A 144,179-nucleotide genomic window follows, 5' to 3' on the forward strand; every position below is an offset into this window, starting at 1 on the left:
TTCATCCATCGAGTTTAATCCAAATTAGTAGGAGCTTCAGAAAAGGATTCTGGCAGAGTCACAGCTGGAAAGATTTTCATCATTAATTCTGCCAAGCATATAAAAATACAATTAAAAAAGGGCGGGGAGGGGATATGACAGTTCGTGGCACAAACATGTTTTGTTTAGCTTTAAAAGTAAAAAAAAGCAAAAAAATCTATATTTAATTAAGAAATGTTCTATATCTTTGTCTACTTTGTCATATTTATGTAAGGCTTCAAAAGCTATTCTAAAAATAGTTTTTTACTAAAGTAGATTTTTTTATAAAGACAGGCAGGGGGCTCCACTTCCCTTGCCCCAAAGGCACAGGCCTGTGCACTTTTTTGGCAGGTCATTCCCTGTAGCACACAGAAGTAGTTCCTCAAGTTCAAACTGCAGCTTGTCAGCTAGCTTCAGAGAACACCATAATACCGAAACAAAATATACACAATATATACAATACATGGGAGACTGTGAAAATTTGCCTACCTCGGTGATGCTGTCACTCAGGCAAACAAAACTGAATGGCCAACCACTGTTGATACCAGCTGCTTTGAAATGCCATGATTGAGCAGATTCATCATGTTACGAGTCAGAATAAACTGATTTCCACTACTGCTCTGAGAGAACCATACAGAGGTTCACATATCCCTCTGCAACAGCTCTTGTCACAAGCAGCAGAGACTGAAAGGTGACATTTTCCAAATGCCAATCCTGACAAAAATGTATTCTTATTAAGCAGTCCAGTCCTTGTCTTCCCATATAATTTCATTACTTTTTTTTTTTTCTAGGGAGTGTTGTGTAAAGGAGAGAACTTCAAGCAAAAGTAAACCAATAGTATCTGGTACCTATGCATTTTGAAGAGAGTAGACTCTCCTAAATTCTTATTGTTTTATTTTTATTTTTTAGTTTATTTTTGCAAGATAAAAGCCAAGACAGAAGTGTCTCTCCCATGGGATTGCCTGTGACTTTAGTTATTCAAGGCACAGTTATTGCAATAAACATATCACATCTGCGTATCACTTCCCATCTCAGGATCTCACAGCTTTATAAAAAAACATTTGCAAAACAAACCTGTGGAGAAGAATGTTTTAAAAAGTTCTACTTTATGAAGTGCAGGCAAAGAAGCATCATTCCAGTCAATCATGTACATAAGGCACGGGACCACAGTTTAGTATGGAGGATTGCCTGTGTGTAAGGACCAATCCTTCCAGTTGACTAGACCCAACTACCATGGGATTTCATCTACATAAACAAAAGCTATTTTTCATCTCTAGCCAAAAATCATAATATTTCATGAACCTTCCCTATTACTTGCTAAGAACTTTCATAGCTAAATTTATCCACTACTGGAATTACACACTTGCTTGATCCAAAATGCAATCATCAACATAATTTCCAGTCTTCAGTGGGAATCCCTCATATCAGCCTCAGGATAAAGCAAAGACACTGTGGGCTGTCCAGTTCTGGCACTAAACATCAGTCCCCAGCCATCACCCAGAGACATCAGATCTTTTGGGCCAGATTTGCACAGAAAGAAATATTATGATTAATTGCTATGTGCTTGCTTTGCCAGTGGTATCTCCTTATGGAGATGGGATTGTTTAATAGCATTTGACTAAAATTAATTACTAAGCCCAACACATACAACAACATGATCTGGTTATTTTTTGAACTGTGGAAGAATCAATTTATGAAGAGATATTGAAGCACTACTTACGAAAGTTTTAAATTATACTTTAACAAGTAGCATTTTTACTGAAAAAGAAATTTTAAAAACTAATTTTTAATAAAGTTTTGGAAAGAAGCAAAACAGTAATAATACTACACTGTTTTGACATTCTTGGAAGGGAAGGTATTTTATGTATTTTTACTTAAAACAACAGAAATTTAGGATTATAATCCTAAATGATGACTGACAATCATCATTTCTTTGCACAAAATATTCCAATACTCCAAAGGTTAATGAGAGCTGGACTCATATTACTGCCATTTTCTTGGAAGAGAAAGGAAATAGGTCTCTGTCCTCAACATCTGCACTGCAATGGACAAAATCTGTAGATCCTGGATGGCTGTGAGACCTTCTTGTGCCTTTACCGTTTCTCAAACTTGTTCAAGCTGTCCAAAAGTTAAAGCTTTCATATAAGTAAATAAATAAATAAGGAAAGGCAGGGCACACAAGTAATGCAGAAAAAATCTATTTCCTCAATTTTTCTATCTCCTCTCCCTGTACATATGTGGGAGACCTGGAAGTAAAGGGGACCAATCAACTCAACAGCCCACTCACTCGAGCGAGACCGCCTCTGCCCGTATGACCTTGCAGCCACGTTCTGCTCCTCCCGCTATCCAGTTTTCTGCAGAGCAAAGCTTGCCAAAAATAACATTTATTTTTCAAAACTGGAAAATGGCGCAAACCACGCCAAAGGAGAGAATGACAACAGAGTGAGTGCAGTGTGGGCTCCTGAACTGACCCTCCCTGCCAGGGACAGGAAACTCTAAGAGAAGAGACTGAACAGAACCAGATTGAACGAAAGCAGCAGCAACTGCTGCCATTAGTGGCCAAATCCTGCCGAAATGCTAGTTTGCCTACATACGAGAGCACAAAACTCACACAAATTCGACAATCTCTCACTGGACTTTATCACAGCTCTAGTTATACCTCTTTGCTTTGTGAGTCCGTGCATACAATAACTGGGAACATGCACATTAAATGAAAAAAAAATGTAGGGATCAGAAATATTTCCAAATAATAGTTTTCATGGTGGGGATCGGTATAGTTTGAACATCTGATTTCACTTCTATATTATTTTTTATTAGTGAATGTTCATGGAGTATCCCAAATATGCTTGTAGTTTCTGTTCAAAATGGTATTCTTCAGCAATTCTAGAGCAGCTACATATGAACTGCTAACAGAAGCTATACACCACTGAATGGACTAAAAATTGGAGTAGGCAAAGAAGAAATAAACTAAATCATTCTTTTTGAACAACAAGAGCCAGGATTTGCCAAGATCTTACATCTTGTATAGCCATTTAGATCATGTCTGTGTAGGGTAACTTCTATGAAAATAAAATTACAAATGTGTCATAAATCTACCTACAAAAATTGCTTACCCGGGAAGAACAGAAAGTAATTTCAGTTTGTAAAGTAATAAAAACTGAATGCCAAATTGCAATACTAAAATTGAAGCCCTAAGCTAAATGAAGACGATTTTGCAGAAGTAGTAGTTTTTTGATGTAATATTTGAAAGTGATCAATTCAAATTTTGCTTTTGAAAAAGAAATTTCTGAGCTTTGATCTTGTTCCAAGTTTAGCCCAGAACAACTATTACATGGCTGACATTAAAAGTCTCAAAACAAAGTGATTTATAATGGAACCAGAGAAAATAAATCACTATTTCAGAACTTCCTAAGACAGCACAGATTAGATCCAGAAAGTCAAAGTTGTCATTGAGTATTTGAGCTTTTCCTGCTGCAGCCGAGGACCACAACACACAGAAAAGTGAATTTAGCTAATAAACTAAATCAGATACGCACATTGTCTTGCGGCTGCCTAGATATCATTGTTTTTTGGAGCGACTCTTCAAAGATTATGATCTACAAAAACTGTAAAACAACCACAGTCAATAACGTTCAGCAAATTAGGAAGCAAGGCTGGAGGAAGTTTCACCAACGCCCTGCTGGAATATGTTTGACCATATTTGACCACCAAAATAAGAAAAACCATTAACATCCTGAATTAATGGGCTTAGTGGTTTTCAAATAAGGTATTTTCATGATGGACACGGTGTGGATTCAGCAAAGTTCTCTCTTTAAGAAATACAGCTTCAATTTCAAAGATTCGATTAGGCTTAATACCATTAGGGAATCATTACTGATTTTATGCTGTTGTTGTTACTGCTTAAACTATCAGTTTCTGAACCAAAAATTGCAGACAGTTGGCTTGACCAAGAGTCAAGGTTTAGGAATGCAAGAGCAAATCCAAGGTACAGATGAGCTTCAGATGTGGACAGGCTTCATAGGGCTTAATGGGCTCTCCAGAGTTTGTCAGGTCACAGAAGCTTTTTAGTGGATGCGTTTGTTTCTTTATGTTTCTTGTTTGGTTGGTTTAAGCACTCTTGGCCTCAACCAGAGCAATCGGAATTCATACGAGCAGTTACTGCATGCAATAATTTAAAAAAAAGAGCCTCACAACAAGCTTAGCTGTTTTTATTGTACAGCATTTACAAAAGAAAACGGTCTTCTTAATAAGCAATCCTTGATCACCATCACGTGTTTCTAAAACAGCCAGATGTCCACAGTTTAAGAAGCCAAATAATACTACTACTTTTTTGTAAATGTTAATGGTGAAAGAACAATAATAATGGTTTTTGTCAATCATCATTAGTACTTGAAAGTACAAATATAAATTAAATAAGGCTCAAAAAACTTGTACAATAAAATCTGCTATAAACAAAGCTAATTAAAAAAACTGCTCTCAACCTGTGTTGTGGGTTTCATCTTGTTTTAAAAATCAAGAGCAGTATTTATTTTCTGAAGCATCCAGATGAATGTGCACATCCAGATGTCCTTACAAAAGAAACACGATCTTCATTCTTTCCTCATTTTTAATCTGTTTATATTATATTTTACTTCTGGTTGTCTTTTTCTTCCTTGGCAATCCTTTTTGTCACACCACTGAAATACTTCTCACGAAAAGAATTGTGTCCCTTGTACGGCATATATTGACCATCCAACGAGTAAGAATTGTGATCTTGATCCTGCGTGATATCAAAAGACAAGCATTAGAATTTATGGCAGCATCTTTGGTGTGTATCGCCAATGTTTGTCCTCAAAACTTTCAAACAATTGCAAGCAAAATCAAGTATGTGCCACTGAATTACAAAAATTAAGTCACCAGGTTGATTAAAGAATCCTAAAGGTACAATGATAAGTTTCATTGGGATTAAAAAGAACACAGATATTCTATTGCGAACTCTGACATTAAACACAAATGACAACTCTCATGTAGTGGATAATATGGTGTGCAACATTGACAAATACAATCTGCAAGCAGACATATATTTAAGAATTCATTCAAATTTCCATTACTCTATTGCATGCAAGTTGTTAATCTTAGACACTGGAAACTTAACTATGTTGAATCACTGGAAATATCCCTGCTACCATCAAAAGAGTTCAACCCTTGCATGAATGAATGGGAACACAGGTACTATGACACCCAAACTTTTGTAAGGGAAAATCTAAAGATTAGTTTCTGGAAAAAGTACCATCTGAGTGACTGGGTTTTCCAGAGGTTTATGGAAAGCAGATACAAACAGGAAAGGAACGGAATGGCTAGCATGAGTTCCTACAAATAATGAAGAGCTACAGAGAGTGTTTTCCTTGTTTAGCTTTTACTTACCTCTCAAAGTTATAATTGACACTGCAAATCCTTACATATAACATCTATATTATTGACATCAGTCAAGAATACAGTTTAGAAAAACTGACCATTATAGGCACAAAGGTCTAGTTTGTCATGTATAATGGTTTTATACAATTAAATGTTGAGATACTTGTCAACTATTTTTATCAATATTCTAAGATGCACAATATATCAAACAAATCTCGGTGCTAAAGAAAACTGATAGTGACGTTGAAAATGGTTAAACTAACATCAAGCAGAAGTGCTACACTCACTAACAAGATGTGAGACTGTTTATATCAGTTCCAAGAAAAATCAAAATGCGCAAAGAAAAAAATAAAAAGACACAACAGAACTAGAACTCTTCTCCGAGAAGTGTTTCTTCTTGACATGAACTCACGGCTTGCTGCAAGTTTTTACTCTACGCAGTGCAGCACCGTAACAGGTTGGTTTATTACTTAAGTTTACAATTCTGGGTTATCCATTCATTCGTGGAAACAAGGTTGCCTAGAATGCTTGAGCAGAAGTAGCAATAACCTGGGAGTAAATGAGGTCATACATTACCAAGCCAGTAAATACAAGGGTGAACTGAGCTCTAGCGAACATCTCTCCCTTCAGCTATTTCGGTGCCCTTTAAGCTTTCCCCTAGCCGGTTCCACACCAGGTTCTGCTCTGGAGCCTCCTCCAAGGCACGTGAAGCACTGGGACACCGAGACTGCCAACACAGCAAGAGCCTCGTGTCTGTGTGTGCACACGTGCCCTCTCCTGGGCACTGCAAGATATTCCTATGGAAGCGGCTTTTCTCAACTATCCTAGCAGATACCAGTGGTGCCACTGCCTTAAATTAACTAGCTAAATGTTAAATCCCATGTGGAAACCTACCTGTAAAATATACACATCACCATGAGGAAACCGGTTCATTTAATTAGTGAGAAATTGGAAAGTAATGGGAGAAAATGACTCATTAAACCTATTATAAACAGAGTATTATCTATTGTCTTTTGATCACCTGTGAAACACAGCTATCTCTAATAGCCTTCTTGGGTTCATAATCAACAAGTTTTTAAAACATTCATGCCAAAATAACTACTAGGAGACAGGAAGAAGGGAGAGCTTAAGAGAAAGATGCCATTCTCCTCTCCTAACCAGCCTGTTCTCCATTATACAGAATATGTTCTCCATTATACAGAATCTCCATTTTACAGAACTCCGCTGGTCCTCCATTATACAGAACCAGTCTGACCAGAGGAGCACTTCTCCTTCCCCTGAATTCACAGGTTGATAATCCCTCTTCACCCTAAACATATATCTTTAGGTATCTCATTTTATAGATTGAGTGGGAAGTGTTTAAAATAAAATCTTAGGTAGTTTAGATGTTTTGAGAAATTAAAGATGATACTAGTGTCAGCTCTCCCTTAAGCCCATTATCTGTCCAGTGCAGTCAACATACACGTTTTTCCTTTCCTAGTTTTTGGTTCTTTTCTTTTCGCTTTATTTGTTTTAAGGTCGAATGCTGAGAATAGAGCTGAACTGCAGTGCTTGGAAGGATACAGTCCCTTTCTTCCTCTAAACGTGCCTTACTGGACGATGAAGAGGGAGTATTGCCTGTGCTCCACAGCTTGAAGTAAGGATGACTAGAAAGCATAAGGAAGCCTTTGTCACTTCATTTCCTTTGGAACCACATACAATGTTAGTTTTATGGACCATGTTTGTAATTGGCAAGTCTGCACAAAGTGGTGAATCCTCTGCAGAAGGCATCGCCTTCGCCCTGTGGCAAGACTGATCAGCAATAATCAGCTTGCATGGCAGCAAGTCAGGTGTTTCTGCATTTACAGCAGCACTACTGGAAAACAAGGATTTCCTCCTTTAGTTGTAAAGGTCAGAACTGAGGATGTTCTTTACCCACTAGTCATTCTTTTTTTTTTTTTTTTATCATCCTTGGTTTTGACTTTGAATAACTTGAGTTCTCAAAATAAGTCTAATCTCAAACAATAGCCATTATATAAAACTTTCACTCTGTAATGTTTAACTCCTGCGACAATCCAAAACCAACCAAACTCTTGCCAAAATTCATGCTACCAAAGAGCTTTCAGCTAGTGTTTTCAACTTAATGTTATTTTCTAAAGACAACACTATAAAAGGTGTCACACACTTTCAATAAATAATAAAAGAAGTGACAGAAAGAGGAGAAAGCTTACAGATAAAAAAGTGAATTCTGTTTTTATTTAAAGCTTTGTAGATACTATGTGTAATTCAAAAGGATTTTATGGATCTACAGGCCTCAGGTCAACATTAGGGTAATTACCCGCATTCAGCTTTTGTTTAAAAATCTTCCTTTCCTTATCACAACTTCCTACCACTCTACATCTGGTGCTGGACAGTAGCTACAGAAACCATTTGCACTAATGCTGTACAGCTATAAACAACATCATGGAGTTTCCAAATCAAGGACAGAAGGGTCACATCCAGGAACAGACACTGGTAAGATGGATAGGAAAAATTCAACATCAATAAAGATTCTTAATGTGACTCTAAGGACTAAAAATGTCAGAGCCATTCAGCTTCGTGGATTTGTAAACCCAATGAGGAAGAGCCAGAGCAAGATGTCCATTTTTTTTTTTCCCCTCCCCCTTCTCCATTTTATCCATTTTCTGGGTGTCTTTCTGAATCCTTGTCACTTAGAGACCTTTCCTCCAACATTTTTTAGAAGTCCTGATTAGAAACTTTGGAATGATGTAGCAGTTACCAGCCAAATAGATATCATATATCTCCAAGACATCCATCAGAAGAGTGAAACAAACACCAAAGTGCAAAAAAGCAATATGGGAAAACCAATAACCCTTGGGAAATAAAAAGCCAGATGCATCAATATAAAAAAAAGGAACACCAAACAACCATAAAGACTGTTAGAAAGTTCCTTTCTTCTGAAAATCAGGCACTGACCACCAGATATAGATTCCCAAGAACACCTTTGGATTACTTGGTAGTTGTTATGTGTCAATTTTCTTAGTGACCAACCACTTAGCAGTTTGATATTTAAATTAAAAAAATACTAGATCCAACAAAAATGTTGGATCCAACAAAAAATATATATTTCATATATATATATATATATATATACACACACATATGGAATATATATATGGAATATATATACGGATAGAACAGATTGAGACTTTTCAGTCTTATACAGGTAGATTTTTAAACATTCTTGAAAAACAACCTGGCACAAGGAGAAGTGGATTTTCACTTGGTTCAGTCCAGAAGAAACTGTCTCGGACCTACATCAAAAGCCCCGACTTCTAGGAGGTAACAGTTCACAGGCCTTACAACACAAATCTGCTGAGCCAACAACTACTAATATTTTTCCACTACCACTGCATTCCATTTTGTAAATATGAACACCCACAGTGTCCTTGGAGAGATGAACTTTTAGTGCCACAAAAACTCTCTGCAGTTGAACGAGACTAGATTAACACAAACCTACCTGCTCTAACATCACTTACCTTAGAGATTAATAGATCAGGTTAGTAACCCCTCACCTCATATCCCCTCTCTTTTGTTCCTCTCCCAGTTTTGCTTTTGTTCTTCACTTCTCCAGTTCTCCTACCTTTTGAGTATTAGAAAACCAGAAGTGGCTACTGTGTTACAGTTAACTGCCCTCTACAACTGCCTTCACTCATTCATTTTTATTGTCATCATCACAATGTGTTAAAACGGGTGGTTACTAGTGACAATGATGCTTGTCCAAAGTAAGCCTTAAATGCCAAACAAAAACCCCACATTCACAACTTTTGCTTGTATTGTATACTTGCGTGAAAAATATATTCATTTCAACATTGTGTTCTCTGAGAAAAATTTTTCAGTTGGCACACAATTTCATTGTAAACTTAAATAAAAGGGACTGGACACTTAAAATTCTAAGGTATATACCACATTTTGTGATGTTTCAAATCCAACACACATGACCTTCACGCTTGTGATGGATTTTACTAGCTAGCGTGCCCAACTAGAAGCATTCTCATTTTGCTCTCTTGTGCATTGTAAGCACAATAAAATTGTATCATGAATTTCATGCTGAGCACCTGATGAAATTCCTCTTCAGTTAAGAGTTTAGAATATGACTACTGGAATGGAATTTATGTGAAATTCACAATTCATTACTGGTGGCAAACACTGTGCATACTGAAGTGCATGGTTTGTAAAATCTCAGTCCCTTGTGAATATTACACCAAGCTAAACTACAAGGGATAGCTGAGTTCTGGTTATAAGCCTGTTTGGTAAAGCAAACAAACTGCCTGGAAACATAATACATGTACATGAATCCTTTCATGTAGGGGCGGAGGGAATGGAGAAGCCTAAAATTCACTAGTTGGAGCTATCTGGTGGAACAGAAGTTAAATACCTCAAAGGTTTTCTCCTATCTTAACATCTCAAAAAAACATCTTCAAGAGTGAAGAGAGTCAGCTAAGAGACACTGGAGAGGGCAGGTATTCACACGGATAGTAAGATGCCAAACACTGTGACTAAAACAAACAGGCTCTAGGTAAGGAATCAATACGCATCTTGTTACCTGCACAGGTCCTGTATCATCAGACAGTACATGAACTTTTGAAACCTTCACGCTTTCTAAAAGACTCTCGTGTTGCTTGAGAAGTTCAGCCATCATTAACATTCCCAGTGTAGTACTGAAGCCCTGCTGAGTTATTAGTGCAAGCACCATGCAGACACAGCAGCCTGACTCTGTCTCCTGTCAAGTAAAATAGTTCTTCCACCTGACAAGGAAGAAAACCTGTTCACCTGCTGTGTGTGTGTGTGTTTTCATTAAGAACTTGCTTCACCTTGGTTTTGTGCATCTTTAAGATTAAGAGGAAAAGGCAAAAGAATGGGAAGAAGATGTGAAGGCAAAATTCTCATGTCTCAGTGCTTCAGGAGAGGCACTTACAGCTACAAAAAAAAAAAGGGGGGAGGGGACATAAAACCCTGCTTTCCTTTGCATCACTGTACTTATGTCACAGGTATAGTATTTTTTTTCTAAAAACTACATTCCTCTTGTCCCAGCATTGATTTAAAGATCGAAAGCACCACTATAAAAATGCAGTGCCAGAACTGAGTGTGGTGTACATATACTGCCAGACCTGTAACGGTATTTAGTACTCATTTGGGCATCTAATTATAATTTGGAATGAGTGGCAATTTAGGTGTCTAAGTACCTTTGTGGATCTGACTCACGCTGTCCACTTTCCCAAGAAAAGCCTATGCAAGTTCCACAAGCAAGAATAACTTGAAAGATCCTTTCACACCATTACACAGCTTGCCCAGAATAAAAAGTTTACCAAATCATAGAATCATAGAATCATAGAATGCTTAGGGTTGGAAGGGACCTCTAGAGATCATCTAGTCCAACCCCCCTGCATACGCAGGGACACCTAGAGCACGTGGCACAGGACTGCATCCAAGCGGGTTTTGAAGATCTCCAGAGAAGGAGACTCCACAACCTCTCTGGGCAGCCTGTTCCAGTGCTCTGTCACCCTCACTGTCAAGAAATTTTTCCTTAAGTTCCTATGGAATTTTTGGTGTTTCAGTTTCCGGCCATTTCCTCTAGTCCTATCAGTGGCCACCACTGAAAAGAGACCATCACCGTCCTCTGCACTCCCTCCCTTGAGGTACTTATAGACACTGATCAGATCCCCTCTCAGCCTTCTCTTCTCCAGGCTGAACAGGCCCAGCTCCCTCAGCCTCTCCTCATAGGGCAGATGTTCCAGGCCCCTGATCATCCTTGTGGCCCTGTGTTGGACTCTCTCCAGCAGCTCCACATCCCTCTTGTACTGTGGAGCCCAGAACTGGACACAATACTCCAGATGCGTCCTCACCAGGGCTGAGTAGAGGGGAGGATCACCTCCCTCGACCTGCTGGAGACGCTCTTCTTAATGCAGCCCAGGATTCCATTGGCCTTCTTGGCCACAAGGGCACACTGCTGCCTCATGGTCAACTTGTCGTCCACCATGACACCCAGGTCCCTCTCTGCAGAGCTGCTCTCCAGAAGGTCGGTCCCCAGCCTGTACTGGTGTCTGGGGTTATTCCTCCCCAGGTGCAGGATCTTGCACTTGGCCTTGTTGAATTGCATGAGGTTTTTCACCGCCCAGTTGTCCAGTCTGTCCAGGTCCCTCTGGATGGCAGCGCAGCCCTCTGGGGTATCGGCTACTCCTCCCAGTTTGGTATCATCAGCAAACTTGCTGAGGGAGCACTCTGTGCCTTCATCCAGGTCATTGATGAATAAATTGAGCAGGACTGGACCAAGGACTGACCCCTGGGGGACACCGCTAGCTACAGGCCTCCAACTAGACTCTGCACCGCTGATCACCACTCTCTGGGCCCTGCCATCCAGCCAGCTCCTAATCCACCTCACTGTCCACTCATCTATCCCACACTTCTGGAGCTTGCCCAGAAGGATGTTGTGCGGGACGGTAAAAGTCGAGGAGAAAAAGAAACACTTAAACCAGAACCCTTCCTTCAATCACTACATGGTTTATTTTAAAGAAATGTGTGGCAACTACAAAAGCTCTAACTCTCATAAAAATTTCAAGAGCGATACAAATGAAGATCAAATGCTGAGTAACAGACAAACCTTTCAAGAATGTAATAGCTACCACTTTACACACTGTAATCAGAATTCGAGCTTACCTTGAATTCTTTCACCTTTTCCATAGTTATCAGGCGCCTTGATGTGTGGCTGGAAAGCATCTGCTCGCAGTTACTAATAAGTTTCAGACATGGGTGCTGGGGAATGATCTCTTCCGTATATCTGGAAGAAATAAAAATTCAGAGAGTTGTAAGGTCATGAACTGGATCACCTGCACTTGCACAGAATTCATAAGAGATTCTTTACAAAATGGCTTACCTAGGACTTGCTACACCTTTTAGAGTCTAATTTACCAGATTCTCAGGTATCAGTGTTCAAAGTTTTTCCATTATGTATTCCAATCATCTTGTGCCATAAAACATGTAGAATAAATGAAAATCTGACAATAAAGAGGAAGAAGAATCCCCAAATCCATTTTCTATATGTATTTACATGTTTTTAATGTATGTGTGCCTGCATTATTTCAAAAGGAAATTTCTTAGGCAATCAGGAGTAATAACTTATCCCGTCAGGATCTATGGTTTTTAAAAAAGTATCCCACAGTCAGCATATATAAAGGCTCAGCAAAAGATGACCTAACTCCTCCTCCCTAAAGGGAGATTATTATACCCGAATTCCAAACCATATCAGAACAGCTTCCAATAGATAGAGACATTCCTGGAGCTCAGAAATTCGTGTTACAAATGTACCACATTGCGATTTCTTTGTCAGCTGTAGAAAAAATCTCAAGGAAAACACAGGGATTACATTTAACATCACATGGTAGTAACACTGGCTAAACCCTGTCTACATCAGCAGTCGCAGTTTTAAATACTTTTTAAGCACACTGATTTCTCCAGACACAGCTTTCTCTGGATTATATATGCTCTTTCTAATTCTCCAAATGCTGAAAGTGGAATTTTGGATTTAAGAGCTGTGTGTGAGAAGAGAGAGTAAATAGTACTGACCTAGCTAATAACATAAATATGAGATCGGGCATCCTTCCTATGCATTACAATACAGGATTAGTTTCTGTAATAAGCTTATGTGTAGTATCTATAATAACATACTACAGAAAATAGTATATGATATTGTCCTTGATTGTAATTTCATATAAAATGATTACTCTCATGATCTCCCCATGCCTGGAGGTCAGCTGAAGTCAGTCATTAAAAAGCAAAACTAAGCACACCTCCCATTTGAACTTAAAAGATATAAAGAAGGAGCTCTCTATTTTTTTTCCCCAGCATAGAAGTGGATTGGATGAGTGCACTTTATCAAGTAAACTTTTTGTTCGGGTAGAAAGAAGAACCTAATACACTGCAACTGAAAATACCTCTCTCTATATAGATGTATAGGCTTGCTGGGAGACAGTAGGCAAATGCACAAAACAATCTTCACAAAGCTGTTTGGGCAAAAAAAAAACTCAGAGATGGATGGAGGAGAAATCCAAGAACGTACAAAGCACATATTACAAAAATCTAATTCACTAGTCTTAGCCTGACGATACAGGGAAGCAATGTAAACTTCTCTAGGTGGTTTTGGAATTCCCTAACAGCAGCAGATTGGTGGGGAGGGGGCAGAAGACCCTCATTTGACAGCCACGATAGCCCAGGATTGGGTGGAAATAAAGCTGTGGCTATTTTTAACAGTTATTTCAGACATTCAATTGTTTGCACAGTATTTGCAGTTAAAATAATATTATAATAATAAACAAAAACAACCTCAGACTCAACAATGATTTCAATGTCAGATTGAAAAGAGTAAACTTTGGAATGAGTTGCTCTCGAAGAAGTAAGAGATCGTCATTACTTTGTTTAAAAAAACCCTCGTCTGTTAGTATTAGCATACACAGTTCTTCCTACACACTTTCAGGCAAAACTCAGTACATTATCAAATAAGTAACATAATAGCAGTGGTTTAAATCTGTATTAAAATTGATTTATGTTGAAGTAACACACAAGGATCACAAATATCAACTTAACCTGATAGCAGGTGGTGCCAGGGGACACTAATAGCTCAATATATTACTAACCTCCATCTTATCTCTTCCCCATATTTGTTTCAATATGTTCCCATGTTCCTCACTGCAGTGGAAAATAAAGTGATTATACTAATAATCTGTTCTTACTGAGTGACTTCAGCATTTCAATCTTCACTGCTTGAAGTCAGCTCATAGAAGAGGGTACAAATACACAGTTAGAGAAAGAAGACAACCAAACTACAGTTTGAGAGCTTATTTCCTCGGAACATCAACTGAATGATGAATTAGCCATGACAGTATGGCAACGTATAATTGTCAACGACACTTTTTTTGTCTGAAAACAGTTGTACAAAAAATTAGTCTAAAATACAAATTGTATCAATCTAAAAAAAAAAAAATTAAACACATGCAAGCTACAAGAGCAGTATTCTTCTGTTACCAAAGACCATGCAGAGATCTGATGTAACAGATCTTTTTGATTCCCAAATTTTCAAAACAGCATGTGGTATTATACCTAAGATTGCCATAAGCCATTTCCATGGTGAAACCCGAGTCAACAACCAGTTTTACAACATTGCAGAAACACATGACAATACTGAAGCTTTCATCAGAGCTCATCTACATCTGGGAGTTATTTAGAAACAGCTACTACACATTAACTCCCCACCTTAATATAGAATTGGCTTCAGAAAGCAAAAAGACCCCTTAGTCAAGAATTGCAGAACAAAGGTATGTGAATAGGTGTCTCTCCTCTTATGACCTTCTCTGACTTCTCCAGACACTCTCCATCCCAACACTTGCCACATGTTCGAGCACATTTACAACTCCTCATCCTTTAGAGCATCACAGTCCTCATCTGAGGCTGCCCTCCTGAGCAGACATCACCACCCAGGCTCTCCTGCCCTCTTCCCCCCTTAGCTGGGCTATTTCCTGCACTTCTGCCTCTCATATGCCATTTCTTAGCGAGCTGACTTTTGATTTCTCAGAAGAATGTTAAGTTGGTGGTGCCAAGCCCTAAAGAGACACAGATGTTCTCTTATAGAACCTGGTCTGTAACCTCTATCAACCACTCTCACAGACACGCATAAGTACCTTTCTGCCACTACCTGCTACTATCCCTGCACTAATTTTCAAAACTTAAACCTCAACCCACTAGACATGTGTTTACAAGGACACATGAAGGCTTTTCTTGTTGGAAATTGGCAGGAGGTATCTTCATTTCAAACTCTTATTTAAAAATCTGCTTTCCTCCATATGAAGTTTTAACACTTAAACCTGAGCATGACTCTTCAGTTCTAGTACTACGCAAGTTACAACTCTATCACACCCCAGAAGAGATCATGGTTAGAATGCAAAGTCCATTCTGACATACTACATACCAGAAATCAAGGAATACATACTCAGGCCTGTATATTGGCAGCCAGTAAACTAATCTTCCTCCCATCACCAGATATTCTGCTGCAAATTTCAATAGGTCAAAAAAGATGTCACTCAGATGATAGCTGGACGAAATGAAGATGTGATTTTCTGTGCTAAGAAAAAAAATAGCAGTTTAAATACAAAGTCCAGATAACACCTGTAATTTTAATTTTAAAAAAAACCATCATTTGATATTTGCAGAACTACCTATGACAACCTAGATGTACAATGTTTACCAAGAAAAGTAAGATTTTCAAAACTCCTCTACCAAATCCTTAAACTATCACCTTTAGTACTTGAAAAAAAGCACTGAATCACAGGCATGTTATTTTGCACAGCTTCTTTCTCAAGGGCAATTTATAATAAAAGACAGAGACAAGGAAGCCATGCAGTAGAAAAGCCATGTGTTATCTGTGGAGAGAAAAGAGTAGAAGAGGGAAGGTGAAGGTAAAACAGAGGTATTCCACTTTAGACTGTTTTCTGTAACCTGCAGGGACTGAAGAGAGCTTTCTTCTCTCAGAGATGAGATATAGGACTTGATATCTGAATACATGCAAATGATAAGCAAGAAGAACAGAAACGGGGGGATTTCTGGAAGTGACAAACTAGTGACAAGGCAGTCTTGCCAGTAGAACAGAAAGGGCTTTTTTTTTTTTTTTTTAAATTTCATCTGCTGACAGCTAACCAGAAATAACAAAGATTCTAAAACTGACCCTGGCCTCCATTAAGCCATTTACATGATACGACAGATAAGTCACCTACCTTCTTTCACTTGACTTAACTGTTTCCTTTTGTGAACCTGTCCTGCGAGTAGCTTCTCGGATTCCATACGGTGCTGCGCAAAGCAAATATATAATGAAGAAACAAGAAGTTCATACTTTGTGCAGACAGCATCATGAAATTGTTATACACACACAACAGCACCCAAATTGTGGCTGTTGTAAGGTTAAAAACTGATAAGGGTAACTCCTTGAAGATCTATTGAAAATTTATTGCTTCAAAAGCTTGTTTTTCAAGCTGTTTCAAGGAATGCTCCTCAGCAGTAAGACTCTTTAGCATACCAGGTATCAGCTACAATACAGAAGACAGTGCTTGCCTGCCTTAATAACAGGTTACACACTCACAGAATGGTTGAGGTTGGAAGGGACCTCTAGAGATCATCTAATGCAAGCCCCTGCTCTAGCAGTGACACCTAGAGCACGTGGCACAGGGTGGCATCCAGGCGGGTTTGGAAGATCTCCAGAGAAAGAGACTCCACAACCTCCATGTTTCTTACATTCCCAGCATATGACAGATGATCCTATTCTCTTTTGCATGACCAAGTTCTCTGCTATGAAATTGCAGATACTTGAATTTCTTGCTAAAACATTACACAAATGGTAATTCTCATACAGATAAGAGTACAGATGGCTTTTCTCATAGATTTTTGAAAACTTCTAATGGCACAACATCTCCTTGTTTTTGAAAGATACATTTCAGCAAATTGAGAGCACCAGTATATTCATCTACACAATCTACAAACTCACCTCTAAATTATATTCACATTACACATTACCTTATTGACAAATAGGCCAAATGAAAATCAACAGGCAACTCATGGTGAAAGGAAAATCACACTCCCTATTCTTAAGGGCCAGCACTAGAGGCCAGAAACTGCTGTGTCAGTTTCTTACATTAGTTTTCCTAGTCTATACTCCTTCTCATGCATGAGAAATGTTGTTAAGAGTTTTTTTTTTTTTTTGAAGAGTTGCTTTCAAGTCCCTCCTGCTTCTAGTAGTTAAGCATACTGAAAATTAAAATTAAAATCTCTCTTTGAAAGAATTGCAGTAATCACTTAACAAAATCCTGCAGAAGTCCATCACAGATGCATGGCAGACTCCAGTGTGTTGGAGCAACAAGTCCCAACAGCAACACAGACTATTCTGGTAAAAAATCTCCAGAATCAATGAACTTGTGCTTTTACTGAATCAAACTTCAAAGGATAATTTTCGGCCATGCTGATTTCTACTGACAAATGCAAATACTTTCTCTGTGGGAATGCTTACATCTACTTTTACTTAGAAGAATATATAATATATATACACACGCACATATATATACGCATATGTATACAGACACACACATACACATATATACCGTAATAGAGATCTCCTGCTTTGTTACACATTTATAAACTTCCTTAAAATAAATACACAGACGTCAAAATGCAGTCTCAGTTTCAACAGTGCTGCCCTCAGTGGTCATGTTTTACACTATGGAACTCACAGACCTCAGTGCTCATCAAGATATTAAAGCTACTTGTTTTTTTTTTTCCCCCCAAGTTTTAAACACATTTAAAAGGCAGGCTCTGTTTCCACCACTACAGTAACTGAGTAACATATATCTATGCCAAACAGCATTTTGTTCCCTGACTGGTCCTAACGAAGTTGATAGGGTTACTGCATACCGAAGGTAGGAGGTACGGGAACACAGCTAATTCTGACCTCTGTGCTACCTCTTAGATCCTGCAGTTTATATTAGTTTCTCTTTTGTTTCAGGAAATCTTTACCTTCATTAGTCTAGACTTACATGAAAACAAGCATGTACACAAGCAATAAGCTTTTAGTTACTGTTAGCAGACAACAAAAACATGAACCAGCTTACGATCTGTAATGATGGCGTCAAACAGCATCCCCTTTCGCCATACGGGTTTTGAAGAATCAGAAACCAGGACATCAAGGTAGTATTTCTCTAGACCATACTGCCGAAGATTAGCTCGGATATTTTCATCGGGCCCCCTCCATTTCTGGTTCTTTCTGCTAGCCTTCCCTGGGAGTGATGAAGAGGTAGTGAGGGAAAAAAATATATATACATAGCCTATGAAAAACAAGTTTAGAGGAAAGTCTTCCTCATTCTATATCATTTTTTTTTAAAGGGAAACAATTAAATGTCACACACCAAATAAGAGTTTTATCTCCTGTCGTGTTCTACTCATTCCCACAAGTACTCACAGTAAAATTTAGAAGTAGTAAGACATATATAATAACACAGGAAGAACAGTTCCACTAAACCATCTATATAGGATGTCATAGAACACTTACTCAAAAAAAAGTTCATTTGTAAGAAGACAGCTTTAAACTATCATTATTCATTAGGTTGTTATTATCCACCAGTCATAATCCTATCCAGCAATTCAAATTTAGTTTACACTTCAATTTTTCAGAGATGTAAGAATGGGATTAAACTTGCAGGGTTAGGTTACAAGAAAATAAACTTCTGCACCACAGAAGCAGCACAGCAATCAAGGAAGTCTCAACGATGCACACAGACATTATCACTATTCGTGATCTTGTTTTGATTTTTTAGTTACTCATTGTATTAAATATGCTTATATATTATGAAAACACCTTAGCTGGGATACAAATAAATTGGTCAGTAAAAAAGAAGCATGAGAAAAATAAACACCATGAAGATTAATGTTGTTTCTATACCCACAGAGTAACATCTGTTATCATAAACAGTCTTTAATTCCTAAGAGTTAGGTCTCCATTGCTTAGAAAAGGGCTACTTACCTAACCCATGGATTGTGTTGTAGTCTATATCAGTACCATACACATACGCTCCAAAGTGTGCTGAGGCTATGAGCAGGCCACCTGCAAAGGGCAGAAAAAGGTGAAGGCTATGAAGAGATGCCATCACAAACACTACCAACTTATTTTGAAATAAAGGAAAACAAATAAAGAATTAAAACTACTGTTTACAATGGCTGCAGAAGTATAATCAGAGATAACAACACTAAGTCCCTTCTCTGTTGCAACTGATTTTCCTTCCGTGTACACTTAAGTTGCTATGCTGGTCCTTATCTCTTAAGACTGTTCTTAAGAGTTTGTTCACAGTTCACTATTTCAAAGTGGCAACACTCATGAATCAAAGCTGTCACTTTATTTTGTAAGCAGTCCTGAAAATCCATTTGAAAAAAAAAAAAATATCAGCAAATAAATGGTAATTTTGCAGGGTCTGCCTGCCAACTCTGACTCCTTAACCATATCTAAAACCGAACTGGTTGTGTTATGGGGCCATGCCCCAAGTAAGAAGCAATGTTCAGATACCTCAAAAATGTAAAAATTTCCCATGTAAAAGGCAATATCAAGAAAATTCCCTTAACTGTTTCGCAGTGTGAAAACCACTATACACACGTTTGTTTTCTTTCCTGTTACCGATTTCGTCATCTATTTTGTCAGTGCATTCAAAAGCTCACTTATCTTGCAATAGAACTATTTTTTACAGCTATTTTACTACTTCTATTGTCATCTGCTTTCTGCTTTTAAAAAAAAGCACTTGAGTTCCCTTGAAACTGGGCAACAGCTGAATAGCTCATAGACAGAGCATCTCCATTATGTCCTTAAAAGCTCCAAAAAAGAGGCAAGGAGGAAGTGCACAGGATTTTTACAGAATTTTGTTGTTGAGTTGTTAATCGAGATGTGTAGAGTTAATAGAATAGTTTAAAACAGAGCAGTAACTGAACTAGGCTGTGAACCCCAAACTACCGATGCCAACTGCTTATGGACAGAAATAGCACTAGAAAGCTCCCATATCATATGCTAATAAAGTAAACTGAAGGTGAGGGAGATAAAAAAAATTCTCTGCTTTTTCTTGTAAAATGGATCAGGGAAAAACAAGGCTACTCACCCCGAGGAGTCCCCCATTTCCCTTCTCAGCTGTAATCCCTCCAAGCAGATGGGCAGTGACTCCAGAGGGCCAAGGGAAATTTAGCTAGCCCTGTCCCCAATTACGGGGGCAAGGCCCCCATACCACCCAGTCCTATGAAAAAGAGTAAAAAGAAAGTACTTTGCCCATCTAAGAACATATATATATATATAATTTTTTAAAACACAAAAGGAAAAAAATGAGATAGGAAAACACAAACTTACAGCTTTCAATAAATCTGATGGTGCTCAATTAACTCGTGTTCACATATACAGTGCATGGGCATTTAAATACTGTAATTTGGCCAGCCTTTTGGCCTAACACACTAAATAGATGCATATACAAGGTTAAGCAGAGAATCAGACTGTGCCCTGATGACTGCTAGCACAGGGACGATGGCACAGAATTTCATGCCTTTCTACAGGAAAGTGTCTATTTCCCCCACCGCTTGGGCAGGCATGAGATTTTGGTCATACAGCTACCCTCCAGGGTGTCAAAGAAGAAATTCCCACCATTTGCAATTATGCAGCAGCAAACGGCAAAGCAGAAAGCTTGTACTTTTTTTTGACTTAAAAACATAAGCTTAACAAGATAACGAGCAAATTTTTCAGGAGGCTAATACAGAATATTCAGATAAAGTGATTTCTCCTTTCAGAAATCCCCAGGTTTCTTTCTGACCAACTTTATCAAAAAAAATATATATTTTTAAAGCCGATGGAAATTAAAGTTCTGCCATTCAGATTCAGAACTAAATCTCTTAAACCAGCTTGGTCTAAAACACATTTCATTCCAACAACAAATTCTATTTATTTAGTGGTATATTTATGTGAAAGACTTGCTATTTGACTCATCTAGCAAAAAAAACTTGCTTGCTATAAGCAAGCACAACTTTGCAAAGCTGTTCCAGTTTGGTAGTATTCACCTGTTCAGCATAAAAACAGGAAGAAATCAAGTCAGGTATTAAACTTGTAACAGTGAGGAATTCTGGACTACAGTGTATTCCAAGTGTTCATCAAGTCCTGTATTGTTCTTTCCAAATTCATCAGCTCAAATTCATCATGAGACTCTACTCCAAACTGCCTTCCAAAGCTCCAGTGATGGTTACCACTGCCATGGCAATCTTGAAAATGCTCTAAATGACTTCAAGAGAGTAATGAGGCTCTTGGAGTTTGCTCACCAAGAATAGCTGCAAAAATAAAAGCTACCCAACTAAGAATATCTGTATCCTTATAAACACACCTTACCAATAAGTGGGGTGCTACCATTGTCAGGGTCCTTACATATTTTAAATTTCAAGCCTGTACGTCACAGATAACTAGTCTAATACAAACAACCATTTAAAATTCAAACTGTGAGGCCATTTGGCAAGAATTTTTCACATAACTTACACCTGAGCACTGAATCACATGAGGCTTATAATGCTTATCTTGATCCTTCTATATCTTTTCCCTCCCATTTCTCCTCAATTTTCACTCCCAAGAGAACGAATTCTCCCTGATTTTTTTTTGTTTGTTTGTTTTAGGTTTAGCAAGTATTTGTAAAAGGAAACAAACCAACAGACACTGCAGTTAAACTGCCTAGAGAAGAACTGGAGGAGCTTGCTCAGTTTCCTCAGCCTTTCAAAAAGAACTAGCCATCTGCAAGGAACACAAGCACCTTGCAGGCAAGTGAGTGAAAGAGGAGTACGTTTCTCAACACATTATCACGCTCATCTTCCCTGCTTCATCCCCGCTCCCCGCCCCCTCAAAAAAAAGAAAAGCTGCATATTAGGAAAATTTAAGGAAAAAATGAGAAAACAACCTTTTTAGTGCCTTTGAAAAAAATCATGGAGGTAGTTTAATATGACCTACTTTATATGATTAAATGACGCAACCTGACACAAGGGAACTTCTATTTCAATTACAAACCAGCTGCGCATCCTTCATCAGAAAAACACTTCTAGGCCACGGAAAGTTAAGTATTATGTGGACTAAAAGCTCCCCCTGCTGGCTTAACTAAGAAAAACTCAGCTTGAGTATGAACAATACTGTCCTGAAGACTTGACAATACAAGGAAGAGAACACTATGATCTAACAGCTGCTACTTTGTGTTATATGCTCAGAGGTGCATTCAGTGCTGCTCTAAATTGTCTTCTAAAAAAATACTGCTCCATGCAAGATTTTGAAATTGGCTGCAGGGAACACTGGAGCCAAAGTTTCATTTCTAAATCACATCGGGGCTGGAAGCAGTCCATAACACACAGCAACTACTATTCAAGGCATGTGCATAAATAACTGACTAAGATATTTTACTTTACATTTTCGACAAATCTGTTTGCATTGTCTGAAACTGCTAACCTCCCTAAAAAGCCCTTACAAGACAAATAAATGTTTCTTTTTACTATCGTTATTTTGCTTTCAGTACCATCTCAACCTCAGTCAAAGCACTAGAAGCTGCTATGTTCAGGAAGAGCGAGGTGCCCACAGGAACACAGCTCTAGCCTGCACTTTCTCCACGAAAAGAAACAAAAATACCTGTTCCAACAAACGGATCAAATACGACATCGTTGGGTTTTACTCTTGCATGGTTTGCCATAATGAAAGACAAGCAAGCATCCATGCTAGTGTTTCCAATGAAGTGTCTCTTTTTTACACTGTAGGACTCGATTAGTTCTCTTTGGCCATCTGCAATCTGTGGAAACATTTAAAATCACTGTCAGGTCTTAGATTCAAGAGATATGCCAACAGGCTTACAGGCTTGTTTAGTAACTCCTCATTTCATAACTTCATAATGTGACACTTGGCTTTCTGTCTTCTGAAAATATGACACAGCTTTTTCCACTTTTTCCAAGAAAGAGATATTTTGGTGCAAAATGTACTTTAGACCTCTACCTTAAAAAATACCTAGGGAATTTAGGGTGTAAATTCTTCTAAAAAACAATGATCTTAGCAATACTGCTATTATTCTACTTATCAGGATATCAGCTGCTGGCAACTCAGAGTTAAAATAATTTTAAGATGTTAAGAAGTGGAAATGCAGGTTTTGCGTAGGTGTGCACACACATGCACACAAACGCACGGAGGCTTAAGATCACACAGAAGTTCCTTCTTCATCGGCTTTCCTGTCATGCTTAAAATCTACATTTAAGCTAGCGCTGCCATACTATGCCAGAAAAACAAACCTGGCTCACTTTTTGAGCATTTTAACATCGGACTTCCAAAATACGTTGAAGGAGACCAAAGTGATTTGGGACAAACCACTTTGGAAAGTTCCCCTAAACTACCCTTCAGCTCTGGTCAACATCAGCCCTACTGGCTGAACGACATACACTGCTGTATGTTGTTGTTGCCTGTTGGTGTTGTCTTCTAGTTTTTATTTTGTTAAGCACTTCAGGGATCCAGCATACATGGGACACCAGCTCAAATGCTATGCAGCATTGCCACAACTTAGGGGGCTTTTGCATTAATGGCAGGAATGGAGAATATTCCCGGGCACTAAAGGGTACCTTGGATCTCTAGCTTGGAGCACGACCTCTGACCACAGCCGTGCATCTCTGGCAGTGGTTCTCCTCGCTCCTAACTGCCCCTGAAGCAGAGCATCCCAGAGCACATTCTCCCCATCAGAGGCTACAGCCCTTCAAGGAAGGGCCCTGGGGACCCACTTTTCCCTCACAACATCCTGGCAAGGTTTGAGATGTGCATGTTTAAGGGGCCAGAACATTTGCAATAAATATCTCAGACGACGAAGGCCTTCTTCAATTCATGTTTTCACTACAGAACAGTGCACTGCAAAAATCCTCCCACACAAGGTCCATCCACCTCTGGGCTGGGCCTACCAAATTTCAAAGTCACAGAGATCGGTCCAAGCTCTGCTACTGCGGTGGTTGTCAGGATCTCTTTAAGCACTCAAGGAAGGCTTCAGCAGGCTGATTAGCACAAGCCATCTACAGGTTTTGTAGACCTTTTTTCATGTCTGAAACAAGCTACTGGTGCTTTTAGCTGCAATTCGTACTGATCTAATGAAACACTATGTGCAGAAAATTACTCCTGTGCTGAATTCCCTTCAAAGAGGGCAGGGAAAAAGATAGATTCCCACCTCCAGCTTTACTTTTCCACCTTCATTCCAATTGTTGAATTAACCTGCTTTGTTCTATCCACAGTAAGTTTTTCCAGGACTTGCATCAGTATATTATGCAGTGACAAACACTCAGTTCTAGTTATATAATCACTGTCTCCATTACGATTTTACATACATTTTTATAGTTAAAGTGAAGGAGACTTTCCTGAAGATACCAGCTAGTGAAAACAGAATTAAGTGTACTCACGCACCCATCTGCCAAAATACACATCAAGAGGCTCTTCAGGCACGTTATTAGGGTCCATCCCATAATCTTCCAAAATCCAGAAGACATGTTCTGGACTCTTCAAATTCACTTTTCCATTGAATGGCAGAAATTCTAGGGCCTGTATTAATAAAGGAAAATATTTTCTTAAATTCTAGAAATTCTTCATTTTTTTAAAACATACACCCTCCCAAAATAATGACAACATCAACAGCAGCAACAATAATGAGTTGAATAATGAGTTACTCCTAGAAGTGCATTCTCACTTTTCCCTGAATTTTTAGAATGCCTCAGTCGCGAATAAGGATAGCCCATACGATTCAGGCTTAAGAAATCTGGAACCACAATATTTAATATTGGCTGAAGATCATTTAGCTTTTGAGGAAACAAACTGTATGTTAATCATGAAGCTTTCAAGCTAAGAAAATAACTCTTCTAATGGACATCAAGATATAAAATTTCATTGACTTGCTGCAACACCAATTTACATATTCAACATTACTTCTTGTTTACATAGTTTTAATGTGTTCATGAAAGAGTATCTCCTTCCCTTTGTCTTCCTTACTCATCTTTCCTCATGTTTTTGTACCCAACATATATAAACAAAAAACAAAAAAAAAAAAAGCTAAAGCTTAGGCAGAGAGAATAAGGACAGACCAGAGCACAACGCAAGAACAGTAGAAAGTCTTCAAAAATCTAGAACCTAACTCTATGCATTTGAATTTTAAAATTTTGGGCCAAGTTTCCCCTCTGTGAAATCAGGGCAGAATCATAATTCATGAGTCTTTTTTATATGCTATAGATAGTCTATTTAGCAACAAAACATGGAAAAAAAATGTGATTTTTGAGGGGAAACTTAAGTCAGACACAAAGATCACATTTAGAGCTGATAGGACAAGAGTTGCAAACTAAGACTTTCAAAAATACAAACTTAAATACATATTAGACAAAACTGATAGCAGAGAATAAGAATACCATGAATAGATGAAATTAAATGTTAAAGATTTCTTTCAACACCCGCTTACATCTATCTTTTTTATCTTCTCTGCTTGGGTCAGTGTTTTGTTGAACGTATGAATACGTATTTTGTACGTAGAGTCTGACTGTAGATACGGAAGCTGAAAAAAGGGCAAGGATATGTTTGTTAATCAGTGTGATCAGCTCCAGTGTTAATCAGTGGGATCAGGTAAATACGTGATCCAGATTCTTTACATGCATACCATCTTCTCCACCGGATAGCTCTTCAGAGACGTATAAAGCTCCCCTGCAGATCTGCCATGACCCCACAATTCAAAGATAGACCTGAAAGCACCAATATTAGACTGTAATCATATAGCTAGGAGAAAAGATACCTTACAGACAAATCTTTCCATCAGTCCTTCTTCTTCTTCAATATATTTAGGCTTTACTTCACAAAGTACTGAAGCATCTGTTTAACTTTTGACACAGGTTTAATTCTGAACGGGGAATTTTTTTTTTTTTTAAATAAACATCCTGAGCTGCTATTTCAATGATGCCTTCTTTGTTTGGTAACATACAGTAAAAGTTAAATTTCAGTCTTAATACTCTTGGATATCATCAGATTTTTTTTCCACTTTGCAATAGTAACACTCGCAAATCAGCTCCAAATTCCTTGGTGTCTAGCAGCTTGGTGGGGTAAAACCAAAGGCTGAAAAAGCACAAGAACAGACTTTCAAAATGTCACACTATCCTAGAATAAAAGAAATATGGAAAAGTAACAGCTTACACACAATATCATCAGGTATCTCATTTTAAGATATTACAGTTCTGCAATTCTAAGGTATTTAAATCTTTTTGCTGTCTTTTTAAACTCTTTTAAAGTTTTTATATTGCCATCTTTTAAGAAAAGCACTGCCTTGGGAAGATAAAGAGAACTGAATTAATACTGCAATGAAGGTCCAGCAACACATATCATATCACAGGCCTTTTGCTCAAAGCTCAAATATCCCAGTTAGGGGCCTTTCCATATCTGTAAGAAAAAGACCTCCTGTAGCACAGGAACCCCACTGGTCCTGCACGCACTGCTAGATACTCAGCACACCATCCGCAGGCAGTCCTCACGGTGGGCAGCAGCACGAAGCACCTCTCACAGGTCAGGGCTGACTCCTGAAGGAGAATCTTCAGGACGTTCACAGGTTCAGCCCACCCAAGCACACATGCACTAGAACTTCACGAAGTGAAACAGGGGGCACCCGGGCCCCGTGGTAAGTCACCTTGTTAAGGTGCTTAAGACTATGCTCCTAATCCGCATTTGCCCACCAAAATAACATATTTTTAACATTACGCAATTTCTGCTCAGAGCATCCGTTTGTATCTACTCTGAGAATTTAAAGCACGTACATAGATGGAACTATGGAAATGTTGGCAGCATGGGCTGTACTAGACAGAACCACATACTCATCTTTTTCACCTCTTACTTTGCGCATACTGTCCGTTTCATCAGTCCCCTTGCCATCTCTTCTGAAGGAATATTAAGAATCCAAAACGGAGACTGAAATAAAAATAAGATATATCAGTGATCCAAATGCCTGGCCAGAAGATACAACACGAGTTCAACAACGCAATCCAAGCTACTCTTATAAAAACAGAATATGCAAACTGAAGATAATGAAAAATCTGTTAACTGTACAGAGAACATGGGGATGAAACATACAGTTTGAATTAAAATTATGCATTTAGCTTGGATGATGAGACATTTTGTTACAGATTTCATTTCTCCACCATTTCTTTGCCTTGTCAAATATTATTTGTTCGTCCTTCTCTAGATTATTCATTCTCTAAAGAATTGCAACACCTAGTTACGCTTGATTACTAAATAATACTGAAAAAAATGTTCTCTGACTAGCATTGAGACCAGAATAAAATCATTCCTCAGCTTTATTTTGCCACTAAATTAGAGGTAAATACCAAATCCAGAAAATGCACAATTCCTAATGACTGTTTCAGTGTTTCAACTCTTTTGAAAAGAAACAGTCTTTCCAGAAGATGGCACTATTTCTTTTCATAATATTAAACAGAGAAGCCCTCAAATGCATTTTTTGTATCTTTTACCAAACTGAAAATCTTTCCTGCAATTCAGAATTTAGTCATTTTTGGAATATGCCTTATTTTCCCAAGAACTTCAAAATTTATTCAGATATCTACATGGAATAAAAATACTATAAACAACATATGTGTAAACAATAAAAATATTCCATGAAATATTTGGCCCACACTTACATTTACACGAATTTCCTGCTGATTGTTGAACTGTCCACCATAAAGCGAGAGCAAAGATGTTATTTCCTACAGTGAAAATTTAACAGGTCAAACTCTACAAGCAGATACAACCGTTTTTAAAGAGAAAAAAAAAGAAAAAAAAAAGAAAAAGAAAAAGACTTTTGTTTTCACTCCAGGAAAACAAAATACATATTTCATTGCATGGTCCTGGGAAAGCACAAATACATTAGATTTTTATACACAGTTTAGCGACATCTTCTCATATTACTGTGAATATTGTTTACAGCAAAGTGACAGGAAGAGAAGGTACAAGAATCAGAAGTCTGGAAAACGAGGAAAAGATGCCCTGTGAGAAAAACTTAGGGAAATGAAGAGAAACACAAACACCATCTCTGCCCATGAAAAGGGATGCTGCGATCTAAAGGGAGGCAATAATCTGGCTTCAGGGTTTACTGTGTCGAAAAGCAAAACAAAAGCAACGGGGGCCCAGTTCCCAGCAGATTTCCCAGTTCCCAGCAGATTTCGGGGTTAGACGTTAGCAGGGCTCTCCAACGGCAAAGACTGCGAAGCCCTGGAACAGCTTGGCCTGAGGAGGTTCTTAAGAACAGACTTCACAAGCACCTGTCTATTAAGAGGGGACCTGCTGTGCTGGGATAACAAATGCGTTACATAATCTTTCAATATCTGATCAAAAAATAGAAAAGTACTGTTCTGCATGAAGGAGATGCAATGGGGCAATTGATCTTACTAAAAATCATGTGCTGATTTTTTTTCGGTGAGTAAAATTTCAAAGAACTCAGTTCCCCAATGTTGCTCATCACATGGCCAAACATGTGACTCATCATATAACATATAGGAGAGGTACTGATGACCTATCAACTCCACTAAAACAATCATTTTACATGACAGCTACTTTAAACACCACCACATTATCCTGGATATCATAATACTAGTTCTTCAAGATACTACACAAGAAAATATGCACTGGCTCAAAACATTTAGAGCGCACAATCACTCTAATTCATCATTAAAAAAAAAGTTTGCACAGTTTTAATATACATATAAACATGAAAAATAAGTATATGCTTAACTATACATAGCAGGGACTCCCCAAAAATACCAGAGAGCTTCAGATAAACTACATAACATATCATTGAGAAAAACATTTTTATAACGAGAAAACAAAATCTGCAGCCCAGTTTTGCAAGCAGCCTCTTGGGCTTTCCAATGCAAAGCACAACTGAAGTTCCTTGGATATTACTTAAAGTACTAATTACGAGTCCCAGACTTCACCTACAACGTGACCCTTCTGACCCCCCTGGAAATCGACGCCCCAGACTAGAAGCCCTCTGTGTGGCTGCACGGACACGGAGGAGGATGAGGAGGGAGGGATGAGGATGCAGCCTCGGCCTACGCTGCCTCTCGGAGAGCTCACCTCCTCTCCGTTCCTCAAATCTTCCTCTAAAAACGGGGCATTTTCCCCTTCCCTGCCTCACACAGCTGCCTAATAAATACACCAGACCACAGAGAAGGCTGTGGGTATCGCGGCGGCAGCAGCACGGGCCCTTCCAACAGCCGCACCTCACAGGCAGGATCCACCACGGCCTCCGAGCAACAGAGAAGCTGCTCTCACCACACCGGGCCCTTCAGCGCATTCCCCGAGGCCGTATTTTCTTCCCCCGAGTCTCCATGTCTAACCCGGGTCTCCCCCTACTTCGGCGCGCGCTGTCCTCGCTCCACTGTCTCCTCGGGGGGATCCGCGCCTCACCCCGCGCCCTCCCGAACGCACGAGACCTCGCCAGGAAAGGCACCAACACCCGAGAGCGGCGAGGAGAGCACGCAAACACGGAAGCGGCTTTTCAGGGCGCGGGAGGAGGGAGGAAGGCAGGGGCGGGAAGGCCCCCTGCGAGGCCAAGGAAGGGCCAAACGGGGCCCGCCGCCCGCGCCGCGGCCCTCACCGGCAGGCGGAACTCGAGGTGCTCCTGCGCCAGCAGCAGCAGGTAGCGCTGCCGCCGCGCCGCCGCCGCCGCCATGTCCGCGCGAGCCGCATGCGCCGCCGGGCGGGCCGGGCCGGGCCGGGCCGGGCCGAGCCGAGCTGAGCCGAGCCGGGAGGGTCCCGCTGCAGCAGCCCGCCCTGGCGCGCGGCTCCACGGCGCTGGGAACGCCCCTTCGCCCGGCGGCGCGCTCGGAGGCGGTGTCTGCCCTCCCTCCTTCCGCAGCCCCTCGGGAAGGGGAAGGGGAAGGGGAAGGGTAAAAGGGGAAGGCGGGGGGTGAAAGGGCGCCTCGACGGGGCCCGGGGGAAACGCGCTGGCCCGGCCGCTGTCGAGCTTTGCATCTTCGGATATGCGACTGTCCCACACCCCGTGTTCGCTCCGGGGCGTTTTCCTCCGGGCTCTCGAAGGCTTTTTTTTTTTTTTTTTTTTCCTGGTGCTTGTCCTGTTAGTTTGGCCGTAAGGATTTTTAACTGAGAAGAGCTCCTGGGCCCAGGCGGCCATTTAAACTGGGGCCTCTACCCCGGGAAACACTGTACACAATTAACGATCAGCAGCGGCAGGGCATACCGAGCAAGATAAAGCAGTGTAAATGTGACCCTCGAGTCCAATTTTACCTGAGAAGGCCTTCTCATTGCCTTGCTTAGTGTCGTGCTTTCCCAAGGCTCTAAATACAAACGTTACCAAATGTGCACCGTGATGCCTCGGAGCACCCCGCTGGTTTTTGACGTGCCTTTCCCCGCTGTCATCGATAGAGCAGATAGCTCGATAGCATTAACAATTAACGCACACCAAAGGAGTCGCATTCATTTTTCCACAGGAAGGAGGTCAGTGACTGTGACATGGGTGTAGCAGCAAATAGAGAAGGCAAAGAGATTTCTCAGGAAAGTGGCAAAAGATTTACTATCCAGCAGGAAAAAAAATGGTGTTTTTTTTTTCTTTCTTTGCATTGCAGGTTAATTTTTGTACTTTTATTTTCTGAACTTCTAGGCTTGGTAACTAAAATCCTCTACTCACTGATCCCCCTGTTATGTTGACCTGAAAGGTTCAGCTTTATCCAGATTTCAGTAAGCCTTTTATAAAGGACCAGGCCAACTCAGCATTTAACTCACATTTTTTGGTTTCTGTTCTAATTCAGGAGAGCTTTTTTTCTAGATGGTTAAGATTTTGCTCATGACCTGTAAGAGGCCACATTCTTTATATATCTCAATAATCCCAGACTGGGGCTTCCCTAGCTTCCTGGTCTTTTCCTGCAGCATTCAAAATTGAAGTTCGTTGTGAAGCTTTGGCCCTGGTGCTTGATAAGAAAACATGTAAATGTGAACTGACATCTAATTGTGACTGCCCCGGATAGTCACTGGAGAGAGAGAGAAAACAAGCAGATGTGGATTCATCTTCTTCATCTCAGCAGTTAATGGTGAAAACTACTAATGTATTGGTAAATTGCTGACAAACAGAGCTAGTCTGGTGTTGCTTACAAAATCTTGGGAATGTGAACAGAGATTTAGTGGAAGATGACTACTTTTATTTTTCTATATTTACTTTTTTTTTATTTTTTTTTTTCTGATGTGCTTTGCTTCCAGTTCTTATTTGTATCGCTTCCATTCCAGCAAGTTCTGATGAGTTGTTGGTACCTGGGTCTCTTTGAGACCACAGAGCGGATTGCTCCCTGTTGTCACCCGGAGGTGAACGCTGCTGTTTCCATGCGCTCAGGGCCAGGACTCATGCAGAGACATCTCTGCTGCAGCAACTCGCCAGGGACTAACAGTCTCTGTGAGGAGCAAGCTGCTCAGCATGGTGTGAAAATCCATGTACATTAATACAGAGGAGTTACAGAGTTATTTAATGTGACATAAAGTGTTTTTCAGAGTCTATAAAGGTAACACGCACTGCTTGATTCTTTTTCTGCAGCATTTTTTTTTAGCATGGATTTTGGTAGTCATCATAGTCAACAACATTACATAACTGTTTTAGGGAGGGAAGGGAAGAACAATCTATCCTTTTTAGCCTTCGGGGGAATTTTAAGTACACAAAGTATAATTACTCTAATTGGAAGGTACCCAGGCCCAGAATTAACCACCATTCTCACACAACAAATATAACAAGATCATGTGATGATCATGAGTTTCATTATAAAAGTGAAGGACAGCAAATGAAAAGCTCTTATTTAATGTGTGCTGTTTATCTTTCTCCATTCTGTTTCATAGCTGCTCTGCTGCTATCTTCTGCCCACCCTGTGCACTCCTTAAAGCCAAACACAACAAAAGCTTTATTTTGACTGTGGCTTAAATGTTATGCTGGGGTATTTGGGGAAACGTAATTTTCTGTGTTAATGGAGTTCATATGAAGTAGTATTAGAATTTATATATGGACCATAACACCAATTAAACCTAATTTTAAACAAGATAATGTAAGTATTAGACATGCACAATCTACAATTTAATTATCAGTATTTCTGTCTCTTCCTCATAGAAAAGCCTGCAGTAATTCCCTGTTTTATCCACAAATACCAGTAAAAAATACATGAAAATTCTAGTGTGTTTTAACACCTGAAGTACGTATGTGATCTAGAAAAGATATAACAAATCTCTGTACCACAGTCTCTCCCTAATTCCTCAAAATAATTACATTCTGCACACAGAGTCGTTATTCTGTGTACAGGTTATTTTATTTTCTATTTTCTAGACACAGGGCAGCCCGTTTACCGGAGTGAGACTGACATTCCCGTCTCCGCCGCCCAGTCGTTGCTGCAGCCGGCAGTGCCGGTTTGCCAGGCAGACACTGCTGCGCAGCGCAGCCTTTTAAGGGAGAACTATCTGTTCTGGTGTAATGTGCTTACTAAAAGCAGTGTTGTAGATGGCGCTGCAAGAATTCTGCTGCTTCTTTCAATGTTTGAGGAGCAAAAGCCCCCTGTTTTTACAGCATTTCACTGTTGCAGCACCAAGATGATGTTCTCCGCATGTAGTAACTGTGGTAGTGTGTGAACCTTGAAGGAGCAGCTTTGTTTGTCCACCTTTAATGAGTGCACACGCAAGGGAAGAGCTGCCCTCCCCTCTCTCTGGATTGGCGCACGGCTCTTGGGGAAGGGTTTGCGCTCTCCCTCCTCCTTAAGCCTGGACTGAACAGGTCAATCAACACGGGATGAGATTATCTGGAAAGTGTACCGGGCTGCACAAGAAGGATAAAGTTCTTTAATAGGCATCACTGCATGAAAAGTAAGTAAATGCCGTGCTACATTCATATGTGAAAGCTACAGGACATGTATTGTAGGTCTGTGTCTGAAAACTGGGGGAATTGTATGTCTTGGAAGCTGTCACATTTAACTTAGTGACATGTACTACTTACATGACTTCAGAAAGTTTAGCTGAAGCCCTTTTACTTCCTTGATTGCTGCAGAATTAGAAGTGTTCAGCTATTTAATGTCTTTTTCAGTAGCTTAGCCTCTCAGTTAGGCAAAATGTACACAAATTATTGTAGATTTTTTCCTGTGTGAAGACCAATCTTGCTGATACTACCTTTTTTCCCTTCCAAGCTGACAGTGCACCCAAGCATACTTACAATCACTTGACTGCTCGAGTGCCACAGAACACTGTTCAGAAATGGAGGAAGATCAAGGGCAGACTGCTAAAGCTACCGGTGCGGTGGGTGACCTCAGAAAGAGTTGGCAGACCTGGGCAGAGGACCGGGTTGAGTACCAGAGGAAGAACCCCTTCAGCAACGACGAGCGGCTTGCGGCTAAGCCCGTGCACAGCCACAGAGGAGACCCTTCCTATGGCAGACCCCCCGAAGGGTCTAAGACGGAGCAGAGGGGAAAGGATGCTCACTCGCACGTGGGCAAGGAGGTGGAAGAGCTCTGCAGGATCATAAGAAGCACTGGGGAGAAGGGAGAGGACGGACACGTGAGTGTGACGTTCCGGCAGCTGTTTGAGACGTACGTGACTATTTCCAACAAGGTGGTGGGGATCTTGCTGCGAGCCAGAAAACATGGTCTGGTTCACTTTGAAGGTGAAATGCTTTGGCAAGGAAAAGATGATGATGTGATCATCACTTTGCTAGAGTAAGGCTTTGCCCCCTGATGAATTCTGCTGCATGTTTCCAATTGGAAAGAACCTTTCTAGATGCCATCTTGAAAGAGGTTTTCATTACAGAATTTCAACTCTCTGAAATAATGGAACATGAGCAGAAGAGAAAATTGGTAAGAAGGATGAAAGGTATTTTCATTGAAATGGTAGATATTGGGGACAGAAATCACGAACTGTCAACTAATCTATTACTCTCCCAATGGTTTGTCCTCTCATTATTACCATCCATCACATGTGGTTCTTTAAATGTCGCTGTGGGTTTATTGCTTTAGGTAGCGGAAAGCTTAAAATACTACTAATTTGCTGCCATACAACACTAATTCTTGCAGGCTGTGAAATAACTCACTGTGTGGAGGAGTTTTATGGTAAAACACAGAATGTAAACATTTTTGTAGGAAATATACTTCATATACTTCTAGAAAGAGCTTGACCTATAGCAAAAGTTTAATTATTTTCACGTAGGGAAGTTAAATAAAGGAACGTTTTACTGCCTTTCAGGAAGTATATGAAGATTCCCAAGTTTGCAGAGCTATCACTAGCTTAAGCTCTACAAAATATACAAGAAGGATGGTTCCTAAACTATATGTATCTTTCATGTATTCTGTAGAGCTGCACTAGTCCTGCTGTTTAACAGTCTACTCTTCTCATTGTGTCTTCTCCAGAGCTTTCCAGTGTCCCTTGTTCATCTTCTTCTTTGTATCTCCCACCATTTTCACCTGTTGTATTCTTCTAATGCTACCTCATCCTCTAGAAGTTCAGAAAGCTTGGCAGCCTTTTGGGGAAATTAGATTATGTCACTTCTTAGAAAGTAGGGTGCCACAATGCAGAGACGTGAAAGAGAACAGAAACTGTGTATTGGTGGAAGGAAAAAGAAGACACTTTTCACTTCTTCCAACAAAACATAGCAATGCTGTTCACAACAGGAGAGGAGAGATTCTAGAGTGCCAAATGCATAAATAAAAATACAACAGTGAAGTCACATGCCTCGCTTGGTCAGGCAGCGTTGTGCTTTCAGTGCACAGTTGAGTTCTCCGAACTGGGAGAAAAAATGAGCTGCTGTTTAAAAATGGGACTGAAAGATGACATTTCCTAATTCTCCCAGGGATTTTTAACTTTTGATTGATTATATACAACAAAGATTGATTATACACAACAATTGTAAGAATGCCGTTAGAAATATTCAGGAGCTGTGTTTACAATAGTTCCCACCAAGAAATCTGTATCCATTGGGAATAGCTTTCATTTTTGTTGCTTGTTTTGTTGTTTGGGTTTTTGAAATAATAATATTCTATTCCCCCAAAAGGATTTTGAGACTTAATATAAATTATGAACATGGTAAATGTGATTAAATTATATTATACTAATTATATACAAGACTTCTTTTTTGCAAAAAGCCTAATATTTTTATATTTTCATCAAATAGACATTTGCATCAAAAACATTTTTGTTTCCTTTAGCAATAATAATTGAATATAAATATAATTTATTATTTCTCTGCCTCCTTTTCCTAGTGAAAAGGTAATTAGAAGACGAGCAAATAGGGGGAGAAAAGAAGGTGCCAACATAAGTATATGTGAGGTACAGGGAAGCCAGATATATCACGGAAGGGGAAACAGAAGGATGGGTTTTATCATCACATAATTTTAGCGTGTTGGAAACTGGGGGATACGTCCTGCCCCAGACAGCATTTAATACATTGAAAGTGCTGTGTTTTTCAAAAAAAAAATCAATCTCTTGCCAAAATGACGGGAGCATGCCTCTATGGATTTCAGTTCCCACTAGATAAAAGCCTGGGCACACATCGTATAAAAATTAATTTCAAAATCAATCTCAAGATTGTTAAACTACAGCTACAGGTTGCTACAGATACGGTTTAATTTTAACTTAATTTTAAATCCATTTGGTTCTGCCCTAATGTTAATTCATAATTTGTAGGAAGCAGTACGAGGGAGTTCAAGTATTACTAAGAGGATGACCGCATCAGGAAAAATAATCAGGAAAAAATAATTATTCTCAGCAAACACACCCAGTGCTCAGGCTGTGCTCTGCCTCAACTGAGATGCAAGGGCAGCTCCTGCAGCCTTACAAGTTGTTGTTTTAAGAGAGTTAAACCACAGGAATCTGGGCTTCAACTGCCATGTATGCAGTCAGTGTTAGGTACTTATATAGTCTCTGTGCACTTTTTCCAGCTACTGCTGTGTGCATCTGCGAGAGCTGTAAATAGTACTAGGGTCCATCTACAGGAGCTATGGTCATAACTCTGGTTACTATCAAAAGACAGAAAAGCAGAGTAAGCCCTAAATAACTGGTCAGGCCAACTCTGTAAGCAACTGTAAGCAAAAATCCAAGAATTAGTACCACACAGATTATTTATTTAGCGATAGATACATATTTTTTAATAATCATAGGACCAAATTTGGTGCTATCTGCCAGATGAATACTCAGTCATGGGTGACTGCTTTCTATTGTGCCTGTGCACGCCACTGTCACAAACATGAGAAAACCGCCAAACTGCGTCAGCTCCCAGGCTGACAGATCTTCTGCTTTCTGCAGGAGCTGCTACTCCGTGAGAAGTCTAAAGGGTAAGTGCAATCGATTGAGCTGTCTGTCTGCTGATACACTTAAGAATAAAAATTGCTCCTAAAACCTGTACAGTCAGGTATGCATCATATCCAGTGCATAAGGCTGGACCTAGCTCCCAGTTTGCAAGCTTCAGAAAATTTTGCTTCATCATCTGGCATGTAGAAGAGATACTGACACCTGCAAATGAACCAGTTTGAAATGTTAATGTAATGGGCCACCGTTAAAAGACATGGAATAGCTAGCCTAATAGGTCATTTTCACAGGACGTGTTAAGACACGAGTTTATGTTAGTAGGACAGATTACTTGTTGTAGTAAGCCAACTTTGACCTTCTAAAAGGCGTTCTTATCCCATCAAGTTACTTTTAGCTCCTCAAGTATCTCCTACTTCATGTTTTGTAGCAAGTTCATCAACTCTCTCAGTAGTCTTTTCTCCAGTTGAAGCCTATCTATTCTACATGGGTTTTAGAGAATAAATTGTACAAGAATTATCTGTGTTTTGTCTTGTGGAACACTGAAAATGCCTTCAATAAATACTGCACATCAATTTTACAGGACTGTAGTGTGATTTTTCTTTTTTAAGTAGAGTTTTACAGTTTCCTAGTCTGATAGACTTCAAATATGATTTTTATCCATTTGTACTCCCGGTTTTTATGTTTTTATTTGCAACTCATGCTTTAAAAAGTCTTTCAAATAGCTATTAGCAACTTACCAGCACTGAAAATGCTTTTCTTAGTTATATACTTGAAGGTTTTTACTTAATTTTTACAATTAACAGTATTGTATATATATCTGCTTCACTCTTTCATGACGGGGTAAGCAGTACTTTAGCACAAAAGCATTACTCTGGGGGCTTGCATGAGGCTGGTAGTTTGTGTAAAACAATACAGCAAAAGAGTACAAATAAAGCTTGTACATGTAGTCAAAAAAGCTGCTTTTCACAGAACTGCTAATACTGGATCAAGGAACAACAGACCAGTGAGTAGTAGCTAAGCAAGTTTTCTCTGATTCTCAGGCTCTTACATCCAAGAAGAACTGCTGAGTTGACTCTCCAGAAAAAGTCATTTAAATACTTTGGCTCATTGGAATGCTCCAGAAAAGGTTTTGGAAATTTCCAAAACATATTATAAGGCTGCTGTAAGAGAGGGCAGACATCACTAATGGGAGTCTGCCAGCTGTGTTTTCTGGAGAATGGCCAACAATTCTCACACCTACTCAAAGTATTAGAATTTATAGAAAATATTCTTTAGTCTAATTAAAAAAAAAAACTCTTTGGGGCCCAGGAGGAACACTTGTCAATACAGAAGGGAAATGCAATGCAGTTCTCTACTGGAAAGCACTAATGAGATACTGAGTACTACTGTTCATCTCAATAATTAATGTGGCTCCGTTTATAAATTACACTTGCCTCTTTGAGCTGGTTTGAGCATAGTCTGCTAATGACAAAGACAATTTGAATGCTTCTTACCTTGTTCACCAATAAAAGTTTGAGAAGATGGATTATATCCTGATCTGGCTTTAGAGTCTTAAAGCCAGTAGTGGCCCTTTATCAGGTGTAACAGAAATTTATGGAAGTAATAATATGCTACAGCAAAGCTGTAGCTCACCTTTCCTTACATGCATCAGACCTTCAGAGCTAAATAGAGTTCAATATAATTGATTTTGCTCAGAGATAAGGAGTCCAATATACTCTGAAAACAGGGATGATGATTAGTGCAGATTTCCTTCCCGCCCCCACTAAAATCATACTAACCTCCTGCTGGACTCTGCATTTAATTCCCAGCAGTTCCTGCCCCACTATTAGTATTTTTTTAACAGTGTCGACATACCAAAATCAGCTTGTCTTTGCACTTCAATGGTTCTGTACAAGTCAAAACATCTAAAAATTGACCTTTGTGTTTCCTTCTGTTTACATTTGACAACCATTGTAAGATTTCAAGATTAGTATTTGTTCTTTATTAATCCTTTTGACAAGAATTCATTACACCTTAAATATTATATGTCACAGTTAAGTACAGTTACATATACTAACTACAAGTCAAAAGACACATACATAGTATTAACTCTTAAAAATGTTCAAATATTTCATCAATTTAGGAGCCAATCTAATCCTAATCTATTGCACAGAATTAGTCAAAGTTCAGTGGCTTTAATTCACGCTTCTCCTAGCTAAAGTTAAAAATCTAAGCCACAAAGTAAAGCAAACGACATGTGAGTGTCCACCAACAAGAACACAAAAATATTAGGAACAAGGTCTTCAGGAAAGAACAGATGTAAACTTCTGGATAGAAAATGTGTTGTTTAGAATAGGGTGAACTTTCTGAAATATTATGTATCATTTACTGTATGAAGATTACAATACATTGTACCCCTAAGGCACAGGTGCTGCATCAGTGGAAACCACTGAGAAGATTAGGTCCAGGGAAGCTTGCAGGTGCTGCAGACCATCATGAACTTAGCTACAACTGCAAGTATCAGCCAAGGACACTTGATTAATTAGGCACCAAGAGATACACCCTATGAACAAAAAAACTCCACTCTGTTTTCTGGAACTTCTGTTTTGCTAACAGTCTGCCTTAAAACGGCATTGAAAAACACAGCAAATCACAGAATCACAGTAAAGCCACGTGCTGCCACATTCCTTAAGTAATTCTGAACACAATTCATACGTGTCCCAGTTTTGGGCTGAGTCTCTGCTAGTCCAAGTTCAAAACACGACTGCTATTATGCAGGTCTGCACATCCTCATGGCACGAAAGACCCATTCTCTTCTGACTTCATTTAGAAAATGAAATTTAGACAAGATATTAGTACACTCTGAGTGACTTGGAGTTCTAAGCAAGAACATTGTCAGCATCATCTCAAAATTTGATTTTCTCTTATACTGTCATGCAGAAGATCAGTATATTAAATCATTTATCTGAACTCTTCACATTCTTTGGAAACAGGCAGTAGCTAATTTAAGATATTGTGCACATAAGAGGGGAAATAGTCTTAAGTCCAACATGTAAATGCTTATATATACATCTCAGACACATACTGTATTAACATTTACTATGTCACTGTCATGCAGGTAAGAGAGGTAATATATTAAAGTATTTCAGCAACAGAAAAAAATGGTGCTTTTGCAATATATTCACTAACAACTATGCACAACTAAAAAAGGACAGAAAAGTACATAAAGTATAGAAACTTAATGTCTTAAATGTTACTTGCAATCCCAGAAAATGTTTTTTTTTTTCATTAAAAATCTAGATTCCACAGCAAACATTCCCTTTGGTATCATGTATATGCCGTTAGGAGTAACTGTTGTTCCTTAGTTAAAAATACGTTCCGGATTTTACTAGGAAAAGCAGGCTGCATGTATGTGTATATATACATATATACACACACACATACACACACACAGAAGTATATGTACCTGTATGTATACTACATGTATATAAATAAAAAGCTATCACTAAAATACCTTGCTTCACCATCAGAGAAGTACATGGACTTCTTAAGTACATGGACTTTTTAGGTATGCAGACTGCAAGAACTGGTTGGCACTTACAAATTCTGTGTGTATTTCTTTACAAAGCATTAAAGCCTTTTTATCCTAGTATATTATTAGTAACATCAAACTGTGCAACCTTCAAGCAGAGGTCATAGATGAAGAACCAAACTTGTTGGTGACACTGAGCCCAATGTGCTTTCAGCTGGAGTCATTTTCGGTTTGCAATCGCTCAATCAGTTGTTCAGCCTATGAAAGAAAGCAATGCATTAACTACACAGTTACTGAGTTTACTGAAAGTTTCAGTTTCAAAAAATTCCAGTGATAGGGATGAACAAAGCACATACTTCTTGTTTTGCACAAAGGGTATAACAGAAGTAAAATGCAATGACTGTTTTAAACAACAGACTTTTCTATCAAACTGTTATTAGCTGATCAGAACAGGAAGAACAAATCGTGAAAGCTGGAATATATTTGAGTAAATAGTAAATCAAGAAGCATGATTTTAAAGATCTTGAAAGCACTGGTCAGGTCAACTGACCTATAAGAACTGGTTGTTACTGACAACCTTTTTTTGTCAAGTCCCACTGAATTAATCTTCTCACTCGAACTAGTCCTTGAGGAACCATCTTAAAAGGAAAGAAGCTTAAGTCTAGTATTTTTAACACACACAGCAGATAAACAATCAGCTCCTTTGGTAGAAACAACAAGAGTTGAGTAGGTCTTGCAGTTAATTTGGAAATAAAGCTAGAAAAAGAAAAAAGAAACTGAAGATAAAGTCATCTCAAGCTGGCTTTGCATTCTTAAACAAATATCATATTCAAGTTGTTAACAATAAAAGAATCAAGAACATTTTTTTCAACTTGTTAATGGGATATTGCAAAATATCTCTTGAGGTACTTCAATCCTGTATAACCAAACGTGGTCCAGACACCCCTGAGGAACCCCACACAGTAAACAGTGTAACTACAAAGCTACTCTAATCTCAGAGTCTAATATCTGTGTGAAGCTGTACTGCATGGACACATTTGCCTGCTTGGATCTAGCTGAGGACTCCAACAGGGTGCCACCAAGAAGCTCGACCTCTCTCTCTCTTTTTTTTTTCTTTTTTTTTTAAGAGGGGATGGTGGTGGTGGTAAGAGGCGCTCTAGATTCTTCTTAAAAGGAGGTACACCTCTTCTACAGCATTGCTGCTTTGGGGCTGTCCAATGACACAATGACACACCCAGACACACTAGGATTCCCATAGCTATGGCGTAGCTGCATTGCAAGGATGAGTTCCTTGCTTTTCCAGATAAACAGTGAGAATGTCTAATCTCTACTCACAGATACCAATACTAGAAAAATATTTTTTGTAAAGCAGGAACTTGTTGCAGTCTAAAGACAAGAAAAGCTTCATGTGAACTGATATAAGCAGTCATGTTTTTTGCTTAAATTGGATTAACCAAGGCATATATAATACCTATTCCATTACGTTCCAATATATTTTCCACAATAAATTTCCACATTCTAATACATTTTCCCACAGTAAATAACTAATAGTTATAAAGTGCAATCAGAAGTAAAACATATTAACATAAGCTACACGTTAGATCCAAAAGTACAAAACTGATTGCCGTTAATTCTACTGTCACTTGATTTTCTCGGTAAGTATAAACAATATTTTTTTTTTTTCAGTTAAGGTAAAACATGCAAAATTAACTATAGCGATGACTAAAATAATTGTTCTAAGATTTTCTGGAAAAAGTTATGCTCTTTGAAAGATAAGACATTTTCATCTTGCAACTGAAAAGCTATTGACATATCTGGCATTACACTTACCGTGATAAACCAGTAAGAATTGACTCTGTAAAGCAGTCTGCCTAAGAATCCTAGCTGACTGGCTGGAGCCAAGACGTGAAGATGCAAGTGGGCTATCGAGCAGAATGGAGGCCAGTGAAAGCCCATTCTTCAGAAAAGGAAAATGAACAAGTTAAAATATTTGTATTAGTTCAGAAAGAAGATGAACATCACAAGTCATTTACCATGATCAAATGAGTTAAGAGCTTAACTTTTAGCCTGGCATGTCAAAATCATTACATTTTACTTTTGTACAAGGACATGAACAAAAGTATGTGTTTTCCTTTGATTGTGCACTCCAGGCACCTTTTTTAAAACCCATTAATCTCCTGCTTTAATCACAGTACTTAAAATATACTTTTTTTTTAATCTCCTCTCTCTTTTTGAAGTATGATATACCTTAAATCCCTAAATGTACCATTCCCAGTTTTCAGCTAGAAAATCAACTGTCACTTAGACAAAAGTATCTTCTACCTATTTTAACCATGCTGGCTTGCCTTCCTATACTACATTTCAATTATGTTTCCATTTGCCTGACTTTGCAAATGAATTTATAAATAGTTTAAAAGAGTTTAACTACTAAATATACTGGCTTAAACTGTAATCAAACCAATACAGATATAACAATACAGTGCCCTGCTCAAAGAGGCCCAAGTTTACCTCTCTTCCAGTATCTAGAACTTTGGAGCATACACTCAGCACATAATTAAAGAGCAGCCTTTTAGACATTGTATTTGAAGTGCCATTCCTTCACCAACACGAGTAAGAAAATTTCAGAGTTGCAAGGAATTTTGCACTAAAAGTTCAACAGAAAAAAACAAATAAGAAAACAAAAATCCCCCAAAACATGTTTATACCCAATGCCACCTATTCTACTTGCGAAGTCAGGCAATAAGGCAGTCCAACCCCCCTTCAATAAATCATACTGCAGGTGTTGCTAGTATCTCTAAAATAACATTTTGGAAAGTCAAGAGAATATTCAGTATATATAGAAGGCTTCATTTACATACCTTACATCATTCATGTCACTAAAATTATTATGTTGGAGGACATTTTTTCCAACTTCCATCATTTTCTTCACTATTAAATAGAAATAAATTTCAGTTAATGCTTAATATTTTAAGCACCATAGGTCTTTAGGTAAAGAAATTTGGAAAATCTCTTTGCTTTTCAGAAGCAAAATCTTCAAATATTAATTTCAATAACTTAATTACACTAAGAACACAAACTCATGCATTTTACAATAAAACACAAATACTGTAGCTTATAGGAATAAGAAGAAGATTGTAAAACAGTTTACTACAAAGAAAAACACCCATGTCACTGATTTCCACAATCAGGAGGCTTTTAAGTGTGGCATTATTCTAACAGTGCTGACCAAAGCCATGGTCTCACCTTACAGAAAACCTGCAAACAGCAGTTAGTCAGAATGATAAGTTTACACTTACTACATATATTACAGTGTCCGCTAGCTCTGCGTAGGTGGACTTTCATCTCTAGGTACTGAGGTGAAAGTCTGATATGCAACCTGGTATTTTTCTTTAAGCCTTTTTAAAGTTAGTAGACCGAAATAAAGACTTATAATGTTTTAGAGATGATACACCAACTTAAAATATTTAAAAAAAATAACCATTTTTTTCTCTATCAAATCAGTAAGAAGAGAAGCAATTCTAACACAAGATCTTAAGACAAAAGTCTAAAGGAATTGCTTTGAAGCCAAATACACAGCAAAGCTGTTTCTGGAGAAAACTGCCCTAGAATTAGAACACACAGAGAAACAAGAAAGTTGCAACACACCACTATAACTCTTCTTTTGCGTCACCTGTAATCTTTGCTAAAGTGGAAACCTGCTTATGTGCTCGTGGTCACAGTTTTTTTCCCTGGTCCTCAACACATCAGCAAAAACAAAACAATTCTTGTGAAACAAATAATCTTAGTTATTTATTACAATGTTAAAATAAGAAAAAGAATCAAAACTACATCACAGTTTCAATATTTTAGGGTTCTAGCTTTTAAAAAACATTAGGGTTTACTAGAACACCATTTTGTCTTTCATTTTTCCTCCTTCATGAAAGATAATGCAACATTTTATGAAAATAATATAAACAGATTTTTAAGATATTATTTAAGATTGCATATATACCTATAAAAATAATGAAGTGGAATATGTATGCATACTGCAAAAAAATAGTAGCACAGATAAACTGAAGAGGTTTCTCTACTCCATGGAAGCAGAAGATGTGTTTCGTCCACAACTAAATGGTGTTCAAAGCTGTGATTTATTTGCCGTGTTTTCACTGCAACAACCCAGAGTGCAAAATCATCTTTCTCACATTAAACACACACTAACGAGCACCTGCAGCCTTACCTAAAGGTATGTGTTCTTTCTTCAGCGTCTTGCAGTTTCTCACGTGCTCCACAGGCACCACCAGGTAGTGGTGGGGTGCATCAGGTTTGATATCTCTGAAGCAAACCAGGTCTTCATACTGGGAGGGAATACAAACATGCTAAGTCTGCCACGGTGAGGATACTGACAAACAAGCAAAGTCATTCCCCACACCAGTGTCATACTTGGTATTATATATGAAATAGATAGGTAAAAATCTCAGAATTGCGACATATTTTTTTTTCCATTACTACATCGAAGTTAAGTTATCTTAGAGTCTGTCCACAAAAAGAGTTTCAAGGATGATCTGGCTTCCTCCATTCAGGCCTCCTCAATATCTAGCAGCACAAATATCTGCTCCCCGGCTGTTTCAAGGCTTCATGCTGTTGTTGCAGAAGCATTTAAAAGGACAAGGTATTTCCTTCCATCTGATCAATGTTTCACAACTGTCTCCTCCAAAGGCCGGCTCCAGACTGTGACAACCCCAGGAGCAGTATTTTCAAGTGCCATGCTTCATTAGCTGAAAACAGACACAGCCTAGGAGAGAGAACTCAGGCCCGTTTTGTATTCCATTATTACCAACATAAAAGGGATCACACAAATATTTACGGATATTTTTAAAAACACAGTGAGCCGGAGGAAGATGCCCGAGGCCGGGCGGCTCCGGTTCAGCCGCTCCTCTGCGCCCGCAGCCGGGCCCCGGCCGCGCAGCCTCAGCGCTTCGCGCCCCTTTCCACAAATCCCCCTGTCATTCCCCCTTTCCACAAATCCCCATGTCACTCCCCCCGCTTCCTCGTCTCTTCACTGACAAGGGCAACGAGCGGCGACCCGTCGGACGCGCCGGCGGCGCCGAGGGAGGGCAGGGGCGCCCGCACGCACCTGGCAGGGCAGCAGCGCGGTGCGCGGCTCCTCGCGGCGGGCGATCCTGCAGAACACGCACTTGCCCTCGTAGCCGCCGCCGCCGCCGGCCTCGCCGCCGTCCGGGCGCCCCTCGGCGGGCGGCGGCTGCGCGGGGCCAGGGCCGGGCGCCTCCGCGACGGCGGCGGCCGCGGCCTCCTCGCCCGCCATGGCAGTCCCCGCGCAACGGCCGCGCGCGCCCCCTGGCGGCCCCCCCGCCGCCAACGGCCGCCGCCAACGGCCGCGCGAGCCGCGAGCGGAGCCGCCGCGGGGCGGGTTCCGTGCATCAAGCGGCGGCGAAACGCCGTCTGTGGCAGGGAACGGCCTCGCGATGGAAGGTCCCCGCATGCACACTCACACACACACTCACACACGTTTTGTCCGCGGTCTTTCCTTCGGAGAGCTCCACGTCCGCGCACGGGAGCGGCACGTCGGAGCGTGGTTAGTTAGGACGCACCCGAGCTGTTTCAAATGCATTACGCCAGCGGTAACATTTCTGAAGTTTTATATGGCTCAAGTCGGAGATGATGCGTGTTCTTCGTATGCCTTCACCTCTGGCACCTCTTAGTATTTGGCTTGTTCGGAATGACTCAAATAACGTTGTTTAAAGCTTTTAAGCAAACCTCTAGCCTCATGCTGAATTACAGCATCAGTAAAAGCGTATGAATTCTTGTGAGTACTTTGTGAGCAGACTCAAAATTAAAAATCTCCAAAATTAACAGACTGCATTCCTCTGCGTAGCATCTTTCTAAATCTAAAACCATTTTCTTAATAATTTGTGTTTTAAACACAAATGAAACATGTTTTCATTAGCCTTGTTGCGCAGCTACAGAACCGCTGATCACAGGAGTTCAGTAACACTAAATATATTTCAGAACAAACAAGTTGGATTCAGTACAAATAATATGTGGCTAGCTATTCTACCTGGAAAAGCTCATTTGTCGGCAATTAGTAATTTGTGGCATGTAATTCAGTCCTTCTGACTGAGCCAGCCTGCTCCTTTTCTCAGCTAGGAACACGCTAGTGAAATATCAGAGTCTACACATGAAGATTATTCTGACAGTAACTGGTTTCTACTTTGCCATAAGGCTGGCATCAAACTGTCCAGTGGAAAAAAAAAAAAAAAAAAACAGTACCAAAGCCAGCACCAGAAAGTAGTGCTTACCAGCCTTATTGTTAATAAGCCTTTTCACATAGTCCAGAATGAAAAACCTTCATCTGAGTACCAGCAAGGTATGTATATTTGATGTTCTTCTAAAATAGTTCCCCCTCTGAGAGGAAAAGTATTAGCTTACATTCTGATAAAGATTCATACTACTACTACACTTCAAGTAACTGATAGTTTTCTGAAATTTTATTATTTCCTTACTAATCAGATTTTTGTTTTTCTTAATTCTACATCTGTACATAATAAATGAATTAAAAAGTTACTCCGCTTAGTTTTTAGTTGTATGTTTTGTGTTGCTTCAACAAAAATACATGAACAGTTCAGGAATATAAAAAGTGGACACCGAAAGAACATTTACAGAGATGCTTGACTTTTAGAACATGTTGGTCAAAGCATGTTCAAAAAAGATGAAGAAATACATGTAATTCTCTACAGGTGAGAGGCAAACAATAACAGTTTCACGAGAATTACTGATGAACTGTTCAGCTAGAATATGATAACTGGTACTTCCTAGCCCTTTAGCACAGCCTGTCTTTGAGTGAACACAAATACAGGCCTACATCAGGAGATGCCATATCATTTAAAAAAAAAAAAAAAAAAAAAAAGCTTTTAGCCCTTTTTTTCCCAGGAGATTGTTAGAAGTCACTTTCTGAGGAAACTTTGGTATTTCTGTTTGCATAATCTGCAGTTTGAGTCATACTCTTTTTATCTTTAAAATGTACTGAAGTCTGAATAAAGGAGAAGACATATAACGAGTTTCTGAATGCATAAATTCCTTTATTGAAAATATTGTGATAGCACTGCATTACATATATTCAATATTCATAGTTTCAAGGGTCACAGAATTTTGATTGAACAACACTGTTTTGAATATAGAACACAGCGTTTAGATATCCTCTGACAAATATAATATAATGGAATAAGGTGTGGGTAACAACAGTGAAATGTATGTAAAATGTGAGCTTGGTGGTAGTGTTTTCTTTCTTTTTTTCTTTTTTTTTCGAGCTAGTTAAGTGGCATGCCACCAGTAGAAAGAGCAAACAGTATTAGGTATTCCTGGTATCTTCAAAGCATTACGCTATTAGCAACTTCCACAATATTTTACAGCACTGCCAATAAGAACTGTATTCATGGCTGTACCAGACCACCTGGAAGAAAATTGTGGAAAGCCTACGTGCAGCGTGATACAGACTTACTGTATAGCATTGCCTTTTAAACTGTGAAATTTCTGTGCAGAATTAAGATTTGTTGTTGTTCTTAGAAGAAAACTGCTCATCTTGTTGACTATTTTTGGATATATTAAAAAGGGGAAAAGCAGTTACTAAATTGAGTTGTATTACTCAATTACTATTCCAAAATTAGGCAGTACTGTTTAATGCATGGAAGCACATTGCCATTTCTATAACCTGCCTTTTTCAGGACAATGATACTCTTGGCTTTAAGGGCAGGACAAAACATCCTAGTGTTGCTACAAAGTCTATGGTGGCAGGCTTGGAATTGTTTAAATATATTTTTTTAAATTATAGCTTTACTGCAAAGCAGAATTCTTTAGAAAATAAGCCTCAGTTACATTTTTCCCTGGTCGCTGAAAATTTCACAGCACTGACCTGCTTAGAGTTCAGCCTAGCTTTATAACATGACATCTTCTTAGTGTTGAAGGGAAGAAGGGGAAAAGTGACAAATATTTCACAAAAAAAACCAAAAATACATAGTTGCCTGTCCTAAAGCAGCCTGTTGCTTCAAGTCCTTCTCAGGAAGAAAATCATTTATTAATTATTACAGAAGCAGGTATTACACCACAATGACCCGGACGGTTAAGGAAATAACACTCCTCTCTATCTCCAGATCATAATTTTCCCCTTAACAAAAAAATATATCCTTCAATTTGAAAAGTGCTCATAAAAGCACAAGGGGTGGTTTATTTTGAGTTGCTTGGTGGCAATGCAGAGAACCGATCTCTTCTTAGAAAGGCCTTTACTAAGTGCCCACAACCACAACCAGGGCAGCTGCTTCGCGTGTGCTGTCCCCGTTCTGCTGAGTGCCGGCTGCTTGCCCAGCACCTCCGAGCGCTGCCAAAGGAACGGGCAACAGCGCCATTAGGAAGCACTAACCGCCTTTTCCCTCATCTCAGAGAAAACCAGAATTATGCACTCAAGTGTTTCTGACAGAAAACAAACCCTCTGATTAGGGCAAAGTGAAAAGCAAATCTCATTTGCAAAATAAAAATATAAAAATTAACTTCAGAAATCAAATAAATTGATTCGGAAAAAAATGCCAATGCATAAGAAACCTACCTGAATAACAATTGTTTATCAAATCGATACTTGAAAACCTAACAGAAAAACTCAGGCATTACAAAAAAAAAAAAAAAAAGAAAAAAAAAAAGCTATACAATAACAATAAATAAAAAGACCTTAAAAACATGTTCCCTTAAGTGCTGTGTACACCTTCAGATTTATTTCCATGGCAAACAGCATGCTGTAGATTTTGGTAACGCAACCTTTTATTTTTGGTTAGCATTTATATTTTGAACATAAATATACATGGAATGTACTAGATAGTTACAGTTTTCCCACAGTATCTTTTTCACAGTTACAGGAAAAGTTTTCACCTCATACACCGTGAATGTTTTCATAAGCATCGTATCGTCGATAGAGACGTGTGAGAGGAGGAAGTAAAAAACACCTCAAATGGATATTTACTGTCCTGTCTCTTACTGCCTCTCAAAACCAGATTTTCTTTTGTTTGGCGTAGTCATGCTCCAGTACAATTTGAGGAAAAAAAGCGTGTAACATTGTGAGGCAGCCTGCACCTTCTTTTCAGCTCTTAAGTGCCTAATGGATCCAGTCCTTAAGGCAGTTAGTATTTCATTCAAATGTCCATACTTCCACATCTTGTATTATGAAATCTTCTTTCTTAGATAAGATGTCATTATTGAAGGTGCTGCAGGAATTGCTTCGCCCATGATACAAATCTGCATCTAACCATAAGCCAAACCGGCCACTAAAAAGGAAATACACAGAGAATTTTAAGTTTAGATTCAACAGTTAAATCCATGTCCAATCTTTCTAATTACTCAGGCTGACAGGATAATTAGTCATTGTACGTTCTTTGTTAGACTTTCCAAAAAAAAAAAATCACCTCCCCTCTCCCCTAGCCCAAACCACTGGGAGCAAGCAGACTGGAAGCTTCGGAAACAACCCAAGGGGCAATGTGGAAAGATTCGGAGAATTCTGAGAAGCGCTTAGGCTGCATGTGATGGCACTTGCAAGGGGGCCTCCTGGCTTTGATTTATACCACTAGAGTGAAACCTCACAGGCTGGAGCGTGTGCCCATGCCACTCGGTGACCAGCAAAGCCAGATCTGGCTGCTGCCAGCTTGTGGTCTCCACTGCCCTGAAATCAGCCCTTGATTTCAGACCCACTCTCCTTTAAAATTTAGGGCCTGATTAAGCACTGCCTGTATCATTGTTTTGCACAACAGTGGAATAATGACAGTTCAATAAAGACCATGGGGCAAACACTAAAAGCTGACAGCAAAACTGCCATTAGAGATCATCTTCCACTTGAACAACTTCTTAAACAATAACCCAAACAACCCCATAAACATCTGTTCCCCCCCCGCCACCCACTTAAGGAAAAAAAGAAAAAAAAAAAAAAAAGACTCTCCCCAACATCAGTTACTCTCATTAGGCCTTAGAAATTGCCATGGGTTTGTAACAGTAGTAAGCACTTTACTGAAGGTCAACTACATGATTTCAAACCAAACACTCACCCTCCACCTCCAAGTTCCAGAGAGCTCATGTCTCCGTTGATGAAGTAGGTGTTCTCGCCACTCCATTTAAACACCTGACGGGGAAAGAAAAATACTGTGTGTGGAGGGGTGTGTGTGTGTGTGTATTTGTGTGCGTGTATATATGTATATTTATATATATAATATGATATATATTTAAACACATACATATATATATTTGATTGTGTGACTGTGAGGAGTACTACTACCTCCTTAGGGGATATTTTTGGATACTTTTTTTTGAAAGGGAAAGATCATGTACTCAATACTGACAGATAGGAGGGCTGTTTTTCAATAAGGGGCATTTCAATGGCACTCTTACCTCCGCTTTATTGTCACTGTGATCCTAAGCACCTGCGAAGTTGAACCTTACTCCTGATATCCATCACTACTTACCAAGATTAATTTTTGACAGTCCATTCACTACTACTATGCCCTCCCCACCTCAATCTCCTTAAAACCTCTACACCCTCTCAAACTAAGCATGCCAAACAATAAAACAACTTTTGCTTAAAGTTTCACTGAAACAATGAGGTAACTCATCAATAAATCATCAAACCTTCCAAACTTAAATACACAGTCTTTGTATTTTTCCCCCATAGATGAACTGATAGAACTGAAATCGAAAAATCTCATCTGAGAAAGACCACATGACTTACCTTGAAATTTGGACTGAATGTGTAGAGGAATGTTTCACCTGTGCCATAGTAGTGATCACTAAACCTGAAAGGATGTGTAGCATATGCTCCAAATATCTGTCAGAGTAAAATGATTAAGCTATTTTGAGGACAACACAAAATTTAAAAGGAATAAACTTTCAGCATACTTTCTGAAGAATAACGGTGTCAGTGTTTCATACTAAGAGAGCTAATAAGTGTATCAGATTAGCACGTGTCCCTGCAAAAATTTTGTATCCTTTTAAGTTTAAAGGCCTCATGAGAGCAGAAATGAGGCCTCCAGGAGCTACTAGAGTACTACACCTCCGCAGAGCATATTTGTAGCAGCTTAATTGAGGAAGTTATTTTGGTGGACACTATTAGGAGGCGCGTTCATTACTATTGTGAAACTGTGGGAGTTCTATCTGCTAGTTGTCATATGCTTTCTTGCCAGTCAGTTTAGTTTAAGCAACAGGGAGCACAGAAGAGAACAAAACCAAACAAATCAAAAACAAACTTAGCACTTCACAACACTCAGTTTCTTAAATGATGCCCTTTCAGTGCAACCCCCGCCAAACCAGTGCTCCTTACCTGGTTGTCCATATCCTTGATGACCAGGAGAACTGGACTGTCAAGCGCTGCCGATTTACGGTACAGAGTCTTGAGGCTGGTCCCATGCTCCAGGGTGCTGTACGCCAGCCGCCATGGATAGCCCTGCACTCTCGCAGGCAAGCGCGGGGCAAGCTAGGCCAAAAACAGGGGCATGTAAACACAACTAGTCAGCAGGCCATGGGTGGCAGCCTACACACTGTTCCCTTTCCCACAGCAGCTTCTGAGTCAAAAAAGTGACAGTTAGTGGCTCAGCACCTCCACTGTCTGCACACGGCTGTGTACTCTGAACCCTATCGACTGCATTTGCGTCATCTGGAAAAGATTTGAAACTGGCACCCCTTCTCCTAGCACTGAAAGAGAGGATGGTTCTCAACATCACTACACAAACTCTCCAGAGCTGCAAATCTAAAAATAAATGTTTCAAACAAGCAAGTGTTAAAAAACAGAATCTTTCACAAAGGCAGTCCAACAAACTAAGCATTTTCCAAGCTGCGAGAAGTGCCAGTGGCCCCCCAGAAGCAGGTTGTTCACACTTGGCTCGCAGAGCACAAGAGCAAACAAGGAAAATTCATTTTTTTCTAGCCATACCTGCTCTATGTGCATGTTCTCCAGGAGAGCACTGTGGTGCTTTAGGACAGGTAAGGTATCATCGTCATCATCCTCACAATAACTGCAAACGCTCTTTCGTCTTTTTGCTTCTTCTACGGTAATGATCTGTGGAAAGAGAAACAGACACTGACCTAAAGCACGGCTCTCATTTTGTCAATCCTCTACAGAGGAAAAAGAACTATCAGGCATAGGCAGCCTGAACTGAATACAGTTACATTTTCAAATAGCAAGGTGTCTTTGAGATAGCACAGGCAGTGTGGTGAGAATTGCTTCACATCCTAGTGACTTCTAACACAAAAACTTCCTCATTTTCCTTCATGCAGCAAGTTGAGTATACTAATTACTTTCTTAGCTGCTAATGAGTAAGAATATGAACGACTTTAAAATTTCACCTCACATTTTTATTAAGATGGCAGGGTTTTTTTGTTTTTATTTACTCACATGAACATATTTTTGTGTATACAAGCTGGAACAAAAGCCATATATGAAAAAGCTAAAAGAAGCGAATCAATTTGAACAAGTATTTCAAAGTTTTATCATGTAAAAAAGCTATTGCGTGAGATATTCAGCATGCAGTTTACACCTGCAAGTTCTTTAAAGTACTCATTTTGAGAAGAGTAAAGGTATTTATAGAATATATAATCAGCTGAGAATGATGGAGCAGCTCTTTGGAGACTTGGAGACATTTTAAAAGGAAAAAAAGATTTATAAAGCACTGTTTTAAAATAATGTTTTAAAAGATGCATCCATGTAAATATTTTTAATTTAGATTGGAATTTAATTATTATAAAACAGAGTACAAAGTTCTCTCAAGCAATTACAGGTGGACACACCACCTTTTCCAGCAACGCTAAAAACAATGAGAATGCGAGTCCCCACATTGAATGCTTTTCTACCAAAGGGTCTGCAGCCTACGACCTGGTAACAAGAATCAGGGGATAAATTGGGAACCTCATGCTGTTACAAGCAGGAAGCAGGAGCCAAAACACCTCCTGCCCGGCCCCTTGAGATGGGAGCTCCCAAGCTGCAGCGTTCCTGGCGCTCATTGGCCAAGCTGGCAGCGCAGCAGGATTCACCGTGGGCTCCGCGTCACCAGGGCAAACAGCGAGCCTGAGCCTCGAGAGTTCAGAGGGATGGGGCTGATGAGAAAGAAAAGGGAAGCCAAGGCGCCCAGCTACAAAACACCTGGAAAACGTTAAACCACGAGCACGTTACCACAAGGGTCTTATCGAGGACAAGAACCTCGGCACGTCGCTGCAGAGCATCCTGCCCCACGCCACCTCCATTCCTACAGACACAGCTTCACAACACTGCCATGGTGTAGAGAGGAAAAGCTTTACATAATCACACACACCTTCATATCACTGCTCAAACCCGGAGAAACTGCCACCAGTCCAGGCAGCTGCCAAGGAGCGCAGGGAGCTCCCACAAACCTGCTCCGCAGGCAAAGCAAAGCAAAGTCACTGCAGAGATTCCAGGGGCGGACTCGGCCACCACACAGCACAGAAAGAGCCTTCCATGAACACCCGGAGCTGCGAGGAGGTCACTGTGCAAACAACAGAGCCCTAATGGTGTCGGTCGCACCGAGCACCTGCAGGACAGGAGCAACGTGCGCACGGCAGGCGCCTACGTGCAGCCCGTGTTCGCCTGCAGAAACGGAGCAGGCGGCGGGGGGCACCTCGCTCAGGTGCTCACAGTGCAGGCAGAGACACAGGGCAGGGCCACAGGGCAAAACCCAACCTGCAGAATTACTGTTAAATGGCCCCTGAATCCAGGCACTACGGGTATTACTGCCCAGCTGCACCCCGTCCCTCCAGCACAAGCTAATCCAGGCTCCATGGGACCCAGTCAAGGGCCACCTGAGACAGGAGGTAATCTTGCACTAGAAAAATGTTCATAATGCCAATTTTAGGGAAGATTACACTGTAGTATTCAGGCCATTCAAAACTCCTAAAAAAGACATGGGTTCTATGCTTTCATTGTTATTATTTTTCCACCTCTTGAGTGATTTCACCTTCCTCCTCTCTCAGATCATTATTTTAATTTTTTAATTGATTGAGCATCTTTTTTTGAGCTTCAATCACAATTTTTTTACTCTCCCTTCAAGACTATTCTCGAGGCTTCCCAGGCAGAAAGAAAATAGGTATCACAGTAAATCAACCAGCAAAGTTATCTGAAGCAAAATGTAACTAAGTTTACAGACCAGACAACTACAGAAAATCTACTAAAAACAATCACAGATTGCAAATCACTTCCAAACTGCCCTTATTCACTACCTAAAAAGAAGAAAGTTAACTAATTTTCTTCACTGCATGAGTATCAGTTCAGTCTAAACTTGATCAATGCAGCTCTTTTCATTATAATGAAGCACATGTTTGAAACCGCTTCAGATTGAAAAACTGCAGCAAAAGGATCTGTAAGGCAAGATATCTACACAGACAAAAGCAAAAACAAATGAAAAGATCAGCTATGACAGAAACCAGAGTTAAGAAACCTTGTTAAGATTTTTAAGTACCTACAGAAATGAAGCAGCAGGCACCTACGGAAGAAATACTCGATGAAAATTAAAGTTACCGCAGAGTTCCTTTTTCAGTAGGAAACGCTGTATCAGGTACATCCTGTTCAAACCGGGACACAGTTGAACATACCTGCACACAAGGCTCCTGGCCAGGTCTGGCACAGTAAAGAATACGAATATTCAGAGGCACTGGTCGCCCTTTCATTGCCTACCAGCTTGCTCTGCAGTATCTGCTGCTCCTTTGCTCTGGTGGCAAGAGCTCTTGCCCACAAGCAAGACTAGCAGTTACTGTCTGCAACTAGCTTTGATAAAATGGCTTATTTATGTCCTTACAATCATACTTTCTGTTTCCCCAGAGAAGAGAATGAAACTTTCGGAAGTGATCATGCCCAAATTTGGCCTTTCTACTGATATTTCCTTGCAGACCTACTTTCAGTTTGTAATGCCAGAATACCTTTATAAGCATTTCCAGCTGCTACTTTTTCAAACACAGATTTAAATAAAGCAATGAGAGACAAGTTCACCATGTGGCCAGCTCTCTCCCACCTCTATTCTTCAGATCACTGTCCCTCCTATCTCATTTTATGATTAAGAAAATGACATGCAAATAACAACTGAAGAGTGAAGGCTAGTGTAGTATATGGCTGCAGTCAGTTCTGCAAGAAATGAGGAATGGCAACATTTTTTTCATTCTGCAGTTCATATAGCACCAACATGCAAAAACTGCAAAACTGTAAAAATAAAAGCTATCTAGGATTAGAGATTTTGTGTCTATGTTTCAAATGACAAGCCCCACTCTCAGTCTTGAGCAGGTTGACATATTTCAAAATATTTCAAACTAAAATTGCTTAAAACACTGACAGTGGAATTCTGCAAACAAGTATGTGTTTAAGACAAATAATCAGATCTTTTTAAAATAGCCATCAAACTATTTTCTATTTGAGGATTTATTTTTAGTGTGTCTGCATATCTTCAGTGCAGCAAATACACAATAATTCAGAAATATAATAATAAAGTCATATGCATGTAGGTTGGATTAGTTCCCTTAGAAGCAAGGCTTTATATATACACACGAGAGACAGAGACATAAACAGAGACACACAAGTAGCTGAAACAGACTGCAAAAGCCCCATAATGCATAAGTAATATATGATATAAAATATCCATCTTAGCAACCAATAGTAATAGCAGTGCTGTGCGCACCTGAGAAGCAGTGGCCTGGCACAGCACCACAGACCAACATATGCAACCAGCACACAGGAGTCTGTTCTAGTGTTTATGTGCACACAGGTTTACACACAGCAAGTTTTACTACTAACATGTAAGTATGAGACAACTTCTGCAATACTGACAACATGCACCTTTTCCAAAAGGCTAACATTGCACAACCAGTATATTTACATGACGTACACTGGCTGCAGGCCAGAAAGCTGCCAGTTGTTTGCCTGCCCTTTCTGGGAGTGAAGGAAGAAGGGAATACTACAGGCAAATGAGCACAGTTGTGAGGGCTGCAAGCCTCGAGAGCACTTCTGCATAAAGCAGCAAGCGCTGTAAACATCGTACAAAACATCAGAAGCTCAGGTTCCTGACAAAGGGTATGTACTTGATGCAACACGCTCAAAATAATGACAAAATGCACTCACCTCCCAGCTTTTAGTAGTTGGCTCACTGAAGAAGTTGTCTATCATATCAAGTTCCTCCTTCTCTACTACAACAAAACCTTGCTCTTTGGCATCTTTCCCATATATTTCTGGTGACCACTGAACAAAAAATGTGTATAAATGATCTACCCTGTAGAAAGAAGAGAAGGAAGGGACAATTTTTCAGTGATACAAGAGCACAGCATTGCCACACACTGCAGAGATTTTGCTCAGTAACTAGGAGGAGACAACTGCACAGAACACAGGCTGCCCACAAACCACAGAGGGCAACAGCCCCTTCCATAAGGCACCTCAAGGCTCTCTGCTTTTCTTCCTCACAGTGTTTTCCCCTTCCCTATGCATATTCTGTGTTGCTCTAATTATAAGTGACTTGTTCAGTCACATTTGTTAAGGAGCAGTCTCAACAAGTCTGATCACCTGCTATTAGACTGTGCTCACAAAGACCAACTCTGAAGAAGGGGGAAAAAAAAAAAAAGGAAAATCTGCATTTTAATCATTTAGTTTGACCTCCTGCATAAAACAAGCCACCAGATATCACTAATAAAAGATACACCATAGAATCATAGAATGCTTAAGGTTGGAAGGGACCTCTAGAGGTCACCCAGTCCAACCTCCCTGCACACGCAGGGTCACCTAGAGCACGTGGCACAGGACTGCGTCCAAGCGGGTTTGGAAGATCTCCAGAGAGGGAGACTCCACAAGCGCTCTTGGCTTACAGTTCTTTCTGCTATACTTGGTTGAAATCAAGCAAAGAATAATAAAAATCAATCAACTATTTCAGAATCTTATATTTATCCTATTTGAATTCCACTGAACGGAGTTCTTTGGGGAAAACCAAAACCTTCAGGCATAAGCCTAAAATTGTTCCCATGGACAACTATGATCTAAATTCTCTGTGTACAGGCCAACAAAAGGCACCTCCGTAAATCCCTGGTTTTCATAGTCCACATTCAGATAACACCCAGATAGTAAGAGGCATTTCATTTGTATGTATTCTGTTCTTTCTATCTTTCATTTCCACGTTTCTAGATGCCCTCTAAAACATATTATTCATTAATATTAACCACAGGCACAGGCTAATTTTCATCTTGGTATCTTTGTGAAAATAATACGTTACTGACAGTTGCAATAGTGGTAACAGCAGCACTGTATGCATTCCAATAAAAGCAGTCAGCACTAAATCACACTTTAGGAAGAGATACTATTCGACAACATCCTTAAATAAAAATGACATAATTTCTAAAGAAGGAATTTGTTTAGCATTTTTCTTTAAACTCAACATACATACTAAATATTAAACACATGCAATTTCCAACAGAATATGCTAGTGAGCCCCCTGTACATGAACCTGAATTGCTGGCAAAAGTCAAATCCTAATTAAAGGGGGCAGGTAGAAAGGCTGTAAGTACTTATGACACTGGAGAAAGATCCAGTTATTCACCAGAAAAAAATGTATGGCAATTCTTTGATAAATACAAAATAAGTAAAATCTTACAGACTCCTAGGAGGAGTTTTCCCCCTGTATTTCAAGTTACTTGGACTTAGAGCATATGCACAAGTAATCTTAAAACACTATGTTAGATTCTGGGTCCCTCCCGTCTAGAGTCTTTCCCCGTTTTTGCCCTGCACTCCACTGATACAGGCTGGAGTGTTGTCCCTCCTAACTGCTTATCTTGAACAGTCCCCAAACCGGTGCCTGCTCAGGGCAGCTGGATTAGCTCCCACTCAAAGCGAGAAACTGGGGGTGGCACAGGGAGCTGACCCACTTTGGACACAAGAAATTTGGCTCCAATTTCCACCACCCTCAGAAAGAATTAAAGAATTGACTTTGTAGAATCGTGGAAATGTCCTCTTAACCATGAAAAAGGAACAAATTAGCATTACCATTACTTCCTCTCTTTGTGCATATTCACAAAGGCTTCTGTGGGGCACCGCTGAATTTAAGCTTCTGTTATCAAACAAAAGCAGCACCAGAAAAACCTTAACATACAATACCAAGACGACTGCAGTACCATAGTCACATTCCAGTGAGCACTGCCTAACTGTGGCTCCCAAGGTGTCAACAGCCCCTCTCCATCCAGAACAACCAGGGTAAATATAAACACTGACAGTGTGTTTTTTGCACACACGCGTGGTTTGCACACACAAAACAAGGCAGAAGTGAGCAAGAGATCAGCCTGCAGGATAGCTGACAGTTTTAGCCAACAACGGCCTAGAAGGGGCTAAAAATGGGGTGTCAATCCCATTTTCAGGAGTTCCCTCCTTCTCTGCGAAGGATCATGGGACCTCCAGATCACAAGTTTTCGGAAAAAGCTTTTGAAAGTCACATCATCTCATTTTATTCTAGATTTTTTTTTTGTAAGACATAATTTGCCCTTGATAAATTTACACTAGTTGTTCCCAACCACTCCTTGTTGTCCTTGTGCGTGGAAAGGCTTCCCACAGATCCTTCTGCAGCCCCTGAAGGCGGCTGCAGATTTTGCTTTCCAGTCAGTGAAGATCCCACCCGAATGTTTGCAGCCTTTCAGGGGCTGGAAGCAGCCCTGCAACAGCAGCCAGCTTCCTCAACACACTCAGTTTCCTGCCCCACCAACTTGTGCATGTTCAGCTTGCTTCAGGAATCCATAACTAATATTCCCTTCCTGAGGGGAGAAGTGAAACAAATACAGACACAGCAGAGAAGAAGCACCAGGATAAACTGAAAAACAGGTTACTGCAGAAATAATGATTCTGAAAGTGCGCTATTTCTAATATAATTTTAACATTACACTACAGTGATATTTCTAAATTACTGAATTGCAAAAATTGGAGATAATTTTTAAAACAAAAACAGTGCTTGAGAAACTCCATCAAAAATCCTAATAACAAAAACAGGAGAAAATACATAAATAGTCAAGTTAGAAGGGAAGTAAATGTGGTTACAAATATGTTCATAGCAACACACGGAGGGCACGAAACTTTTTTTTTTTTTTTTTTCCTCTCTAAAACAGGTCAGGAGGCAAAAAGAGCTGTTCAGGTTATAGTTACAAGAGGAACTGAATCCTGGTAACAGTTATAACCACATCTAGGGACCGGAAGCCAGAAAAAAATAAAGGGCACTGAAAAAGACTGTTTTTGAACAACAAGAGCCGTCACTAATAAAACATATTAGACAACTGTGAATGATGTTTTTCTTATAAAACACATGCTTTCAATCGGAAGGTCCCACACTGGCCTCACCACAATCATTTCTCTCGGCACGGCAACACCAGGCAGCCCCGCGGCGGGAGAGGCACCCGGGCTTTCTGTAACTGAGTGACATCTGGCCCCGCCGGCGGGCTGGGGCTGTCCCCGCTCCACCGCGTCGTGGCGGGCGGCACGGCTGCACCTCACACATGCACAGAGGCTCCAGTTCAACCACGGCTCCTGGCCTGGAAACGGGCATTAATTCAGGACTCCCACGAGTTTTACAGCTTTGGTACAAAGAGATCAAACTAGGTGATAATGGTAATCCTTCACGAATAAGGGCTGCATATAAGGCATCAAGCTACATACGCAAACAGGTGTTCCTCATGTTCTACCTGCGCAGCTTGAGATCCTATTTATCAGGAGCCTCGGAGTACTCGAGAGCAATTCACAACGAGTGTAAATCTAAGCATTGCGCTACTTACCCGATTCCATAAGAGAGTGGGAAAGGGTGGCCTGAGCATCAGGAACACCTGAATTGTCACTGAATTATTGCTCCTTTATGCGCCACTCCACACACAGACGCAGCACATACAGACGGACTCCAGCTACTCATGCTGTAAGTCCTTTCAGACCTCGACAACAACCGCAGTCACCTCCAGCCCACGAGTCACGGGCCAGACACTGCATAACCACAGGCACAACCAAGCAGCGTCCTGCTCTGCACTGCAAAGTGATGAAAGAACCAGAGCAGCATGGAGTGAAAGAGCAGCAAGAGCTCCCCAAGCCAGGCCAACAACCAACAGGACAGGAAGCCAAGGCTGGAAAGAGTGGAAGCAAAGCTCTAACTCTGCCAGCTCTCAGCCTCGAGAAGCTACCTGCTCCCTCAAACCACACGCTTCCACAGGGGTAGATGCCCGCTCAGCAGCATGATCCCAGTGCTATGTCTTTTATATCAGTACCTGTGCAAAACAGACATTTATAAAACATTTACCTGGTAACTAAGTTTATACTAGAGATATATTAGAGATTAGATTAGAGATAATCAACAAGATTTGCTTCTTGATGGAGGAAACAGCCAGTGCTAAAATAAGGAAATTCTGTCAGAACACACTTTTCTGAAGAAAACCATTCCGCATTAGCCTCTGTTAGGAAATCTCTTAGTGACATAATTACCAACCTACCTCTACTCCAAAAGAATTACAAATAGAAAGTCTACATAAATGTCCTTAAACGCAAATTCGCGTAGTAAAAGCGCACACAAACTTACCCTCTGACACTGTAAGCTATACCCATTGCAAGATTTTTTAGCAAAAGAATCAATCTCTTCATCGCTGTCCAAAAGCATCAGTGTCTCTGCTCAGATGAACAGTTAACCTGACAAGATGCTGCACAGAGCAGTCATTATATAGGGCAGCCACTGATGTCCTTCCTGGCCCAACCCGCGCCAAGGGCAACGGCTCCCGTGATTGAGCAAGAAGCACAGGGTGCTCTGCAGTCACTGATTAACTCCGCTCCGAGGTCTGCGAGCAACTTACTGAGCCCCCTCTCAGCGCCCTGTGAGTCACGTATGAAGAAAGGAGGGTTGGGACAGCAGGCACAAGGAAACAAGACTTAAGGTTTATTAACAGCCTTAACAAAAAAAAAATCCATCAGTTTCCTCTCTGTATTAATGTTTTCTAAGTCTTCCATTAGAGAGATATATAAGCACAGACCTTTTTCAGAAGTGAGGAGAAGAGAGTCCTCCTCCCCCTTGCCGCTTTACCAAAGCCTGCCAAGGACATTAAAACATGAGGCTGTTTACACAGGAGCAGCAAGGCGCTGGGAGCGGCTGCCCCTGGGCGAAGACGCAGCCACTTTCGCAAGGGCTGCTGAAGCTCCCTTAACAGCCCAGGGTAACAGGGCTGTAAGATACAATCTTAAAAGACAGTAAAAAGTTCCACAAGTTACTGCGACCAAACTGGGCAGAAAGGTGCTTTATGGTCAAAGGGACAGGAGCTAGTTTGATATTTTAATACTTGAATATAATCTGCATTGCTTTGCAGAATTTTAGTGGAATGTTTATAGACACGGTAAATTATTTTAATAGATTATCTCAAAAACACATTGCAAAGCTATCACAAATGGCCTGCTGTCCATAGCTTTAGCTCTCTCAGGATGAAGAACTGATAAGCCTGTGATTTCTGGTAGAAGTATTATTACCAGTGAGAGGGAAGCTTTACATTTTGTCTTGTGATGTACCGGAGAGTTTAAGGAAAATTTAATCGACTTGTTACACACAGATACATGTTATAATGGAATGAAAGAATGGGTCATACCATAAATTCCTGCCCTCTGCTCTGTGGCTTTTTAATGCACATCTATGCTATTAAAACAGACATATATGAACAGCACCAAAAGGATCCAATCCTACTGCCTTCACCACTGAAGCTTTATTAAGCATAATATATCTGTACCGTGAAGGTGCAGCTTTTGCAACATGGTCGAGCACTTCTGCAACAGCTCACTGCAGACATTACCTTTTCTCATTCTAAAGTCTAAAGTTTAAGCCAATTTTTGGTACTTAAGTTCACAAATGAATTAGCCCTATCACTAAGCAGAATAAGCGGAGAAGTAAATTCACAAGTGTGTGTCAAGCAATTTAACAGCTTTGTCTGTTAAAGAGAACTACAAACCAAAGACAACCTCAATTCAGTTCAACTGAGCTTTATTCAACACTGGATACGCCATCTTCAAAGCCCAAATTGGCTCTGTATTACATTAGGGCACCACGCCAACTCCTGGAAGTATTTGCTCACTCTAAATCTAGCATCTTCTGAAGCCACAACGTTTGCAATCCCTCGGGAGCCAAGGGCTGGATTCGGCACATTGCAAGCAAACCAAAAGCTACCTTCAATTACCCCCTGTTCCATCTGGAACAAACCTCCCCAGCCTCCCCTGCGTCAGCAGCTCTGCACCGCTCCACCGCTCGTCTGCTCAACACACTTCTAAAACAGAAGGAGCAAGCACAGAAAACCACACACATGCAACAAATTAAACAAACCAACAGAAATATTCTGAAAATTTTTAAGAAGAAAAAAGAAAACAGATGAAAATCGACTGTATCTTAAAGAGATGTGACTGAATTATCACAAGATCAGACTAATGCCTAGTTCACCAGACCTATGATCACTGATTTTCCTACAGAGCAGACACAAAAGTTGCTCTAAGTTAGATTCCTTTTCTGCAGCAGAAAGTAAGGGAAGGGAAAGAAAGCCTTCCCCTTACAGGGAAGGGCCAGGAATTTGATTCCTGGTAGCTAAGGAAATTCTGTGTGAGATTTACCTGGACAATCACAGGTTTTCATCTTGCTTTGGCTATATCAAAAACATATATATACATACATATACATACATACATATATATATTCATACGTGTGCACTGCATCTAACGGTATTTTATAATGAAGGAAGGGCTGAATTTCCTACATGGGCTTAAAGGCAGCAGCAGCCTCATCCATTCAGTTAGGAGTGTCTGCCCTGGTTACACTACGTCCTTTGCTCAGGCAAGGTCGCAATTTTGGCACTGGCACCTTTTTAAACTCCTTGCCTCTCCTGGCTGCATGTTGCACCTTCAACCAGATAGGAAAAGGTAGATTCAACTCTAGAAAGCAAAACACACTCAGAAGTTACGAGACAAAAACTCTTTTAAACAAACCATGCGCTGCAGCTTACCTTTCCCGAGGAACAGCAAACCAGTACTCGGGCTGCTTTATCTTTTTACTGTACTGCTGAGACATGGTGGTGCTCTGCGACGCGAAGGACTTCCTCATGGGCTTGCCCACTTTAATGCACAGAAACATTGGAGGAGTCTTGCTCTTCTCCTCTTTTGAAGGAAGCATATCTGAGCAGGAGAGACAACAGAAACGCTCGGTTTGCAGGCCGGTGCGCCCCGCAGGACAGCGGGACGAGCCCGAGCAGCAGCAGCAGCTCCGCGCGCAGCCGGAGGCGCTGCAGGAAAATGGGCCGGATGGGGGTCGCCGCTTCGGATGAGCAGGGAGTTGAGCCCTGTTTCACCACAGCCTGCAGCCCCATTTGTTGCAGGGCTGCTTACAGAACAGCACTCTAAAGCACAAAGACCCTGAGGGGCAAAAATGACATTGGCAAAACAAAATGCAGAACTGCGGTAGCCAGCTGGGTGCAAACTGCAACAGGCAGCAGGTGAAGGGGACTGCGAGGGACACCGGGCCATGGCCACCCAGCCAGCTCAACCAGCTGCCCCGCTGGCAAAGCACACAGCACCTTCTGCCTGCACGAGAGCAGCTGAAGTTAAGTTGCCACTGCCACCAAAAGGTTTTCATTAAAATATCACCTCAGTCACACTGAATTTGACAAACATAATTTCAGGGGAATGCACACAGCCATCTTTTTTCCCCTCTCAGCATGGGGAAAGTTCAGCAGATACCACCAGCAAGACATAAACCCCTCAAAAAAGAGAAGAAAACCCACTTTAAGGTAAACTGTTTTTAAAGCAAAGACTTCCACGTCAATTGTCCTCCAGTGCAACCAGGGCACTGAACTAGCTGGCTCACTGAACTAGCAAGAGCATCAGTGCTGGCATTCAGAGGGTAGTGGTAGAAATAGTACCATGTGAGCACGTATCTAAACTGAGATTTCATTTTGTTGCATGTTTTTCCAGTAACATGCTAGATTTTAACTGTAAGAACTCCCAAAACCCAAGAAGAATCAGTTAGGTAAGACTCTACATATAAGCCTATTTACTGCTTCTTTGGCAATACCCACAGCACAAAAATGTAGGTAGGAATACCTTGGACTTCCCTTTACAGCAGTGTACTACTTGGGATTTCAACTCTCAGAAATAAACAGACTGCCTTCACGGAGGGAACAGAATCTACCAACACAGAGTAAAAGTTCCTAGGTTGTACGTTCCCATCAATACCATGACTGGATGACATTTTATTGTCCTTCTTAAAAGCAGCGCACAGAGAAAGTATGTGTGAACAGTAATAGCTAAATACAGAGCAGACAAGCTGCTTGTCAAAATAGAAGCTTAGGAGATGAAGATTTTTCTTCTAAATAGAGGAAAATATAAGAATAAATAGAGAGTTTATATAAATATACGTATTTTTACCAGAGTAAAAAAAAGGAGCATATATCACAGAAAGACGAAATTCAGAGCATAAGGATCAATTCAGCAGTTACCGTCACAACGTTGGCCAGCTCTCAGAGAAAACAAGGATAACCAGAGACCTACCTTCAATTGGCACTTGAATTTTCTGCAGCAGCCACAGTCTGATTTCTGATTGATTGTCTAACTGTGTTTCTTGACAGGTCTTGTCTACAGCTGGTACTAACGAAGAGTCCACAGACTCTTTCAGATCCTTTTTCTCTGCTGCTGCTGAGCTGATTTCTAATGAAGGTGCTTTCCTTTCAAAATAGCGGGATTCAAGCTCCATACTTTTAACTGTATGGACTTCATTAGCTTGGGACTTTGAACTGCTAAGTGTAAGGTCTATGCCAATTGCTTTATTGTTTTCACCTTTCTGGATTTCAGCCTTGTGCAAGTCTTCAGATGACTGAGACCCATTCCCATCTTTATTGAGGTAAAATTCAATAAGTTTATCTTTCTCTAGCTCTTTCTTAGTGTCCAATGCAGTCTCCACCTTACCTGTTGGGGAACTGACACATTTGTTTACTTCTGGAATAACATCTTGCTTTTCACACAGCTCTAAGTCTAAGTCAGCTTTGGGTTCAATACTGTCCTTTTTTTCCAAGGAATCAACTGTCAAGCGCTCCTGGACTTCTGCAGTGGGTTTGGTTACCTGCTGCTTCGTTCTCCCCAGCTCCCTGGGGTCAGCCAGAAAGCCCTCCATCACTGAGCCTTTGCTGTTCAACCCTCTGTCCATACAAGAGGACGTCTCCTCCAGTTCAATGAAATCGCCCTCTCCTCCTCCCAGGAGGGAGTTCTCTTTGGTTTTGAGGTCTGACACGTTCTTCTCCCCAGAAAGCTCCTTGGCATGTGGCTCTGCAGCAGACTTTTCCAGATGCTCAGTGGCAGTGATGTTGTTGGAAAACTCCAATGATTTTGATTTGATTGAAACTGTACTCTCAGAAGACTGAAGAACTTCAAAATCAGCAGACTTTTCTGTATCTGAAGGCTTTATTTGTTTGGCACCCAGAGCAGTGGATGAAACGCCATTCTGCTGCCTCTTCTCCTTGCTAAGGGATTTGAATTTGCTGAAAGGATTGATATCTTTTTCAGAAGAAAGGTCTTCCCATTCTCCTGGCCTGTACAGAGGACAAAGATCCTTTGGTATGTCACTGTCAGGGAAAATGTGGATGTACATGGGATGTTAAAAGCAAAATGGAAAACAAACAAAATGGAAAACAAAAATAAATAATATATCAACTTAAGCTCTGAAAACTCAACTAAAAATATTTTCTCCAAAATAAACATACAGCGATGGAAATAAGTGACATTTAAAAAGAAAACAAAAACCAAACAACAGATAAAAATGTAGGAAGTGCCATTCTGCAGAGTTTGCCATCCAGGTGAAGAAATGGTACATATGTAAGAACAATGGGCAAATCATCAGAAATTCAATAACCAAAAACCACAGTCTAGAGACTGATATTTCTGTGAGTCCTGAAAATAGCAATTACCTGCTGTTACATTCAAACCTTTTAATACCGCTCCCAGTACTGTCCCAATAGCACAAACCAGGGTCCAAATCTAATAGTTTTCATTTCCACTGAAACTATGAAAGTTTCAGCAGAACTTCTCCATGAAATAATCCTAGAGATCAGAAAGTACACAAGCTTAACCTTGGCATGCTACCAGTGTTTTTAATCACTAATTTTTACTGGTCGTCTCCACACTTTGCATTTCTTGTTAATGACATAATTATCTTTTACTGCCACAGTTTTTTTTTTTTTTTTTTAAGGAGGAAGAACAGCATCAGTATTCCATCATTTCTTTGCTTGCATTTTCTTCCTCTGACATGTTTTATCCTCCTGTATTAAACCTCATTCTTTTTTTCCCCATTTCCCTCTCTCTTAATTATAATTTGTAAATACAAGTTCAGAAAAGCACACTCCTTACGATGGCAATGCATCTTTAATCTTCATGTGAGAAATATCATTGTAGAGAGCTATAGAGACAACCTCCTCCATGGGGCAGATGAGCCCGTATTCTTCACAGCCATTCTCAATTACCAGAGGATCAGACTTATGCGGGTCAAACATGATGTTGTTTGGAGTTACTATCATGACTCCTCCAACTACACCCTAAAATAGAAGACACAAGAGTTAGCACATCACATATAATCCATTTATCATTTGGTATTGGCTTTTAGGCTACTAGCCTAGAAAAATCTCTCTGCCTTTTTCAACCCCAGTGAGGCAGTGCTTCCTAATGAAACATTTTGGTTTCCAATTGCATCAGGTAAGACGTAGCAAGAAGAATGAAGAAAGATTTCTCAGTGACTCCCCGAGTCACTACGTACAAAAAGGACAGAGGAAGAACACCTGAGCTATTCAGCTTTCAGTGTTGGCTGTTAAAAACTAAACCTTCAGTTTATTAATCGACCTCAGACAAGATAGAAGTATGGGTTTAAAAAAAAAAATTACTCTGGCTACAGCCAGCTTCATATAATGTGCTAATTCTTACGCCTATGACACACTTGGCGGCAGCCATATTTGTGGGAATGGCAGGTTAGGTCATAATCCTAACCTAAATTGCACATCCCTTTAATCTTGTTTTCAAGAGGTACGGGCAAAAAGCATTTCTATAGTATTTTACCTAATATTAGGCTGCTTCTCTGGCACTAATGATCCAAAAATATTATACACAGCTGCAGAGGTTGCATTTAATTCTTCAAAATTTGCTCTAGCCATGTGTTTGATCAGAGGAAGCATCACCTGTTACTCAACATGACTTCAGCTTGTGACCTCTCAGTGTTTGAAGGTTTTCAAACAAGGTTTCTAATTTGTTGTTCCTGCACCTTCTCTTCCCCGAGATGTGGTGCAAAATTCACCAAACCAACCCAGAAGCTGTATAGTTACCATAAGATCTGACATATAGGAGTCATAGGTTAACAAGATCGGCTTATACTGGCCAATCACACTAATATTCACCACTCAGGGTCATCTGCAAGACACGCAGAAGGAGACTAAGACATAGGCAGCAATATGACCATGAGGCTTTTATCTGGGAGAAAAAAAAAAGCTCTTTTATAAAGCCACGTGTGCATGCACCTCCCACATGCTTCTTCCCGTACGACTCCTGTATGTGTAGCACATTTGTATTTGGATGAAAAAACCCAGTTAAACTGCAGAGACCTTACCCACAGGTTCACACTTGGTTTAGGCAGGATAACAGAACATGAGTAGGTTGTGCTTTCTATCCAGTCACAAAAAAGAATAAAAGTAACATGGGTTCTAGGTACCCAGGAAAGGAAGGTGTCCCACTTCTCACTGTCAGGATTGCACTGTCAGGATCCTTCTGTCCTGAAGGAATAAAACTGACCCTCCGTCTTCTGCACTTAGCAAACATCACCTAACAAAGCAACAGGGCTGCTGTAATTCATGTGTGGGAAATCAAGTGGCCCTCTGTTATGTTTTACAAAATAGCAGATTATCAACACTGCAGAGTGGCTTTAAATGCAGTCTGTGCCCACTCAATGCCAAAAGTGGTCAAAAACTTTAAGTGTAAATGCATTTTTCTTAGGATCAAGATCGCAAAAAAAAAATGGAGAAGATATTTGAAGTACAGTGGTTAGCATTTCCAGTGCTGTAGATTCCAGAGAGCTTGAAAATGAAAACATGCAAATTTCTAACTCCAGTGGGAATCAGTAAGAGTAGATGTATAAAAGCACACCGTTCAAGACGACAAACTCTGTGATCTTTAGAAGAGATGGAGGTTGCCCAAGCTTCGTGACTTCACTTTTTAATAAAGTTGCCCCCAGTTAAGGGTTGCAATGCTAGTGGGAACATTACTTGCAAGAGGACATGCAAAGGAAGGAAAAGAAAAAAGAAAAAAGAAAAAAAGAAAAAAAGAAAAAAAAGAAAAAAAGAAAAAAAAAGAAAAAAAGAAAAAAAGAAAAAAAGAAAAAAAGAAAAAAAGAAAAAAAGAAAAAAAGAAAAAAAGAAAAAAAGAAAAAAAGAAAAAAAGAAAAAAAGAAAAAAAGAAAAAAAGAAAAAAAGAAAAAAAGAAAAAAAGAAAAAAGAAAAAAGAAAAAAGAAAAAAGAAAAAAGAAAAAAGAAAAAAGAAAAAAGAAAAAAGAAAGAAAAAAGAAAAAAAAGAAAAAAGAAAAAAAAGAAGAAAAAAAGAAAAAAAAAAGAAAAAAGAAAAAAGAAAAAAGAAAAAAAGAAAAAAAAAGAAAAAAAGAAAAAAGAAAAAAGAAAAAAGAAAAAAAGAAAAAAGAAAAAAGAAAAAAGAAAAAAGAAAAAAGAAAAAAGAAAAAAGAAAAAAAGAAAAAAGAAAAAAAGAAAAAAGAAAAAAAAAGAAAAAAGAGAAAAAAGAAAAAAAAAAGAAGCCATATCACGCAATATTTACATTGGGGGTTATATGACATTCATTTGCAAGCGCCACATGCAAGTATTTGGAAACATTGCTCTGGAACAGTTGAAATTTAGGTTAAATTAACGGCTAGTGTAACAGAAGCAAGACATGAACAAATAAAATAATAGTGCATATTACCAGTATAGTATTGATAAAGCTGTCATAACATTAACATTTTTTGCAGATGTGGTATATGTTTGGCTCCCCAGCTACTCTTCTCTCTCCCAAACCAGATTTGCTTTTAAAGGCTCTCCAACATTGCCCAAAGGACCAGGTTTCACCCACCTTGCCATCTGTGAAGTAGCGACAATTCATTTTTAAAAACTTGACAACCACAGGCTCATCCTCTTCTGAAGTAGAGGACAGGACTCTCTCAACTGGTTTGAAGGCCTTTCTTGCCAAATCAGCATCCTTAAAAAAGGAAAACCTCAGTGCAGGGTTGGAGACCAGTGTCACATACTCTTAGATTTTGAGCAACTAAAGTAACAACCTCTAGCAATTGTTTTCCTTTTGCTTAGGGAGAAAAAGTTACGGTCATGTATGCACACTTCATGCAACAGCCTGTATGGAAGAAAAACTTGAAACATTACAAAAAATCCTCTATAAAAACAACATACAATAAACGAATAAATAAAAATCAGAAATCCTAAAGCAACTCAGCACAATGTTGTCCCGTTAGGCACTTGTATTAACCTAAGTGAGGTTCAGTCCCACTGCGGGATCCTCACTAAAGACCCCTGCACAGAGCAGGGCCCCCCCGGCTCGGCGGCGTGGGCATGATCCCGAGCGAGGCACCAGCGCTCCGCATTCCCACGGACACTCCGTATTTCTCTACGGAGAAATCTCCGGGGAGAAGCACTAAATACACAGTGTGTCTAACTTTCTATGCGTTAAAAACGATATGCCGCATCTTTTAAAATTCTGGTGCACTCTGGGCCCGGTTCAGCGAGGTTTGCAAGAGCAGATAGAGCCCCTTTGTTTCAAATATTTTAAGCAATGGCAAATCTGGTAATGCAGCACATTAAAATTAATATTAGTCAATATTAAAAACACTACTCATGAAGCGTGAATTGTAATCTCAAAACAAGCTATTCACACAGCCCAGAATCACAGCTTCAAAATCAGAGTAAAATTATTTTGAACGCCTAAGACCAGTGAACCAATGCTTCACTTACAGGCAGTTTATCATATTCAGCATCTGATGACGAAGGAGAAACAGGAGCACCAGGGCTGAAAGACAGCCTTCCAGCACTTGTTTCTGGCACAAAGAGAATCTTAAAAAAGAGGAAAAAAAAAAAAAAAAAACTTAAGTTGAAAAAAGTCAAACACCCACGTTCCACTACATAAGACAACCCAACACCCATCGCTCATGACTGCAAATCATTCTTCAGCAGCTTCTTATCCTAGAGTCCTCCTTCACTAGTGGTGGAGCAAATGCAGATCTCATTACAGCATTTAGTGCTACATTTTGTGTGGCAGCATAGGCAAGAAAACAAAATATTTTCCCCAGGGCAAGAACCTCCTTTTTTCCTAGGTTACATTCCAAGCTTCTGTACTAACTTTCACTAGCTCATAACAGAAAAAAAGAAACAGAGCGAGAGAGAGCGAAAGAGAGCAAGAGAGTGAGAAAAAGAGAGGGAGCGAGAAAGAGAGAATGAAAGAGCGAGAAAGAGAGAATGAAAGAGCGAGAAAGAGAGAGAAGAAGGAGACCACTATTCTCGAACAGGGAGGATTTTTAGTGTTAGCAGCTTCACTGCTTCACTCCAGGCTATCTGTTTCCAAAATACAGTATTTTAGCATTTTGTGCTTCACTTAAAGAAGCACTTACACTAGTACAAATGGATTCATACAAAAATATAATGCTTTGACTTTTTATAATCTGTAACAGTGTATGTCCCAGTTTTTCAACTGCAGTACAGCTTTGGATATCTCAAAGAAAATGTTCCCAAGATTTAAGAAAACAAACAAACAACAAAAAAAGACAGTTTGTTTTAAATTAAACACATTGAAAGAAACACACGGCTTATCCCAGCCTTTGCCTCCTGCATGACCTTAGGCAGGCCACCCCAGCTCAGCCTCCCCACCTGCAAACCAGCAAACTTCAGCCTCTTCCCATCTACAGAGCAGCAGTAGAGATCTGCTCTTTATTATAACTGGGGTGCTAGCCCTCCTATTTCTATTTCCATTACTTGAATCTCTCCAAGAGCCCATCGTGTATCCATCTGTTCTCATCTTACAGGAGACTGACTCATCTCTAATATAAAAGCCAAAGAGACATTTCAATTACTGTCTCTAACCCTTTAATGCATTACGCAGCATTTATCTAGGCTTTTCAAAAAAGCAGCTCTCTTGCAACAGATACATTCCTCTTGAGCTTCTGAGTAATCTTAAGGCTTTTGTGACAGCAAATAAATAACAAAAATCAGCCAGAGCAATTACAAAGTCCCATTCCACCTCCCCACTCCACCTCCACCCAGAGAAGGACTGAGTGAGTTTCCATTTGAGAGATTTAAATTACTGTCCATTCCCCTTGTATCCGTGTACCTGAAGATATGTGAAAGCAGTAAATGTCTTTAGATACAGAGCAAATAATCAGGTTTTAGGTATTAAAATCTATAAAAGATTTACCTGTCCTGGAACAATCGTGTGCGTAAAAAGTTTATTGAGTTCCACAAGCTTGTTTGGGGTGATGTTAAACTTTAATGCTATGCTGTTTATAGTATCCTGATTTCCGGCCTGAAAAAGAGTTGAAGATTAAGATATAGTAGTGATTGTATATAGCACAATAGCTGAACTAAAACCATCTAGTGGACAGTTTTCAGACAATATATTTGATAAGATAATTCATCTCCTGTTTAGTAGACTTATTTTTCCATAGAAAATGTGTGGTAAGTCAATATCAAGGAAAAAAAAAAATCTCTCATGCTATACAGTAAATAAAGCACAAATGGGTTAAAGATTTCCCTCTCACTTTGCTATAAAACTGAGCTGCAATATCCCTTTAACACAGCACCACCTTAACTTGAACTGGCATGGCAAGCAGGGAAAGGACACCTATGTGGGAGAGTTCATTGCCCCTTCATCGGTCCCTGTCATGTCAAGCCACCCATTTGCTTTGCTCCCAGCTAGGAGACCAGCCCTTTACACTGGCACTGCGTGGAGGAGTGCGAGGAACAACGGCTCTGCAGGGGCTTGGGACACCACTCTGCACGGAGACAGTCCTTCGAGGCGTGGGGTCAATATCTGCCCGGGGCGTTTTCGTTTAGAGAAGGTGACAACCATGTCAGGGGTCACCACAGAGCAAAGAACAGCTGTCCTAAGCAACGCTATGGAATAGGAGTCTTCCTTGGGTGGCGGGATGGGGGTGGAGGGGAGCAATTAGTCTATTAACGGGCCATGTGGCACAAGTAAAAATAGGACAAGCAATTGTGAGGATAAGCAGAACACCCAGGCTGACTAGTGGTTCTGGATTTCAGCCTAACTCTCCTCATGCAAGGACATCTGGAGCAATCTCTACCAAGATACACACAAATTACAGTGAACATTCACTCATTTGTGTCATTTTGGCTACCAACCTCAACAACTTCACTTTTGAAAAGCGGAAGTGACCAAACTACACACCAATCACAGTACTTACAGTGTATTCTATGGTGCCATGGGGTTTCTGGGAAACCATTTTTTTCTCCTTCTTTTCATTGGTTTTGTTTTGATTGTCATCTATAGAGGAAAAAAAATTCATTCAAGCTAATGCATTTCAATACATTTGTCCATCAGCATGTTTCAAAGGAGATTCACAGGATGCGCAAACTACATCTGTGAACAGGAACAGCAAGACAGGTCAAAAATATTTAATTAGGTGCTGAAGGGTGATAGAGCACTGGAACAGGCTGCCCAGAGAGGTTGTGGAGATCTTCCAAACCCGCCTGGATTCCACCCTGTGCCACGTGCTCTGGGTGTCCCTGCTTGAGCACGGGGGTTGGACTAGATGATCTCTAGAGGCCTCCTCCAACCTCAACCATTCCGGGATTCTGTGCTGAAATTGCATTGCAGGACAAACCAAGTGTCATCAAGTGCTGCAGATTTAGTAACCACTCAGGAACTTGGAAAGAATAATTTACACACACTCTTGCACCGATCCCAAACTGCTCCCAAGTGTTTCTCCCGGCTCGCTACAGTTTGGCCGCTGAGTGTAGGCACCGCTGTGAGGAGCTGCTACCAGCGCTCAGACAGCAGACAGCACCCAGGCGCACTGAGCCGACATCCGTACGACCAGGGTGTGTGCTGGCTGACCATCTCCTCATACCAAATATCTCATCCCTCGAGCCCCAGTACGGCAGGAGCTCTGCAAACACGCATACAACACGCACGGCTCACGGGACACTTTCCACCAGCCGCCGCGCGCAGACCCCGTTGCACCGGCTCCAGCCCTGCCGCAGGGGCAGCAGCGTGAGCGGGTGTCGCTCCCTCCGTGGCAGTAGGGACGGCGCCCGCGCGGCCCCGCGCGCCCGCACAGCCTCAGACCAGCCGCGTACCTGGGGGCGGCGCGGGCGGCGCGCGGCCCCAGCTCCACGCACGCGGCCGGGCAGCCGCGGGGCCACGCGTGGGGCGCCCGCGTGGCCTCCCCTCTGCGAGGGCGCGCGAGAGGCCCCCGCCGCCTCCCGCCGTCTGGCCGTCACGGGGAGAGGCGAGAGGCACCGCTGGGCCCAGCATACCGAGCGCCGGGGCCAAAGAAGAGGGGCCTCCGTCCTCCGGAGGGGGCCGGTCCTGGGCTCCAAAGCGAGGGATGGAGAGAAGGCAGAAGCAGGACGGGTGATGAGAGGCTTCTGGCTCACGCTGGGTTTGCTGCAACCTTTGCTACTGCCACAGAGCACGAGGCAGACAGTAAAAAGAAGGGCGAGGACTCGTATTCCCAACTGTAATGCACGTAAAAGCGAAGGAGGAGCCCAGCAGTGTGTCACGGTTGACCCTGTCGTCAGCTCATTTCCCACAGGCAGACCGACGCTCAGGACTGCCTCAGCGTTTTCTACAGACTCAAGCTACGCAGTCGCATAACTCCGCTTTCACACCACAGACACTCACACAAGCTCGGCCTGCTCTGCACAGCAAGGTGCCCGCGACCTGCCAGGGATGCAGCCCTGACAAGTGCCCTCGTTAGCAGCACGACACAGAGCAAAACAGCCTTGCCCTTAGCGAAGAGAAAGGGAAGTCGTGCAGGGACTCAATGCACACAATTTAAATACTCGGGGACAGGACATATACAAAGGACAGAGTTAGGAATAGGAGTATCAGGATGAGGGCTTTTTGCTGCCTCTTTCTGACCATCTGCACTTTCATCATCTTCCTCACATCAATCAAAGTCCAATCAATTTATAGTGAAGAATGGAGAAGCAGGGTAATAACCATCATGGGCAGAACACGGTATTAAACCATCAGCAGCAGAGGCAGAACACGATATTAAACCATCAGCAGCAGAATGCCAGTGGGATGGACAGAGGAATGGCAAATAGTGGATGCTGCTGTAATGCATTATTTATGTACAACTGCTGATACAGACACAATCCAGCAAGGAGAAACTCCTCCAACGAAGAGTGAAATCAATCACGCTGTTCTGTACTGCTCAGGGGATACCTCTTCTGTCACTCCAGGATAACCAGAACTGTGCACCACAAACATGAAGGCAAAATACCTATCACTACATTGTGAGAGACATTTGGCAATGATGACGACTTCATTTCAATACATAGCAGCTTTTTAGGTAAGATTCTTAAAATCATTTTTTTAATAAAATCTAAGAAATGCTCCTTCAAGATGTTTTTAGCTGAATTAAAACATTCATGTCATCTTCCCCCATCCTTATATTTTTGCAATTTCAGGAATTTTCAGTGCATAATGAATGAACGAATATTTCTTAAAACTATGTCTTCAAAATGAAGTTTTTCCCTCAGATGACATAAGGCAAAGCTGATTCCTACCCTGTTAAAAAGCAAAGCATATTCCCCCTTCCCCTTGCAGGAGGAGGGCTGGATACTGCGAACCTGCCTGGGTATAAGGAGAGGAGGGAGGGCTGCAACACCCACACACACGGTAGCGGCAGGAAGTTCATGCTGGCCAGTGCCATGTTTCCTTTCTCAGCAGAAGTAGTAAAATCTGGGGATTTTTTTCTATCCTCCTTCTCTTTTGAAGAGGTATTTGCCATACTTTCCCCTCCTGGAAAGAGAACACCTGAAGCTGTCGCTGTGTCAGGAACCCCCCTGCAGACTTACCCACGCAGGCCGAAAGGCGCTCTCTCAGCGTATCGGCCAGCCTGCCACAGCCCAGACCAAACACTTCTGGTTCCTCTGCTGCTTAATCCCAACAACAACGTATTCTGGACACCATCCCTACACTAACTATCTGTGATCTGACCGGGTACTATTCCAAACCACATCAACTACCTGAAAGGAGGTTGTAGGGAGGTGGGGGTTGATTTCTTCTCCAGAATAACCACTGGTAAGACAAGAGGAAATGGTCTCAAGTCGCACCAGAGCAGGTTCAGGTTAGACATCAAGAAGAATTTCTATACGGAGGGAGTGGTGAAGCCTTGGAACAGGCTGCCCAGGGAAGTGCTGGAGTCACCATCCCTGGCAGTGTCAAGAAACATGGAGATGAGGTGTGTAGGGACACGGGCACTTAGAGTTTAGCAGGCAGGGTGCTAAAGGGTTTACGGTTGGACTTGGTGATCTTGAAGGTCTTTTCCAACCATAATGATTCTATGGAATCACTTTAAATCGTAGGTTTTTTTTTTTTTTTTTTGACTTCTCTCTTTTTGTAATTGTGGATATAAAACTCTAAAACTGTAAATAAAAAAACAACTCATCAGATCCCCAGAGGAAAAAGTTCCAATGAATTCATTAAATCCAAGAGCTACTGCTCATCCCGTTTACTGTACATGTATAGCTAGACCAAGGTCACAAACTAAACTCCTCATGAAAGGTTACAGACAGAAACTCCAGCAAAGACAGCACAACACTAGTGTGCCACTTGCCCAGTTCCCTCATGCTCTCTCATCTTCTGACACGATCTGCAGGTGGTTTTGCTCTGGTGGTGGCCCCATGGGTACCCAGAGCACCACCAAGGCATTAGGGAGTGCAGCCAGGCCGGCCCTCTCAGTACCCACCTTCCTTTCAGACATAACTGGGTGGAAGGGAGATGCCTCCTCCCAAGCTTTAAAATAAAGGCAGTTGGCTGCTCTTTGAACTTGAACATTTGCTTAGTGGTACAGCGACTGATGGTTCTGCCTCCCAGGTTTTTCCTGCACTGCACAAATGCTGAACAGGGGGTATTACCAATCTGAGAACTGAAGAGGTGTTCATGCAAATTTAATCCTACTGCATTTGCAAGAAAAGGGTAGAGTGGGTGGACTGAACATCTCTGCATTTTCAGGAAACATGTAAAACAAGAATTATGTAAAGACAGTAATATTAATGAGCAATGAAAATGAATGCTAAGTGAGAATAGGCAAGAAAATATAGGCCTTTTAATAGTTGACTGGACTGTATATTTTCCCCCCTTATCAATATATTTATACCTAATTCAGTTTCCTAGTAGATCATTCACATTTCATTTTGCAATGCTGTGGGAAACCTTACCAAAAAAAAAAAAAAAAGGTAACACAAAAGAGTAACACAAGAATAACTTGGAAAGCAGCTACTGATGGAGTATGATAAAGAGGTCAACCAGTGTATCATCCAAGAGACCTTGACATACGACAGGAGAGTTACACCTCTGCAGCTACGCAAACAGCTGTACAAACAGAACAGCCGAGGTCAAGAAGAGTTAACAGAATCTTGGGCCGCTCACACCGAGACACGACCTCCCAGCGCAAGGAGATACCGTAACCATTAACTTTAGGGACTAACCTGCTGGCGGCTGAAGTCAGCAGCAGGTTGTGCAGTGCTAGCAGGGACAGCCAAACCCCGCCAGAGAGTTTCCAAACCATCAGACCGGCCGGCACCAGAAACACCAGTAGGAATGTCAATGTAGCCAGGGGCCACAGCAGGCAAAAAGAGAGGTACTGCCTTGCTCAGTAAAACTATAATGTCGCCTTTCTCATCAATATCCATCTTCTATGCAAACCTTTAATAAGCGCTTAGGGAAAAGTGTTAACAGCAAGATGCGAATACAGCAAGCTGTCTTCTCCCCAACTAGTCCCCTTTACAGAAAGCAAGGATTTCTTCAGCTAGAGGAACATCCACAGATTTGTCCAGTCAATTTTAGCCTTCACACTCTCCTACAATAAAGACCTCCAAAATGTCATTACCCGCTACATGAAGTACTGCTTCCTTTCTTTTGCTTTAAAGATGATTAATTCCACTGAATACCCTGAGTAATCTTATTTTAAAGGTGAACAAATGGTCATTCCTTGTTCACCTTTTGTATGCAGTTAATGACATGGCAGACCTTTGTATCTTCCCTTGGTTGCTTCATTTTTTCAGGCTAACGCTACCATTCCTTAGACTCTCTCCTACCTCTTCGATTCCACTGGCTGTTCTCCAGTGTACGTTTTCTTCTTTCAATACATCCTTTTGGAGATGGAGGAAGGAAAACTGCACACAGTGTTCAAGATGCTGAAGAACCATGAGTTTATACAATGTAACGGTGGTTTCCTTAAAACTGTAACATACTATTCATCTTTTTCCACATCCCGAGTATTTCATTGCTGTTTTAAGACACTGCAGTCCCAAGTGACTAGGACCCACTTATTAGGAGAAATAAAGCAATGCAGCCACTACAGTCTAGCCAATCAGAACTAAGGAGTGAAGGCCTGGCTTGCAAATCTGGACTGAAACAAGTTCAAGGGAGATAGTAATCGCTTCCAGTAACCTTTTATGGTTATAAAAAAGCACTGATACGGAACCAAGCTAACAAAGCTTCCTGAATTGTTATCTTCCATACCAGTGAGTAAGGCCTGATACCAACCATGACGATAGAGATGCATGCAAGTACAATAAGCATCACTTAATTCATTCGAGAGAGACACGAAGACCTCAGGAATGTGGAAGTCCTGCACCCATCATGACCATATCTGTGCTCTGTAGTCACAGAAACTTCCCTCACTGAAGAACAGCAATTCCCAGAGCTATTCCCAAAACCCAGCCATGAAACACCCACAGCTTGAACAATTTCCCACCATTTTCATTATCAACAAATGGCTGTGATTCTACCCTATTTTCAGGTAAGTTTTTTAAAGTAATGAAAAAGTCACCAGGCTCCCAACAAAATCGCAACCAGTCCAGAGAACTGATACAACAAAAGGCTGCTACTCCTGTCTAAATGAAGACCATATTTTAACATATTTGTAAATAAGAATTTGGCCACTGATATTCCTTTCTACATGGAAAATTGCAAACACTTGCAAGAGACTTAAATCCCCCTCCTAAGCAGCTACCTACCTCTCCTTCACAAAAAAATTAAAAAAAAAAGAAAGTGTTTTTAGCTGCTCTGGGTTAAACTGGAAAGGCTCAGCAGAACAATGCTGCATATTTTTAAGAGTTCATTATCATTTGAATGTGCTGCACCAAAGTGTGAAACTATCTTTTTCCATAGACTGAGGTCAACACACCACAGTATCTTTTGCCATTCTTCCCTTATAGCCTCTTAGTGCTTCGCATCAGTGCACTGGGTGGAGGAAAGACAAAACCTCCACTTTGGGCAGTGGGGTATTTTGGGGCACTGGGACTCGCAGCGGTGACTGCACACTGCGTTTCCACAGGAAGCCCTCGAGCAGAGAAGGCCTCTCCATCAAGACTGCCCCACGAGGCCGCCCTGTCAGGGGACGCTGCCACAGTCCTCTTTGGTTGGCACTTCACGTATCAGGCACCACAGACCAGCAGGACTGACGCAGAGCAACAGACAGAAGAGCTTTAGGGAAGGTGCAGGGTGTGTGAGCAAAGGACACAGAGGATCTAAGCAGGTCTCATGCTGGAGATTGAATGTTGTGGTGCATATCCTGCCAAGCTTCCTTCCTGGGAACTTGTCTAAGAAGTGAGAAGGGAAAGAAAAATTTAGTTAAAGAGGTCACTGAGGTTTAGGAAAAGGAAAGACAAAAACAAAAACCACTTCATATGCTCCAACTGGTGAAAGAGTAATTTTGCATATTGAGAAAATAAGAAAAAAACAAACAACAGTGAGATGAAACCAGGAAACCAACACTTTAGCTCTAAATCTAACCTGAAAAAAAAAGAACGGCAATAGTTGGAACATATTGAGATTAGGGTGTTGCCAAAGTGGCATGTCATCCAGAAGAACGACTTAAAATGGGGTGACTGGAAAATTCTATAAATTGAACTCTACTGTGAAAAAGAAAAGCTTAACAGAGCGGGACGCAGTGGGGATGCCCCATAAAGATAGGGGTGAAGTTCCTTGTGGTCTCTGTGTTGTCTGATGACGCAGGAAGGATTCAGATCAACAGATAACTTATCGGATAGAAAACAGACCTACTATTTGCACATTAGGCAGATAGAGGTCAATCCTTAAGAAATAGGTGGTGGGGATGTTTATCAAATGTCATGGTTTGCATACATTATTCTGCATGCAAACCCATACAGAAAGGCTTTCACGTACCCGTTGTGGTGATGGAGGCTGCACAACTGTTCCCTGCTAATGGGGAGTGTTGATGGGCAGCGAGCTTTACCCTCCAGCTCCTATAAAATTCATCCCCAGAAAAGGAGATGGGCCTTTTTTCTGGGAGCTCTCTCTCACCTTTTCCCAGGTTTCCATTTTCAGTGTGAATACTTTGGGTCATGGGGAAGGGGAAGGAGAGAACACAAGAAGTGAAGTCATCTTGTAGGATGCAAGGTTATCAGGGTAGTAGGTTTCTGTTAAAGCAATTGACATAGGTAGAAAAATGTGAAGCCTTTGAGACCGCAAACCCACTTTTCAGGTGAGAGGAGCAGCATTCTTGCAGCTAAATACAAGCTCGGGAGTTTGGTTAGGTAATATCAGCTGGGAGGAGTTTTACCAGCTGCAATGACCCATCTGTCTCCCCTTGCCCTGAAGAAAGCTGGTTGCACACACTTTTCCTCTGTGTTAGAGAAGCAACAGATCTTGTGGTGCAGATGCCGGGTATCCTTAGCCTCTGTAAGACAAGTTGGCTCCAGCAAACATCTTCAGATGAGACAAAGATCACATTCCCTTTCTCATTTGAGGCAGAACCTTAACATACATTGAGGTTATTTTTAAACAGTTGCTTAAATTTCATGATATAATTTTGCATGTTTCTAGGGAAGGTGATGTAGATAAATATAATTACCCTGAATGCTTTCCAAATAAGAGAGAAATTCACATTTAAAGATGGGAAAGGAAAACAGCTAAGAGAAAGCAATCTTATTTTGCCAATCACATTTTGGGGAATATTTCACACAATTCTTAAGGCAAGGTCAAACCACAACCGGACCACTTCCTTAAGCAAAAGTTTTGCAGACACAAATGTGCAATCCTCCTTTCACAAGGAGCTACACTTAAGGCTGAACTAATTTAACAGCTCACTAGCTCTGAAAACAGAAGATTTGTTCTCCCTCCTCTCTTTCTCCTGCAGAAAACCAACAGATGTGAACTGCATTACTGAGCAATATAGACTCTGCTCTTGGAGAAGATGTAAGTGATATTGAGATAGCAGTTCTTCATTTTGGCCAAAATTTTAAGTGCCCAGATCAAATTTTCTGTGAACAATTTAGGACCCTGAAGCAACTGCATTTCTTCTGAAGATTTTACACCTAAGCATTTTAAAATTTCACTTCGTATTTTTTGTAATTTACCGTTCATACTGCCACACTACAATATTGGAACACACTTGTCAAAACATTTCCAATATATCAACATACATGTCAAAGTGTTTGTGAAGCACAAGCAACAAGCCACATCAAAACCAAAAAACAAAACCAGGGACTACTCAGATGCCAGAAGTTCAGCACAAGCTGTGCAGGCCTCTGAACCTTGTCTAGGACCATAATCTCGGGAACTCAGCAAAGAACTTTGCTGCAAGGGTAGTCTTCCTTCACATTACAAATCACTTTGGTATCTTGAAAACTACAGGAGGTTTGTTATTCCCAAAATTTGTTTACTGCAGCTATACAAACAAAGGACAGAAATAAAAGTGGTAAAGGGATTCGAAACTAAAACTGGGGAAAGTAGTTTTCCCTACATGCTAGGTGGATATATGAAGAAAAAAAATGCTGACAGCTCTTAAATTAGATAAACAGATCTTTCCAAATAACTGTAAAAGCTACCAGCCAACATTCTGAGCTCAAAAGCGAAACAACTGATAGTCAATTCAGTTTACGTAGAAAAAAGCATTAATGGGATGAAGCATCTCACCCATATGTAAATACCTGAAAGAAAAGGAAAGTGGCAGATGTTGAAAACCACCTGATGTATGCTTAAGGAGTGTAATGGAAATAAGACTCACACAGCCACCAAACTGACCTCAGCAAAATTGCAGTGGCCTGGAACATCAGTTTGATAGATCACTTACTCATAACGTAAGAAATCCGTGGTTGTGTAATGCAGTACAGTTATACCAAGATATGCAGAATTTAAGTTTCAAAGGACTTACAAAGACAAACCGCTAAGAAGCATATGGCTTTTGTGCTCTGGATGCCTTGAATCTCACATCATTTAACAAATGACAGCCAATTCCTCAGGGCAAACGCAAGCGTATGGTTTCGTAAATCAGATTAACAGCCACTAATGGGGAAAGGACCTTTTTCTCCCTGCCACTTATTTTTGCCTTGGGCTCTGGCTCTCATTTCATACCAGAGAGAGTCAATTCAGCTGATTAAAACCGAAAACTAATTCATCCAGGAAAAAAAAAGTGATTTCTAGTTTTTACTGGTCTTACTCAACTTACCTCTTGATCAGACGAATGCAGTGCCAGCTCAGGGGCAGGAAGGCAGAGCAGGGACAGAAGCCCAATGCCTCCCTTTTCAGTGGCACCAAGGAGTTAAATTCACACTGATGAACATCTAAGTTTGCTATCGCTCAGCTGTGCAACAAAACCCTTGCCCAGGAAAACTAAAATCACCAGGCATATGGAGCTAGTCTCTATCTAGCCTGGGCTACTTCAAGGAAGAAATTTAGAGAAGAAAAACATCTTTGACGTATGAAAATTGGGTTTCTATTAAAGATTGTGAAGAACAACCATAAAGATTCAGATGGCATAAACAGACTAATTTTAGCACAAAACATGATGGTTGACACAACAGTAGTAAGGAAGAGTAGCAGACATGGTGGGAGAGGGGGATAAATTTCCTTAGTTTTAAAATGAAGCAATAAGGAATTCTGTGAAAAAGTTACTATAGCTAAGAAATAGATTCTGTGAATAAACTGCTAATATAAGCACAATAAAATTGCAACTTAAAGCTCCCGATGGCAGAGTTAATACTCCTCATACTACATTTTCTTACATTTTATGGACCACTCTACCATGAGAAACATTCATAAGTGAGGTTGTAGACTGAGCAACACTACCTGAATATAACTCTGCTTGAATAACTTGGAAACATTGCACCAAAACTAGTTCTGAATTCCTTGTTTCTGAACAGCTTACCTTCTCGACTGTGTTTTGAAAAGTAAGCAGCTTCCCAATTTCAGTTTCTATTCATTCTCTATGAACCTCTGGCAATTCTCATTCCATGCCAACCTAGACAACCTTCCCAGGGCAAGGTGGCATCTAACCAAGCTTGGCGTTAGCACTGGGAGAGAAGGGAGGAGGGCCAGGAGTGTGGTAAAAGTTGCCCACATCACATGTAAAAGCGCTTGGGTGGTAGTTCCAAGCCCTATCTCTGTTTGCAGTAGTGAAACAAAAGGAGATCTTACCACACAAAGCTTTAGAGGAGGGCAAAAACATTCAGAAATAAATCTATAGAAGATTTGGGATAGGCAAGTGTTTGCTACGTGTCTCCCCTTTCGTATGTACTAGATTTACCTCATAGATGTATCTATTTAACTAGGCACAGTGAAATTCTGAGGCCAGTTAAATAGGTGTAACTGGGCAGCACAGGAGTAACTGTGACGAAGGAAGTGACCGTTGGTTCCACCAGAGACGCCGGCTCCCACACACTGACCTAGTTTCCACTTGCCCCGGCACTGTCCTGCCCTGCTGTTACCTCGCCGAGCTCGAGGGCCACGGAAGGATGGACTTGGGAGCACGTTACCCACCTGCACTAGCCGCAAGGCAGACCAAAGTCCTACCCGGTGTCGACACCACCACGTTAGATTAACTGTTCTCGGGCACCAAACACCACACACTTTGGCTCGGTGCTTTATCCCCCTTCAGAGCAAACATTTATCAACAAGCCACGCGAAGAACAGCCTGCGAGCAATGGCCGCCCAGCACCTAAGGGCAGATGAAACAGCTGCTGGCTACGAGGCCCACAGCTATCAGGAACGCAATTACAGGGCGTCCAGGTACACAAGAGCTATCTTTAACTTCAGAAGCACAGATAACAGCCAGAGCTAAGATGCAGCAATAGAAACTTCAGCCTGAGATTTCAACAAGCCCGCTGGGTACGCAGGTGGCCCGTACGTGGTGGAAAGCTCCAGCGCCATGTTATTACATGCTCAGCAACATTTGGCAATGGCCCGTTCTAGTCCTCCACTAGCCAGATTTGTGTTACACAAGCCAGCTTGCCCAAGACTGTAGCAAGCTCCACACCAAGAGACGTCCTCCCTTCCACAGTTTGGCTTTATTGATATCAAAGAAAACTGCAGGCTCCACATTAGAACCTGTTCCCATCATCTCTCTTCGCTGCTTCCAAATCCTAACCCAAGAGCATTCAACCTGCCCCAAAATCCCTTCCGTTTAAGGGTTTACCTCTAAAACATTCTCCTGTTGAGCTTGTGTAGTACGAAAGGTCCCTTTGAATGAGCTGGTACAGCCAGGTGGAGTTGCAGGATGAATTTTGTGCTTTGGCGGAATTATCAGCCAGTAGAGAGTTTTAGCCATTTCATCGCATTGCAACAGCCATCAACCAAACACTTAAAAGATCGCTGTGAGAGAAGTCTACACTCTAAAACTTGCAAGGTGAATTGCACGAAAAATAGAATAAATTATCCAATTAACACTCTTCCCGTGTGAATTTTCTTGATAACAAAGAAAATCAGAATAAAAATCCACATGTGTTCATTAAAGACAGTAACAAGGAGTCTGTTAAGTGCTGCCTTGGATAGGGGGCACCTTAGATACCATTCTTCTCATCATCAGCTGCATGTGAAATAACTTTTCAGGCTAAGCTGGTCACCTGCAAGATGTTTACTCCCCACAGGTTTCTGTGGCAGCAATTCATACACCAGAATATAAAATACAGTGTAGGTATCATGCCTCAATTTTTGATCACATCACAGAAACAGCTTGTGTTGCTGGGAACTGTAAGAAGAGAATTACACTTATCTTTAGATCAGATACAGAAGCCTTTCACATTTTCTGTCAAGCACTTGGCTAGGCCATCAGGTAATTGATGTTTTTGTGGTCAGGAACCCAATTCTTATGCAAATGCTACATCCTGTTTTCAGTTACTGGCTTAAAAATATATATATTTTCATATATACACATGATACTCTAAGGGAAGCTCTCATACTCGCTATCTTTCTCAAGGCTCTCCTGGTACTCATTCAAGTTTTGAAATAAAATGGAGAAGGAGGAACAAGAAAATATAAAAACCTTCCTCAAGAAACATGCTTGGCACACATCTCCTCCAACAAAAATCCCTAAATTTCAGATTGCTAGTTAAGCTTTGATTTATATTTTAGGGAAAACATCAGATAGGCTTATAAGACTAAGCAGTGCCTAGAATTTACCTTTTCACGCATTCATTTTTTCCCCCCAACAAAAACACCTTGGCAATGCAAGGCTTTACGCATATGACTCTGCAGAGCTTCTCTGAGCAGAGACCTGGCCCCACTGGGGCAGGCCCAGATTTGGACGCAGTCCCAAAAGCGGCTTAACTCAGCCCGTGACAAAGCGGCTGCCAAAGGGGCAATCACCACCGGCCCCTCCGGCCGGCAGCCTCGAGCTGGCCGAGGTCGCTACCCGCCCGCCCTGCAACAGCGGCACCGCGGAGATCCTGCAGCTGCGCCCGTGAGGACGGGCAGGACGGGCAGGACCCCCTCTTGCACGAGCTGCATGGCCTGAGCCCGGCCTAAGCTCCAAAACAAAGCGCAGCCTGGGATAGATGTGGTTACAGCCAGAGCTTGTTTCAGGCTTCTTATACAAAGAGGGAGAGGGAGAGGCTCAGCGGCTGTTTCAGAAAGTGGGGATGCAGAAAGCAAAAAAAAAAAAAGAAAAAAAAAGGCTCAGCGAGGTTTTATGGAAAGCACTGGGTCTAGGAAGGCTATGGCAGGACTGTGGAGAAGAGCAGGAGTGGCCCATCAGCTGGCCTCTGGTCTGAGAAACAGCTTCTCAGCAGGCCTGTTGAGTTAACTGTCAGAACCTAAATATATTCATCACAAAACTACTGCTATAAAATGTCTGTCTATTAAATCAGGATACAACATTAAAAAAACTAATCTGCTAACAGATCAGGGCTGAGGGAATGTCTATTTAGGCATCACAAAAGATACACCCACATGCTACATTAACACTCCACGTACTGTTTTTATCCATTTGTTTTGCTCCTTGGACACAGAATAGCTTCTCTGTAAAGGCTCTGCCATTTAAACTTACAGGCACAAAAACTCTTCCCTTGTTTACTCATTGATAATTTAGATATAACAAGTTAAAAAACATATATGAAAATCAGAAACATCCTGAACATTCAAGCATGTATTGCTGCTGCTGTGTACAAGGACGACAGCAGCACGTGACGCGCTGCCGCCTGCCCGCGCTTGGCACAGCCCTTGGGGAGCTCCAGGGAAGAGCAGCTCGGCCTACACGAGACACTGATCCCGAGCACGGTCTGCTGAGTCGCATCCCAGCCACGGTGACAGACTGATGAGACAGCAGGGAACGTCAGCTGGCAAAGTTGGGAGCAAGAGCATTACGGAATTTATAAAAACAAAAACACACCCTCTGGCTTAACCTTGCATTATTATTTAAACACAGGCCCAGGTAGCTCTACTTTTCACGGCATATAGATTAATTTCCTGCAGCATATTTCAAACAAAATACAGGAAGTGGCTTCAGAAGAAAAATAAAAGCCTTGGGGATACCAGGTTGGAGTTACACAGACTCGCTGGGAACAAGCAAAGGGAGCAGCCTATGCCTGCAGGCCAGGAGATTCACCCCACGACTTGCCCAATAGCCTGAGGCAAGCAGGAAGGACCCAGGCCCTGTGGTTTTACCTCCTTCCAGAGGGGAGGACCGGCAAGTGGCAGCCACTGAGCGGCTCTGCTGGCCCCAGGGGGCCCTACGGGGCTCGTTCACAGGGTCCCACACGCCTGGACTTCCCAGCAGCGTCTGCTGTCTGGTCACAGGCACCCAGAACACAAGGATTTAAGTGCACTTCTAAGTGCATTTAATTAATTAAATGCATTTAAGTGCATTTTCTGTACCCTGCTGCAGGAAGCATCGAAAAGCAAAGTTGGCAGAAGGTCCAATCCCTCCTGCCCTTGCAGGGCATGCACTGACCAGCCAGGGCACCCAGGAAGCCAAGGACTCGCCAGGTACGTGCGCTCCGACCAGTTCCTCCACCACTCTCCTGCCTTCCTCCCGGGGCCAATTTTCAGAGCTGTTAAGTGTCTCTATTTAAACATAATTAACAGGCTAAGTGCTTGCTCTTCCAGAAAATTCAGGCCCCGGGTAAACAGAGAGCTCTTGAAAACGCCTATCATTTGTTCAGCAGAGATCAGCTCTAGCTGCTCAAACACTGCTCAGGACGAGCTCTAACCTGACCTTTATCAAAAAGGTTGCAAACCTTCACTGTGTTAAAATCCTGCTTTGAGGAACTGCTGCGGTAGAATAGAAATTCTTGAAAATATCAAATCCCGGTATTTTGCCCCAGTGATAATGCTAAAGCTCATACACACATGCAGGTAATTTAGGATTAAACTCTGGATTTTTTTTCTCCTCAAGAAAAATTACAACAGTTGTATGAGGCAGTTATGGAGTCCCATGCAACTCCTTCCGGTCCCCAAACATTTGCTCCCTCCTCTAGCTGGGCTAGACAGGCTTGCACAGAGTTGCACAGCAAATAAAAGTCAGAGAATCTGAGCAAAAACACCCCCAATATGCCAGCACTGGAGAAGGACGGAAAGGACAAGCAAAACTCCCACATGATGCTTGTCCCAGCATCATTAAAAAAAAAAAAAAAAAAAAGAGTTAGAGAAAGGGTGTTCTACAGTGAGAAGACTACAGAAATAAAAGGAGGCTTGCAGAAGGTGGGCAGGGATTGACTGTTCACGGGTCCTTCAAGAATAAGGCCCCAGGGCCACCAAACAAAGCCAGCAGGAGCCAGGCTGCCCTTGGTGCAGATGGCAGTAAACCTATGAACTCTTTGCCACAGGATATTGCAGATCCAAAAAATCTGCATAGGAACAGGCAGAGCCTGCTCCAAGCATTTGGAAACACAAACTGCAAGCACATCTCAGCCTCCCTCCTCCCCTAGCTCAAAACGGCTGGAAGATGGAAGAACATTAGCGGGGATGATTAGATAAAACCCATCCTGTTCTTCATCTGCCTCCCAGACATCCAGTCGTGATCACTCTTGTAGAACGAGGCCCTGGCCTGACATTCCCAGCAGCTCCTGAGCCTCCCTCTCATTCTTCTGCATCCTAGAATCAGGGACACCAGACTCAAACACAGCGTTTCGGGAGCAGTCACACCATAATTCCCATTATTCCCTTACAGGCAACTTTCAAGTGCCAACAGCATTCCCTTCCACCATGATGATGCTCCGCAAGTTCACACTCAGTTCAGTATTCCCATCACAAGCTTAAGTAATTTTTCAGAATTAAGAGATATTCCCCTCATCTTGGAAATCTTTGTTTTCAGCCTAGTTGTAAGACATACAAATTTTGCATGTGCTCAAACTATGAGCCAATTCACATAACGCAGCATGAATAATTTGCTTTGTTTACAGTTCTTCCAACTTTACAAATTCCAGCTGTGCAGATGGATAATTATGCGATTGTTCACATATAAAAGTATTAAGTTGTGGAGTATGAGCAATCGATCCCTTCAGAAATAGAAGCACTTGCTCAGTCAGCCTGCCCGAGTGAGGTGTAAACCCAGATTCAGGGCTCTTGATGTTCCTGCATATAACCTTGAGGGCCTCACAAAATACTCACCTGTTATATCTGCAACATAGTATTTATAACATAATTGGCCTTGACTGACGATTTGAAAATTAAAGAAAGGAATATCAGGTCTTACATCATCTGTGTTTTAAGGATTTCTCGGGAGGAAGAAAAAATAACAACAAAAATAATAATAAATTTAAAAGGATCATGAGTGTTTTTAAATCAACCCTTAAAGCTCCCATCCATGAGCGGACAGATTCCCAGGAATGTGAATACATCACCTATTTTCCTCTCTTTATAAAACCATATAAACCTCACTTCAATCTAACAACAGGCTTAAAGCTGCTCAGCCTTCAGGCTTCACTGTGAGTTTTGAGGTACCTTCCCAAGGATTACACACAGCGTAATATAAATTTCACTCAAGAAACACTAAGGTATTTTCATTTTAATTTTTAGAAATAAATTGCACCTGCTGCTCAGATCAAGCAGATGTCCTGGAGACAAGGGCGTTTCTTCTACAGTCTGATAGTTTCTAGTAAGTGCCAATTAACACCTCATCTTAAACTTAAGATATTATCACCTTAACACTGATCCACTGGAATTCAAGATCACTTGTTCCTTACTCCCAAACAGGTGATCTGACACTGATAACCCAATTCCTTGTCCACCTCATCCTTTCTAAATGGTTCCAGTAAATGATGCTAATATACCAAGTACGTGACACCTCCCATCCAATCCATATTAACCCCATCCTGCTTACCCTCATAAATAAGGCATTACACAAACCCCTTGTTATACTGTCAATGCACATACAGACATATAATAATACAGACACATAATAATCCCTTTTTCTATTGCTTTGCTTTTGAGACCTTGATTTTGGAAGAAAATTTCTCCTCTCTCTTTTCACTCCTCCTTACACATGTTTCTTATCCCATTTTTTTTTCCTGTCTGAACCCACACTGAAACAAAGTTACAATAAAGTGGCAAAACCTTGGAAAAATTCAGACTTTGTTCTTCTTATCATTATAATAAAAAAGGGTAAGCACACTTTGTACATTTGTGAGTAAATCACTTGGATTACTCCCAACAAAATACCTTTCAGCATGAGCAGGGGTGGCCAAATCAAGTCCCCAGTGGTTAGGACTGATCAGCATTAGACAGTTGCCAGAAAGAACTCATGCAGATTTATTTTCAAATGCATTTTTCCTTTTTCATGTTATAAGCAGCACCTTACTCAAGTCCTCAACTGAATCCTACTGTGGAATAGCCATATTTAAAAACAGATAGTAGAGAATCTACAACACATTAACACAAAAGTCTCAGCTGTCATCTCAATATATGCTGAAAATTCCTCTTCAGAGCAATTGCTTGTTTAGAAAATAAGCCAAGGTTTAAAAATTCTTATGCAAAGCTGGTTCCATATGTGACCCACTTTTTTTTTATTGATTTAAACTCTGGCTAGATTTTCACTGCCTTGGAAGCAACCTTTGACTTTGAACCTGACAGCAGGCACTCTTGGTCTCTCAATTCTGTGCTGATCAGTGCAGATCTGGCCACATCAAGCACTGAAAACCACAGTTTTTCTGTTTGCAGAAGGCCATATTTTCATGTTTGAAGGTCTTCATTGGCAAAACACAAATAATAATCCTCATCCTGTTTAGCAACTCCTGACAGGAATCCTGGTTTTCCATCCCAGAAAGGTGAGCTCTGCCCTCGGGCCAAGAAATTGGAGCCTCTAGTCTGCTGTGGCTGCAAGGCAGAGCTCCTGCAGCTCGACCTTGCATCCGCCAAAGTGTTTCAAAGCCTATGACTTTGAGGGGAAAGGAAATGAAACTAAGAAAAAAAAAATGAAGCTCAGCAATTCAACAGCTTCCAACAGAACTTTCCACGGAGAGTGCATCTGAACTAAGTAGGCAGGTCCCAGAAGCAGGTCAAGCCCTAAGCAGGGAGGACACGGCATCCTTGGCGCTGGCTGCGGCAGCCGGGAGCCCAGCCGAGCACTGTGCAGCACTGATACACCCGCAGGCGTCTGAAGGAAAACCAGGGCAGTGGGAAGAGCCGAAAGGGCAAGATTAAGCTAAGCCGCTGATGGCCTCACAGGCAGGAGATGCGCCAGAATGAAGGGGGAGGCTAAGTGCCATCAGTAGTCAGCAGCACCTGCGCCTCTGTGCTTTAAGGCAAGCAAAAAGGGCAAAATCTGACGCTTACAGACGGAACGGCAGAGCTGCCCCCCAGAATTACAGAGCCGCTGAAGAGCGGTACCATCGCAAAGGGAAAAGATGAAGCTTCCCAGGAGGAACCTTCGGCAGCGGGATCTGTTCAGCCTCTTGGCAGTGTCCCAGGAGGCACGACCGGCCGTGTCCCCCGTCGGGAGGCTGCAAGGCGCCCTGTGCACGGAACAGCCCTGCGGAGGCAGAGCGGTGCCCGGGGCTCCTGGCTGCGGGGTGCAGCAGCCACGGCTCCGCGATGCCACCCACCGGCTGCGGGCAACAGCACAACGGGGCACCTACCCGGCGAGGAGATCTTCCGTAGCTGCACCTCCACCTTCCTCAAAGGAAGATAAAATAAAAGAGAAAAGCCTTTTAACCACTCTTTTCCGCAAAGCGTGGCAGGGAGCATTGCTGTCTCCAGCTCTCTACAGCCTTCAGAATCAGCATTACGCTTATGCTACTGGAGAAGAGGGATTCACCACAACAACACAACCCTCCCGATGGAAAATAAGGGCTCCTGCATAAGTCCACTGAAAGGAAGGACATTCAAAGTGGAGTAGCAAGAAAGTCACTGCCAGCATTCACAGATTCATATGGGCAATATAATGAAGGGACATGTTGTGTTAGGAAGAAATTACAGCGAGATGTAGTATTCTCACCCTGTTTCTCTAATAACCATAAATAAAGAAGGATTTATGACCCGGCAAAACATGAAAGAGAGATTATTCAGAGGACAGAGGTCTTTATTCTGTCAGGCTGACAGACATGACCTTTCCAGGCTCACAGCAGCTTATGACAGGAGCCCCATTAAGCCTTGAAATAAATGGTGTGTGCAGCACCATACTAACACACATGGCGCAGGGCTGTAGCTGCAGCTAATGCATTTTCCTGCTCACTAGGAAGGAAAGCCTTTCAGCAAATGCAAACATAATTTAACTATTAATTGCAATATGATTTTTTTAAAAAAATCTATGTATTAAGTCAAAGCTAAATAACTGGAAAGCAAAACAAAACAAACAAGCAAACAAAACCCCAAAATCTCAAGCCTCTGCAAACACACCCAGAAAAAAAGCATTAGGGAGACACTATTTTGGTCTAAGCATCTCAGAAAAGTAAATAAAGGACAACTTGGAGGGAGGAAATCACACGGAAGGAGATCATTGTATGTATATGCGCTTATAATCTCAAGCGATGAAGACGGTGCACTGCCCACGCGCCCAGGGTTTATCCGCGCCAGCTTCCCGTGGGCTGCACCCACACCTCGCGGCACAGCCCCAGGCATCCTGCCCCAGAGCCAGCGCGCCGCGGCCGAGGGAGCCGCAGCGGGAGCGCTAAGGGCAGGAACGCCGCGGTGACCAGCATTTCCACCCAAGTTACTTCATTGGGATAGTCACATAGGAAACGTCCAGCTAGCAGGCTCGTTTCACAATCGAGACTTTCCATCTCTCTCAACTTTCACTTCCACAATTTTGACACGCGGGTTGGGCAAAAGTCTTTATTTAGGAGCAACTGAAAACAGATTTTAAAAAACAAAGGGGTTTCTCTGCAGGTTGTGCCAGTCAGGTCTGCGCTGAGCTCAACAACAGAACTAAGGTCTTGGGTTAAAGCACTGCACAACCCAGAGGCTTCAAAACATCTGTAGGAGAAAAAGGATTTAAAATTCTCCCCAGCAGCATCAGTCTGCACTAAACGTACTAGCTCTTAAACGTTCATGTTTAATCGTGCTGGCTGGATCACAGACCAGGGCCCCGAGCGCTTTATTTCCCCCTTGGCAAGCCCAGACGCTGCTCAGGGAGGGCGATGGCACCGCTGGGTGCTGCCCTCGCACGTGTCCAAGCTGCCTCCTGCCCCCTTTCCCCCGCTGCTCTCCAAAGGGGAACCCGGCTGTCACCGAGTGCTTCACAAAATCACCAAACACTGCAAACATTTGGCTACCTCACGAAACGCTGAATTCCTTTAGAGAAAACAGAAATTAAATCACTGCTTTTAGCAGAAGCACTTCATTACCCATACAGCAGGAGTTTATATTTTCATGTGACGTGTTAATCAAAAGAAAAAGTCCTAAAAAACAAACAAAACACCCCCAGAATCGCTAGCTTCTTAACAAGATATGAATGGCTTGGACATTCACTCCTCATACAATCCTTTCTGTTCTTCTTCTAAAGACTTTATTCAAGAATGCTGTAGTCAGAACTTGAGACAAAAGGAAAAGCAATTTTCTCTTAGTTTCCAAATTATTGATTTTGTTAGATTCCAAGCTGACAAAAAATCATGCATCAATCCATAAAGCACTAATCTCTTGTGCTTGCTGAGAGACATTACTACAACTTTTTTTTTTTTTTGGTTAAGCATATGTTGCCTCACACGAGAGGATCTTAAGATGGGGACTAGTCTGCACGAGCCAGTCAGCCTATTAGGAAAGAAAAGAGAAGTCTGCTTCTGTGTTATTTAAACATATTTGTTTGCCTTTTTTTTTTAATTCCAAAAATGGATTTTTTAAAAAGATAAAACTTTTTAAGAGCTTATTTCTATAAAATAACAGAGAAAGGTTGGAAAAAAGAACATCTCGTAAATCACAACTAAGAAAGCTTATTTAATAAATGATAATTCAGAACCACAAATAGACCTGTTTTGCAATCATGTCAGAGATACTTAAGGAATCTGAATTACTTGCAAAAATGGAGCTAATAAAGGTGCTTATGATCAACAGAGGTACAGGTGCAGATGGAAAAAAACCCTAAACTTCTCAGCACGCAGCACTTTTGACTTCTTGTTTAAGAATGCGTAGGTTAATTTACATTTTCGTTCATACTTTAAAAAACAAACAGAAGCTAAGTATTTAAAAAAACAGCAAAACTATTATTTGGTGGTACCTGAAACTGAATACGAACTACGACTGAAAACTTATTCAGTACATACCCACTTGCAAAATGAACAACCTTCCAAAAAAAATCTGAGCTCCGGTGCCATAAAACATTAAAGGCAAGTCTTCAAAACAATCCTTTATCTGAAACACTGGCTGTTGAAACAAACACATTTCAAAATACTATAGATTTAACACAACTTACCAGTACTATAATATCTTTTAAGCTCTGTGCGCCTGACGTCTTTCAGTTGATTATACTTTTTCTTTTTCTTTTCTTTGTCCGAAGCAGTTTCCTTTTCCCCAGCAAATCTACAGTTGTCTTCTGAAGAACTGATTTGCTCCAAAATGGCTTTACTTTCATCATCTTTCTCAGAAGAAGTTTTGGAAACAGGAGAACCAGGGGAATTGGCAGAGACAGTCTCGGCGTTTTGCTTGGTTTGTCTTTTCTTTTTCAAACTAAGCAAGAAGAAGAAAAACCCCACATTAGAATGTAGCTATCCTGTACAGATTAACTCACTTGCTAAAGTTACTTAATAATAATTCTATATCAAAATTCATTACGAGGCGATAAACACACAAACACACACATTTTTAACAGGAACTCAGTAATTAATATTATCCCAGAGCTTACTCTTCAATCATCATATCATTCCAGGGGTACTTTCTGAAAAAAAAAAAAGTAAAAAATAAAGTAAAATTAAAAAGGAAGGAAGTTTTGTGGTCATTTTCCCTGTTCTTCCTTCTTAGTTAAAGGATGAAAGGAAACTCCAGAAGTTATTTTCTGTATTTTAAACCAAACAGCTAGATGGAGAAACAAGTGACCAAATAAGATTTTGAAGATGAAGCTTAGGATAAAGTAGGAAAAAACGTTCTAATGCAACAACTAACATGCTAGTTTCAGAGTCAACTACTTCTGCTACGTGAACTACTTGTTTTCATATAAACTTGCTACTTATTTCCATTTTATCCAAGGTTATCTACCACTGGCCACCCATTTTCATCTCCATCTGCTCTTGCACAGCCCTCATCACCTGTATCCCAAGCGCCATCCAGCAGCTCCTTAAGCAAGGTGGCTGTAAACTGCCCAGAAACCCTCCTCAGCTGCGAGAAGCATTAATTTGCAAATCTTTAAACCTATCACTATAGCAACAAGAGCATTTTCTTTTTAAAGAAGCCTTAAAACATAGCTCAGGCATGAAAGATGCCTCAGGAATCCTAACACTCAGTTTCCCATCGTTAGCATTCGCTTTTTGTAAGAACAAACTCACTTCAGCAGGTGACAGAGTCATCGCAACAACATCTGAATGATCCTTCTGTCTATTCCTGAACTTTTCAGTTACAGGGTACCTAAAGTGCAGTAGGAATAGTAAATTAATAGTTTGTTGATGCCAACAATTTTGTTGGAACAGTTGGAAAATGCAGACAACAAAGGATTCACTGTAGAGGTGAAAAAGTTACCTGACCTCATACAAGTGGATTGGGTGAGTAAGGGAAAGCCTAATGTACACACAAGAATTTCAGCGATGCTTCTTACTGTCTCTTATACAGAGTACTTTGAGAATTACAGAAGACACATCAGGTTACACACCAGTTTTTACATCTGAAAACAAAACACTGGAATCAATTCCCAATTTTATAATATCCAGCTCAAGATCTCCGAAAACGGTTATTTAGGCAGACCACAAGTCACCAATGTTGAGTGAAAACATCCAGTGAAATATTTCAGAAGATCATTTCAAAAAGCTGTGGCTATCACATGTACATATACATACATTTCTTAAAAGTTTCCCAAAATACGACTACATGAGGATGGGCCCTATCTCTGCTATGGCTCCCCAGTGATTCAAACCCCCTGATTTCTGTTAATTCATGCTTTGCACAACCAAAAAGATTTAGGATGTTTGGAACTTCACAGATCAGGCCCTGACTACATGTGAAAACAACCTTCAGGGATTTAAAAGAGATAAAAGTGAGCACAGCTCTATAACAAATGAAACTGTTCCGTTTAGATTAATGAAAACATGGGTATACAAGGGAAATAGCTTTTAGACTAATAAGCCACAGCCTTGATCAAAGGCTGCTCTAACAACTGCAAGACACCACAGGCGCATCGCAAACACACGTCTATATTTAGACCTGGTAGAAACCTTCGCAAAGCAGCTCTCTACACGTGAATTTCACAGTCTTACATCATGGCTGAACAACGCAGCCTCCTGACTTGCCAAGGAGCCACGTCCAGCAGCTGATGCCGCTGGAAGAACGACTTTCCTGCATGTGTGCAGGTTACAGGGATTAAGAGCGCCGCTTCCGTAGGCCCAAACCGGCGAGCACCGCCCAGCAGCCTCTTTCCTACTCACATCTCGCCTTTTTTGTTTTTTGTTTTTTTTTTCCATTCCCAATCTGCTTGTTTTGATCACAAGCTCCATTAAAAAAGTTTTCCATTGTATAAATACAGTAGCTCACAACAAACACACATATAAACCTTAAAACAAAAAACAACCAACTCTCCCCAGGTCAGCAACCCTCACAACAGCAGCTCGCGACCGCTGCTATGGCTGCGCAAGGGCTGCAGGCAAGAGGCAGCTAGGAGCCACCAGATATACGGGTGCTCCCCGGTTTCTACTCTATAGGCACAGGCACAAACCAGACTTTGGCATAAAGCTGAGCTTCCTCCTTCTGCTCGCCACCCTGCTTCCTCCAACTCGGAGAGGCAACATCTGCACTAGAAAAACAGCACTGGGCAAGGGAGGAGTATCCGTGAGGCCTTTCAGAGAGCCTGGAGCGACGGCAGCTCTCCCTGGGGTTATGACCTGCACTTCGAAGACGCTGCTCTTAAAGGTCTCCTAAGCCTGGATAAAACTAACAAACAAAATAAATAATAATAATAAATCTTTAGTCACTCTCGAAAAACCTTGACTATAGTACACTGATGAACCAAAACAAGCTTTCAACATCACGTAACACCATGAAGACAGCATCTGATTTATTATGCTTCCTGACCTTGTTTCCTACACACACCCTCAAACACAAATCAAATACAGAGTCCTTTACAAACACAGGGCACCTCATCATTACTGTGCACGGAGCGTGCGGCAGCGAGGAGGCTGCAAGGAGCCGAGGGGGAGGGTTTGCCGTGGCTTGGCCACCCCTCCTGCCCCCAGGCCCGCTCTCCACGAGCCCTCCGTGCTCCCAGCCGCGCGCGGCCCCCACCGGGCCCTGTTCTGCTCACCCAGCTCATGGCAAGACTTCAAACCCATCCTCGCCCGGAGGAGAAGGGAGCCAGAGGTCTCGTCTGCTTTTCTCCCAGACCTCTAGCATTTCCCACCCTTCGCAGCACAAGCTGCCATGAAAGATCTATTTAATAAAAACACTTGTACAAATAGTTCCTTTTCCAGCATCTTCACCTGCTTTTGCTCAGGTGATCTCTCTGAATAAAACTAAAATTCAGTTCTGTCCTAATGATCAGGAGAGCAAAAGGATAAATCACCACCGCTTAAACCACAGTGCCAAGTTTTGCAATTAGAACAGCCTTTCAAGCCAAGCAATATATTTCCTCTTCAGCGAATGGACAAGCTGTTATGGCAGGAGGGATGTTTGCTTTGCAGTACCATGGCTAATGGGCATGATGTGTTTTGCTGAGAACGTGCTGGAAAAGGAGAGGGAAACAGGGAGGGCGGGAGAAATAAGCAGCTATGTGTAAAAGCATTCCATTTTCTGAAGGAGGAAAGAGTCGTACAGATCTGCACCAGATAAACTCTTCCCAGCTATTTGGTTCTGACAGGCAAAGCATTTTTTCCTGTATTTACTTAGGGGTCTCTTTTTATTGCTCCTCAAAGTGCTCCTCTGAGCCACAACTGATATCCCATTTCCTAAACTTGTCCTAATACATAGTTTTCCCACATACTCTTCAGCCTAATCCTGTGAACCATGCACAACATGCAAACCTTACTACTAAATCCCACAGGCCACAAACTAGTTCTTCCTCAACGCCGGGAGCTGCCTACAGAGATTCTGCTAGGATCTACCCGACAGAAGGAACAGGGAAACAAAACGGTTTTGTGGTGCCAAGAACATTTTCACATTATTTAATAAAGACTACTGATCAAAAACGGGCATCATTCCAGATGAGGCAGATAAAAATATTGTATCAACAGTGCATTATAAAAATAATCTGCAGATGACTTTTAAAAAGTCCAGACGCTGACTTACAGGAAAAGAGCTATGAAATATTTCAAGAAATCACCTAGTCCAACTCCCAGACCAAATTCTAACCAGCTACCTACAAAAGGCGAATAAATACACATTTTTAGATTAATAAGACAGCTTGAATTTCTCGTAACTTTTTAGAGAGATGTGGAGTTAGTGTAAACACAAAATTTCTCACACAAAGGAGCTTCTCTACCCAAATTCTTCTAGAAGATTAAAGACAATTGGGGAATTGATGCATCTGAGAAAAATAAAGAAACAGGAATCCGATAATAGAACTTTTTTCAATAAATTATATTTGGTTTTGATTAACATTCAAATGTGTAGCAAACAACTGAGCAAGAACTCATTTGGCAGATGCTCAGTAATTAATCAGCTGTAAAGAACACCAAGTCCACATCTTAAGACAAAGCTTGATTTTTATGATATATTAGATTAAAAACATCAGTTGTCTGTACTCTGTGTATTTAAAAATGAAAGCAGCTGACAAAGTGACTCTCCAACAAATATATAAAAAGAAGGAGGAAGGGAGGAGAAATCTTCATTTTATCTTTAAGTTGTCATTGTTTTCCCTTTGGGATTTTTTTTTTTTAAACAATGTGTATCCTCTAAAATTTGCCTTGACATCTGGCATACAATCAGCATAACATCCTGGAGAGCACAAATACACCACGTTCCACAAAAGCAGTGTTTTTAAGTCTATTTTGTACGCATGCATGTACAAGATTAACTACCATTATAGAATATCAATAATAGTGTGTTTAAATCACTTCAAACATCTTGATCTGCTTTGTGCCCATCGAAGAGTCCTGTTAATTTACCTTATATACAGAATCATGTATAATCCAATTAGAATAAACTGTTTTTCAGCATCAACTTTTACGTCAGTCTTTCATTTCTTCACTCATCATGGTGTAATACACCATAATTTCATCAGGTCTGTGCCCTATACACACTTTTCCACCCATGAAGAAGGGCTAAATAAATCAGTATCAAGTTCAAAAGCTAGGTACAGAAACATTAGAGTAATAAATAAACAAACAATCAATATCAGGAACACCCTGGGCTGATGCTAGCTGCGATTCCAGTGCAGCCTGCGCAGATCACTGATCTCCCCTTGGCCCAGCCCTGCCTGCTCCAGGCACAGCTGCGCTCTCATCCGATCTGATGCAACCTGATTGATTAAGTGATCTCAGGCAAAATAAATCAGCACTGCTTGCCCAGCCCAAGGCCGGCAGGCTGCTCGCCAGAGCATGGCGCCGTGCTCCCGCCTTCCCCGCTGCAGCTACTTTCGCTCCCGGCAGGCACGGGTACCGGGAGCTCCTCATGGAGCCCAGCAGCGCCGTCCTGCAGGAAAGCACCTCCCGCAGCCGCCAGCCGCGTCGGGCCGCACCGCGTCCTGCTTTGCAAACAGCAACCACGAGACTCCGCGTTTACTATTAAAACAGACTATTGGGACAAAAATGAAGGATGGCATATGTTCTTATGTCAGATTTAAATAACTACAGGAGGAAAAAAAAATGCAACTCTGCAGTAGCTAACAAGGACAACATGCAAATTTTCGACATACTCAAGGGACCAAACTGTGGTCATACTCTACTAGCTATTCAAAATCACGACATACAGCAACTACAGAAGCTTCTGATTATTAGCAGCACAGGTCAAAGCTGGAAACATCAGTGTTTAACAATAGTCGTGTTACTAGTTTGCAACAAACTGCAGCTCCAGGCTTCGCATCTGCTCAGCCAGCAGCAGCGCTCTGGAAAGCAGCTGTGCACCAAAGGAAAGACACCAAGACACCCACTGACACCAAGACATGTCCATTCTGCCACTATGAACTTACAATAACAAGTCACTCTACCTCTCTTTCACCCTCTGCAGCATGGAGGGAAGGATTTGTAGCAAAGCTGCTGCAAAATTTTAAAAATGCCGTACCTCCCAATGGAAAAAGTTACTGGATTCAAAGAAAGTGTCTTATTTTCTTTTCCAGTCGTCAGATAAACCCCAGAGAATTTGAAATATCCCACTGAAGCTGTCTATGTCTACTATGGGGGAAAAAAAATGTATAGGAATTCTAAAGAGTTTTGAGCTGCCAAAAAGCCAAAGAGTGCTTATTTTCCTAAATTTAGGAATATGATGTACACATGCATCTTAATAACTTTTTTAAAAGAGAAAGCATCCCCATCTTTTCTGTTTATTTACAAAAACAGGTTAATAAAATCCTTTCCATTGAAAATGAGTTGTCTTTTGATCTACAGGTCTAATTCATATCATACATATATATGTGTGTGTATGTATATATATATATATATATACATACACACATATGAATATATAAGATATATATATAGATATAGGAAAAACTTAATTACTGCAGGTTCTTAAAGATTAGTTTTAGCCATAAGGTAAAATGAAGAAATCCCTCCTTCAAAAACTATGCCTGTAACTTTGCCTTCAATTGACTTACCAGACTTGTTCAATTAAATCCACACAGATCTATCTTTCCACAGACACAAACTTGACTCTTGTCACATTCCCATCCTGCTCCTCTTCTCCTTTTGCTAATGATGCCAAATACTTCCCCTGTACTGGTGTTCATTAATCATTTCCAACTGCTCCTACACGTGCAGCAAATTCTGCCGCAGGGGGCTCTGCGAGACACCTTCCCTTCTCTCAGACGCCCTGGCAGGGAGGGACAGCCCTGACTCTCCGTCTCCAGCTGCTGCTTTCAGAGCTCTAGCAGCTCCCTCGCACTCAATTGCCAATTTACTGTATTACCACTTAAATTGACACCATTTTGTGGCAGCTACAAATAACCATAATAACAGAACTGCAGCTATATGGATAAGCAGATTACAGCAGCACAGAATTTTCTGTACAGCAGCACAACTTCTGTACAGAAAAGTGTTCCTTTAAAAAAAAATAAAATTGTTGCATGATGTCAATAAGCACATGGTAATCTGGCTGCCTGAAATGTATTTCAGTCTCCTCCCCAAAATTTGATAAACCCTTCCATCCCTCAATTAAATATTCAGTCTCTTGAAAGTCAACTTAACTTAAAAGGAAGGTCCTTTCAAGATCAATAACTGATTTAAATAGGAAATAAAAGGGAAAGAATGAAGAATTTTCCAAAAGACAAAAGATGACAACAGGATATAAGGAGACCTGCACCATGCATGCTGTTCAATACAGTCACTTGTTCTCTCCAGTTACCTAGGTACCAAACTTTCCTGATATTATAAATCTGGTCTCAGTTTTAACTAACTTGCCAGAAAACAGCTGGAGAGAAATTTTATTGCTGAGAGACTAAAATAGCAATAAATATTTACAGTGAAACAATAAAACAGCAGATGAAACTCAATGGTCAATAAAGGTAAAGTCTATAAGAAAAAGAGCTCAAACGAGATATATATCACACAATGATAAAGTATTTAGAACCCACTTCTGGGAAAAAAAAAAGTTTTAGGAAATGATATTTTAGTATCTGCTATAACAGGAGTATCAAGGACACCAAATTAAGTTGTTTTAAGCACTGCTGCCTGATAAAGTAAAAAACAGCTAAAAATAAATTGATTAGACATGTTATGTATGCCAAAAATGTAAACAGGTAGAAAAAGCAGCTGCAAAAATTCATCGTGGCTGTGTCTGTGAAGGGCTAAGACCCACTAGTGGTCAGAGATGAAATACGGTTTGGATTAAAAAAAGGGAAACCCCTAGAGTTAAGCATGAGTAAAGGAAAAAGGAGACTCGACTCAAATTTTGTAACCCAAAACACATTGAGTGTTCCAGGATGAAGAAAAGCACTAAGCAGGACTACTTAAAAACTGAATTTCAGGATGCTCCCAGAATTATTCAAAAGCCACTTCTGCAGGGGTAAAATATATTTCTTAAAGACTCCATTAGTCACATCTGGAACCAGTCCAATGTGTATCTCCATTCTATTTTGCGTTCATCATCTCCAAATAACTTGAAACCCATTTAGCAGGTTGAGCCGTTTAATTGGCTTCCCATTAACCAGCACTCACTTCACACACAGTGCAGGTGCCCTGAGGGTCCTCACTTGCACAGATTAAAGTTCAAAGAAACACCCAGCAAAATGCTGATATTTGGTGGGAGAAACAGGAATTTTACAGTGGTTTCCGTGTTTGAAATATGAATTATATTGTTTCACACAGTGCAAATGAGAACTCCCCTCAGAGGGAGTGTCTGCATTAATGCTTCTATACAGAACACAACAATAGCTTTTAGGTCGAAAGATCATTAAACGTAAGTATAGAGATGACAAGGCAGGATAGGGGTTGTCTGCATGAGCGGATTTATGATATACCAGTGCAGTTTGCCACGTGGATGCTTTACCCTCCAAGAAGTATTCAGCACAATATTGCTGTTGTTCAACAAACAGGGTTATTCAGTACAGGATCATAGGCCATTACATTTATGCTGTAAAAAAGACAAATTTGAAGTGTATTAAGCAGTGTGCCTTATAATTTCTCTGTGGTTTTGATATTGCAACATCCAAGTACTTGTGCTTCATTTTTAGTGAAGAGCAGTTTGAATTCTTTTTTTCCCCCTCATTTACCTTTTAGCTGAAACCTTAAATCACCATCACACTCCCTCGTGTGGGAAGGGGACAAGGCGGTTACCACAGAGGGGAGCCTGGGACAGCCGCCCCGTGCCGCAGCCTGTGAGGACGGCGGCCTCGCACCTAACATGGCCGCCCCAGTGCGGCGCCTGGGCCGGCGGCCACCATCCACCCTCGGGCCGCTTTGCGCACGCGGGCGACGCGCGGCGCCCTGCTCAACCTGGCCTGCAGCACCCTGAATTCGGAATTGCCGAAAAAAAGGGGTTTGGCAGCGTTTATTACAGGAAATCCTTCTGTAGTTACTAAAAGTCCTTCTCAGCCCCAGGCAAACAGAGCTGCTATATGCATCACCCGTTGCAGTCCAGGAGGAAAAGGAAGTTTCTCATTTAAAAAAAAAATTAAAAACAAACAAACAAAAAAAAAAACCAGGGATGTGGGTCACAAATATGCTCAAGGAGTTTTTTTTAGCAGTTTCCAAAGCACTGAAACAGGTTGCCCAGAGAGGTTGTGGAGTCCCCTTCTCTGGAGATCTTCAAAACCCGCTTGGACGCAGTCCTGTGCCACGTGCTCTAGGTGACCCTGCGTGTGCAGGGGGGTTGGACTAGATGACCTCTAGAGGTCCCTTCCAACCTTAAGCATTCTATAATTCTATGATTCTATTATAGAAACATTATTAAAAGCAAAAATCCAGTAGCTGACAGAAATGCAGAAACGCACTGTTGTGCCAATAAATAAATAAATAAATAAATAAATAAATAAATAAATAAATAAATATTCTGCCTACTGGGTGAACAAAAAAAGAGAGGAGGGAACAGCCTCCATAGAAAAATCATGGTAAAAAGCATCAGTAGACTAAGTGCTATGCAAGACACATTCTCCGTGCCAGAGAGGCTGCTGCCTGACAGGAAAAGACTCAGTGCATTAAGGCATCCTGAGAGCTACTAGCTGATTTATGACTCATCTACATTACAAAGGTTTTGCAGTATAAGGACAATTCTCTCCCTCCCCCAAATTCCTGACTCTCCTTGAGATTTTCCTCCCACCCCAGTCAGCAGGAAAAGAATCTCTTGGACCTTGCTGGAGTAGCAACGCAGCACTAAGATACATGCCTAAAATTCAGATGATCCTAGGAAACAGATCCTGCCCCAAACTATTGAATGTGTGTGTGGAGGGGGAAAACTACAGTGACCAAAAAAGAGATATATATGTATATACATATATGTTCCTATCAATTTGACCATGAGTGGGTGAAGAATTCCGTGGTGAATCAGGCCTGGGAGCTGGATTAATGCCGAGGGCACAGGAAGATACCAGCCCAGCACCCCAGCAAACCATCAGCAATAGCAGTGCAGGCTCCTACACTACGACGAACCCTCCTGAGCCCCAGGGAAGGATGAAAAGCCAAATTTCCTGAGGCAAGGAAGGCAGGAGGGGGACACAGACCAACAGCGTCCTTGTCACAGGAGCCACCATATTTCTTACCTGCAGCACCCCCTCAGTGGTCCCGCTGAGACCAAGCGGGGACTGGGGACAATTGTTCCTGCCCACTGGCACAGCCCTGCAGGCATCATTCATGAGAAACCCGTTACCTGTGCCTCCAAGCACACAGTGCCCTTAATGGAAACAGTCTCACCAGCAACCCAGCAATTGCTTAAAGCTGTGCTATCCAAAAAGTCATCTTTGAAGCCCCAAAGCTTGATGGCCCTAAAGACACAGTGTCTTTAAAGCACTCCAGGAACAGAAAGGAGGAATCCACCATATAGAGTGGAAAGCTCCCGGACTCCTCCCAGGCCCCGCGGAGCCGGCAGCAGGCAGTGCGGGCAGGGGAGGACAGCAAGGAGCAGTACGTTGTGGCTATGTTAATAGCAACGCTTATCAAAACCGTACAGACTTCTACATCAAATGGTATATCACTATTTATGTCCTGAAAGAGAGACGAAAAAAAAAAAAAGGAAGCTACACTTCTCTTTTAAAACAGTTTCTTTCTTTCTAAAAGCCGATAAGAGACACCCGAAAGGTCCCTTTGGGAAACGCAAATATAGTGTCAAATATAGTGAACGTTTGCTGCCTAACAAACCAGCCAGTGTGTAATTTGCAACGAAACTAGCAAAAAAAACAAAAAAAAACAAAAAAAAACAAAAAAAAACAAATTGCAGGTGTTAAACAGATTAAGATTTTAAGATTAAATAAGCAGAATCTCTTTTTCTCTGTACGTTCTATCATATTGTCTCATAAGAAATCAAAGCTTTGAGAAGCTTCCCCTTTCTTCTTTTTCCAAAAAATGAAATAGGATATATCTATATTTATACAGAACCAATGAAGCCACCCAGTCTCCCTTCACATGTAGTGGAAAAGCAGCAAACAGATGAGGAGCCATACAGCATCTCCATCTTCTGCAAGTTTTTTCCTTCTTTTTTTTTTTTTTTCCCCTCCCCTCCATCAGTACTGGAGAATTACAAAAAAAAAAAAAAAAAAAAACAGCAGAAAGGCTCAGGTACCTTCACTACTTCTGTTACCCCCAACAAGCTTTCTTCCATAGTCATAAAGCCCTCTACTATTTCTAAAGACAAAAGCATCACAGAGAACCAAAACTGCACAAATCACACAGCTTCAGCTTCCCAAAGAAAATGGTCACACTGGGTATAATCTGATGGCTCGGGGGCCAAGCAGAGGATAGTTCTTTCACTGTCTCTTATCCTGCAGGACTCTTAGCACAAAATTCTCAAAATTCAGAAAACAACAATGTGAAGCAAGGATAGGGATAAGCAGTTTTTCAATGTGTCTTCCTCCTGTGAACTGTCACATGTTCTACAACACTCCTCAGAAAAAAACAGGTTTGTTTTAACCCAACTCTCATTTTTCAGGTTTACAAACACAGTAAAAAGAAAACCTCAATATTTAAAATATAAACAAGAGTATACGAACAAAAACAGCAAATGGCTCTCAAGCAAGGTTCTCACCGGCTTCCCAGCGGTCTGTTCACAAACTTGTTATGCTGTTGTCTCTGCAATTCTTCATGTTCTTTAGTATCTCAAAACTAGAGCTATTACATAAGAGATCTGAAATACTAATGTACACAGCAGAAAGCAGAAAGTCTCCCAAAAACACTGAAACCCCAAAGTAACCGGAAGTCAAAACATAGCAGTATGTGACATGGAAAATATTGTACAACTTCTCCTCAACATCCAACATAGAATATCACTATCTCTCTTGACCTACGCCTGCACCCCTACATTACAGAGCAAACAATCTCTTGTACCCTATAAATCTGAAGTTGTGATATTTTCAGCCATTTCTTAGAAAATGAAGTGCCTCGGGCAAATATGCTATTGGTCAAAACAATGGGACTAAAATGTAACACTGTTTTTAGCTTCAATAACAGGATTCTGAGGTAATGTTTATATGTCTGGAAGCACAACTAAGAAATTTCCATTATACAGATGAGCTGAAACAAAGTGTTATTTCCTAGAGTCATTTATAAGTTTCAAGCACCTCCAGGATCTTGGCTTGAATATTCCTCACGCCCAAGATAAACCTCCACAACAGTTTGTTTTAAAAACAATGCTTGGAAACTTTTCCTTCTAAATGCAAAAATAAGTGGTGGGTGATAACAGAAATCTGAATAAGTATCAACACTGTCTCAGTAGAGCAAGAGAAGGAAGAAACTTGAGGCGCATCCAAGGTCTGAAGACTGCTGCATCAATATAGTGAGTCCAGACAACACGAAAAGTTCTCTAACAAAAAATCCCATGATGAAGCCTCATGAATGGGACATGTTCTCAAGAAATAATGTTTCTGCATTTAGTTCATATGTGGGTTTCCCTCCTTCCTAGGTGCCACCAATATCATCCCTTGCTCACCTTTCCCTCTCCATGCCTACGACATTTTTCTCATTTCCCCATTTTCCTATATCTTAACAGCCTCAGGAATGAAAAACATAAAATAGAGAAATACTGAATATGATAACAAAATTGAAAAAAAGAGAAAAAAAATCCAAAGTTCTTTGGGAGGCTTATAAACCTACTGATTTGTAGTATGGAAAAAAAAAAAAAAAAAGACCTAAGGAGTTATTATACTGGATCAGACCATGCAGCTCAGCACTCTGTCTCCAACGGTAGCCAGAAAGCAAGTACCAAGGGAAGACTATATGAATATGAAAAATATATAGGATTCTTCTCCACTTAATCTTTCCAGACTCCAAATGTTTATAGCTCAGGAATCAAGTCTACTTGTCAAAAAGCTTCTTTTTTTTTTTTTTCCCCTCATCAAATAAAGCATTTACTTATTTGTTGTTCTCTGATGAGACAGTGGCTGAGAGCTACTAGACACTGTGACAACAGATCATATAAAGCATGGGAAATGCTGGCCAACTCACAATCGGGAAGGCTAAGAGATACACAGAACTTCAAAAAGCCTGTTTTGTCATCCTCTCAGATACCTACCCATCAAATGTTTCCCTTGGGATTTCCCATCTTGTCCAAATATACCCAGCACCACAGAACTAGGTATGAGAAACATGTCCAGTTTTGGACTGGTACACTGAATGTACAGCCTATCAATTTATGTTCAAAGCAATTCTTTCCATAAGACACATCACTTATTTGGCTAATTTATTTTAAAATTTACTTAATTTTCAGCAGGTATTTATTTTAAACTTGTTTTTAAAACAGTTTCTGAGTTGACAGGAGCTAGGTTTCAACAGCAACAATCAGGATTACTGGAATACACAACTAGAAGAGACACCAAGTTTGGAATGGGAGCTTGTTTTGTCAAGCCTTTTTACTAGTGAAAATGTTTTTTCAGCACTGTTACTGTAACAGCTACTTTGTTAATTAATCGCTTCCATGCTCTTCTTCCCTACACCAAAAATCAGTATTATTTGAAGTTTCAGTATTTTTTTTTAAACCAGAAGTTACTTTTGCACAATGCCATCTCAAGCCACACATGCCAGCTGGCTGAAAGTCCCTTTGAATTCACACAATATTATCACTGAGTTTATGCTGCAATGGAGAACCTACATCACAGACAGGGGAAAGGCAGAGAGGTTCTCCATCCTGGAAGAACACGAGGAAGATAAAGAAAGCACAGATAAGGGAAAAGAACAAGCTGTATCAAGGTTCAGGGGAACACAGCCACAATAAAAGGCACCAAATGTCACAGTCAAGCAACAGTAAGTGGGTATCTAATACACACAGATGCACCACTGTACATCTATAGCACATTGTACCATTTATTTTCTGACTTGCTGGGAACCAGGACAGACTTCAGAGCAAGAGGAGACAGAGTTCTTTGCAAGAGCTGGAGTAATACTGGTCCATTTTGAAGCTATTGACACAGAAGTAAACAGAAGAGCCTGGAAACAAGGTTTCAAGAATTAGGGAGAAAAAAAAAAAACCCTACACAGAACAGTCTTCAAATAGCAGTAGCAATTATAGATAAGGACTTCTTGCATAAGAGAAGCTTATGCATGCATGTTAACTCATATATTCTTACTTCTTGCCTGTTAAACTCCCATGAGCTGTAACATCTTATCTGCACAAGGAATTTAAATTGGTCTGAAAAAAAGAAATTTTGTAGACATATCTATTTGAAAAGTTTCAAGCTAAATCAGCTTCCAGCCCATTTAGGCAAAAATAAACCCTTACCACAACATGCACAGGGCGGAGGAGCATTTTGTTAGAAAAAGAAAAGGATGGAAAAGGTTTTATTTCAGATTCACTTCCCAGAAGGAGAGGTAGAGACCTGAGAAGAGTCCTGTTCCTCTACAGGGGAAAAGTGAGGCACTAAGGACTCAAGTGGAAAGGCAGGATGGCTAGGGAGATTTCATTTACAGAGGAAGCCCAGATAGTAGCCAAGGATAAGTGTTTAAAACAGTTGATTTGCAGCTGGGGCAGGGGGATGCAGACAGTCATTCCATGAGGATTTTGCTCCCTCCCCGGCAGTTCAGGAGCTGCTCTGCCAGTAGGTCACTGCTAGAGGGGTAACCTCTGCATTCCAGCACGCTCAAGGTGACCCTTTCGAGTGCCTGCTACCATGACCCACCTATCCAAGGCTGGCAAGAACAGCATGAGCTTGAAGATCCAACGCTGCCTTCTACAGGGACGTCAGCTGGCTTTGGATGCCGGCAGGACAGCCAAGGGCTGCGCGTCCTGCTGTCAGTGCCCATGTGCTCCCTTGCTCTGCTGACAGAAAGCTCAGGTTTCTGGCAGCAGGAGCTTACGAGAAAGAGCTGAGAAGAGTATTATAGGTTTGAAGTAAAATTCCAGCAGTGCACTTATTGCACATTTTTCTGTTTTTAATTTTTCTTAATACCACAATATTTCCCCTTACGTGAAGTTTTCTATTAAAACTCATATGTTTTCATTAATATAGCCCACAAGTTAACTGCAGGACATTTTACTTCAGCAGCACTGAATGTACAAGTTTTGTCCTTTCTAATCTAATCTAAGCAGAATCCCAGTCCTCAGCATAGGAGAGCAGAACACTTTCCCCCTTTCTCCAGACAAGGAGCATTGTTTGGTCTAGCCAGGAAAGGAAGCTTTTTTCCCCTCCTTCTTCTGACAAGCAGTAGTCTTCCCCCACAAGCATAAATATCTGATTTTTCTGCTTAATTTGATCAGAGGCAGAAGCAAGACAGCAACATAAGGGGAAGAAAAATCTTTGCCCTATAAATTTAGATTTTGTAATTACTACTATTATCCTAAGCACACAAAACATTAAGGTTAAAACAGGTAAGAAGAAAGCAGTAATGGAAGCAGCAATAACGGCAGCAGAATCAACCAAAGTTGCTCTTGGCTTAAAAAAAAAAAAAAAAAAAAAAAAAAAAAGATGAGACTAAGTTGACATGACAAAAATATTTGAAGAAGTACACAAAATAAAGTTAGTTAGGACCAAGATCATCAAATCCGAATGTTCAAACTTCTAAAATACCTAAGTGTGCCAACATCCTGCACCTAAGTTGGAAACTTTTGCCCACATCTAGCAGAAAGTTAAGTTTTAGAAAGCTTAAAGGCCCATTAGGGGCACTGTTAGAAGTGTCTTTGCATTGCTACTCTTTCCAGTTACTTGCATGACATTTGCAGGGTGTCGAAGCGCTTACGTGCAAGCTGTTTGGACACCTGTCTACTAGAGGAAGCAGGCTAGAGTTAAGATGCTAGGCTAAAAATCAAGAAGATGTAAATTTGGTTCTGCTTTTGTCCCAGAGTGCATATGGAAATGTGAGATGGCCACAGTATCTTCAGACCCACCTCAGGTTCTGTTACAGCAGCACCTGCAGGGCTCTAGTAGCATTCGTGCAGAAACAATAAACGGATCTGTTTAGAGCAGGGACTGCATTTAAAACTTACAGCCTAGATAAAGGGGACAAGACACAAGCCAGGAGGGAAAAGCGTTTGTCACTCAAAGGTGCAGAGCACATAGGTGCTAGAGTCAGGTCTGCTGCCTAGCTTCCACTGCCTGCACAGGACATGCTGCCCCCGTGAATATCACGAGACCCCCGTCAAAGATAAGACAAAGTCTGCAAAAACAAGTTAAACAAAATGTCAAGAACCACTTTGCTGGAAGCACTTTGCTGAAAACTTCCGAGATGGTTTCAATTTGTTTAGCAGACAGCTTTTAAGAAGGATTGCGGCTCAGCAGCTCGAGATACTCTCTTCAGCACCAAAGCATCTCACTCTGACATCTCTTGAAGCCCAAGTCTTCCTTAAAAGGAAATTACTTCTTCCTTAGCACAATCTCTCCAAGTTTATCCTGCTTGCTACCTCCACCATTGTTTTTCCTCCTTCTCAAATACAAAACCCTGCTTCTTTCCATCAACACAGTAACATTTCTTTAAATGAATAACAAATTACCTGCCCTTAACGGATGTCCTTTATTATAAAACTTTCAAGCCTTTACTCATCAGGATATTCTGAACTGAAATGGAGAAGTGCTCCAACTTTTCCCCTCACTACTTTTCCTAGGTAGACACCTACCTCTCTAGGGGTCTGTAATGCACACGGACTAGTGTTTAGTGAAGTTTTGTAGATCGTTTAGTACAAAGTGAGAGAGCATGTGGTTCCTCCTCAATGCTGCACGAGCTATTTTTGAGTTTCATTCTAAAAACAGCCACTGAAGTTTTTTAGACTAAGCTTCCCCTTCTGCCCTGTGCAGACAGTAAATGAGCTTTGATTCCACTTGTACATCAGAACTCAAAGATAACTACAAAAATACTGATTGAACAAAGATGAATTACTATGAAAACACCACCAATCATTAATGCCAAATGCTTGAAATGATTGACAGAAGAACAAACCAAAAAAAAAATCACTGGTTTTATCTATAAAGATGATAAAAAAATAGGCAGCTTAGCCCATCATCACATTTTTTTTTTAAACTCACTTATCACTCCTGTGAGATACTACTGCTTGGTCTGGGCTTTACTTTGAAATCAGATAAAGTTTATGTTTAGATATGTTTGTGCTTAGATACGTTTGTAAACACTCGTCAGAATCTGGATGCCAGGAGCTCCAATTCAGTACAATTTGCAATTCACTACGCAGGAAGAGTTTTGCATCATTTGTAACAGAATTCAAACTTCTCTCTGTTACTCCAAGAGAATAAACCACCACTCTCCCACTAGGAACAAGAACAAAGAAAGCTCGCTCTGGATTCGTAACACTCATAGGGTTATGGCGTTAGGTATAGGCAATAGGGAGGGTTATTTTTATACACATTTTAAAAATTATAAAGCCTCATGGAAAAAAAAAGCAGAGTGATGAGTTTCATATTTTAATCAGCATTGAAATAAAACCTTAATCTTACCGAGCAAAATAGCCTTGCCTTCGCTCCTTCTTCTCTTCCTTGGTCTCCATTCTGTACAGTTAGACGGGCAAGGTGGATGGCCAACCGTTACGCTCTTTTTCCCTTCAGTACCTCATATCCAGGCAGAGTCCCCTGTATATAACATTTTAAAAACAGGAAGTTCATAAATCAACATGTCAACAACACCTACACACTTTTACAGGGTGCTGGAAATGCAATTGACCCAGTGACAAAGCAAAGTAAAACTTTAACCAGTGAACGCCTACCGGGCGGTAGCACTGCAGGACAGAATAAGACAAGGGACAATAAATACACTCGAGCCAGTTTCTCTGGCAGAGAAAGAGGCATACATCACAGGAGATGATCCAAAACCCCCTAGCAAGTTTTAAAGCCCTGGGAGAATTAAAATCTTTCGCAAGTGTTAAGTTTATACCAAAGTTTCTACCAAAAGCCTCTTCCTGGTTCCACCTGCATCACTGGATGGGAAGATAAAAAGCAGGCTCAGAAACAACCAGCACAAACACTGAAACTACGAAAATATATAATGTTCACTTGTAACAGTTTTTCTAAATAGTGAGAAATCACACTTTTTGAAATATTGAAAAGGAATAATCTACATTCTGTGCACAGGTTTGATTTTTGTGAAATAGAGAAGCATTAAACAGAGAAGCAGAAACACGATGGACCAACCTCCTGCTTTCCCAGAGAAAAAGCAGAGTTGGGAGCAGTTTCTAGTAAGTTTAAAAAACACCCATAAGGAGACCTCAGTAAAAACATTTTTAGATGAGCACACAAAAATACTGGTACTTATTTGTTTAAGAAACCAAAACATTAGCAACTTTGTAGAATGCAGCACATTAGAAGGTGGGAGTTTCAGAAGCACATGGCAATTACCGCAATTAGAGCTGAGCCACCCCCCAATTACTCCAAATAACCCTACATCAAGATCATTTCACCCTCTTCCAGCCTCCGATATACATTCAAGCCACCTCAAGGGCCTATGCCCATGCACAAAGCAAGGTAACTTCTTGAGTGTTCCTCTTCAATAGAGGAATAGATTTAAGTTTAAACCAGAAGTTACTACCGAATATTTTAGTTTATAAGAAAGAAAGGGAAAGCCATACAAATGTCACACATAAAAAGCAGAAAAGTTACTCTTACAAGTAAAAGCATGTTGCAGTCCTCCTTGCAGGACAAATCTCCCTGATAGCAGGATAAGAACAGCATCAAAATGAAACCCTCTGTACAGACACCCAGCCTCTGCTTTGGCTCCCTCTCCTGCCCCCTCAGAACCTCAGAGGATCAAGCACCCTCGCTTTGCTCGTCCTCACGTTGCACTTACAACGGACCATCCACAAGTTCAGCTACCACCTCTACAGCAACCTAGGGGAGGCCAAAGAAAGAGGAACCACCTCAGCGCGCGTCACCTCCCTGCAGTACGCGCCCTGCAGGCTGCCTGCACGATGGACCTCCCAACGCCAACACCAGGGGCATCAGGTTCCTGCAGATTAGTGAGATACTGCTGAACCCACGGACACGAGGCGAGTGGGACTCGTGGGACACAGGGAAGCAGGAAGAGCAGGGCCTCTCCTCACCTCACTGAAGCATGACCGGCCAGAAAGCAGTGGATCAACGGAGGGAACTACGAGCTGCCCTTGGGGCCCTCACGCTGCCAGAGAGGTGGTGGCTGCTCCTTCCATCCTCCTCCTCCCGCCCGGGAGCTGCTGATCCACCACTCTGGGGAGTATCCGCTGTACCCTGGCACTTTCCTGGTGATGAAAGCAGCACTGCCGAGCACAGAGCCGGGACGAGGCGCGGGCTGGAAGCAGCTGGGGCACCAGGCAGGAGCTGCGGATGCACTGAACCACCACGCTGCTGCATAACTTGCAAAGTTTGCAGTTTATCTTCATTAATACAACACAAAGCTTTAGCCATTAAAAGGCAGGTGTAAAGCCCACCTCAGCTGTGTGCATGTGCAACCCACCAAAATCCTCCCCGAAACAAAACAAACACAGAAGAGCCACCCAGCCCCACGAAGAACTACGAAAAGAAAGCAAAACCCTCTTCAGAACAGATGGCCACTCAAAAAATTCAAATGCTACCACAGAACAAAAACATTTATATCATAATAACAGGATAAAAAAGAAGAAAAAAATGCACAGGAATCTCACGTCCAATAGCTTATCAATGGAAATCTTCACGTATCTTAACATCAGGTCCACTCTGTTGGCTTCGAAAGCTTATTTAGCTCACTTTCTTAGAAGAAAGAAAAGAGCGGTTCTAGGAAGGCATATTTAAGACTGAAAAATACACATTGAAAATGCTTTTTGTCAGTACTAGTACGGAAATCAAAACGATTAGGAGTGCAAACCTCAGACCTGCAGGTTATATTTTCATTGTTTGGAATTTTTCATGTATTAGCTTTAAAAATAAAATGCTGGAAGTTAGGAGGATAACAGAGTAACCTTCAGTCACCACTACCAGAAACTAGTATTTTGAAAGGCTAATTTCAGCTTCTAGATCTTCAAATAGTAAGAGCAATATTTACTTTAAAGGTTATTGGTGACACTTTAAAGTTACCCCAAAATAAAACACACCCATCCTAGCTTAGACACAAACAAATAAGAAATTCCAGATATTCTGAAGGACGTGTGTGAAGAATTAATATTTAAAAATCTAGGTTTGTTTTTCCTTCCTGACGATGTCTGAATCATGCCAGCTGAAATACATATTTAGGGAATATTTATATGTTGGGAGGTAGATAGGATACTCATATATCACAATCACAGCCAAGCTCAAATGATGATAGAGCTGATTTTATACAGAAAAAAAAAAACCCACAGATTTGGACAATCCCCTCACAAACTGAAGCTGTAACATACAATGAAAACTTTATTTAACACATCTAGAGAAATGCTAGATTATTTTATTGGGTAATTTCAAGACAAACCCTCCTGACAGGCATACAATTAAGGATCTGTTAAAATTTGTTGCTCTCAAAACTCAGCCAGTGTTAGGGAACATCTCACGTAATTGCACACACAGGAACAAAATACATGAATACACATCATATGTTTTTTACTATTAGTCTCATTGCTTTGGGCTTTTTAACTTATATTAGCATCTGGGGGTGGGTAGCAAGGAACATTTACTCCTTCCTCTATTAAGGCACGTTGCCAGGGAGCTCCTGAGGATGATACTGGGAGCTGGGGAACGCAAGGTCACACATGCACACACAGAAACAAATAAAAATTAAAATAGATCACAAGAGTGACCGAGCTCCTGAGTGGAGAACCAGACCGTGGCGACCGCAGCCCCTCTGCCCGCACCTCCTCTCAAGGGCTTGCTAACTCCACCTGGAGCTTCCACTCATTCTTCTCTCTCCTCTCTCATTTCTCACACACAAAGAATTGCTCTGTTCAGTTTAAGCATCCAGCTTTCTTAGGAGACGACCAGCTACAAAGCTTGGCTTGCTGTGCCCCGCAGGCTCTGTCTACTGCTGCACTTTTCCATTTGGGAGCATTCCTCCCAAAACCACATGCACGCTCAGCAGCACTCACAATGCAGAAGCTAGGGGAGCACCTGAGTTCTTCTACAACATTCACTGGACTTGATAGCTGGTCTCCAACCATCTGTACCCAAAGTACACAAGTCCTGGAAAGACATAGAGAGGGAAAAATGTGCTTTGTACTGTGTGATTCTCTCCTTCTCTCCACATACTCTGCAGTGCCAGTGTCTCTCAGCCTCTGATCAGGTAGGAAAATGTCATCATTCTCTGCTTCACAAATGGGGAACTGCAAAATAGGAAGTGCCTCCACACAGTCAAATGAGAACGGAAGGGCAACACACATGAACGGCCTTGGTCTAGCTTTAATTCAATCAGCACAGATGAGGGAAAGCAACTAATCTGTTAGGGAGCCAGTTATTATTTTCTGTGTAATACTTAAACTGACACAAGCTATGCAAACGATGCAGAGTCTTGCACTCGCTCAGCTATGCAGGCACGTGTGTAGAAACTGATGCCTGGATCCACAAAAGAGCATGAAAGTTCCTCCCTGCCTCTGGATACAGGCGGCTCACAGGGCGCTCTCCAGAAGCGTGTAATGGAGCGATGGACTGAAGCCAGGTCGGGGCAGCGTCCTGCACCCCAGCCGGGGTCCCCACGGGCGAGCAGCCTCCGGGTGGCAGTGGGCGAAGCGCAGGAGGAAAACCGGGCGCGAGGGGGCTGCACACACGTTTTGTGCAGCTGGAAGGGCCGAGGCGACACGAGAGCGGAGTCCAGGTGCGGCAGCCAAGCGGAGAGGCCAGACACGTGGCAGCGAAACCCCTGCGTGCACAGGGAGCAGAGTGATGCCAAGTCCTGCCATGCACCCTGCACCTGCTCACTAGCACAGCATCTTTCAGGAGCAGCACTTCGCAAAAATGCAAAACTCATTTTGGGTGTTACCTCTGCCTGAGGCTGCAGGCAACCAACACACATCTGCTCACACGACGACACGTTTCCTCACCACCGGCTGCTGCAGGGCAAATGCTCAAACGTTGCCACCAGCCTTTCTCGAGCACGAAGCATCACTAATGATGCCGCTCGCCCCTGCCGCGGGCTAGCAGGGCTCCCTCGCGCTCCTCCAGCGGGACTGCCGGGCTCGCACGGGAACACCGCGCCAGAGAAGTACTTGGGTTCTCTGCCAGGTCACGGAGGTGCATACACTCCTTTTCAGAGTGTATTAGCACCCTACTGAAAAGGGATAAACTTTGCAGCATTGGGTTAATTTATGCCTCACGGACTGGTCGAACCAGATTAAGCTGTACTTTTTTCACTTTACTAGTATACTTCATTTGGTGTAACAGTAAAAGGTTTGATTATATACTGACACTACAATTACCACGTAAATGCACGGGTATTTCCAAGACATGAATAAGCCCTGTGTTTACAAGGCAGTTCAGGCCTCCCCGCATAACTAAAGGGCTCTAAGCCAAACTAGCAGAGCTTCCCTTCTGTGCTGGCGCTGGGGCTGACGCTCGACCCTTGCTCAGCTGAATAACCCTCCTTGACGAGGGCAGCTCCACTGATCTTTCAGGTACCGTATCACAGCGAGTATTCACCCATCATGCCTCCTGTATAAAAGATTGTGCTCTTAAAACCCCCAAAGAGAAGGCAAAAAATTAAAAGACTGAAAGTAAATTTGAAGACATAAGAGACTAATTCTTGTTCATATTAAACATAAGCCACTATCACAATCTCTAAACAGCGAGAAAGACAGATCTGCTGTGGCTGGTTCATTCTGTGGACCCTCAACAACATGATCAGAAAACCAGGACTGTAAAGGTGTCATCTGCAGAGAAGATACGGAAAGGAAAGGAAAGCAACACCCTTGCTCCTTAGATCTTAGCTGAAAGAGTTTAGGTGGTTGTTATCCCCACTGCAGAGACAGAGAAGCTAACTGAGCATTTTTGTTCTGTTCTACTCAAGAGAAAAAAAAGAAAAAAAAAAAGGGGAAAAAGAAGGAAAAACACACACAAACAGGCTAAGCTTAGATCACCTTCAACACACTAATCAGTTCTGCAAGGGCCTGTCCACATGACCAGAGCTAAAAAAAAAACGAGAACCCAAGTAGCAAAACAATAACAAAGGATTGATTCAGTGCCAGACTCCCCAGTCGAGTTACTTTTGGCTTACTGAGAAGGAGAATTTTACAACTAAATCAGGAGGAGACTTTTATCACTAAGTCAGGCTGTCATGGTTCACAGAAAATAAGAGGAAGCAGAAGAGGTACCTGAAATTCCAGGTCACAAGTGGCAATTGTCAGAAATAAAAAAAAAAAAAATCTGGATTTAATCTTCCACTTCTGACAGCTAATACTAACAAATGTATTTTCCGTATGCAATAAATGCATTAAACTGGATAATTCAATTGTTTTTAGAAAGACCCACGTTAAAAAGCACAGTATGGAAGAAAATTAATGGGTAGAACACTATACAGTACTGAATATGAAGGGGCAGAGCTCTCTGAAACCAGGCCATTTTGGAAGGTTTTTATTTTTCAGTCATTAAGAACATTACTGCAGCATTTCCTGACTATTAAAGTTGTAAGAGAACCAACATCTTCATTCCCTTGCATCCCCGATTTTAATTCATCTCAATTCAAATAAGCATCAAGCCCAGATCATTTGAATCCAGCAGCCTTTCAGACCCGTGTTATACAGGTTTGCATAACAAAGTATCAAAGCCTGTGCTCTTTATGGACTGCTGATAGTAAATACTGGTCTCTTCTTATCAAATACTATAAAAAAAGATACAAGGCAGCAGCAAAACATTAGCCTTTGTAGAAACAGATGAACTGTGTAGACACCGAAGTAAGTACCCATGAAACTGCAGACTACTGGTCCCTGTTAGTCCTGAGATTTCAGTAGTTCTGGCAATTTTATTTAATAAACCAAGCTTTTCAGCAGTCCTGGGCAAAAACACTACTTCCATTTTCGTCTTACAGGTGCGAAAGCGAGAGCTGGAGCGTCACCGCGCAGCGCTGTGACCAGGCCGCGCTGCGCCAAGGCCGCGACGCCCCCGCTGTGCCCTCCGCCTCAGGGCCCCTTTGGAGCGGGGCCGCCGCGCCCCGGGGCTGCCACACCGCTTGCACTGCGCCTCCCAGCTAGGGTCCCGAACGGGATACTCGGCATCCCAGCTCCACAGCCTCTCCGAGAGCAAGGGGAGGACGCAGCCTGCCGCGTCCGAGGAGGACAAGGGCAATGCTGCTGCTCCGCTCCGGCGGAGCGGGCGTGCGCACGGAGCACTCAGCTGGGCACCTCGCAGCGCCCCGCCACAACACCACGTACCGGCAGCCTTCCAACAAATAAATAAATAAAAACGTATGCACCTTCTACGTCTGCTTAGCAGTCAGAAAAATCCCTTTAGGATTATTTGCTTCTTTAGTTGTTGACACCAGCATGTTCTTTCCTTGCCACAAGTCCTACTTTTACTATTTGTTTTTAAAAAAACATCTCAAAGACATTTTGACCTTGTTCAAGCACCTGCATGAAGACGACGGCATTAACCAAGCTGATGACTTAGGGTTTCTCTACGAGTCCTTCAGGGATGCATCCTTGTCCTGCTGAGATTCTCCACCCTGAACCAAACAAACCAAGAGAAGCAGCCAACAGAGTCACTCTATCCCTCACCCACTACATGGCAGGGCTACCAGATCCACAGGTCTGCGTAAGCATCAACACTGCTCCCATGAATTAGCTTAGACGGGGCTTTCCCCATCCAATAAATGTATCTAAATGGAAAATGAATAATACAGAAGCAGGGTAGAAACAGATGTTCCTACTTAGAAGGATCAATTAAAGAAATACAACCAATAATGGTGCAGCACAATGCTTGGCCCAAATACACGCAAAATAAATTACTTTCTCCTTATAATTACTGCAACTACTCCTGTTCCCAAAATGCTTAAGCATAATGTCAAGCTTACATTTCCCATTGCACTCAGTAAAATTTAGCAAACACATTCGCAGTGCTTTACAGAATAAGGCCAGGCAACAAGAAATTGTTAAAATATGCATAACATTACCAATTTAATATGAGGTATTGGAACTGGTCAATGGTTTTGTTCTTAGGTTAAGTAGCTGTTCTAATAGAATTTATAATCATGCTGTGAAAATTACACGAAACTTTGTTATCTTAAAACGTAGCTACCATGTTCAAGTTTTCAGAAAAAAAAAAAAAAAGCCCACTGAGACTAAACTGATTAACATCTAAATGTTTCCTCAATTAGAAAAATAAAAGGTCGAGTGGGGAAGGGGGCAGGATACAAGAGAAAACTCCAAAGGAAAATTATTATGTTCAAGTCCCACCTCAACATCCCTTTTTCAATCAACGCTGGTTGAAGGGCTCTTGATCATGCAAATCCCAGCTTAGGGCTTTTCCTCTTTCACCCGCCTCCCACCCAAGACCTGAAGCAGCAAGGAAAGTGCTGCAAGGGGAGAGCGGAGTCTCGCAGGAATGCAGAGCAAATGTTTTCCTATCTGAAACACAGTTAAGGGAATCAAAATGCCAGGTTCCCATAGCAACCCTAACTGTGCCACACTGCATACACTGTATATTAAGTAACATATTGAGCAGTTTAACTGTTTGGAAAAATCCTGCAAGAATTAACATGGGAAACTTTCAGTGGGCATTTCTTAGCTCCTTAACCGGAGACCTTCATTGTATTGCAGTGCTTTGAAAGCAACATTGCACCACATAAACACACGGAGTCGAACAGGGGCTCGCATACTGCAGGATTAGGTGCATTAAAATCACAATGCATTGACCCACTGCATGCTCTGAAGTCTGTTTTAGAAGCAGCAATGTTGCCATTCATTTCATTCCTCCTCGCAAATTCCTTTACGCACTGCATGATGAAGAATCATTTAATTCTCCTGCCCTTCTGCAACATCCTCAAAATCTTTACTCTCTGACAACTTTTCCTTTCTCCACCTCAGGATTCCTGCAGAACACACATCCTTGGCCCTCCTACTAGTAGAGAGTCAACCCGTGCCACACTGAAGGCAGAAATCCTTAGCTGAAACAAGAATGGCCATATGACACAGCAGACTTACACTTACCTGCATAGCTGCAGAATCTCTCTGAAGAGCTGCTTGCTTCTTTCCAGTTAGATCTTTTCTGCCTTTCTGTGATCTAGCCATCTGAGAAGAGCTAAGCCTGCTTGAAATTATTCATGTGAGTACAGTCACCAACCTTAATATTAGTCAGGGAAAACATGCCCACATCTGCAGGGACAAAACAGTTGTGCACCTTCAGATAACTAATCACTAATGCCTGGAAAAGCTGTCCTTGCCAAAAATCTGTGGAATTAAGGACTTAAAATAAACAAATTGTCGTACTTGCTTTTGTTATCATCGCATTTTCCTATCTGCCATTGCTCTCTTCTTTTTCTCACCCTCTTCAGTTCTCAGAACGGTAAAAAAATCCTCGGTTTAGAAGGAAGTGGAGAGGAAAGGGAGGCTATTTCTGTGCACGCAGAAGCCAGAACAAATGACCATTCATACGCACCAGCTATACATTATCCTTTCCTCAGCATATTTAATCTGGACTTTATTTGCTCAACTCTGGATGTGTTCACTCAGTGAGATGGTTCAGGGCTTGGTTAACAAAAAGGAAAAAGGAAGTTTGAATCAAGGTTGATTAAAGTTAAATTAAAAACAGAACCATGGAATCTTTATGGTCAACAAAAAGTAGCAAACATTTTGCCTTCAGATAACCCAAGTGTTTGAAAACATTATTAAACTGAGGTATTCTTGTTGAACAAAACAAGCAGACTTTCAAACTGGAATTCAGAGCATTTCACATCAAAAGCACCAGCATGAAGTAACTCAGCATTTCTGAAGCTAAACATCCCTTTTTCTTTTTGTAGGACAGAGGAAATAAAAAAGCAAGCAAAAAAAAAAAACCCACCTAATTTTACAAATAATTTCAATTATTCCAGCGCTGCATTTTCACTGAAGAAGTTGCAGCCACATTACCAGACACTCAGTGTGTCTGAACTCTGCACAAGTGGAGAACAGCATCAGCACGAGCGCGTTTGGAAGCGCTGCTCACTTACACAAGCTATGGCTGTAACTAGTAGCTGCAGAACCTCAAGATGAGAACTGTTAACTTTCCTTTCCCTTCACACTACCAACCATGTGAGAGGTAATGGTGAGCATTTCAGACTGCCCAATGTGCTCCAGGAGATAAATATGTCTTCGCTTGTTTACAGCTCCATCAAAGTAACTGCTTGGGATGCCTCAAGGTGAAGTCAGCCAAAACAGCCTATTATCCTATTAAGGACAACACTTCTCTGCCCGTGGTAAAACCTCTTTCCTGAGGGACTATCGTGCATCCATGTCTGGTGTCAAAACCTTAAAATCTGGCAGAAAGAAGTTCAGGCCCTTTCGCAGACCCTCTGAAGTTCTGTTCAAATAGAGCAGAAATGCAAGCTTTTTATAAAGGGAGGAAAACACAGTTTATACCTAACCAGTCTGCACGTGTTCTCAATTTGCAGTCAAAAAGCACCCTGATGTATTATCCATAGAAAAAGTATCATCCCAGGCCTAGATACATGTCCTCATCAATAACAATTACAAGGCTCAGGATAAACGAAGCTACAGTTCAAATCTAGAATGCACTGATGGACTAACCCAATAAGCAGACGATAAATACACGGCACTCACTTTCTACAGGTCAGCAGAGCTTTTCTGAGCTACCTGCTCGCAGAACTGGCCAAAGAAAAAAAGGAAAAAGGGAAGAGAAGCAGGAAGAAAGATGCATTTCAAGGCCAGATAATCTCTCATGCTAGGGCCTCCCCATGAGAAAAATTATCATCCACAGCTTTTTCAAATCCTCACAGCAAGTTTGCAATTCGCAATTATGTAACTCTTGTGCTAGCAACAAAGCACAATCTGCAAAGACTGAGGAAACAATAAAAAGAAAGAATCCAAAGCAAATGTTATGTGAGACGAAGAATAAGTCAAAACTTAAACAGTTAAAAAAATACTGTGCCAGATTAAGCTTCTACTTTACATGCTACATCAAGCTTCTACTTTACATGCTGCGTGAACAGTTAAGAGTTAAAACTGTGAAACACTGCTGAAGGTAAAGTCCTGATTTCTGTGACATCCGCCAAAGTTTCATCACTGGTTTCACTGGGACAAAGATTCTAAATAGAAGAGAAAAAATAAATAAAAACACACACCCACAGCCCAAAGAAATTACATCCAAAAAGAGAAAGTACTTGTTGAAGGCCAGCTACCATTTACTGAGCCATCACTCATTTTGCCAAAGAAATATATTTTCTAACTTTTCTTTTTTCCTTCCTGTAAGGGCTTTTACATCATCCAAAATCTTATATTGGTCCACATAACATCAACACATCATAGTTATGCAAGCACAAGGAAATACACACAGCCACCTTCACAAGGGGCTTACTGCTATAGGTGGCCCCTTTGGCTCTGCTGGCTTGCACTCTGGGGACCTCCTTGGCTTTCTGAGGGCATCTTCATGGACTATCCATAGGGGCCCTCGAAGGTTCTGCTCCTCCGTGGGAGCGAGGCCTGATCTGCAAGGAGCTCTGCACAGCGCTTCATTCCCTGCGTGATTTGGGTCTCCATTAACAGTAACAGAATGAGCCTTTCTTGCTTTGCTCATCAACTTAATCTGGAAAACATTCAGGGTTGACCAGAAGGACTAGGAACAGTTTTCTTTACCATATGCTTTCCCACAGCTATTTGTTGAGTGCTCTCCAATAGGTATCACTGCAGCAGGTCTGGCTGTTCTTCCCACCCTTTCCTAGAGCTGACTCTGGGTTCCTTGCAGCAAAATTCCAGGCGAAAGAGCCTACATGAAGCTCATGAGCACTCTCAAGCCAGAAACAATGGCAGATTTTGAGCAAGCCTGATTTCAACAACGACAATTAAAAAAAAATAGAGCTATGTCAAATGAATTTTTTCCCTTCAGCACATATTAATAATAGAATTCCAACAGCATTCGCAGAAGTGAAAAAAAAAAAAAAAAAAACAGTTAAAGTATAGAAAGCCCTGGGAGTATTTGAAGGAGAAATCTCAACAATGTGCCGACACTGCAAGGGGCGCTTTGATCGTGGTGTTTCGCTTTCGAGACCAGTCCACGTCCAGTCCTCTCCCCGTGAAACTGGCCCCTTATCAGCCAGGTTCAGCTTCGGGACTGGGAGCCACCACAGCAAGGACAGGACAGCACTGGTTGACAAAACACTGAAACCTGCTACTTGCACAGTAGTGTCAAGTGCACAGTGTCAACAGCCTGGGAGAACACAAAACTTATCTCCGGTTCCTTAATCTTTTTAATGACAACGCATGTGTTACTTTTGACAACAGAAATCATGCATTACAAGGGGAGATGTGGTTTTCAAAACAAATAACTGACTTTTAAGGGGTCCAGAATTCCTGTATTTAAGGAAATAAACCTGCCTCGGTGAGGAAGAACATCAGCAGTAGCCCAGCAAGGAAATTCTAATTTTAATCCTTAAGTGTGGCTGTGGCAAAAGGCAAACACGGGTGACTGCAGAGCCTCACCCAGGCCCTGTAAAGCAGCGTAGCGGTGGTGGGCATCTATCTCCCACCACACACTCGCACCCAGTAATACGCACGAGGCCTGCAGAATAATGCACTGCACTAAACAAAAGCCACCCTTGTATTTCCCTCTGGGTTCGTAATCCACCTCCCAACCAGTCTGACGATTAGTCAGACCTCTTGCTACTTGACCCCTCATATTTTGGTAGCAAGAGAGCTTTCCACATTAATCAGCTGTTAATCATTTCGCCCTTATCTGCATAAACGACTGGCTCGCGCCAGGCAAGTCGACCTTTCACCACACAGGCGAGCAGAGCCCAGCAGAGCTTTCCGGAACAAAGTAAGAGACGAAGCTTTACCCCTTTGGTTCTCTGCCCACTGCCATTGGGAACGGCACCATGGCCACCGGCACCACGCATCTACCGAACATCTCCTCCAGGATAGGAGCTGGGACGAAGGCAATCGCCTCAATTTCATGGTACAGGCAATCATATTAGCCCGGACAGGCCCGAGCGGCTACCTTTGGTCAGTCCTCAGTCTTCAGAAGCTTCGCTGGAATGTGCTCAGTCAGCAGCCAGGATGGGGAAAATAAACAAGCAAAAAAAATCCAATAACAACAACAACTCTCAGACACTACTTATGTATTATAAGGGAAGCAAGTTATTTTAAAATAAATATTCTCAATAGCACACAAATCAGCACAATGTGTCCAGCCTACCCAGCTTTGACTGCACACAGCCCAGCTCTTCAGCACTTCTGTAAGAGTCCAACATTTGTGAGAAGCCGTCAGGAAAAGCTTAGGCCGTTCTCCAGGCAGCAAATGTCTGCAGGGCTACAAAAACCTGCACCAAGTATCATGCCCAGCTTTGCCAGCAGCGCCGAAGTAGCTAGAACGACAGCAACTACTTAAAAACATTACAGAAAAAACGCCACTTATCAAGTTGATGGTAAAATAAAGCCCTGCCACCACAGCAGGTGTTGCCCAGCTGCAGGCCAGCAGACTAACGCTGCCTGCTCCGTTACTGAACCTGCTTTTCGCAGAGCGGCGGCTGGACCCGCACGCCCGCGCTGGCAGGGCCGGCCCGTACCCGGCTGCTCCTGCGGGCAGCCCCTCCAGGCAGTGCCCGGGCGGATCCCGCGGCAGATCCTGCTGGCAGATCCCCCTCCGAGCGGCGCCCGGGCAGAGCCGCTTCTATGGCGACATACAAGTATGAATATTTATAAATCGGTGCTCTCGGCTGCATTTAGGGCATTTATAAAGAAAACAAATCAGAAAGCGAGACAGACGGCACGTGGGACAAAAAGCAGAGGAAACAGAGGAGAGTAGCTGCAGAAAGAGACCGCAATGATAGGAAAGGTTACATTAAATGGGAAGTGAATCAGGGGATAAAATACCCTTTCTTTAAGGCAGGGCTGGCCTCAAGTAGCTCTCATACTGAATTTCTGCTATGATTTCAAGGCTATGATTTCCCATAACTCGTGCCCTGGGACAGCTGGTCATCTGCCCTAGAAGTACTAGATTTTGGGGAAATGGCTTTCAGAGATCTCTGGAAACACTGAAGGAAGCTCCCCAAGATCAGCTACTTCCAGGTGAAACTACTGAAAGAAAAAATCTGGTCTAGAAACTGGTAACTATTAATAAAGGGCTTCTAATTTCTACTCAGTGGGTAAGGAAACAAACACAAACATTTGTAACTTGTCACTGTAAACAAAAAGTTTACAGTTTATACAATAAATGTATAAAAGGCTTATACAATAAATGTATGAAAGGCTTATACAATAAATGTATGAAAGGCTTAACTTCCTTGTTCAACTCTGATGAACAGACGTCTGTTCTCACAAACAAGGTTGATCCCACCATCATCTGACTATCATGCATAGTCAAAACTGTGTTTCAGAGGAAGGATGTTAAAAAAAAAAAAAAAAAAAAAACGTAAAAGCAAACTAAAATCAGCCCCAGGAATGGCAAAAACAAGAAAAAAAATGGCATCTTGGTAAGATCTATATCATTCAGTCCAGAGAGTGCACTGAACAAGAGGCCTGAGGAGGTAAGTTCATCATCACATACGCGTGTTAAACAACACCTGAAGGCAGGGACCAGCTTAGTGCAGCTGACAAAGCCATGAGATCACAGAGAAGTCGAGGCATGGAATTCAAATCAAAAACACTGCACACATTAAAACACACCCACAAGATAAATAACTATTAGAAGGGTTTATTAAGAGTATGATCAATTTTCTATCCATTGAATGCCCCAAGCCATAGCCAGAAGACTTCCTGAAAGATAAGGTGTAGGTCAAAATCTAGCCATTAAGTCTTCAATAACCACAGGGCACCTCTGGGGCCCTGCGGTGCCACACTGAGATACCGCTGCTGCCCTCAGAGCTCGGAGGCAGCGACACAGCGTGACAGCAGATCATGGCACCTGAGGTAACTCACCCTTCTTGTCGTTCACTCCCAGCTTGTGCCCCACAGCCCGTCACGAGCTACCGAGAGACCCTGCAGAGCCTCCCAGCGCGAGGACGGGCTCCATCCTGGTGGTGAAGGTGAACCAAAGTCGCAGGTTCATAATCGGGGACCCCTGGGCACTGCAGTGTGCTTACAACTCCAAAACTGAGCAAACAGCTCAAAACACCCTTCGGCAGCAGCACAGCAGCTTCACATTTCAACCAAGAACAAGTTTCTGCTTGTGATCAAAAGGCTTTGTAAAGAAAGAGAAATACTCCTGTATATATAAGGGAAATATAATTCCTCTAGTTTACTGTGCATTTTGTCACTGCCTCATTGTCTCATGAGCCAGGCTAGGTAAAAAACACAGGAATAAAGAAACCACTCAGACTTCAAAAAATCATCTGAAAAATTGCTGCTGCTCTCCTTCCCTTTTCTTCCCTGTCAAAGGTGACCACGCAAGTGCACTCCCCAGATGCAAACTTCAATTCTTAACCGTATTAAGAGTTAACTCTCTCCTTTTGATATTAAACCACAGGAGACGCTGGGGGCAGCAGTACAATTAGAGCATCTCCCTCCATGAAAAAAATCAATCCCGAGGCCTTTGCTCTTCACAGGTGGGAGCAAGAAACAACACATCCAGTAGCAGGCTGTCATTTCTACCATACTTCACTAAAATAAGCTTCACCTGTAAAGCCTTAAACCTGTTTGTCTTATTGATGACAAGGAAGAGACTCATCAGCCTTTCATGACTGATGGGTTTGGCACCTGCTAAGCAACCCTCTGATAAAAGGGGCAAAACTCAGACACAAGATAGGAGGTTTTACCATTCTTCTTATCGTTAGTTGTATCCTGGCTTCTCTTCAACACCTCCTGGAATGCAAAGGGAAACTTTCTTCTCTATACTCCTCTCTTGCAGGAAAGCTGCAGCAGCAATACCTGTGGTAGCAGCTTGTTGGGTCAGATCATGCTCCAGCAGTCTATACTATTTTCCATCTTTGAAACACTCACCCAGACTGGTGATTACAGAGTCACTGCAACCACAGTTACTTATCTAAAGGATTTTGACAACTTTGTTACTATCATTCTGAAGAAATGTTATTCTCTACTCCAAATCACTCTCCAGATAAACTCACCTTTGCTTCAAGTACAGAAACTTATTCCCTACTACTATGACACTTGCAAGTTGTCATTGAAAAGGTCATGACCACAAGTTAGCCAAATATTTATACAGCCAATTCTGCTCATATCTTCCGAAATCTTGAATACACAAAGAAAGAAAAAAGAAAGAGAAAAAAAAAAAAAGAGAGAGAGAGAGAGAAGCATTCCTACCCAACAAAGCAATAAGGCAAGGGCTGTTCCCATCAATTTTGAGTTATTTCAACTCCAAACAGAATGATTTATCATTTCAGAAGTAGACATTACAAATCTAAGCCACAGGGAGTAGCCATAAACTTATGTACATACTTCTTTTTACAACATAATATACAAGAGGGAAAAACAAAAACAGGTACTGAACTACCTCCCAAACAGCATTTTACATGCGCAAGCAGACCCATCAGTTCAATACAATTATTCACAAGACTGAAGTTACATGATGAATATTTACAGACGTCTTCCAGCTAAAGATGAAAGGGAAAGCAGCCTAAAATGTATTCTTAAAATCTATGCCTATATATTCTTAAAATCTCATTTTAAAGTGCTAAAGTAAAACTCATTTGAAAACTATGCAGGTACTTATGTGCGTTAATTTTCTAAAGCCTGTTTGCAAACAGCACTAGCATTAACTGCGTTTCCAAACTATGCAAACACTTGTTTCTGCAATAGGCTGAGGAGGGAGATGTTGACCACGCATTTTACATCTCCTGCAAACACAAGCCCGCAGCGTGGCTCACAGCAGCCGGAGGCGAGCCGGAACCAACTAGCAAGCTACTATCCATCTTCGACTCCATCATTACGCATTAATAAAAAAATATATATAAAAAAAAAGAGGCCTCACTGCCCGCGCAGTAATCGCGGCACGCCGGCACCCAGCAAGCGCACGCTGGCGCGGCGCTGCGCACAGGCGTTCCTCGGCTCGCCTCGTCCCCGCGGGCCGGGCGGTCCCCGCGGCCCTCGGCACCGCAGCCCCGAGCTCGGCACGACAACCCGCGAGAGGCTGGAAGCCTCCAGAAGAGCGGCCGAGATGGGGCTGATCGGGCCGGATGGGGCGCGCGGAGGGCGCGGGCTGCCCCCCTCTCCCCGCATTGGGCCGCGCGGAAGGGGCTGCGCAGCGCGGGCGCCCGCGGGGGGCACGGAGTGAGAGCGTCCCCCTCGCTCTCACACATTAACTAATAAATAAATAATAATGATAATACTGAAGCCCAGACCCGAGAGCGGCGCGAGCGCTCACCTCGCGGCGCCGCGCAGGGACGCGCGGGGCGGGGGCTCCCACGCCGGCCCCGGGGAGGCCCCGGCTCCCGCGCTCGGATCCGCGCGTTGTCGCCGCCGCCGCCGCCTCCCGCCGCGGCGCGAGCCCTCGCCCTGCGCAACCGCGGCGCAGCCGCAGCGCCCCCCGCGCTGAGCGAGCGCGGAGCCGGCGCCGCCAGGGCCCCGGGCCGCCGCGTCCCTCTCCCGAGGGGGATCCTCCTCCGAGACCCGCCCCGGGCCGCAGCGGGGACGCGGCCCCTCTGAACTGCGGGGACACGCGGAGCCTGCGCGGCCTGCGGCTGGGGAACCCCCTCCTCCCCGCTCTGGCCGCGCGTTTATTCACCCCCCACACGCACACATCTACCAGGAGCTCTGTTTCCGTACCCACAATAACGCTGCATGACCCCTCCACGCCTCTGCCCGCTGCCTTCGGCTAAGTGACCACCCCTCAATGAGTGGGAAGCTCCGGGAAAGGCCTGAGGCCTCCAACGCCGTCGCATCCCAGAGCCCCGCGACAGGCACGTACCTGCTCCCTTACCCACACACACAGCAGGGCAGGTATGCACGCATGCATCCTGGAAAACACCAAGCGCTGTGCAGGATCTTGGGATAAGGATCCCTTTTATTTATTTATTTATTCTTGGCAGTTATTATCCAAGCAAACACATTTTAATTTCAAGAAGTGGCTTATCTGTCACAGGCTTATTATGTTTCGGTCTGCCAGACATTCACAGGCCCATTTCAAACGTAGGCGGGCAGGCACCAGGGCTGAGCACAGCCCCGGCAGGGCCGGGCACCGTCACCCGCTCCCAGCGCGAGACCCCAGCACTCGCCGCCAGCGACGGCCACAGTGGTGCTCTCAGCTACCCTCAATTTTCCCCCTATACTCCAAGCTAAAATTGTCATTTTAAAACACTATATTTACTAAATTAAAGCTTTGCAACACATTTGCTAATACTTGCATATACCTTTATGCCTGCTTTTACTGGAAAAGCAGAATAGTAAGTTGTAAGAAACCAGAAAAGGCAGCTTTCTATCCTTACTCATGTAGTTCTCTACTACAGCCTCTTTACAGTGTTGAAATACTCACATTCGGATGAAGCTGGACTGTTCCATATTAGAAATTCAATGTTTGCGTCATTTCTAAAAAAAAACATTTTTTTTCTCATTTTTACAAAGTGCAATTTTTCTTTAAAACAGATTCTCTTGCTTAGTATCTGTTTTGACAGCACATATTTTGACTACATTTTAAATCTACGATATTACCTACACAAAAACAATGAGCAAACCAAAGTTATTTCAGTTAAACTTAAAAGCCCTAGTGGCACTAGGCTTCTCTATAAGCACAGAGAATAGTGGGGTCTTGCTCTCAGTCACCCCCTAGGCAATGCCTAGGTAACAAAAATAGGAATTCAGATTTTTTTTCTTCCAAAGATATTACCTCTCCCGTGACTTCTTTTGGATTTGCCAAGTATCAGCGTAGGATACACAGCCCTATCCATCAAAGTGGTAGAAAAGCTGCTTCTCTATTAACTGAATCTCAGCAACAGCTGGGAGTAACACCCTATATTAGCTCCAGGAAAAGTTGTCTCTTTCTGACTATTCAAGTTTACCACCCATCATTATTCCATGCATCTCACCTGTAGCATTAAAATTACAGCGTGGTGGGACATGCTGGGAGTTCTGGACACAGTCGGTGTCGGAGACCGTAAGCGTGCCTGAGATCTGACATCCTCTGTCATTTTACTGAGTCTGGAAGTAAAGGGCAGTGTCATCTGCTACAGTAGTGCATGTGATGTATACACACAGCTTTTGAAATAAAACCTTTTAAATAAAATTAATTTTCAGTCTCTAGCATAGAAGATAGAGGACAGACTGAGTGCTGTTCTTGACCCTGTGGCAATACGTTCTTGTGGCAATTCATTTGAATACAAATGATACAACATTGTTTAACTCAGTCTTCATGACTTGGAATATCTTTACATAAGAAAACCTTAAATCCATCTGGGTCATTCATTTTAGGATTGGACAAATCTGCTTTATCACTGACTGCACTATTTGGAAGGAGAGAAAAATGCAAGAATGCTTTTTAAATTACTTGGAAATTGCGAAACTTGAGCCTAGGAAAAGATTTCTCACATACACACAACACTCACGTAACACATGGAAGATAGAATAGATACGGGTCACTAAAGAGCAATATCTGAATGGGTTTTGATACCCTACTGAGCACTTACCATAGTGTATATTAACAGATTGGCATACGTTACAAACACTAAAGTTATATTTTTTTTTTCTTCTGCCATGAGTAGTGAAAGTAAGTGTATGGCCTGCACACAAATAGGCTTACACATGTATTGGGGGAAAAAGAGAAGAATGTATCGATCATGTCTGGCTTATGTAATTGTTTTAAACATCTGCACCTCTTACCTTAACATTTTTTTTTTTAAATAAAACCTGCAGCAAAAAAATACCTTGAATCTGAATGCTGTAACAGTTCAGTTTAGAAAAGATATCAACTGTCTTCCCATTAGCAATTGCTCTGTTTTTTTTTCCCCAACTATTTACTCTAAAATAGTCATAAAATATGTTTCAATCTGACCATGCACTTGTGGCTGACTTCTTTAACAACCCATTGCTATTTTTTAGCCTGATTCCTTAAGTTTATGCAATGAGAAATTTTGTGAGTCTCCCAGACAAAACTGTAACTTTGAACTCATCAGCTAGATTAACTCAGCTTGACAGAGTACTGAAAATGTGTACAAGTTTCACCAAAAAGAAGCAGAGAGGCTAGAACTTGATGCTTTTATAAGGCGTTTTCTCCTAGAATCGCCTGATTCTGTTCACCAATTCCTACTGTCTAGTAGAGCAATCCAAAAGTTGCTTCCAAAACGCTCTGCAGAAAGACTGTGAAAGGAAAGGAATTTGTTCAGATACATGAGGAGATAAAAAAGTCATATTTGTTTCAACAGAGCTCTGTGGACACTTGACGTAGCTTCCTCTGCTCCCCACAACCCTACCCTCCGCTGTATTTTCCCCCACGCCTCAGAATCATACGGATTTTACCACAGAAAAAGCTGACACAGTTATCTCTGTATCAAATACAGTGTTGCGGAAGAAAATAAAATAATGGTAGAGCTTAAAATATATATATATAAATACTGTATGTGAATTTCTCCCTCCTTTTTCCTCTGAATCTTTAAAGAATTTTCTGTAAATAATAAAAATCTAGTCTACACAACATTAAGAAATGACACTGCAAATTCTCACATACTGCCCCCTAGCCCCATCTAAACAAAACTACAGGTCTCCTCACAGCTGGTAACGTGGTATTTGAGCACAGCGTGTATAAACTGCTGTACCCCTTGGACAACGCCTTTTGATGCTTTTCCTTAAATTCCTTCCACAAAAACACTTTTACGCTACCAACACCTATAATAAACACAAGCCACAATGATATTTTTTTCCAGTAAATTATTATAGTCTAACAGTGATGTAACCATGCTGACTATACACGGAAACTAATCACAAAATAGCAAAAGACTGTGCGCCATCCTCTCCTCCCCACCCCGCCTATCCACCTCCTTAAAAACAAAATTATGCACGTTTTAAGGCAGGCTACCCGAAGGAAGAAAAGCTGATATAAAGACTTTTCATATCAGATATATTGCTCAGGGGAAAGGAGGAACGATGAACGCACACAGTATGCGTGATTCTAAACACCATTTGCAGCTTCTTTGCAAATCAAGCACTTGCAATGTTTCCGAAGCGGGTATCCTGGGCAATAAAAAGAGTTTGTGCTTACCATGATACAGCAGAAGGAGCCGGCGCGCCGGGGAGGATCAGTGCTCTCCGGTGAGGAGCATCGCGGGGATGCGGGCGCGGGCACTGGCTGCTGCTGTGCCGGCGGGAGGCTGCGTCGCTGATGGGTCTCCTCTCTCTGCAGACAGAGCAAGGCAGAGAAGAGGCATCGCCTTTTGTCAGCGCGGGTGAATTGTGGGGGGGAAAGGGGGGGGAAGAGAGAGATTCCTAAAAATAACCAGGCAGGCAGGGCAGCACGTGACTACGGATGCTGCCCCTGAGGTGGTCCCGCGGGCAGCCCTCAGCACTGCAGCCAGGCTTCCCTTCCAGCACAGGAGTCCCTGCTTCAGTTGAGCTTCCTAGCACCTATGCTAGATTTTATTGCCCTTGTGGCTGTAATTAATGAAGAGCACTTGCAGGGGTAAATGGAAACGAGGCACCATATGTTACCTATTCAAAAAAAATTGCTAATTGTGAGAAATAACAGAGTAAGAGTGACCTATTTCTGCATTTTACAGCATCCTAAAACATAGAAAAAAAATAAGCTTGCCTACATTGCTGCCATCAGCCAGGAGATCTTATGCCACAGTCCCAACTACTTTGCTGAAATAGCCTATGGGGGATATTTTGTCCCCACCACTAAGCCAGCCAGCTCAGGAATGAGGGGAGTCACCATTTCCTTCCTCGGAGGCATCACAGCAGGAATGTGCTCCAAGATGAAGCACTGCAAGGGTGACCACGACCCTTTGGTGAGACAAGTTCCCGATGCTGGAAATGCAGCTGCCCTGCACTGGGCCTGCCCTGGTTTCAAGCTGCCCATCCTAAGCGCTGCTAGCAACATAGCTATGGAAGCAGAAAACTCAGTTTCCCCCCCCAAAACACACTGGAGAGGCTAAGTCAGCACACGGCGTGGCGTGGCCTGTACCGCCAGGCACAGCAGTGTGGAGTCATTGAGTATATAACACTTACAAGAAGTATTAAGTGTATAACATAACAGAGCCCGAAACCTATCTATTTTAACACGGAATGGGTTTCTTGTACAATTCCCATCCCAGAATTTGAGAGGTGAGGATTTGCTTGTGCAGAACAAATCCTCTCATATTATGGGCACTGCTTACATAGAGAAAAAGGCTTTTGCTAGAAGAGCTTACAGATTTATTTTCCTTTTGAAATGAACACACCACAAGGGAGAAGAAAAAAAATTAAAAAAATAAGCAGACATCATCTGCATCACATCTTGCAGAAATGTTATCAAAAAAGGAGCAGTTCCTGGCTATCACAGAGGGATGTCCTGGCCACGCAGAGTCATTGAGTTCAAACCTGACTCCCTTTTGGCGGATCCACAGACCTGCCCCTCGCAGGGCTTTTGCTCATGGTTGCCTTTAGGCCAAAAACGGAAATACTGAGGATTAGCCTTTTTTTTTTGTTATTGTTTCCTGAGCCTGCCTGCCCCGCAGCACGATTTAAAGGCGGCAGAGGGAAGCCTGCTCGTGGGGAGAGGACAGCGCTGCGCCGCTTCTCTATCTCTCTTTTTTTTTTTTTTTTTTTTTTTTTTTTTTAATTCTTCAGCGGCTGCCTTAGTCCCGGCAAAGTGTCCCCCCGCCAAGCTGAGGAGGGCGGCCAGGCTGAGGGTGGGCGAGCCGCTGAGCACTCTCTGTTTACAAACACGCCACGCGCCGCACGCGTGTAGAGAAATAAATAAAATAAATAAATGGATACACAAATAAGGGAGTCCCCCCTTGTGAAGGACGCGTTAATTATGCGGCGTTTCGGCGGCCCGGCCCCGGCCCTGCTCCCGCTACCGCTGGGGATGCCGCCGCCGCCCCCCAGCCCCGGCCGCCATCTCGCCTCAGGCCCCCCGCGCCCTCGGCCGCCGCCGCCGCCGTCACGCGCCCCGCTCCCCCCCGGCGCCCCCCCCCCCCGACGGGGCAGAATGGAACGCCCCTGCCCTGGGCGCTCCTACCTCCAGCGCTTGGTACGGGCCGGAAAGGGGGGAGGCGGGGGCGAGGCCACACGGCAGGGGCGGAGCCGCTCGGGGCGGGGAGGCAGGGCGGGCGCGCGCGCGCAGCTGTTCTGCAGAGGCCGCGAGGCATAGTGCACAGCTCCCTGGTGGTCTAGTGGTTAGGATTCGGCGCTCTCACCGCCGCGGCCCGGGTTCGATTCCCGGTCAGGGAAGTCAGTTTTTTTTTTTCCGCTTAATGTTTAAGCTCCTCTGTGTCCCGCTCCTTCTGCTTTTGCAGATCAAAGAGAACTTGGCCGACTGCGGAGAGGGAGATTGGCTCGGTCGCAACTCCCTGTGCACGTACAGACAGACAGGTGTATTCCCCTGTCTGCAAGTCCATTGCAAAACCAACCCTGGATACCCCATTTCCACCCTTCAGGCTCCCAGGATCCGGCAGAGCTGAGCCATGCCTGCCCGGGGGCTGCCAGGCATTGTCAGGCATCATTTATGCTTTCTTGGAAAACTTGGGGGATAGGAGCTTTCACACACGGGCTTAATTTATATCTCTGATATTAGCTTATCTTTCTGTCTGTCTCTGCAAGTTTATACCACTGTATTAATTATGCCTATTATGTTTAATATTAAACATAAACCTTTGCCTGACTCTGAAAATGAATAGGACAAGGAAAATTGAATACTCTCTTCTTTTTTATTTATTTATTTTTTTATTTTCCGAAGGCATATTTTCCTTTTACCCTCATGTGGCACTTTTACCTGAAGGACACACTTAACCAGCTATGCATTCATTGGATTTATTTGCACCTATAAAATCAGGTGGTAGCTTATCACCTTTTGTCGTTGTTGTTCTTATCGTGGAAATAAACACGGAGGTAAAACATTGTTCTAGAGGAAACGAACTTCCACTTATTGGCAAAACCCAGCATTTTCACATGCCACAAGGTGGCATTCTAGGCGCACCGCTTCCACAGACTCTCGTTCGCTTCTTCATAGGCTGGTTGCTATTTGAAAGATGTGTAATTTAATTCCAAACGCTAACACCATTTGCTTAACTCTAATGCGCTGTACACTCCGGTTTGTCCAAGGAATTTATATGTTGGTTATCTGTATATACTGTTACTAGAGTGATGAAGAGCTGTGTGGCCCTCAGGTGCCACGCGAAGAGGACCTGTAGGTCCTGCACTGAAGATGGCTGTTGTAGCCATGGCAGCCAGCAGCACAACAAGGTAAAGTGCTTATGAGCTGGAGGGGGAACAGGGAAAAGAAAGAAGTTCCCAGGCACAAAATCTCTTCCCCAGATGCAAGTCTGGAGAAACTTGTTTGGTTTTTGAGTTTTGTTGATCGTTTTTGTTTTGTTTTGCTTTGCTTTGTCCTCCTGCTCTCTCTCCTCAATATTTCTATCAAATGCAATTAAAAAAAAAAAAAAAGGTAACTGTAAGTCTCTTTTTAGTATATCTGCTATATAGATCGCCTGGGACAATGAGATAAAACTGCTAGAAATGGCAAACCTCATTTCAGATCTTTCTGTGGATTCTGCTTGAGAACTGTGCTTGGAAAATTTATTCTGAAATGGATTATAAGAGAGATAACTTCATCCAAAATGAAGCTTTTTTAAAAAAGATGATAGTAATGAAAGTAAAATGAAGATCTAATTGGTAAATACAGCTCTAGATAATATTCTCCAAGGACCATTTTTGCAGCAAGGTCTTTAAAAGGAGCAGTTGCCATATTTAATTAAGAAGTTCTCTGAGCATGAAATTATGAAAGCCTTCTCAGGCTTTTAAATGCCTGAACTTTTTTACTCACATGGTGAAAATCTCTTTTTAGACCACTTTTATGACTGCCTTGAAGCATATCAGCCATGACCTTCTGCGGTTCCATGCCTTGTCCCTCACATGCACTGTTGGTTAATCATATTTAAGTAAACTGTATTGGTGATGAATTATGCTGCGCTTAATCTCTGGCTAGCTCACCGAAAGACAGACCTGGGAGGTGCCTGCTTCCCCCCAGAGCAGGAAAATTACAACAAGCGCAAAACAAATACAGCGACACGTGACTTAACGCGCGGGTGTGCGTGTGAGCCCGGGTAGGGCGACCCCGGTGGTGTGTGACCGTGGCAGGCCGCCGCCTCCACCGCGGCCACCGCTGTGCGACCCTGGGCCCCCAGCACGCACAGAATCCCTCGCGAGGACCTTCTGACACTAGTGACAATTCTGCATTGCGAAAATGACTCAGATGACAACTCGGCATGAAAGATCCAGCAAAACCAAGGAAGAGGCGGGGGTGGTTTTCCCTCCCTTAAGAGGCCAGGATGAAGTTTTGCGGCACATACATAACCTTCAGTTTGTCAGAAACTTTCTGCAGCTCAGGACAAACAGGCCGGGCAGAGCGGGGAGCCAGGGTCGGCTGCCCCGGGCGGCAGCGATGCCCCCGTGACAGCTCAGCGCGGCTCACCCACAAGCAGCCTCCCCCGCTTATTCCTTCCCCTCATGCTGCTGCAGTCGGTGGTGCTGAAAACCAGGTCTCTCCAAGTCTTTTGCACCTACATAGCCACAGACTGGAGGTGATCCCTGCCCTGCAAAGACTGAGATTTAAAAAGGCAAGAGCGAGGACAAGGACAAGAGAACCTAAGTAAGACTATTCCCACTTTACAGGTGCTCAGTCGAGAAGGTGGCAGTCAGTATTTCTGAGCTGTTTAAGTCAAAGGAGCTTGATACCTAAATATTTTTTTTAAATGAGACACACGAGAATGTATCCTCTGAGGTTTCAGGCTTGCAAGGGATTAAAAGGATGAATAACTTTATTCACATGAATAGTCCCACTGAAGTGGAATGGTTCCCTTGAATGTGGCTACTTATGTCCTTAGACCCTCTGCAGGATCAGTCCTTAAGTGAATGTTGCCTCTGAACCGTACAACTGCTTTTAAAAAGGAACAGGGAACCCCCCTTTGGCTGAAAAAGTCATGGACATCAGCAATAGCTAAAAAATGTCTCTCTTACATGCCCAGCTTTTCTTCTCTTAAAGGGTTATTCAGAGAAAATACAAGGGCTTTATTTCCCTTTTTTTGTCTCCAATTTCATCCACAGGCAAAGAAATGCCCCACTGCAAAAGCTGGGCATATGGGGAAGCAGGCTTTACATATTTATATTGAATTATTACTTCTCCATTGTTTTGGCAGTGGCTACTGCTATTGGGCATCCTTGGGTTTTGACGGTCACATCAAAGGAGCTGCTCTGGCGTGAGAACCGGTCAAAGTGAGCCAGATAATTCATGGATTTATTACTGAGGTCGGTTCCCATGATTGTCAGCGGGCAGCAGGCACTGCTGTGTCGTAATCCTCATTCTCTTGGTAGAGCGCATACTGCCTTAAAAAGGTTTAATGATCCAATAGTGATTTACTAATGGGAATCTTTCTTGTGGATTTACCAGGCCTTGAAGAAGGACAGGGCAGCACGTAAAGGTCATTTTTTTTCAGCAGTATCAAGAAGTGGTTTTTTGTGTGTTCTGTTTTGTTTGCAGATTCCTGTTTGCAGCGTTTTTATCTGCCAACTGTGTGGTGCAGTAAATCGAGGGGGAAAAGTCATCGGGACTGAGCAGGTACCAGACACATCATAATGACGGGAGGGAAGAACGCAGACCCCGCTGATGGCAGGTCTGGGCTGAATATCTGCAGAAATTATTAAAAAGGCACCCTCGGGCCACAATAATCCCTGCAACAAAAAGAGAGGGAATGGAGAGAGGGCCAGGCTGGACCAGAGTGACTGCGGGAACTTCCTGACAGCTCTTACTTGGGAGGCTGGTTGGCCACGCAGTTTTATTGTGGTTTCCTCACATCGCCCTTCGCTTTTTGTGGGCAAAGGAAGAGAGGGGCCTGCCCGGTGGGACAGCTGCCCGAGAAGGGGGAAGGGGAGCGCGAGGAGAGGAAGCGATTTTGCCCAAGCAGACTGGCTGAGATAGCGGCGGCGCGCGGGGAGGCTGCTCGCCTGGCTGCCACTTCCCCTTGCCAGTGTGGTGCCTCTTCGGAAAAACAAACCCACGAAAACCCAAACAAAACAAACTCCCCGCTCCTTCAGCAAAATGCATTTAGAAAGAGATGGAGACAGAGGGTGCGGGGGAGAGAAACAGGGTTATTTTATTTTCAGGCTTGTGTATCAAGCCCCAGGATTGTGCTGGGAAGTGTCATTAAAAACTATTTGAACTATCCATGCGCAAGAGTCGTCGCCTTGTTAATCTGGTTGCAAATGTGCATCTTAAATGCATAGCGTTTTGTTTTAAACTCCTCAAGGGAAGAGTTCTTCTCCTACAGGAAAATAAAGTTACTTGGTTCTCTGATATATGAAAATAAAAGAGCATTTCAGAATTAAATTGAAATTCAGAACACAAAAAGATTAGGCCTTAATAACTGTAAATTTTTCTTGGATTTACAGATTACTTTTTAATCTTGCGTTAGATTTTCACATGCCATACATTAATACAAAATCCTACCTATGGGTATTTTTTAATACTAAACAATTTTCTTTACATGTTGCAGTAATATACTCTTTCCTTGAGTAGTAGGCTGGTTTATTAGGAGGTCCTGCAAGGTAACACATAAGAAAACATGGGCTGAGTTAGAAATTTCACAAGTGTTAGGTGATTGCAATCACAATTTTAATGTTGCATCAAGGTATTTTTTACTCCTGAGAAGTTTCCCTTTGCAGAAGAGAAAAGTGCTAGATATGGGCTTTGCAGAAAGCAAAATAAAATCAACACCTCAGTAAGAGTTTCCTGCAGGCTAAGTAATAGCACTGTTCTATTAAGCATCATTTAAAACACTCAATTTTGCTTGAATTCAATATCTGTAGCTGTATAAAAAGGAATCTACATCTCCAGATCTACAATTAATTTCAACAGACACGTTTCATTTTATTTCCCATATTCATTTTCTTTCGCTTCTGATTTTTGAGCTTCTGGGTTACACTGCCAGTGCATATTGCTGAGCTTTACTATGTCACCAGAAACACAGAAAAAAAATAGCTGTTTAAAATTAAAACGTATTGACACCATCTTGTAATGACTGCCATTGACTTTTATACAGTCAAAAATGCTGAAGTCAGTGTTGAATGTGCCCATTGCCAGTGTTGACTGGCCTTAGTTAAGTAAGATTGAGTGATGATAGTATCATCATTTTTTTCATCAACTGATTTTGATAAACTATTCTGTCTTCTCTTTAGGCTGCTGAAGAGGATGCTGATTCTTTGAAAAAAATCATATTTGAAAATGTTATTAAGACTCAAACCCCATTTCTTTGCAGATGATGTGAGATAAGACAGAAGAGGAGAAATTCAGCCATCTACACATAGGCATTCAGTGATGCCTTAAGCAGTCTAGGATTTCCCAGACACCTGCATGAGGGCAGCAGATGTGACACAGGACACAAGGGAGACTTGCACCATGCAGATGGGTAGCTGGAGTCCATCTTAGGATGTCTTAAGTATTTAGGCAACTGAATACCAACTAAGTGACCATATTTACACGTTAATAGCATTTTACAACTTCCAGTAGTAGCAGTTACCAGAGGAAGCAAAAACTCTTTTCAGATAATTGTCTGTCAAAACTTTGTTTCATTTGTAAATCGGGAAAGACTGGCCTTACAAACAAGTTGAGATCCCAGTGCTCCTCTGTGTGTTGCTCCTCTGTTTATCATTTAGTGCTGGGGTCAGACGCGTATTTGCAGTCATTCCTTTTGAGACCTCCCCACATCAGCTTCCAGGGGACAAGTCTTTGCCGGTGTGAAATGGCAGAAGCAGGGGAAGCGAGGTGCACTGCTTGCTTTGAGTAATCACAGCTTTGAGTAATATTACACTCGGGCGCCTGCAGTGACCTCACACAAATGAGGCTTGTGCACATAAAGCTTGCAAGGAAAGCTGGCACAATTTATCTTTTCTTGATGCTGGACAAAGTCACTTCTGAGTATTAAGCTCTCATCTGTGTGATCTTAGGCTATCTATGCTAATAAAAGTAGATTACTAAGGAGATTGGTGACTACAGTGTTAATTATCCACTTTAAAACTTCATTAATGTCTTGATGTAGCATATTCTGACAAAAAAGACGCTTTTGATTTTTTCTTTTTTCATGTTAGGACTTTGTCCTAACAATTTGTCAATAGCCAAGCCCTGTGCTTCAGTAAATGCTTTTATTTATCACATGACACCCTGTCTTGGGTATTGTCTTTCAGAATAGCTGCAAACAAACATTTTGAAGGCTCCTGCTAAGGAGGCAGCAGCCTGAATGGGGGCTATCGCCGCTTCTCAGACAGATGTAACCAAAGTCAGGGCAGGATCATTCTGCTCTCCATCTGTGGATTCAGCCCTTGGTCCGTTTTTCATCCGGGATTATCCTTAATGCAGGAGTTCCTCCACTTGCAACTGGAGCGAGGGGATGCCTGGCAGCACCCCCTCTCCATTTCACGTCTTGGGTCAGCCCTTTCTTTCTCTCTGGGGTAATAATCTTCCCTTGGTGCAATGTGACATAGTCTCATAGCCCAGCAGCATAAATGCTTTTATTTGCACTGTTGGGAGTTAAGGGTCCAAGCCTGCTAATGCTGAGTGACAGAACTGTTTCTTAGTTTTGTCCTCTTAAGAAAAACATCCTAGGAAATTGCATAACCTCCATTGATCCTCTTGATAACCGAATTTTAAGGGTGCAAACCCACTTTAAAAAGAAAGTAAATGCCAGACTTACTACTATGTGATCTTATTTGCTTTTATTTGTGCTACATGCTAAGACTGAGTCTTAAATTATAATTTATATAGATTACGGCCCCTATTCTTTCTCCAGAACCAAGCATCATTGCATGCAGTGTGATAAAACAGAAAGGAGTTAAAAGTATGTTTGCATGCATAATCATGTGTACTACCTTAGGATCTCAGTTATGCCAAGTAAATAGCTTTCTCTTGCTCTATTTTGAAAATCGTGTAGACTCCTCCAGCCCTGACCTGTTGGCACTGCTATAACCGCAACCTTCTGAAGCCAGAAGCTATTCCTCTTTGATGTCTTTCCAACAGCATGCGGAGCACATGCTTCCTCTCTACCCTTCTCACTTGGAAAACCTTTATCTGCCATCCCAGAGGTAATGTGCTCAAAAAAGACCCAGGACTAAATGGACGTGAAGACTAAGCTCCTGCCTTGTCCAGCACTGGTTCCTTGGGGTATTGGAGGTGGCCTAGCTCTGCAGAGCTGGTAGGAGTGCGTAGGCAATGCTACTGCTGGGAATTAAAGCAAAAAAACCTAACACCCCCATGCACACACACAAAAAAAAAAACCCATGGGAAAATCGGTGTACATGAATTTGGCCTGTTTTTTGAGATTTTGAGAGTGAAAAGGGGATGAGCCCAAACACACAGGCTCTACAAATCCATCCACGGTGCTTTGTTTCAAAATAACTAGACTTTCATCTGATCTTAGATCTAATTGTCTTTAATCTAAGTGTTTTAAAAATATATATTTTCATACCTTTTTCATATTTTTCATACTTTTTTTGAGGCAATATGCTTCATTTGTAAATAATTGGGACACACAGATTGAAGCTCCTAGGTGGAACCAAGTCAGTGGCTGCCCATTTTTAACCTGGTATGATACACTGGAGACCTCCTACTAGGATCTTAAGAGTCAGGTTAATACTTAACTGCTTAAAGTCAAGTATGCTTGAAACCTACTCTTTTTCATGTAAATATAGCCCTCTTTTTAATCTACTTGTGGTTCACCAATGCAGTCTTTATTCTTGAAATCTCGTACAGGGAAAACGAATGGTACCTGAACCAGATGCTGCTGAACATGCCAGCACACCAGTGCAGCAGTTATGTCCTGAAACAAAAAAATGCCTAATTCCCCCACAAACAACAAAACTTCAAAGAATATCAAACGCAATTTACAGCCCAGGGGGTGGAGAGGCTTCTTCCCCATCTTTTGTCCTTTTTCTCCAAGGGACAGCCTGCTGTTCAGGCAAATCAAAATCCCTCCCTCTTGGGCGCTGGAGACTAGTTCATGCAGGCAGGGATTAGCTAAACTTTTACCATTTGGGAGAAAAGGATAAAGAGGAGTGAGTCTTTGAGATAAGGCTGTATTTTGTCTATGGATGCTGTCTCACTCTGTGCAGCTGCAGGTTTGTCACCTCATTCTGGTGTCTCCATCTTGCTATCTGTAATTTCGGCATAATAACCATTTAGTGCTTTTCACATGGACGACAAGACTTTGTGCTTTTTCTTAGGAACAAACAGAACTTTATACACGTTCTCCAGATTACCTTTAGAGATCTAAGATGAAGTAAGAACAAACTCAGAGCAGCTGCCTGAGTGAGAACTGGCAAACTAGACAACCATAACTGGGTGCAAAAACAACCCTGTCCCATTCTACACACTTAAGGATGGCATCGGGTTAAACTTCTCCCTTTCTAAACACGACCCCTTAGCAAGGCTCCTACTGCAAGCTGACCCTAAAACCCCCAAGGATTTTGAGGACTCACTGGGATGGACAGAAGGGCACTGCTAAACGTACCATCAACGCAGAACCAGTTTCCAAGCCTGAAGAACAGCACCATTTTGCTGGAGGATTTCTTTTGCTGCCCATTTGAAATCATGCTGCATGAGACAGCCTTTCTGAAAGAGCAAAGGGGGCAGAAGAGAGAGTAGCAGCTAGCAGACTTGTTATTAGTGGCAGAAACGGTGACTTTGAATCGATGGGTACTTTGTCAGAAGCAAACAAAAAATGGCAATAAATCATCCATAAAGCTCAGTCAAAAAGGACTTCATTTAATTAGTGATATGTAAAGACTTTTGCATAGAAAAAAAGGTTAACAAGGTAATGCATAAAAGATTGACTAGGTACAGTATTTTTAAAACAAATATTTTAAAGTATATTTTGCATAATGTTTAACATTCTCAATGCTTATTGTTTTCTCCACACAGCAGAGAAATCAAGTGCATAATAATACATGCTGTGTCTTATTTTTATTTATTTATTTATTTTTTACATAAAATCTCTAGTTCTTGACTTGATGTATTAAAATACTTAGGTTATTTTAGGTCATTGTAATAAAAAAAATGGAAGCAAAACGTTTTATGCAGCACTAGTTCTGGGTATTGACAAAATAATTTACTGGCATCCCCTTTAATACATTCATTTTGGTTTGGAATCAAACCCACATACAATGTTGGCATGTTAATAGCCAATTTAAAAATTGTCCCTACCGTAACTTCATTCATACCCAGAGAGATCCTTATCCCAGAAGTTGATAGCAAAGAAGAGGGATCTTGCAGAGAATCGGCAAATGTAAATGTCCAAATGCAGCTACATAAGTTAATTTGAACTCTTACAATATTGAAACTCTTGTATTGGCACAAATCGGTCATAAAAAAAAGTGTGCATACTTCAAATAGGTGGTTAATTCCAGGCGCACGATAAATTAATTGTACAGATACAAGTTAGCACCAAGTGTGAGCCTCAAAAAGGTGCCTCGAGGCTCAGTGGCAGTGCCGGGACATCCATTAATCCCAGCACCGATAACTGTTTTTACCAATACTCTCCTAGATGTCACGAACTGGCAAGGCTGTACAAAGAAAGTAAACTAAGTAAGCAAAAAACTAGGTCTGTCGAGTGGGTCCTTCTTTCTCAGCAATCTTTTGGCCAAGTACAGCTGTCTGCTCGAAGAGCACACTTTTTCCTGGAAACGTATCAAAGTTCGGAAGTTTAATGCAGGACTGCCTCCCTCTCCTACATCATTTCCATACCTGTGCAATGTTACTTGTTTTAGCAGAACACACAAATATATATTTATATATATATATAAAATAGGGTTTTTTTTACTATTATTTATTTAAAATGTCAGGCACTTATGCAGCTCAACCTTCTTGTCTTGCCTCAGGAGAGGCGCAGGCACCAGCCCTCACCTCTCTGCCAAGCGAAGACGCAGAGCTGGGGAATTACTAGTCCTGGTGTCTACGTATCCCCCAGGACACCTCTATGTGCTGGTACGGGCAAGGCGCTGTTGAAGGCCCCGCTGCTCCCTCCAGGTGCCTGAAGCAAAACGAAACGAGACAAACGCATCACCCGTGTCCTCCGCCCATGACGCCGGAGCCGGGACGGCTTCGCTGCCCCTTGGCCGCCCCTGTGGGCATCTGTAAGGCTGTGCGCGCAGGCATGGCCCTCGCTGAGCTGGGAGGCCGCCCAGCGCCACGTGGTCCAGCGGCGGAAAGCGCGCGCTGCAGGACAGGAGGGAGCCAGAAGTGGGTGGGAAAGGGGTAGGGGGAGCCCTTAGAAAGCCCCGACTTCAGTCCCCCAGGGCCGGTAAGGTTTGCTATTGCCTCCATTGCCGGTCTGCGGCGGGCTGGACGTTGCGGCCACGGCGAGCGGTGGGGTGATGGCGGTGGCGGCCGCCACGGCAGCGGCGGCGGCACTGGGGGGCAGCATGGGGAAGGCTCCCGTGAAGGACAGGGGGAAGGTCTGGGCGGCTGCCGTGGCGGCGGCGGCAGCCGCGTGAACGGTCGCCGAGAGGGACAAGAGAGAGGTAGAGAGAGGCGGGACGCAGGGAGCTACGGTGCCAGCAGCGGGCACCCGCAGCGCGGCGTCAGCATGGGCGAAGGTGGCCGTGAGCAGGGCCGAGCCGTGCGGGGGCATCTCGGAGGAGAGTCTGCACGGGGCTGCCTCGGAGGAGTGCAGCGCGCTCTGCTGCAGCAGTGCGGCTGGCAGGTGGTGGAAGGCGGCCGTCCAGTGGTGCGGGTGCAGCGCGTGGTGGTGGTGGTGGTGGTGGTGGGCCATGGAGGAGGTCATGGCGGCGGCCTCCCGCTGTGAGGCGCAGGTACTCAGGTGGGACACCAGCCTCACGCGCAGTGGGTCCGATGTGTCCAGGCC

At 42.0% G+C, this 144,179-nt stretch overlaps 4 protein-coding genes, 1 non-coding gene and 1 pseudogene across 8 annotated transcripts in view; 2 read left to right on the top strand and 4 right to left on the bottom strand.

Annotated features, from left to right (window-relative positions):
- Window positions 1-4,483: 4,483 nt before the first annotated feature.
- Window positions 4,484-29,731, bottom strand: TRMT11 (tRNA methyltransferase 11). Of its 2 annotated transcripts, XM_088530322.1 has the most exons (13): window positions 29,655-29,731; window positions 27,697-27,762; window positions 26,895-26,968; window positions 25,677-25,758; window positions 25,482-25,574; window positions 24,443-24,577; window positions 22,649-22,805; window positions 19,001-19,081; window positions 18,093-18,257; window positions 16,212-16,284; window positions 15,431-15,562; window positions 12,109-12,229; window positions 4,484-4,777 (listed from the first exon to the last, which is right to left on the bottom strand). In XM_088530322.1, exons 1-13 carry the CDS (start codon window positions 29,727-29,729, stop codon window positions 4,646-4,648), a joined length of 1,386 nt encoding a protein of 461 aa, XP_088386448.1. In that variant the 5' UTR covers window positions 29,730-29,731; the 3' UTR covers window positions 4,484-4,645. The 2 variants fall into 2 exon arrangements, with proteins under 2 accessions (XP_088386448.1, XP_088386449.1); XM_088530323.1 differs by lacking the exons at window positions 27,697-27,762; window positions 29,655-29,731 and having other exon boundaries at window positions 26,888-26,936.
- Window positions 29,732-33,245: 3,514 nt separating this feature from the next.
- Window positions 33,246-34,257, top strand: LOC148593596 (actin-binding Rho-activating protein pseudogene; annotated as a pseudogene).
- A 5,782-nt stretch (window positions 34,258-40,039) lies between these two features.
- Window positions 40,040-45,138, bottom strand: HINT3 (histidine triad nucleotide binding protein 3). The gene is made up of 5 exons (XM_010211162.2): window positions 44,950-45,138; window positions 44,053-44,170; window positions 42,695-42,764; window positions 41,667-41,793; window positions 40,040-40,094 (listed from the first exon to the last, which is right to left on the bottom strand). Exons 1-5 carry the CDS (start codon window positions 45,136-45,138, stop codon window positions 40,047-40,049), a joined length of 552 nt encoding a protein of 183 aa, XP_010209464.2. The 3' UTR covers window positions 40,040-40,046.
- Window positions 45,139-48,511: 3,373 nt separating this feature from the next.
- On the bottom strand, window positions 48,512-119,214 carry NCOA7 (nuclear receptor coactivator 7). 3 transcript variants are annotated; one of them, XM_088530314.1, is made up of 16 exons: window positions 119,194-119,214; window positions 110,591-110,722; window positions 93,203-93,456; window positions 72,347-72,426; window positions 71,338-71,445; window positions 69,885-69,983; window positions 68,995-69,120; window positions 66,250-66,434; window positions 64,402-65,468; window positions 62,862-63,030; window positions 55,966-56,113; window positions 51,784-51,909; window positions 51,175-51,327; window positions 50,587-50,682; window positions 49,910-49,983; window positions 48,512-49,138 (listed from the first exon to the last, which is right to left on the bottom strand). In XM_088530314.1, exons 2-16 carry the CDS (start codon window positions 110,638-110,640, stop codon window positions 49,003-49,005), a joined length of 2,871 nt encoding a protein of 956 aa, XP_088386440.1. In that variant the 5' UTR covers window positions 110,641-110,722; window positions 119,194-119,214; the 3' UTR covers window positions 48,512-49,002. The 3 variants fall into 3 exon arrangements, with proteins under 3 accessions (XP_088386440.1, XP_088386441.1, XP_088386442.1); XM_088530315.1 differs by having other exon boundaries at window positions 64,402-65,435; window positions 119,194-119,213; XM_088530316.1 differs by lacking the exons at window positions 55,966-56,113; window positions 62,862-63,030; window positions 64,402-65,468; ... (6 more) ...; window positions 110,591-110,722; window positions 119,194-119,214 and adding an exon at window positions 54,453-54,617.
- A 14,220-nt stretch (window positions 119,215-133,434) lies between these two features.
- On the top strand, window positions 133,435-133,506 carry TRNAE-CUC (transfer RNA glutamic acid (anticodon CUC)). The gene has a single exon. It is a non-coding gene; the product is annotated as a tRNA-Glu (tRNA).
- Window positions 133,507-143,582: 10,076 nt separating this feature from the next.
- HEY2 (hes related family bHLH transcription factor with YRPW motif 2) overlaps window positions 143,583-144,179 on the bottom strand; it is a 9,794-nt gene continuing 9,197 nt past the window's right edge. The window contains exon 5 of the mRNA XM_088530312.1: window positions 143,583-144,179. This exon is cut by the window's right edge and continues 95 nt beyond it. Coding sequence (XP_088386438.1) covers window positions 143,583-144,179 — 597 coding nt within the window.

Source organism: Tinamus guttatus, unplaced genomic scaffold (assembly GCF_059628265.1).
Source record: "Tinamus guttatus ecotype Peru unplaced genomic scaffold, ASM5962826v1 Tinamus_guttatus_pri_ptg000366l, whole genome shotgun sequence".
Lineage (NCBI taxonomy): Eukaryota > Metazoa > Chordata > Aves > Tinamiformes > Tinamidae > Tinamus > Tinamus guttatus.

Bases quoted from the DNA above. Each gene is read 5' to 3' on its own strand.
- HINT3 (XM_010211162.2), bottom strand. From the start codon at position 45,138: ATGGCGGGCGAGGAGGCCGCGGCCGCCGCCGTCGCGGAGGCGCCCGGC. The intron at 44,171-44,949 runs GTGCGTGCGGGC...ATTCCCTCCCAG, and splicing joins CCGCGCTGCTGCCCTGCCAG to TATGAAGACCTGGTTTGCTT. The intron at 41,794-42,694 runs GTATGTAAATGA...CCTTTTCTGAAG, and splicing joins AGTGACATGAATGATGTAAG to AATGGGCTTTCACTGGCCTC.
- TRMT11 (XM_088530322.1), bottom strand. From the start codon at position 29,729: ATGGCGGCGGCGGCGGCGCGGCGGCAGCGCTACCTGCTGCTGCTGGCG. The intron at 24,578-25,481 runs GTAAGCGGGTGT...TTATTAATACAG, and splicing joins AGAAGATAAAAAAGATAGAT to GCCCTAGAATTTCTGCCATT. The intron at 22,806-24,442 runs GTGCGTGAGTAC...ATGTTTCCACAG, and splicing joins ATGTGTATTTTGGCAGATGG to ATTGCAGATGGCCAAAGAGA.
- NCOA7 (XM_088530314.1), bottom strand. From the start codon at position 110,640: ATGGAGACCAAGGAAGAGAAGAAGGAGCGAAGGCAAGGCTATTTTGCT. The intron at 72,427-93,202 runs GTAAGTTGTGTT...TTTCCTCTATAG, and splicing joins TAAAAGATATTATAGTACTG to ATGACAATCAAAACAAAACC. The intron at 56,114-62,861 runs GTAAGCTGCAGC...TTCTTTCTACAG, and splicing joins TTTGCTGTTCCTCGGGAAAG to GGTAGATCATTTATACACAT.